This window comes from Mustela erminea, chromosome 2 (genome assembly GCF_009829155.1).
Source record: "Mustela erminea isolate mMusErm1 chromosome 2, mMusErm1.Pri, whole genome shotgun sequence".
NCBI classification, from domain to species: Eukaryota; Metazoa; Chordata; class Mammalia; order Carnivora; family Mustelidae; genus Mustela; species Mustela erminea.
In genome coordinates this window covers 132,437,557-132,556,705 of record NC_045615.1, presented here as the reverse complement: position 1 = coordinate 132,556,705, position 119,149 = coordinate 132,437,557, and the positions used below count along the sequence as shown (strand labels likewise).

Below are 119,149 nucleotides of genomic sequence, written 5' to 3'. Positions count from 1 at the left end.
GTTTCTTGGAAACAGGGCATGGCAGACCGTGAGATGGGTCCCGAAAGGTTCAAGGTCACTGGTCCAGCCCCCGCCCTGCCCAATGTAAGCATCACCTCTCTGTCTCTCCTCTCTGGACCTTCATGTAGCAGCCTAACACTGGGGCCAACTTGCCTTTACTCTATTTTCTATGATGAACACTTGTGGAGAAACTGTGACAAATCCATCGATCCTAATATTTTTATTGTTGGAGTCTTGTTGATTCTCTATGAATAATTTCTATTTGATGGTACTGTGTAGAATTAATACCCACTAGGGATATGTTAATAAAACTATAAATGCATAGTGTAATATAGAATAGCAAGATTTTTTTGTGAACAATTTATATAGAAAAGTAAGTTGTTTTTTAAGTGTTAGGCACATTTCTTTTAGGAACTTAAAATGTTATAAGAGTTTTTTAAACATTCAATATTTTTAATTATAAGAAACATTTGTTACTAGAGCCAATTATTTCAGGTGTTCTAACTGGAGTATTGATTTTATTACCTCATATACCTCTAGAATGCCACATGTTCTGTTGGAGATAAAATTGCACAATAAATGTCAAGTCTCTGTTAAGTGTTTTTGCATCTTTCTCCAATTCATTGAAGAAGCTTTTCTGTGTTGTTTTGGTTTTTTGTTTTGTGTTTTTTGTTTTGTTTTGTTTTGTTTGAAAAGAACTTTATGGCCCCTGAAGCTAAGGTTTTCTACTTGTCTCTGAATGCCAAGAAAATATTGTACACTTAAAACCCAAGTAAAAGATACTCAAGTTATGTCACGGAACAGATCAAAAATCATCCAAAAAAAAATCATTCGATCTCGAGACAGAGAGAACGAGCAGTCATGACGGAGCATGGCGTGGAAGCCGAGACCACTTCTGCCCCGTGTTTTGTACGTTCTTACTGCACACACAGCCCGTTTCCGTTACGCAACGGCACCCTTGTACTGGGGAGGGAAAATCCTACAACTGTTACTTATGACCTTTAAAAATGAACAATTGTTGATTGTTTATGGTTTTCGAACAGTGATCTGAGTACAAAATCAAAATAGTTATGGCTAAATAAAGTGGCATAGTTGTGGCTTCCCGCAATTAGTTATTGCATAAAACATGAATCTGACCTATCAGCCACTATAGGATGATAATGGAGCAACTGTCATCTCATAAATCAGACTAAGAAAAACTAAAAACACTGGTTTCATTTAAGGGAAAATCTAAAGAGATGAAGAGAAGTGAGTTGGGGGAAATTGGAGGGGGAGACAAACCGTGAGAGACTGTGGACCGAGAGGTTTTTGGAGGGAAAGGGGGTGGTGGGTGGCGTGAGCCTGGTGCTGGGTATTACGGAGGGCACGGATTGCATGGAGCACTGGGTACGGTGCATAAGCAATGAATTTTGGAACACTGAAAAAATAAAAGTTTTAGAAAGAAAAAAATAAGGATGTGATTTTTTTATCACTAGAAGATGCAACATTTCAACCAGCTGTTTGGATGAAACAGTAATTTGATCCAAATAATTTGTTTCCATTGGAATATCAATTAAAATGGAAGTTAAATTATTTGAGGGAAAATGACAAAGACCTACCTTGAATTATGAGAAAACCCCAAGTTCCACCGAGCAGCTTGTGCCTCCGAATAAAGCTATATTCAGAAAGCTTACTCTGGCACACAACGAGAGACAGGGTCCCTGAGCCCGTATCTCTGTCTTATGGAGACGGTTCCATCTGACGACCTCTGTCAAAGTGCACGCGTTCAGGGAAATTTGGTTCGCATGGGATTTATGGTACTCCCGAGACTTTGTGGAGTTAGTCTTGTTTGCTCTCTTCCTCTTCCTCCCCCCTTTCAAGCGGCTGTGCAGACCTCACATAGACACAGTCCCCATGGTACACGCCTGGGGTTTCAGGCAGTGCGTCGGCAAGCTGATGGCCCCGTCCATTTGAGGAGTGTTTAATAAAGACGTTTGGTAAGAAGGTCTGGGCAGGACGGACTGCAGCTCCGAGGGAGAGGGCAGTGTCCAGACCCAGCGCCCTCAGGGGTTGTCAGTAGCCTGGAACGGGAGGCCGAGTGAGTGGTTGGCTGCACCGGGATTAGAGAGGGCTGGGTGCGGAAGGCTCCTCACCAGGAAACACGACCCCCACGTAAGAAGCACCGTTAGAGTTGGCAGAGCCCACGGGGAGGGAGCCGGAGGAATCAGCACCCTGATCTCCCTCCTCTTTTCCATCTCCTACTGCTGGGTTCTAGCTGATAGCATTCGAAAATGAGAAGGCAGGGAACCCATTCATGTCCACCCACGTCAGCATCCTGGGACACTGAGCCGGTGGAGAGAGGAGAAAGGGAAGGTGAGAGGCACAACGGCTGTGATCACAGAGACTAGTCTGACGGCCCTAAGAGCCCTTTGGTTGCACCTCACGGGAATCCTGAGAGCTGATGTCTTTCCGTGAATGACCTCGTAATTCTTAGCAAATTGGAATAGTTGATATTTACTTAATAGGTTAAGTGTTTGGCTGACATGATCACACGGAGTCGTCTTCATGAGTCTATGAGGTAAAGTAACATTGTCCCCACTCTACCAAGGAGTAAACTGACACAAGTTCCCAAGATTACGGAGCTAGTCGTGTTGAGTGGGGAGGCCAAAGCACCCATGCAGGCAGTCTGAACGCAGGTAAGAAGCAGAGGCCTTACCTAGTTCAGTACAACTCATCTTTGAAGGTAGTATCTGGAAGCTTTCTGAGACGGAGTGAAAAAATCGCATCAATGAGGGTAAGACAGCAACTACCTCTTACCTCTACCACGCTCGGCTGGTCAAACTATAATCTTGCTCGATTCAGTCTGAGAAGACCGCCGCATGAAATCCTGAAAGGAAGGCACAGACGAATATTAGTGCAATTCTGGGTCCTCGGTGAGGCTGGGCTCTGCTGCCGTCCTAAAGCTCATTAGAGACACACAGTCTCTGCTAACAGCCGTCTGGATTCATTGGTCTTGATGTTGAAGAAACAACGCTTCAGTCAATCAGTCATCAATAAGGTGGTATGAAATATATCTAAAATAGAATCTGAGTCTTTGTACTTACCAAATGTCAAATTTTAATAAATTGGCTTATGCGGTGGTTTTGAAACACAGCTTTCAAGAGAAATGCTTGTTCTCATTTCCCAAAAATGTTATAGACCAGCTTGATCCTGATCTTTTTTGCTTTCTTCAGTCATAAAAACCAAAATTCATCAAAACAAAAATATTAAAGAATACCACTAATCAAAATGAAATATAACAAACAGTAGGCTGTGTGGTTGAAGAGCAGTACAGGGACCAGAACAAGGGACGATAAATACTGACAGTTTTTAAAACCTAGGGTCCTCTTCCCAACAATGAGAGACGAAAAACAGAGACTCTCCAGCTTCTGCCCGATTCTGAGGAGAAATTCAGGCCGTGGGGAGATAGGAGGAACAGAGGTATGAAATGGCTCTACTCTGTCTCTTTTCTTGTATCAATGACAATGATTCATTCTCCCTCCTGGCAACACAGAAGCATTTTCAATTCAACTGGAAGAAAAAAAAAAAAACATAATAATGTGTTTGATTGTGGGTTGTATTGTGTTTTCTATTAGCATTTCATGCTAAATAATTACCCTTTTGGGTTCTGGTATATTTTTGGATAGACTGGTTTTCTGTGGCTGAAGAAGGATGTCAAAGCCGAAACTAGGTACGTGATATATGAAATGTATGATAGCTCTGGAATTTGTAAAGACTAGGAACTCTGTCACATTTCTCTTTAGGGATATTTAATGGGGAAAATTATCATCAATCTCCAAGGAACCATAAACATTTGCTTAATGAAGAAGGGTCTAATCCTGGTGAAAAGTATAAAACAAGCCTTTTCCCTGAAATCTCTATTAATAATTGAGAAGTTACAGATAGAAGGAATTTAAAGATCTTCTGATCAAACAGGCAATTACCATCACTAAAGGAAAAGTAAGGCCCAGAAAATTTTAGTAACTAGCTCAAATTCATGCATGTATTTACTAGCAGTGCCTAAATGTATATCAAAATAATGCATTGCCCTAGAATTGTGCTTTTACAACCACTTGTGCACATTTCTTTCTGGGGTCTCCTTTTTTGCCTTGGCTGCCAGCAAGCTCAGTGTTAACTTGTATCTTCATTGTATGTTCCCACAGCTCAGCTTTTCTGATATGCTTATTCTCTACCACCGTCAACCATCTTTTCTATTCTTGTCTTTGCATTTATCTTTGAAAGTTTATTGTAACAGTACTTTATTATAAAAAGCTATCTCTGTCTGAAAATAGGTGAATTCCACATAGTAAGTATATTAGAATGCTTCCTGGAATATCAATAGTAGTGTTCAAAATCTAACTTCAGAAATAGGACACCTCCTCTACCCCTTCCTGTCACCATTGCCCCGTGCCTGCCCCACATTTACAAAAACATTGCAGACTCTGTTTCAACTTATCCACAGGATCTTCTTCTCAACCATGATGTCACTTCCCCATCAGGGTTCTGTCCCCTCCGCTGCAATGAGGGTAAGAACCTGACAGATGAGGTAAAGTGAGGCACTTGCTCAGAGGTACAGACGTGCGATGTCCAGAAGACCTGATTTCTTACCTCTCTGGGATCCTACCTACTAGCCTTTGAGTAGAGCACGCTCAAGTGTCTGTTGTCTGACAGGAGCTGGAAGTAACTTCAGGAAAACCAGCTGTGGTTTTAAGCTACCAAGATCTCAGGTTTAATTTGTAAGTGCAGCATAACTTAGTCTACGGTTGACTCATATTACAAGAGTGACTCTAACACTTTTGAGTCAGTGCCCCTCTGAGAATCCTATAAAAACCATAATCCTATTAAAAAAATCCCATGAAAACTCTCCCTAGATGAATAGACACTAGGGATTTCCCAGGGCATTCCCAGCGATCCTTGACTCACCTAAAGCTTATCTGTGGTCTCAGTGTTAAGAACTCTTAATCTAGTACCTTCTCTCCTGCTCAGAACCACCTTTTCCTTGACAGCTTATCTTACAGTTCTTCATCTGAGAGCACTTGTTGGCTACCTAGGAAAAGACTTCAGAGTTAAACATATTGCTCTAAAATATTAAAATGTAATGGCTAATTTATTAGTCTGGAAAGGGGGTATTAGAAAGAGAAATGGATGAGCCATTATCAAAATGAAAAATTCCACTATTAAAAAAGCATTGTGCTACATCATTATTGAAACAAAGCAGCTTTGCTCCCCCGTGACACCCTAAAAATGAATGGATGAACCCTCTCAAAATTCTGCCACGCTTCAGTCTGGTGGGTTCTTTCATATTAAAAAAAAACTTGATGGTATACTAATGAAAATATTTCTAAAGGAACATTTTTGAAGGACAATTATTCTGTGCCAGAAACAATCCTTCCCATTTTGTTAGCCAGGCAAACGTGCCCGTCTACATCGCAGCAGACTCGGCCGCCTACATCATTCCCCGCATGGCCCCGCCCTCGCTCCCTCCCCTGGCTCTAATCAGAAAGGCAAATGGGGCCGTTTGAGGGCCTCTACTCTGTGCAGCCGTATCTGTTCAGCGAGCAGATGTTTCTATTGCCTAGGTACTAAGTGCCTAACCATGAAAATACTCGGGGAGAATATTTCAAATCCGGCCACTCAAATCTGTTCCTAAAATAAAGCGACTTTTACAAACAAGTAACCAGATAATGATCCAGTGCTTTTAAAAAATCATCGCTTTTTGTCTCTTCCTGCTCTGGTTCCATCTAGCTTCGGTTCCATCTCCCTATTGAGCTATCTGAAGCCAAACACCCCTTTAGTTTCATGTTTCCTTTTCTTTTTCTTCTTCCTTTCTTTCTTTTGTAAGCATGTATTGTGTGGTATGGGCTAGCCCAGGTGAGCCGTCAGTCCTAGGCCGTGTCCTGGGGTGTCCAGTTCCCTCGGACCAGAGAAAAGATAGGCTAGGAAGCAAGAGAACTGTGATGGTTTCAGGACCACACGACCACGGCTTTCCCACCAGCGGCAGCTGGGCACCGGGCTCCAGCCCGCAGACTGTGGTTGGAGGGAATCCGTAATAGTCCCTGCGAGATCTGGTCTTGTGAGACAGGGAAGGGGACTCCCGAGGCACCAGGCGTGGCTCAGTTTCTCCAGGACACATCTCGATGAATGCGGTAGGATCTGGGTGTGCCCCTTTCGTGCTGTGGGTCACATGGGTTAGAGTATACAGTTGTCCACCCCCAGGATGCCTGGCTGGCTCAGTCGGCTGAGCATCTGACTCTTGGTTTTAGCTCAGATCATGATCTCTGGCATCGAGCCCCGCCTTGGGCGCCACGCTCAGCACGGAGTTTGCTTGGGGTTCTCTCTCTGTCCCCTCCCCACTCATACACACTCTGTCTCTAAAATAAATAAATAAAAATTTTTTTAAAAGTCGCCCACACCCATTTGTTAATGGAGTGCCTGAAGTGTTTTCTTCTGAAATCCTATGGTGAAAGCCTGCATTATAACAAAAAATTCCTAGTTGAATCTTTACTCTTAAAAATTATTGTTCTTCTAGCAGAGGGGAAAGGAAAGGATGAATAACTTTCAAAATAATTGCAGGCGACAGCCCTTCCTACTCAAGAGACTGCACTAGAAATATCTTGTGAAAAAGAAATTGCTTGGGTCCAAGCATGCTAACGTTGAAAAAACCGTTTTATTACTCACCTGTATTACTTATTGTCAACTTCTGGCTCAGTGGCTTTGTGATAGTTTCAAAGTCTTCGGTATGCTTGGTAAAAGAAAAAATAGCTATTCCCACTGAATTTGTGGATAACAGTGAAAAGCCACACGAATATCCTGGAAATTTGAAAGGAAAAGAAGCGGCATCACCCTAGTAATAATAATACCCAGGGTGCAGTGGGGGTGGCCAATGTCATCCTGTTATCTAACAGGTCATGCTGTTGCTTCCATAGAACTTAGGAGGACATTGTAATTACGTATTTGTGGGATTCTTTGTATCATCTGTACCCCTCAGAAGAGTTTTAGCTCTATGATGTCAGGGGACACAATTCATTTTTTTTTTTTTTTGCCTTTTTGTATTTTCTTAACCTAGCGCAGTAGCTGGCATGTTGTATGGAGCTCCAAAATAGTTTTTAACGTGTTAGTGTCCTGTGCTTATATACATGTATATACATAGATGATGATCACAGCAAAAGATTTGAAGAGATTTGTGGAAAATAACTTAAGTTGTCCTAACCATGGTCGGTGAAGCAGTGGTGTACAGCCGCAGTGTTGGTTGCTTATGCCTTCTCATCCCACTCCCTCATTGTAGAGAATCTAGGCATGGCCCCAGCTGTGACGGAGAGTGAAGAAAGACAGGCAAACACTGAAGAAATCATCCGGTGTACCTTCCCTGTCATTTGAAGCGAATACGTTTTGGCTAAATAGGCATGTAAAAATTTCAATGTCAATCGTATGTACAAATGGTAAACACAGAGGTTTAGTTCTTTAAATTATTCTACACACCCAAGAAGCTAGAATGCACACATGCACACAAGACGGCAATGTCTGGGCATTCAATAAAATGCACAAGCCTTGGAAGACCTGGAACCCAGATGGAAGTCCCAGCCCCAGGACATACCAGGTGAGTCACTTTGGGCAAGTCATTTAATGCTCTCTGAGTTTTCATTTCCTGATTTGTAAAATAATAGCTACCTCTTTGAGTTAAAATAAGAATTAAAGCTGATATCTTATTTGTGTTATGCCTCTTCTTTGTTCCTTGTTTACTGCCTTGTTTTGGATTATTTATTATGATTCCATTTTATCTTCATTCTTGGATTGTTATTAGCTGTACCTCTTGGTCTGTGTGCATGTGTGTGCTAGCGGTTGCTCCATGATTTACGATCTACATCTTTAACTTATCACACTCTGCCTTAAAATAAAGTCATACCACTTATGAACAGTGCAAGGATCTTACAACAAGACCCCTCCATTTCTCTCTTCCTGTCCTTCTGACTATTGCTGTCATCTATTTTAATTCTATGTTTTATGAGTTTTTAATTTGATTCCATTTTGGTCAAAGAACATACTTTTGTAAGATACAAATCTTTTTTTATCTTTATTCACGTGTGTTTTATGGCCAAGCATATGTTGTTTCTTGGTAAATATTCCAAGTGCACTTCAAAAGACTGTGCATTTCTGTTTTGGGGTGGAAGGTTCTAGAAATGTCAAATAGGTCAAGTTAGTTGATAGTGTCGTTCACATCTTCTATATACCTACTGGTTTGGAGTCTCCTTCTATTGATTATTGGGAGAGGGGTGCTGTGTGAGTTTATCTGTTTCTCCTTCCAGTTCTATCAGTTTTTCTCCGTGTATTTTGAAGCTCTGCTTTTAGATACATAAATGCTTGGATTATTTTGACCTCTTAGAGTATTTACCCCTTTGTCATTAAGAAATAACTTTCATTATCCCTGCTGATAATTTTTATTTTGGAATCTATGTTTTCTGATATTAATATGCCTATCCCAACTTTCTTTTGGTTGGTGTTACTGTTTGGTTGGTGTTAGCTCATCCCATCCTATTACACTTGACCTACAGGAATCTTTATCATTATAGTGGATTTCTCATCCGCATCATATAGCTGGGCCTTACTTTTTTATCTAATGAGACAGTCTCTGCCTTTCATGGAAATATTTAGACCATTTTACATTTATTGTGATCATCGATTTCAGTTTAAATCTACCCTATTGCTATTGGTTTTTCTGTCTCATCCCTTTTTTTTTTCCTTTCTGCTGTTTGTGTATCCTTTATAATTCCATTTCATGTCTTTTGTAAGCTTATCAGCTGTACCTCTTTGTTTTCATTTTTTTAAGATTGCTTAACAGGTTAGAGTATGTATCTTCAATTTATCACAATCTGCCTTCAGCTAATGTAATTTCTCTGCAGGTGTAAGAACCTCATAATGGGATGTTTCTTCTCTGCTAGTATTTGTGCTTTTGTTGCTATATATTTAATTTTTTTATTTAAAGTTAATTAATTAACACATAGTGTATTATTAGTTTCAGAGGTACAGTTTAGTGATTCGTCAGTTGCATAAAACACCCAGTGCTCATTCCATCAAGTGTCCTTAATGCCCATCACCCAATTATCCCTTCCCCTCACCCCCTTCCCCCTCCAACAACCCTCAGTTTGTTTCTTAGAGTTAAGAGTCTCTTATGGTTTGTCTCCCTCTCTGATTTCATTTTATTTTTTCTTAGCTTCCCCTTGCTGCTATATATTTTAATTCTACATTTGATATATACCCTGTAACACAATATATAATCATTTTTACTTTAAACCATCAACTATACATTAATTTTAAAAAATAAGGAAACATTTTTACATTTGCTCACTTTTTTCAGTGCTTGTCATTCTTTTCTGTAGATACGGATTTCCATCTGTTTTCATGTTCCTCTGCCTGTAGGACTTGCTCTGAATTTTCTTGTAGTGGAGGCCTGCTGCTTGAAGAATTCTTTCAGCTTTGTGTGTCTGAAAGCTTCTTTATTTCACCTTTATTTTTATAAGAGATTTTCACTGTGTATAGAACTCTAGGTTGAGAATTTTAAAGATGTTTGCCCATTTTCTTCTGGCTTGCATAGTTTCTGATGTGAAGTTTTCTATATTTCTTATTTAAGTATCTCCAATCTAAAGATCTTTGTATATATGTGTCCTTCCCTCCTCCCCACCCCGGCTATTTTAAGATTCTTTATCACTGTTTTTTCAAGTTTGATTATGACGCGACTTGGTATCGTTTTCTTTATTCCACTTGGGGTTTGTTAAACTAATTGGATCTATGGGTTTTTTCATCATATTTGGAAATTTTTTCAGTCGTTTCTTCAAACACATTTTCTCTCCTCCTTTCTTTCTCCCCTCTCCTCTGGCACTCCAAGTCCATGTTCTAGAAGGCAAAATAATGGCTCCCTGAAGATGTCTACATCCTAACCCCCACGATCTGTGAATATGTTATGTTACATGACATGGGGACCTTAAGAAGGGAGATGACCCTCGATTATCTTGGTGGGCCCAATGTAATCACAAGGATCTTTAGATGTGCAAAAGGGAAAACCAAAAAATAAAAACTGGACAAGGGAGCATAAGAGAGAGTCAGAGTGGCGAGATGTGAAGGTCTGACTCACTGTTGCTGGTTCTGAAGCTGGAGGAAGGAGACCAGGAGCCAAGAACTACAGGTGGCCTCTAGCAGCTGGGAAAGGCAAAGAAAGGAGTCTCTCTAGAGCCTCCAGAAAGAAATGCAGCCCTGTCAACACCAGTAAAACCTTAGCTGGACTTCTAACCTAACTTCTAACTTCTACTGTAAGGTAATAGATTTGTATTGCTTTAGGCCTCTGAGATTGTGGTAATTAGAGCAGCCACAGCAAACTCCTACAAACATATATTGGGCTGCCTGATATGGTCCCAGAGGTCACATGGATTCTGTTTATTTTTCTCTCCCTGTGCTTTATTTTGAATAGCATATATTATATCAAATTCACTAATCTTCTTTTTTTTTCTTTTTTGCAGTGTCAAATCTACTATTACTCCTATCCTGTATATTTTTCTCTTCTGATATGGTATTTAAAAAAAAATTTCTTGAATATACACACACACATATATTCTTTTCTCTTCCACACACTTTGTTTCTTGAATATATATATATTCATTCACAAGTGCCCTCAATATGTTCACATTTTCATTTACATTCCTGAACAAATCTATATTTAGATAGCTGTCCTATGTCCTTTTCTGCCAATTTCTTCATCTCTGTCATTTCCGGAGCTATTTCTATTGATTGATTTTTCTCCTAGTTATGGGTCATCTTCTCCTGCTAGGAATTATTGATTGGATGCTAAACACTGTGAATTTTATGTTGACTTGCTGAATCTTGTTGGATTCTTTTATAAAGTGTTGGAGTTTGTTCTAGTGTGCAATTAAGTTACTTGTAGATCAATTTGATTCTTCTTTATTTAAAAGATTTATTAATTTTTGTATTTATTTATTTGAGACAGAGAGAGAGAGAGAGTGGGAGAGGGCCAAAGGGAGATCATCTCAAGCAGAATCCCCACTGAGCATGGAGCCCAACAGGGCACTCAATCTCGTGATCCATGAGAGAATGACTTGAGCCAAAACCAAGAGTTGGACACTTAACCAGTTAAGCTACTCAGGTGCCCCAGTTTGATTCTTCTGAGGCTTGTTTGGTCTTTGCTATGGTAGATCCGGGGAACTCTTTACTCTAAAATAATTGAACCTCACAGAGGTGTGGTCCTTCTAAGGACTCCCCCAAATTTCCTGTATATGGTAACTTTTCTCCATTCTGACTGATGGAAAAACAGCTTGGTGGGACTTGTTAGGTCTACTGATTCCCAATTGTTGTTTCCCCTGTTTTGAGATTTCCCCACAGGCATGCTGAGGTAAGTACTTAACCAAAGGCGTGAGGGAATATGACACATGACAGATGTGGCTTTCTCTCTGTACCTCCATCATCCATTATAATCAGCTTGACAGGTTCTCTCTTCCTTGAACGCCAGTTTCAGCTCAACTCAAGAAGCTCTCCAAGCTCTGTTTGACATATCCATGCTGCCTAAAAACCTGCTGTCCAACGTCTTAAAACAGCGCTTGCCTCACATAATTTGTCTGGTTTTCTAGTTGCTTTCACCAGAAGATAATTCCCATAGCAGGTAACTCATCATGGACAGAAGTGAGGGGATATTTAAAGAATTAAATGGTATGTAAAAATGCCTAGCAAGAAGGCACTCAATACGTGATTATATTAATCAGTGAATTATTTGAATTACCTTTAATAATGATAGTAATAATATCAGCTATGTTTAATTAGGCTCTTACTAGGTCTGAAACAATGTAGTATTTTACATCCAATATCTTATTTAATCCCCATGCAGTTGGATAATACTAGCATCACTATTTAATAGATAAGAAAACTGAAGCAAAGTGAGTGAAGCAACTTGCTTAAGGTCATACATATAGTAGGTAGCAGAGTCCGAATTTGAACCCTAATATACCTCCAAAACACAGGCTGTATGACCTCAAATATGGTGCCTTTTAACATTGTGTAAGAATACTTAGAATGAGTCAAGTTGGTAAAATAGTGAGACTGACTTCTTTAACCAACAAACCAGAATTTGTAACTTCGGGTGAGCATTATACTTCATGTTACTAATTACCTTGAAAGGGCACAAACTTATTTTAAGAATATTTGTAGCACAGTTAGGGTTTCTCTTACAAAATGAACTGATGAGCCACAAACACAACCTAAATTTTTAACCCAAATGGTGTTCTTTACTTTTAACCCGAAATAATAACCCGCTTACTCATCCACTATATTCATCAGTCTTATATCCAACTAGTTTTGGCTGCTTCCAAGAAAGTCAAAATTATCCTCAAAAGATAAAGATATTTATCATTTTTGAAGGCTACTTTAAAAGATGGGTGACAACTTCGCTAGTTAACTCCCAAGCAACTGTTGGCAGCATTGTTTGAATAATCCTATAGCCTCACAAGGGATATGTTTTTTTTTTAAGATTTTATTTATTTATTTATTTGACAGAGACCACAAGTAGTTCGAGAGGCAGGCAGAGAGAGAGCGGGGGAAGCAGGCTCCCCCACTGAGCAGAGAGCCCGATGCGGGGCTCCATCCCAGGACCCTGAGATCACGACCTGAGTCAAAGACAGAAGCTCAACCCACCGAGCCACCCAGGTGCCCCAACAAGGGATTATTTTTATTTTTATTTTTTTAAAAGATCTTATTTATTTATTTGACAGACAGAGATCACAAATAGGCAGAGAGGCAGGCAGAGAGAGAAGGGGAAGCAGGCTCCCTGCTGAGCAGAGGGCCCTATGCGGGGCTTGATCCCTGGATCCTGAGATCATGACCTGAGCTGAAACCAGCGGCTTAAGCCACTGAGCCACCCAGGCGTCCCCACGGGATTATTTTTAAAAGAACACTTAGTTGGTCTTTAATATTTATTTAAAATACTGACATTTACTTAAAATATTGACATTATTTTATGGCCATACTTTTTTTTAATGTTTCAAGTTTTTATTAAAATTCTAGTTAGTTAACATATAATTTAATAGTTTCAGGAGTAGAACTGAGTGATTCGTCACTTAGGTATGACACCCAGTGCGCATCGCAGGTGCCTCCTTAATACCCATCACCCCGTTAGCCCAGCCTCCTGACCATTCCAGATTTACTCCAAGAAATCAACTAGGTAGGAAGTGCATTCCTTTATATGAGAATTCATAGTGATCTTTCTTTCTAAAAGTCTATCAGTTTTACAACCACAGTAACTACGAATATTTTTTTGGAGATACATCTATTCTAAAAAATTGGATATTCCTGTGCCAGTAGGCTGCATATCCAAACATTAGATAATAATCTTAGTCCTTGATAGTCAAAGTGTAGTCCATGAGCCAGCACCTTCAGAATTAATTACCTGTAAGCCTGTTAGGAACAGAGAATCTCAGCCCCACTTGCAAATCTCCTGAATCAGGAAATCTGCATTAACAAGATTTCCAGGTGATTTGTATGCAGGTTAAAATTTAAGAAACGGCTCCAGCTGATTCTATGAAGAGACAAGGTAAGTTATAATGCCAATGAAACAACTAATGAAGATAAGGAAAGGATAGAAGTTAGTGATGACTATCTTTATTAGGGAGAAAGTTAATTCTACAGTGAAATTTTAGAAATGTAAATCTTTAAGAGAACTTTAGCCAAATTTAGTTAGACCAGAGATGAGTATCAAAAAATTAAATAACTAGACTATGAAACTTCTAGAAGAAAAGATAGGTGGTAAGCTCTTTGACATCAATCTTGGTGATAACTTTTTGGATCAAACTCCAAAAGCAAAGGCAACAAAAGCAAAAATAAACAAGTGAGGGTACAAACTAAAAAGCTTTTGTACATCAACAGAAACCATTAATGAAATGAAAAGGCAACCTACCGAATGGAAGAAAATATTGCAAATCATGTATCTGATAAGGAGTTAATATCCAAATTATCTGAAGAACTCATAAAACACAATAGCAAAAAAATCCTAGCAATTCCATTTAAAAATGGGCAAGGGATCTGAACAGAAATTTTTCCAAAGACATCTAAATCACCAAAAGGGGATCCCCGGGTGGCTGGTCAGATGAGCAATTGAGTGTGGGACACTTGATTTCTGCTTAGGTCACGATCTTGAGATTAAGCCCACCTCAGCCAATCTCAAGCCTACCTCAGCACCGGAGCTCATTGTGTTGGGTGGAGAGGGGTGGGTACCGTTGGAGATTCTCTCCTTCTGCCCATCCCTCTGCTTGCACATGCTCTAATAAATAATAAATCTTTTTTAAAAAATAAATAAATGGGAACACCTGGGTGCCTCAGTTGGCTAAGTGGCTGCCTTCGGCTGGGGTCATGATCCCAGGGTCCTGGGATGAAGCCCTGCTTCGGGTTCCCTGCTCAGCAGGAAGCCTGCTTCTCCCTCTCCCTCTGCCTGCCGCTCTGCCTACTTGTGTTCTCTCTGTCAAATAAGTAAATAAAATCTTTAAATAAATAAATGGCCAACGAACACATAAAAATGTGCTCCGTATCACTTATCATTAGGGAAATACAAATAAAAAAAATCACAAGATAACAGCTCATACCTGTTAGAAGGCTATTATCATAATCCAATTAAAAATGGGCAGAAGACATGAAGAGATAGTTCTCCAAAGAAGACATACAGATGGCCAACTGACACATGAAAAGATGCTCAACATCGCTCATCATCAGGGAATTGCAAATCAAAACTCAATGAGATACCACCTCAGACCTGTCAGAATGGCTAAAATCAACAACACAAGAAACAACAGGTGATGGAGAGGATGGGGAGAAAGGCGACTCGTGCACCGTTGGTGGGAATGCAAATGGCTGCAGCCGCTGTGGAAGACAGCGTGGAGGTTCCTCAAAAAGTTAAAAATAGAGCTACCCTATGACCCAGCAATTGCACTAGTAGGTATTTACCCAAAGAATACAAAAATACTAATTCAAATTCAAAGGGATACATGCCATCCAATGTTTATAGCAGCATTATCTACAATAGCCAAATTATGGAAACAGCCCAGCATCCATCGAATGATGATGAATGGATAAAGATGTTACGCACAACACACAACACACACACACACACACACACACACACACACACACTTGAATATTGTTCAGCCATAAAAAGAATGAAATCTTGGGACGCCCGGGTGACTCAGTCATTAAGCATCTGCCTTTGGCTCAGGTCATGATTCCAGAGTCCTGGGATCAAGCCCCACATTGGGCTCGCTGCTCAGTGGGAAGCCTGCTTCTCCCTCTCCCATTCACACTGCTTGTGTTCCCTCTCTTGTTGTCTCTCTCTCTCTCTCAAATAAATAAATAAAATCTTAAAAAAAAATGAAATTTTGCCATTTGCAATGACATGCATGGACTTTGAAGGCATTATATGATGTGAAATAAGAGAGAAAGACGAATACTGCTATAATCTCACTTATGTGGAATCTTAAAAAACAACACGAAACAGCTCACAGACACAGTGAACACAGCAAACAGATTGATGATTGCAAAGGCAGGGGTAAGGGTGGGAGAAGTGAAGGAAGCAGGTCTAAAGGTACAGACTTTCAGTTATAAAATAAATAAGTCATTGGGAAGTAATATATAGCATAGTGCCTACAGTTAATAATACTGTTCTGCATATTTGGAAGTTGCTGAGAGATCAGATTTCCGAAGTTGTCATCATAAGAAAAACTATGTGAGGTGATGGATGTTAAGTAGATTTGTTGTGGTAATCATTTTGCAACATACCAAATATCAGATTATTATTCTATACACCTGAAACTAATATGTCAATTATACCTCAATAAAGTAAAAAAATTAAGTAAATGACTTATGAGAAAATTGAATCCCTTTCGTCTGAAAACACTGCCAGACTTTGAGGGGTAGTCCTATTGCAAAACTAGGCCTGTGCTCAGGACACAGAAAGGCCCCGGGCCTCAAAGAAGTGAAGGTAACTCGGAGAGCCTGGGAGGAAACTTGCAAGGTTCAGGCAGAACAGGAGTCCCACCGGAACAAATAAGGTGGAAACAGCTGTGACATCTATTTCTTTCCTTCAGGAGGTCCAAACTTTTTCCCATTTGGAATAAACTGAGAAATTCTATATCAAATAGAACTTTCTATAAAAATTTTAAATTGCTTCAATCTGAGTTTAACAGCCACCTCTCCTTTCATGTCTTCCTAAATCATCTTAAGATTACATCTAGAATTCAATAAGAAAAATTACAATAAAAATGGGTTTTAGAGTTTTCTCAAGATTTATTTAATATTTCTACTGAGAATGGATAAATCACAATTCAGAACTCCAGCAAGAAACAATACCTTGAGCTACACTTCTGAGGAAGCAAGTTAAATATTCGGAACCACCAGAGACACCATACATACCGTTTCAAAATAGGCATGAGTCTCTTATCGATTATGATTCTCTAGATCCGGCAGAAATGTCGCAAAGTGGAATTCACTCAATATTGAAGGCTGAAGACAATCTGCTCTAGCGTCAGGGGAAGGGTTTTCACGAATAAAAATGCACTCCAATTTTCCTGTTTGAATAAGATGCATTAGCCTGATTAGACAGAGTTATCAACTGAAGACAATAGCCATATTTTTGTGCACATTCTATCCATCTTGCCTAGGACACTCTTCATCCTGCTCTTGGTGCCTGGCCTTACAGAGCAGTTCCTCAAGGGGGCATTTCTGTCCCCATATCCTGGGTAGTTAAGAGGTGGTACAGTGCCTAGTGACACACAGCACTCAAAAAATAGCTGTCAAAAAACAAAAAGAGGGCGCCTGGGTGGCTCAGTGGGTTAAGCCGCTGCCTTCGGCTCAGGTCATGATCTCAGGGTCCTGGGATCGAGTCCCGCATCGGGTTCTCTGCTCCGCGGGGAGCCTGCTTCCTCCTCTCTCTCTCTCTGCCTGCCTCTCTGCCTACTTGCGATCTCTCTGTGTCAAATGAATAAATAAAATCTTTAAAAAAAAAAAAAACAAAACAAAAAGAAATAAGCCAAGTTCATAAATATAGAGAAGATGGGGAGCCCGGGTGGCTCAGTCAGTTGAGCGTCCCACTCCGTTTCGGCTCAGGTCATGATCTCATGGTTGTGGGATGGAACCCTGCGTGGGGCTCCACGCCCAGTAGGGAGTCTGCTTGAAAATTCTCTCCTTCTGCCCTTCCCCTGACTTGTACACAATGCTCGCTCTCTCTCTAAAATAAATCAACCTTAAAAAATGATAAATACACAGATTGGTAGTTGCCAGAATAAGGGGATGAGGGGTGGGAGAAATGAGTGAAGGGGATCAAAAGGTACAAATTTTCAGTTATAAAATTGGTAAGTTATGGCAAAGTTATGTAAAGCCAGCAGACTACAGTTAATAATACTACATTGCATTTTTGAAAGTAGCGGAGAGAACAGATCTTAAAAGATATCACAGGGGCACCTGGGTGGCTCAGTGGGTTAAAGCCTCTGCCTTCGGCTCAGGTCGTGATCTCAGGGTCTTGGGATTGAGCCCTGCATCCAGCTCTCTGCTAAGTGGGGAATCTCTGCTAAGCGGGGAGCCTGTTTCCCCCTCTCTCTGCCTGCCTCTCTGCCTACTTGTGATCTCTGTCTGTCAAATAAATAAATAAAATTTTTTAAAAAAGTTATCACAAAAGTTTTCTTTTGTAACTACTTGCGGTGATGGATGTTAAGTAAACTTATTGTGATTATTTTGCAATGTATACAAGTATCGAATTGTTATGCTGTTCACTCGAAACGACTATACCGTTGACCCCCCAACAACATGGATTTGAACCATACGGGTCCACTTATAACAGACTTTTTTACAGTACAATACCATAAATGTATTTTCCTTATGATGTTAATATTTTCTTTTCTCTAGCTTACTCCATTGTAGGAATGCAGCATATAGTATATAATACATATAAGATATAAAATAGTATCAATCAACTGTTATCAGTAAGGTTTCTGGTCAACAGTAGGCTATTTGTAGTTAAGTTGTGGGGGAATCAGAAGTTATATGTGAGTTTTCGACTGTATAAGGGATCAGGGACTCTACTCCCTGTGTTGTTCAAGGGTCAACTGTATGTTACATGTCAGTTATACCCCAAAAGAGAAGAAGTATTTAGTGAGCGTATATAGTAATCAAAGGCTCGGATTTTTTTTTTTTAAGATTTTTATTTATTTAATGGAGAGAGAGCAAGAGCCCACAAGCAGGGAGAGCAGCACGGAGAGGGAGAGACAGAAGCAAATTTCCTGCAGAGCAGAGACCCGGATGCAGGGCTCTATCTCAGGATCCCAGCATCGTGACCTGAGCCAAAGCAGACACTTAACCAACTGAGCCACCCAGCTGCCCCTGAAGGCTGTTTAACATTTCTTTTTCAGTTTTCCAATGGAACAATTGCCTTAGTCTTCTCTGACAAACATACTGTTTTTACCATGACCCACAGTGAGATCTCAGAGTATTTCAGGTCATATAAACAAAAGAGTCAAGCACACCACCATATTGACTTCCAACAATATATGCCCCTATTACTAGGGGTGGAAATCCCTATGGGAAACTTCTGAAGTTGAATGGTATTAAATCCAAGTTAAAAAATAATCAAAAGAAATGAGCCCAAGTCTTTTCCTTTAAAATTGTTGGTTCTCACCTCCTTTTGAAAGAAAGTGTTAAAATTCTAATTCAAGGGTTCTCACACCTTAGGTTTTTTTTTTTTTTCAAGATTTATTTATTTTAGAGAGAGAGAGAGCAAGCACGAGTAAGGGGAAGGGTATGGGGGGGAGAAAGAGAGAAGCTCAGGCAGACTGCCGACTCCATGCTGAGTGTGGAGCCTGACACAGGACGCGATCTCACAACCCATGCCAAAACCAAGAGGCGAGTGCTTAACCAACTGCACCACCCAGGCATCCCTCGCACTTCAGGGTTGTCTTATTATTACTCAAGTATAATTAACACACAGTGTTATATTAGCTTCAGGTGTGTAATATAATGATTCAGCAGTTCCATACATTTTTTCAATGCTCATCAAGATAAGTGTACTCTCAGTCCCCTTTTATTTCCCCCATCCCCCTACCCACCTCCCCTCTGGCAACTACCAGTTCGTCCCCTGTTTTTTTGTCTTGTTTGTTCATTCGTTCTGTTTCTTAAATTCCATGAGCAAAATCGTATGGTATTTGTCTTTCTCTGATTTATTTCACTTAGCATCATACTTTCTAGCTCCATCCATGTTGTTGCAAATGGCAAGATTTTTTTTTTACTAATATTCTATTATACACATGAGACACTCTAATATTATCAATGATCTCTGAAGACTTGTTTGTTCTCTTTAATTATCATTTTTTTTCTAAAAGACAGGCTCATAGTAGAAAACTTAGAAATGACAAAAAAGAAATAAAAAAGAAAAGAAAAATTACCCATGCGTGAGCACTGTTACTATTAGTGTATCTCCTTTCAGTGCTCTATGTACACAAAATTGGAATTATTCTGAATAGTCATGTATCCTATTTTTATTTTTTCACTAAAAATATGAGTCTAAGCACTTTCTAAAATTTACAAAATATTTGCTCATAAAAATATTTCCTGTGTGTACAATAAAAAGCAAGTAACATCTCCTACCCCAGCCCCAAACCTTAGCTATGACACTTGGAAGTCCAGGTGTATATTCTTACATTTTTCTTATCTAAGCATTTTGTCATATCATTAAGTGTTCTGCAAAAAAATGCTTCCAAAGATTGCGTTGTATTCTACCTTATAAATATACCATAATTTACGAGGCTGTGGAGAAAGAAGAACCCCCCTACACTGTTGGTAGGAATGCAAGCTGGTGCAGCCACTCTGGAAAACAGTATGGAGTTTCCTCAAAAAGTTGAAAATAGAGCTACCCTACGACCTAGCAATTGCACTACTGGGTATTTACCCTAATGATACAGATGTAGTGATCCAAAGGGGCATGTGCACCTGAATGTTTATAGCAGCAATGTCCACAATAGCCAAACTATGGAAAGGACCTGGATGTCCACCAACAGATGAATGGATAAAGAAGATGTTGTGTATACACACACACACACACACACACACACACACACACACACACAATGGAATACTATGCCACCATCAAAACCCCCCCAAATTCTTGCCATTTGCAACAATGTGGATGGAACTAGAGGGTATTATGTTAAGCTAAATAAGTCAGAGAAAGACAATTATCATACAATCTCTCTGATATGAGGAATTTGAGAAGCAGAGTGGGGAGTTGTAAAAGCTAGGGAGGGAAAAAATGAAACAAGATGGGATCAGGAGGGAGACAAACCATAAGAGATTCTTAATCTCAGGAAACAAACTGAGGGTTGCTGGGGGGTAGGGAAGGTAGGGATAAGGTGACTGGATTATGGACATTGGGGACAGTATGTGCTATGGTGAGTGCTGTGAAATGTGTAAGCCTGAAGATTCACAGACCTGTACCCCTGGGGGCAAGTAATACATTATATGTCAATATAAATAAATAAGCCATACTGTAACCATTTTCCCAAATTAAAAATAATTGTCATACAGAAGCAGCTCTATTTCCCTATATTGTATTTCTAGAAGTGGACTGACAAGGTCAAAATGTATGAACATTTTTGACTCTTGGTACCTACAGATAAGTGGCTCCAATTCACACTCCCCTCAGCAGCAAATCAGCATGCCAATCTTACAAACCTGGTTTGATGAAGATTAATATCAATCCAGTTAAATATTTGATAAACACATTATTATGCTGGATTGCGATCATTTGTATGAGCTGCTGCTTGTCAAATTTAACTAGACTGTGAGCCAGAAGACCAAGTCTATGTCTTTTTTATCTTTATACTTCAACAGACTAGCATGATATACAAAACATTCACTTATTCAATAAATACTTATCGAATGTCTGCCGGGTGTCAGATGTCATTCCAGTTTCTGGAGACACAGCTCTAATGGGTATTACATTCTAGTGGAGATTAAAAAAAAATAAACAAAGGTAAAATTATAGTATGCCAGATAATAAATTCTATGGTCAAAAACAAATCAGGGAAAAATTAGGGAAGTGGAGGGGAAGATGGAGAGGGTTTCCCCTATTTTACACAGAGCAGTGAGAGAAGGCCGCACTGATGACATATCATCTGAGCAGATAGATACGCGAAGCAGCAGTGTGCTGTGTGGGTATGTGGCGGGAAGAGTAGTCCAGGCAGTGCAAAGACCCAGCAAGCCTACGTAGGATGTATGAAAAGCAGAAACACCAGTCTGGCTGGAACACTGAGAGACTAGGAGACAATGGGGTCAGAGAGACAGTGGAGGAAACCCCCTCATGGAGAACTGTAGGTCTGATCAGGACTTTGCTGTCCTGTATGAGATCAGTAGCCACTAGGAAGGCTTTGAGAAATGACACGATTGGACAGATTTTCAAAAAAATCACAAGCTGCTATGTCAAAATAGAATGTGTTAAGTAGTTAAGAGGCTACTTTGGAAATTCAACTGGTGTGATCATAGCTGACATTAAAGTAATAATTGAGATGATGAGAAATGGATTCTACGTGTATTTTGAAAGTAGAGACAGTGGATCTTGCTAAGATGTTGAATTGTCCATTGTAGAAGAAATGCGGAGGAGCCGGGCTCTGTCAAGATTTGGGCCAACTGAAAAAATGAAGGTGCCATTTGCTGAAAAGGAAAAGATTGTAAGAGATTTTTTTGAAGGCAAGGTGAAGAAATTGGGAGTTTTGATCCCAAGTTTTCATCTTCTAAGGCCTTCAGATGATGAATAGTGTCATACCAACTTAGCTGTTTGCTGGGCCACCACATTAAACTAACACTGACTCTCAGAATCACATACTATATCAATCTGGGTAAGAATTTCTGATGGTTCAACACTTTTTTAAAGGGTCGACTTGTTCCGTAACGCTCAGAATGTTGATCATGCGTTTGGATGCGAGATGAAGTCCAGTTCCAACTATTTTTAAAAGAAATTTACATATTCAAGGTAACACTAACGAATTGTAGCCTTAAGTCATACCCAAGACCGAATTATACATCAATACATTTTTAAGAACTAAGCTAGAATTTCTTTCACCTTCCTCCAACCACAAATAATAGATGCTATAGAGGGTCCCTGACTTGTGATGGTTCAGCTTAACAGTGTTTTGACTTCACAATGGTGCAAAAGAAATACACATTCAGTAGAAGCCATACTTCAACATTTGAATTTTGATATTTTCTCCAAGCTAGCAATATGTGGTAGGACACTCTCTTGTGATGCTGGGCAGAGGCAATGAGCAGCAAATCCTACTTACTCATGCAAACACAAAAGTGAAGTGATATTTCTGTACCCATACAAACTTTGTTTTCTTTCAGAATTCAATGAAGTACATGAGACATTCAAAACTTATTAAAATCTTTTTTTTTAATGATTTTATTTATTTATTTGACAGAGATCACAAGTAGGCAGAGAGGCAGGCAGGCCGAGAGAGAGGAGGACTCAGGCTCCCTGCTGAGCAAAGAGCCCGATGCGGGGCTCGATTCCAGGACCCTGGGATCATGACCTGAGCTGAAGGCAGAGGCTTTAACCCACTGAGCCACCCAGGCGCCCCCACTAATTACAATCTTTGAGTTAGATGATTTTCCCCAAATGTAGGCTAATATAAGTGTCCTGAGCACGTTCAAGGTAGGTTAGGCTAAACTGTGACATTTGGTAGGGTCGGTGTATTAAATGCATTTTTAACTTATGATTATTTCAACTTACAATGGGTTTATAGGGACATACCACTGTAGGTTAAGGAAGATCTGTATTTTGTTATACACTATAAAGATACTCTCAAATACTAAACAGATTAGATAGAATGACTTTATCCTATTGGCATTGTCCAAAAAGAACTGTGAAATGGAAATGTTCTGTATCTACATTGTATAACATGGTAGCCACCGGCCACATGTTAGCTACTGAACACATGAAAATGTGGCTAATTGCAACCGGGGAACTGATTTTTCAATTTTACTTATTTACAAAATAGTCCCATGTCACAAGTGGCTACCATACAGTAAAGGACAGCACTATAGTATTCCATCCTCTTGATGTAACAATTTTCAGTGAACACAACTCTGGAATCAGATATGTACTTCTTAAATTATAAGATTCCTTATTGTGTAAGTATTTTCCCATCTGTGTAGAACAGAGGAAATATATATACTATAAACTTGCATGTGGGTGTGCATACATACACTGAATTATGTGTAAGGATACATCATAAGCTTTCTCTGGGAGAAAGTTTTCTCTGGAAGAAGATGGGTAACTAGGGGTCACAGAAGAGAGTATGTTCCTGATGTATCTGTTTGAACACATAATGTTTAATTTTAGATCACATTAAGTTTCATCTATTCAAATATAACTTTAGGGCATTCTATAATTTTTTGACTAATGCAAACCTCCACACCTTTCCCTAAATATTTTTCCTGCATGGTTCAAATCAATGACTGACAGTTGAACTAAGTAGTGCCTTCTGCATAGGTCTCTAAGGTGGTCTCTAAATAATACTTGAAAATAAAACTTCGAAGTGACAGCCAATTCCTCAGCTTCTGTAAAGCGTCAATGTCCCACCCAAGCCCACCTCACCAGCCCCATTTCAAGAAGTCTAAATTAGACATGGCTTGGTATTCTGACTACTGAATATTAACTCACTGGCTTATTTCACAATAAAATGATTATTTTGCTTCCACTTCCTATTGAGTGCTACTCTTCTTGGGCTCTCCTGCTCAGCAGAGTGACTTGAAGAGCCAAATTTATTTGCATTCAAATTTGGACTCTGCCCTTTATCAGTCGCATATCCTCAGGCTTCATAGATCTCCTGTATCTCAGTTCCCTCATCTGCATTCAATCATCTCTAAAAAAGGTAAAAAAGTAAATCATCTCTATTCCACTGGCTCTTTGTAAGGATTAAATGGGTTAATATACGTAAAAGGGTACCTGACATAAAAAACTCAAATTATCCTGTTGATAGCTATCATAATACCAATAGCTATGTTTTAAGTCTGTTTTAAAGCCTCTACAAGCCCATAAAGATACAGATAGAATTCTGTATTTTGCTGTGCAAATTTTAAACAACTGTGCTTCTGTTCTAATTATTTTTTTAAGATTTTATTTATTTATTTGACACAGAGAGTGAGTAAGAGGAGGAGCACCAGAAGAAAAGGGAAAAGCAGACTCCCCACTGAGCAGGAAGCATGATGCTAGGCTCAATCCCAGGACCCTGAAATTGTGACCGGAGCTGAAGACAAACACTTAACCAACTGAACCACCCAGGCACCCCTGTGCTTCAATTTTCAATAAATTTTGATTTAGGGGAGGGAACTATGCGCTCTCAAAATACCAAATTACTTTCAGTAATTACTTTGGTTTAGCTTCTTATAAAAAGGAAAGTACAGTTAGAATTCCTATATTAGTAGAGAATTCATCATGGGCCCCAGAGCAGGTTGGCTCTAGGTTGCAGCTTTTAGTGTTGTGTTGGTTTTTTTTTTTCCTTCTAAATATGCTACATAGACACATCTCAGAAGAAATAACCTAATTAACATGTTTAGATAATCTAGTTTCGTCAAAATGCAATAATATATACCAATAAGGGATATAACATTTGGAGTTTGTGCTTTTACCAAACATATGATATCCTAATGGTATGTTAGTAACAGTTCTCTTCCTAATGGTATGTTGTTAATGGTTCTCTTTATCCTGAAACTGGTTATAAAATGATTGAGTTGTTATATTTTGGTATTGTAAAACCAGGAAACTTACAAACAAGGATACTCAATGAATAATAAATTCTGTTCAAAATTACAGGCATTTTAAAGGTAAAATGTATCAATTTAGTTTACAGTTTAGTTCTTATTAGTACATGAGGTAAAGGAGGATTTAAGTTGATGAGACATTTATTAGGAAAGAAAAAAGAACAAACCCAAACTAAGAAGTGAACTGCTCTTACTTACATCTGACATTTATTAAGGAAAAAGCATCCTGAGGGGCTAGGGCCGTCTTAATCTGCCAGCAAAATCAGAGAGATGAAATACAGTATAATAAAAATAAAAATTTTCTCTTCCATAAAACCAAAGTCTAGAGATGCTACTAAACTTAATGCAAATATAAAGGCTGCCAGACCAATCTTCTACATAAATGCCTTCCAAATTTCCATTTCAGGCACAGGGATGAGGGATTTAGGGGAGACAATCTTTGAATCAACATTTTACCTTCAATTCTTTGCTTCACTGACTTCTGACAGTTTGGCAAATTGGGGGTCATCACATTTAAAAGAAATGCCAAAGCTTGACAAATGCAATCTAAGATAGTATAAATTCTAAATGCCTGTGCAATTTTCTGTAGTTTCTAGCATTCTACCTCAAAAAGTTATCAAATTTAAAACTTAAGTCATTTCCTTTAGATGGTGTAATTTTAGCAAAAAGCATTCTCCAAATTATGGGACAATTAAGGTAACACTAAAATCATATGCCCAAAATTCAAGTCTTATGCCATTTTGTTATTCAGGGTTATTTGGTGTGTGGGTAGGATGTATGTATGCAGAGATTAACTTTGTTTTTGAAGAAAATCTGAAAAATTTCCAGTCTAATCCTATCTCAGTTTCTTTAGTACACGTTCAGGAATCTCGCTCATTGAAATTGGATATTACTGGCCACCAAGATGGTCAACTTAAAAATAGGTCTCCATCCCTCATTCTCCTAACTGCCGTCGTCTTAAAAATGTGCCACCTTACCCAGTTTGGGGCCTACTACTTACAGCTGATTGGAGGTCCATTCTCAGCTGGGACTAAAAACAGCGTATGTGTTCACCTTTGAGTTCCTGAGGTCAGCAAGTAAGAGTCAAGGGCTCTGACTGCTCTTCTCACTCTCCAACACTACTTTCACAATTACTTTATCACGGAAGCTATTTCCTTTGAAAAGATCAAGATTTATATGCTTACATGTTCAAATGCTATGTATGCATCATCAGGTCAAGACTTAAAATAGAATCATTAATTTAGAAAAACACAAAACCAAGAAACCTGAACAGATATTCTCCTATTTTGAAAAAAAAAGAGGCCCAAATTCTCTGGTTTTAAAATTCAAACTGGACTCTAATTTAAAAGGAGAAAAAAAATACAACAGAGCAGTGATAGCATACATTTTCACAGAAATACTCAAATTCTTAGATAATGCCATACGTCTTTATGTCAAATTGTGTTAAACTTTACAATATTAGTACAGAACAAAAATGGAAAGAAAAGACAAACATAAGCCTTCTATTATTATTTAAGAACTGGCATGACTTCAATAAAAATCAGATTAGAAAACTCAATGATGGGACGCCTGGGTGGCTCAGTTGGTTAAGCAGCTGCCTTCGGCTCAGGTCATGATCCCAGAGTCCTGGGATCGAGTCCCACATTGGGCTCCTTGCTCAGCGGGGAGCCTGCTTCTCCCTCTGCCTCTGCCTGCCATTCTGTCTGCCTGTGCTCGCTCTCTCTCCCTCTCTCTGACAAATAAATAAAATCTTTAAAAAAAAAAAAAAAAGAAAACTCAATGAAATATCAGGAATTGGTTTCTTTTAGGGAATCCTTAAAAAATCTACCATTTAGAATAACTTGTGCATATCAACTGTAACATTTTTTTCGAAATGAGTTAATTACTCTCATGTAGCTATGTGAAGTTTTTCAGAGTAATTTTACTGGGAGGAAATTGCATGTAATTTGGTACCTTCCCATATAACAGTGACATGGGACAAATGACAAGTGGGAACTAGACATTAGAAGTACGGAGTGAAGTATAATGGGTCAAAAACAGTTTAAAAAAAAAGAAAGGGTAAAGAATTTGAAACCATAAGAGAATCAAACTGTGTGTGTTACATGTGTATATGTATGTATATAATAATTTTGTATCTTCAAAAATAAAACTGGAATGTTATTTCACTTAAAATGTACATGCAAAATGCTCTGTAATGGTAAAAAAAAAAAAGTACACTTATGTAAATTTTCATAATTTTCCAATAAATGACATTCCTGGATCAAAAAACTACCATTACAACCCCTTTAACCAAATGTTTATTTTTTGTTTCCAGGATTACAATTTGCTGTGATTCATAAACCTCAATCTAAGTAAGTTTTTAGACACTGACCTCATACAGTTAGGTCCTTAGGTCAAACACTCACTTATCCAGCAAAAGAAATCACCCAGCCATCAGTCTTGCCTGGACAATTCTCTCTGCTACCTGAACAATTTAAAGTGCGTATGAGTTGGGTGTTTTTTGTTGTTGTTTTGCTTTTTTTTTTTTAAAGATTTTATTTGTTTATTTGACAGAGAGATCACAAGTAGGCAGCGGGGGTGGGGGGGGAAGCAGGCTCCCTGCTGAGCAGAGAGCCCGATGTGGGGCTTGATCCCAGGACCCTGGATCATGACGTGAGCTGAAGGCAAAGGCTTAACCCACTGAGCCACCAAGGTGCCCCAAGTAATTTTGATGAATGGAGACACAGCTATAGTTTTGCACTAAATTTCCATTACTGAATTGTATGCTTTTTCACCATGATACCTGATGATCACTAGAAAGCTACTTAATTACATAATGTTTTAGCCACATATTATGTTAAATGCCCATTTATAACTGCAAAAAACTCATATTACAGACACACTATTGACTATGACATTATACAAAATCATGGCCACAAGTTTCTGCATAAGAAGAGATTTACTTCTCTTTCTCTTAAAGCAAGAAATACCCCACGGTTCAGATTTACATGAGTAGTGCCTTTTTAAATAAATTAAAAATAAAATGCTGTCCTGTCTGCAAAATTATAAATATTTCTAGTCCATTTTACAGAATGTTAAAATGCTTATAAATGCATTACCTCCTAGTAAATACACATTATGGCACCAAAGCCAGTGAAAAACATGAAAACAAACAAACAAAAACAGCCATCAAACTGGCCTATGGAAACATCTAGGGTTATTTTGGATCTCCTACACTGGAAAAATTAAACTAAAGAAAGAAAAAAAGTGAAGGAGACATAGAAATTTTACAAAATGGCAACTACTATAGCCTAAGAGTGGACTGACATGTCTTCCTTCAATTCAGTAACTAAGCCATTTCTGGAATGAACATTTGTGGATAACTCGGTTAGGAAAGTGTTCCTCTTAGTGCTCAGGGCAGAATTATGTAGAAATAATTCCCACATTCTGTAAGAAAAAAAAACAGAGTGACTGTTTAAAAACCAAGATTTAGCCAGGATGTTCAAGACTGATGGGTTTTAATGGAGTGAAATCTTCAGTGGTCATAAAATTAAAAATTATAATCCTATGGATGTTGTTTATTCTTACCAATGTGAAGAAAGGAAACATGATTGCAAGGTACAATACACCCTGATGGGGTAAAATGAAAAATTATGAACAATTTAGACAACTAAAATGTTCTCTACTGAAACATAAAAACAAGATTTCCAAATTGATTCAACTTGTAGTATGTCTCTCAGAAATATGAAGTAGTATTAGTTCTGTAGACTGCTGAACTGCCCTTCACATTAAGTATTTCCTCCATCTTAATAAAACAGCTTCTGAGTAGCATGGACTCCTTTGATGTGGGAGAGCAGGCTCGCCAAACTTGTTTCCAAGGCTTCCTTCCAAGGTGATTCATTCCATCAAATCTATAATATCTCCAAATCCACATGTCGCACTTCAGGATTTCGTTTCTGGAAGGAAAAAATCACCACCACATTATTCATAACATAAGAGAATTTTGCTTCCTTTTATTCCTTTAGATCACTAAAGCCACTGAAACCATATGGTCAAACAATTTCATGGTAGTATGTTAGCAAGATAAAAATCAACAGAGGAATATTACACACTATGAACAATATGGTAAAGAGCCCTACCTCCCTGAGTTTGTTCATATGTTCATTAATACAAGAATGGATTAAAAATCTCCTATGTGCCAAACACTGCAAAACTTCCACAATATACTCATTTGGGGTAAAAAGAAAAATCACTGGAAGACAATAATAATAATAATAATCAGAAGAAATAATCTGAAAGAAAATAAAATATTCACTTATTCTATATATGTTAGCAATGAGCCATATAGTTTAGGGCCACACACTGTGCTAGAAAGTGGAACTATGATCATTAAATAAGCCTGTTCCTGACCTTGAGAGACTCAGTTTAGCCAGGGAGCCAAGTATATCAATAACCATCTACGAGCCGGCGCATTAACATTAACAATAATGACAGTTAACACTGAGGGGCAGTTACTTTTGTTTGGCCAAGTACTGTGCTAAGGAAGGGGCTTCACATGCATGTGTGTGTTTTAAAGCCCTCTACTAACTCAATCATTTCCATTTTCCATGGGGGAAAACAGAAGTCTGAAGAAATTAACTATCCTGCCCAAACTTAAGGAGCTGGAAGTGAGTGACGAAGCCAAGATAGATTCCAGACTCCAAGCTCTAAGCATTACAATGTACTATAATGCTAACTCTGGGAACAAAAATGTCAGGTCTATTACTTTAACTCGTGAGGTCCAGCAAGACTTCACTAAGGATGTAATATCTAAACAAGACTTGAAAGTAGTGACTTTTCCAGAGAGATGATGAAGAGGACCAGACAGCAAAGTCAGGGAGCCCAAGAAGCATGCACTGGCAGCATGGTACAGTTAGCCACAGAAGTTGCAGTGAGGGTGTCTGGGTGGCTCAGTGGGTTAAAGCCTCTGCCTTTGGCTCAGGTCATGATCCCAGGGTCCTGGGATCGAGCCCTTCGTCGGGCTCTCTGCTCAGCAGGGAGCCTGCTTCCCTCCTCTCTCTGCCTGCCTCTCTGCCTACTTGTGATCTCTGTCTGTCAAATAAATAAATAAAATCTTCAAAAAAAAAAAAAAGAAGTTGCAGAGTGGGTAGGATCAGTAAGGAGGCAGGAAAGGCACGCAGAAACCAACTTGTGAAAAATCTTAAATGCTAACTTAAGGACTTCATTTCACTAACAACAGAAAATATCTTTATTACGGGCCTACTCTGTGCCAGGCACTGAAGTATGTAGCAATGAAGAGGAAACAAACGGTACTTGTCTTCGATGAACTCTTGTCTGGTGAGGAAATGCAGGTAGGTGAGCAGGCAATTTTAACAGACTGCTACTTGAAGAGCAAGGCAGAAAAAATGAAGAGCAAGGTAAAGGTCTTGGGATTTTACGAGTACAAAAAGGAAGGACACCTAACTCAATCTGTGGGTAATTTAAAAATGTAGTAAGATGGAACAGAATGACATTGTGAAAAGGGAGAGCAGAGAGAATGTATAAAACTAATTATATACCTTACATCTATCAAAGAGGAAATAAATAATGTTTAAATCATGAAGAGCTTAAGACTTTCATATAGAAATACGGTACAAAATATAAAAAATATTAACATGGTTATCTCTGAGCCAAAGGATTGAGGATGGTGAGACTGGCTCAGTTGGGAGAGCGTGTGACTCTTGATCTGGGGGTCATGAATTCGAGCCCCACGTTAGATGGAGAGATTACTTAAATAAATACTAAATAAATGGATAGATAAATCAACATGGGAGGAAAAACTCTTCTAAGGGATTCTGATAGTCAATCAGGATTAATAATTCCTAACTTAAAAAAAAATAATATCCTAGGAACATTTGCATATTCCCTGTATTAAAGGAATTTGAGTATAAAGACAAAAATCTGATGTAATACTGGAATTGAGCTCCAGTTAGAGCATTCTACTGAGTGTGCACTGAGATTTTTCTTATAACTAGTTTTGTTCAACTATACTTGAGGGTTCTTTCCTCTTGGATCTTAATGCAAGAATGGCCAGGGCCCCCCCCAGACACAGGTGTACCCTTTTGTTCTCAATGCTCTCTTTACCTTAAACTATTTGCTCTATTTAGAATTCCCTAAACTCATTAAAGAACGAAAAAGATTTCCTCAAACAGAAATGAAACTCAATTTTATTTTCCCTTCCCAGTCCTCCCTAACCATCCTAATATGACTTGAAAAAGTTTAGCTATTAATGAAAAATTTGAAAATATTCTATCTAAAAAAACATTATGTAACAAATGTGTACCAATAAAAATTTAATCTCAAGAAAAAGTAAAAAGCTGATGTAGTCTGTTTTAAAATCAAGTTTTTAGAGAGAAAACTATCAAATTCCTAAAATTTAATGTGCCAAATACAAAAAGAAACACACAATATATTTGCTGAATGAATGAATGAAAAAAAATAGAATATCCTTAAATTTTAATATTTAGTGACTAATAAGAGATCATGTGCATAGCAGAAACAATAAATTTTGTTAAATAGAAATGAAAATCAGTAAGTGGTGTTCAACTTACAATTTTCATTCATTTTTTTCAATACTTAACTTTTTAAAAAGATTTATTTATTTATTTGAGAGAGAGAGCACGAGCAGGAGGGGCAGAGGAAAGGAGAGAGAATCTCTCTGTCTCACATCAAAGCCTGATGTGAGGCTCGATCCCACGACCCCGAGATCATGATCTGAGCCACCAAAAGTCAGATGCCCAACAGATCATGATCTGAGCCACCAAAAGTCAGATGCCCAACCCAGGCATCCCTCAACAAATATTTATTGATTTATTATGTCCTAGCCAGTATCCAACTTGAACATTTTGCATACCACAAGTTTATTTCAAAACTCGCTATGGAGAGATGAAAATCACATTGTATAACTTATTTTGCAATGCTGCAGACTCAAGAAAATGCTGTAAGAGCATGCAATTCAAGAAGCAAAAGATGGACTAAAGAGCAGAACATTTAACTGGAATACTACTTATTAGGAATTTGCAAATACTATGGCATCTTCCCACTAAATTAATTCCCAACAGAACTGTTGCCTCCCAAACACAAAAAAACTTCATGGAGGGATAGGAGAAGAGTCTAGCCACAGATTGACATAGAGGTAGAACAAAAAAAATTTAAATTAGCAGTTCAAAGAACTTCAAAATAAAAACAAAATATATTTCATATTTATAATATGGGACTTTATAAATTAGCTTCTATTATTTTTCATGCTATAGATTTTATGCCAAAAATACCATCCATTCTAATAATGAGATCGATGGCATTACTCAAAAGAGATGGCCATACTGAGGCTGATCTTCCAAAATAACTGAATAATTATTAAATTTAAACCTAGAAGGCAACCAAGCTTAGATACGAAAAAGAAAGAAATATGCCAAAGTTTTAGTTTTCAAAAAAAAATCAGCTATTTTTCCTAACAAGAAACAAGAATTAAATTCATGCACTCTGTTGGTTTGGTGCCTCAACTATGAAGAACTTTAAGATAAATTAGGGAGACCTGGGTGGCTTAGTTGGTTAAGCATGTGCCTTCAGCTCAGGTCATGATCCCAAGGTCCTGGGATCGAGCCTCACTTCAGGCTCCCTGCTCAGTGGAGAGCCTGCTTTTCCCTCTATCCCTCTCCCCTCTGCTCATGCTCTCTCTCTCTCTCTCTTGCCCTCTCTCTCACTCTCTGACAAATAAATAAATAATATCTTTTTATTTTTATTTATTTATTTTTTCGACGGACAGAGATCACAAGTAAGCAGAGAGGCAGGCAGGCAGAGAGAGGGAAACAGGCTCCCCACCGAGCAGAGAGCCCGATGCGGGGCTCGATCCCAGGTCCCTAGGATCATGACCTGAGCTGACAGCAGAGGCTTTAACCCACTGAGCCACGCAGGCGCCCCAAATAATATCTTTTTTAAAAAAGATAAATTACACCTTATTACCTTAGTCAGAGAGGTTTTCAACTTAAAGGTATAAGTTAACTTCGTTTCCTGGTTTGAGAGACTTATATTTCAAAAACACGTATGGATTAGTTTAGTCTCTTAAAGATTTAATAGCTTTAATTAAAGCACACAGTTAGCTAGACAAAAATAATAAATTTACCTGATTGTGATAAAAGTAAATATAAGAATGACCAATTTGTTAACTCAAACCTGGCTTCTGACTTATTGTTCCTATTAAAGATAAAATAAAGATTTAGTCTAAAAGTCCATTATTTTATCCATGTCAGGGAAATAAAAACAAACAGAATGGGAAAAGCAAAGATTATTTATTCTCATGTCATCCTGCACAAAAATAGTCACCTGGCATTATGTTTAGAAAAGTGATTTTTCAAAGTGTGGCCCAAAGATCCTGAAACCTTTTCTTTCTTTTAAAGATATCTGTTTGTTTGTTTTATTGAGAGCGTGTGCACACACTTGAGAATGTGCACGAGCAGGGGGAAGGGCAGAGGGAGAGGGAGAAGGAATCTCAGGCAGACTCCACGCTGAGTGCAGAGCCTGGATGCTGACTGGGACACAGAGCTCAATCTTACCACCCTGAGCAGAAATCAAGAGTTGGTCGCTTAACCAACTGAGCTACCGAGGAGCCCCTGAAACTTTGTCAAGGGGGCTTCCAAGGTCAAAACTATTTTCGTAATAACCACTGATGTTATTTGCCTTTACTATGCTGGTATTGGGCGCCTGGGTGGCTCAGTTGGTTGAGCAACTGCCTTTGGCTCAGGTCATGATTCCGGACTTCCAGGATCAAGTCCCACATCGGGCTCCCAGCTCCCTGGGGAGCCTGCTTCTCCCTCTGACCTTCTCCTCTCTCATGCTCTCTCTCACTCATTCTCCTTCAAATAAATAATAAACTATGCTGGTATTTCCTCTGATGACATATCAAAGCAATGGCAGATAAATCTGATGGCATCTTTGCACAATTTAAGGCAACTGGCACCAAACCAGACAGTCACTGGGCTTCTTTATTGTCAGACACGTAATTTAAAAAAAAAAAAAAAAAAAGCCAGTTTCACTTTAGAATGCCCTTCATGATCAAGGTGCCTGGGTGGCTCAGTTGGTTAAGCATCTGACTCTTGATTTTGGCTCAGGTCATGATCTCAGGGTCTTGGGTCTGAGCTCCCAGTCGGACTCCGCACTCAGCACAGAGTCGGCTTGGGATTCCTTCTCCCTCTCTCCCTCTGCCCCTCCCCTCAATCACATTCTCTTTCTCTCTAAAATAAATAATATCTAAAAAACAAAATGTGGGACGCCTGGGTGGCTCAGTGGGTTAAGCCGCTGCCTTCGGCTCGGGTCATGATCCCAGGGTCCTGGGGTCGAGTCCCACATCGGGCTCCTTGCTCAGCGGGGAGCCTGCCTCTCTCTCCGCCTCTGCCTGCCTCTCTGCCTGCTTGTGTGCTTTCTCTCTCTCTCTTTCTGACAAATAAATAAATAAAATCTTTAAAATAAAATAAAATAAAATAAAAAAACCAAAATGTCCTTAATGAAAAAGTAAATACCCTTCATAAAGTAGTAAAAACATTGGTTTACTAAATCTCAACCCTTGAGAATACTTTTTAAAATGGTCTGTGAAGCATCGCCTGGATGGCCCAGTTGGTTGAGCCACCGACTTGGTTTCAACTTGGGTGGTGAGGCTCAGGGGGTGACTCTGGGGCTGGGGGATCCGCCTTTGGTGGGCCCTGCATTCAGCACAGTCGGCTTGAGATTCTTTCCCTCTCCCTCCCCTTCTGCTCCTCCCCACACTTGCACTTGCTCATGCACTCTTGTTCTCAAACAAATAAATACAATCTTTAAAAAATAAATAAGATATTCCATGACAAAATGGAAAGTGTTTCGAAAGCCCCTCTGCTTCTGAAGTCTCACAAGGAAAAGCGCCTCTGTGATTGCTTGAATTATGGGTTGAGGGAGATGCTTTTTAATCTAAACACCATTTAGGGGCTCCTGGGTGATTCAGTTGGTAGAGTATGTAACTCCTGATTTCAGGGTTTAAGAGTTCAAGCCCCACACTGAACATGGAGCCTACTTTAAAAAAAAAAAAAAAAAGGTGAGCTTATCTAAAACCCAGTTTTACTTGAAAGAAAAACTAACAAACTATGATTATTCAAATTTGGGTATTTGGCAGAGATCTTCTTTAAAAGTGAACAAAATAAATTTGTTACTTCAAGGAAAACAATAATATTTGTTGCTAATGGTAAAATGCAAGGTTTCTAATGAAAATCAGAATACTGAAAAACTTCTATCTTACCACTACGACCCCGACAGCTTCCCAATACTTAGAAATGTATCACCATTTGAAAGATATGTACAAATTCAGTGAATCAGTATTTCTAACTGGCCAATTCATAACATTCCAGAACCATGCATGGGTTAAAAGATTCAAAGTACAAAGACAGACTAGATTTTAAAGTAATAGTGTATAGCAGATAATTAATCATACCTAGAGAGACATCTGGCTTTGGCCCTTGGCTATGGGAGGTGATCTCTAGGCCCTTGGAATGCCCTGATTAATTTTGTCTTTATCTTTGGCCACACAGTATATGTTCTATATCCACAAGGGACTGGAGACAAAAAATGCGGGCTTTTCCTTGGAGTGGCCAGAGATGAAAGGTTGACCAGCCAAGCAGTCAACAAAGGAGCCCCAGTAAAATCTCTGGACACCAAGGCTCGGTTAAGCTTCCCTGGTTGACAATACTCTGTGCAAACTGTCACACATCATTGTCAGAAAATAACACTGTCCATGACTCCATGGGGAGAGGACAACTGAAACTCTGTGTTTAGGACGCTGTCTTATGTATCTCTTCCCTTGGCTAGTTTTAATCTGTGTCCTTTCACTGTAATAAATCATAACCATGAGTCTAAAGGCATTCAGTGGGGTTGTCTGGGCAGTGCAGTCAGTTAAGCACTCGATTCTTATTTCAGTTCAGGTCATGACCTGAGCGTGCTGAGATCAAGCCTTGAGTTGGGCTCCCCACTCAGTGTAGAGTCTGCTTGGGATTCTCTCTCCCTCTCCTGGCCATGCTCTCTCTCCTTCTCTCAAATAAATAATCTTTAAAAATAAATAAATAAATAAAAGCATTCAGTAAGTTTTGTGTCCTTTTCATGAATTATCAAACCTGAGGGTGACATGAGGAACCCCTTGAAATTTGCAACTGGTGTCAGAAATTAGGGTAATCTTGTGGACTGTGCCCCCTAACTTCACAAACAGTACGTGAAACTTCTCAGTTGAGGATTCCACATTGCAACTAAGCTTCAAGAGGCTAAGAGTTGTCAGGTATTGGTATCATATCCAAAAAGAGTATCACAATTATCTGAAAACACATTAAGAATACTTTTAAAGATTCTTCCCTTTTCCCTTTTCTTCTTATTCTTCAACCAAAACAATGGGATTATGACCTGAGCTAAAGGCAGAGGCTTTAACCCACTGAGTCACCAAGGCGCCCCAGTTTATTATGGTTTTTTAAATGAATATTTTTAGAGCTCTCAATTTTAATTTATGATTTAATAAATATCAATAAATATTAATTCAAATCAATAAAAGCTCTTTGGGTCCTGAATAATTTTTAAGAATATAAAGAATCTTAAAGATGAAAATATTTGAGAACTGCTCATCTACAAACTTGAAAATCATGTTGTAAACTATTATATTAACATAAACACAATCATATTATTTGAAGTGCTTCTATTACTCTGGTAACTAGAGTCTAAAAGAAAAAATAGTAAGTAGTGACAAAAATGTTGCCCTTCAATTTTTGTTATTTGCCTTCAGTGTTTAACAAACCTGAAGAACGGTCAACAGCAGCTGAAGAAAATGCACTGCCTTCAACAAGCTATGTATGTTCAAGATCATTTATAAGTTTTATTTTTTCCAATAACTTGAACTCAAGAGTCAATAAATGACAATTTGAGAATACTGAGAGTTTTAAAGATAGTCTTATCAGGTAATATTTCAGTAAAAAACCAATAGGTTGTAATGATCTCCAACTGAACAGAAGCAAAAAGAAAATATAAAATAATGACAGATGGAGTAAAAGGAAGATTGTGGATATTCAAGGTCACATTCTGTTTTTTCAAACTTTTGAAGAGAATCTAGTTTCCATTTCTCTAGAAACTTTCAAAATGCTTTTTATTTCAGAACAAACACAAAACCTTTAGCTACTTTAGAAACTAAGCAGGCACTATCGAATAGTGGTTGAAAGTACAGAATCTGGAACTGACCAATAAATGCCCAATTCTCTACTTCCTTGAGTAAATTACCCAACTTCCTTGAACCCAGTGATTTTTCTTGTTCACAACCACCAGTCACAAACCATGAGGTTACTGAGAGAAGTACACATATGATACAATCAGCACAGTGTTCTGACACAGAGTAAGTACTTAAGAGTCAGCATTATGATTATTATGATTACATCTTACTTTTAGTTCTTTCTCAAGTCTATCTACTTCAGCTCCTAAAGTATCAATAATGTTTTCTCCATGTTTAAGCATAAAGGTCTCTAGTTCTTCAGGAGTTTTCACTTCTTGAATTTCCTATAAAGAAAACAACAGGAAAACAAAATAACTTTTTAAAAAATCGTAAAAGTTCTTTAAAAAATTGTAACAAACACCATTAAATTTAGCAAAAAACTTTCACGCTGAAGGTGATGAAACACCTAGTTCCAAAAAAATTTAATTCAACAAAAAATTAAGTATAATACTTCACAAAGATAGCATTACAAAATTAGTGGGAAAAGAACAGACTATTCTTCAATAAACAGTGCAAGGGCAATTCTTTTTCTATAGGAAAAAAAGATTAAACCTCTATCTCAGATCATTAAACAAAAAAATAATTCTAAGCGAATTCGAAAACTAAGGGTAGAAAACAAACCACAAAACATTTAGAAGAAAAAAGAATATTTTTATGATACTGGAATAAGGAAGTATTTCTCAAGCAAGATAATTAAAAGCCTAAAGAAAAAGATTGTAAATTTTAAAAAACACACTAAACCTTCTGTCCAATAACAAAGTGAAATGGTTAATCACACAGTAAAAGATATTTGCATTTCATGGGGCACGTGGGTGGCTCAGTGGGTTAAAGCCTCTGCCTTCGGCTCAGGTCATGATCTCAGGGTCCTGGGATCAAGCCCTGCATTGGGCTTTCTGCTCAGCAGGGAGCCTGCTTCCTCCTCTCTCTCTGCCTGCCTCTTTGCCTACTTGTGATCTCTCACTCTGTCAAATAAATAAATAAAATCTTTAAAAAAAAAAAAAAAGATATTTGCATTTCACAACCGAGGAAGGATCAGTGTCCAGCATATTAAAAATAAAATGTTTATTAATTTTTCAGAATAAGAAATTAACTAAAAAAACAAGCAGTATAGGAAATCCCAATGGTCAATAAATTTAAATGTTTAATAACCTCACTGTTACTACTGGGGGGGGCAGAAATTATAATTACATATAAGTCATCAGTTTCATATCTATCATAATGACAAAAATTTAAAACTGTCAATATAATACCATCTAGTAAGAATGTGAAGCAACAGAAACTTTGATGTACTGATGGTGGAAATTAAATTGACACAATTTGGAGCACAATCGCCACCTAGGGAAGATGAAAGTAAGTTTGTTTTGTTCTGTTTTTAAGTAAGCACACCCAGCATGGAGCCCAACATGAGATGAAGACCCGAGCCAAAATCAAGAGCTGACATTTAACCAAATGAGCCGCCCAGATGCGCCAAGTCTAGCCCAACTATTTCAAATCTAGCTGTACAGTATCCTAAAGAAATTCTTACACGTCTGAACAGAAAACAGAAGAGAATGCCATTGTGGAAATAAATATGCATCAAATGAAGACTGGATAAATAAACTGCACTATATTCATAGAATATCACATAGCAATTAAAATAAATGAACTAGACGTGTGTGTGTATACATATATAATAATATGAAGGAATTTCAAAACCATGCTGAGTTGTGTTTTTGTTTTGTTTTGAAGATTTAGTTATTTGACACAGAGAGATACAACGAGCGAGGGAACACAAGCAGGGGGAGTGGGAGGGAGAAGGAGGCTTCCTGACCAGCAGGGAGCCAGATGCAGGGCTCGATCCCAGGACACTGGAGATCATGACCTGAGCCAAAGGCAGAGGCTTAAAGACTGAGCCACCCAGGTGCCCCTCAAAACCATGCTGTTAAGCAAACTATAGAGGAAATCAGAATCAGATGGTATGATATCATTTATATCAATTTTGAAATATTCAAAATGTTACTATATACTTAGAGTGCTAAGAAAAATCTGTTGAAAAGTATAAAAACTGAATGGAAATGACTACTAAATTCAGGACAATTTTTAGTTCTAGGGATGGAGGAAGAAGAATAGATCTAGAAGGAGAAAACAAGGTCTTCACCTGTTTTTATAACAATTCATTTCTTTTTTGAAGATCCTAAGCAAACACAGTAGAATAAAATGTTAAGATTTGATAAAGGCAAGTGGTAATATAAAATGAACTTTGCACTGTTCATTATATTATCCTCTCAATTCTCTTTTAAATTTAATTCTTAATATAAAAGCATGGGATGTAGAATCACAGAGCTCTACATTCACATCTGACTCCATATTATGGCTCTGCATTTTTAGACAAGTTACTTAATCCTTCTGTGTCTTAATTTGCCTACATATAAAACTGAGAATTATTTCTTTACCTCACAGAGTTGTTGAGAGTATACTAGAAAACACATGTAAAACGCCTAGCCCATGACAAGCACTTGAATAGTACTTTGCTCCACTGCTGTCTCCTCAGACCCACTCTAGAGCAAATAAAATGGCTGTCAGATTTTGGAACCCTAAGAAGTTGAAAGCAGAAGTAACTTTAAGACCTGTAAAAGTTTTATTTTATTTACTTAAAAAGTAATTTTTCTGGGGTGCCTGGGTGGCTCAGTGGATTAAGCCACTGCCTTCAGCTCAGGTCATGATCTCAGGGTCCTGGGATCGAGCCCTGCATCAGGCTCTCTGCTCAGCGGGGAGCCTGCTTCCCCCTCTCTCCCGCCTGCCTCTCTGCCTGCTTGTCATCTCTCTCTCTGTCAAATAAATAAATAAAATCTTTTTTTTTTTAAAAAGTAATTTTTCTAACTTTGACAAGAAAACAATAAATACATAAACTTACCTGTAGCATTTGGTCAAAATCTTGTTTTTCCAAATACGATCTTGTAACAACTCGTCCATCAAAATCTACTTCTGCCTTAAATCTTACTTTCCCTAATCCCAGATCTGTGGCTTTAACGTCATGAATTGCCCTGCAATGAATAACAATGCATACAAATTCATATATGCACACATATACATTTTAATGGCACAAAGTACAGAATTCTTATTTTTTTCCATCAGTGATGGACCAAGATGGCTTTCAGAGTATTCACCATTAAGTGCCATCTATAAATTCCCAAACGTCCATTTAGCTATTTGTGTGTAATGCCATACAAAGACGCAAACTTAAAAAATATTATTCTATGGCCTGTATTTACATGAATTGCATAGTTTGTGGATTAAAAAAATGAACTCTAAATTGCTTTTCTACAATGTTGTACTTTTGTCTTATAATTCCTTTTCTTCAAAGCTTCTTTAGAAGTCTTCATACAATAGTGAAGCACTCTATTAGAATGAGGTTAGTGATGACTACCTAATTGGATCTGATATGGGGAATAATGAGCCAACACATATACACAATGTTTAATATGGTAGCAACTACATGGCAGGCATTTAATGAATGGAATTCAGGGAAGTAGATAAATTAACCTTACAGATTATAAAATAGTCCTAGAGGGGCCTAAGTGACTTGCCTAAGGTAATTTAGCTAGTTAACAGCAGAGGCAGGACTCACCTCCAGATCAGACACCCAAACCCAATGCTCCATTATACTATGACTATGCCTCCCAGAAATGTCCTAGTGTTGTAACTACCTTTCATCCCTTCTTCCCTAGCCCTCAGTAATGAATCTTCCTTAGAAAACTGTTGAGAAATTCTTTTCTTTCTATGATAACCACTATTAACATCTTTTCTTTATGGTATATATAAAATAACAAAATACTCTGAATCCAGGGGATATAGAAAGCTATAGGAAAATATGCCTAAATGAGCTCCAAATACTCAAAACATTTGACTCTAATTTCTGAGTGATCCTGAGCAAATCAGTAAATAGTGAGTCTAATATTCTTTAGACAGAAATAAAAAAGCATCTTTATCAATGATTAAAGTATGAATGATTTAATACTTACAAAGTTATATATACCCAATGAATCAAAACTTGTCCAGATAGGCAAGAAGCTATATAATTTTTTCATTTTTAAAAAGCTTATCTACCTCAATCCTAACAAAATATTATGAATTTCATTATTGGACTAATACAGTATAAAATATTGTTCAGAGGGAAATTCAGAACTGTAAAAGCCTATTTTTTTTTTTAAGATTTTATTTATTTATTTGACAGAGAGCGATCACAAGTAGGCAGAGAGGCAGGCAGAGAGAGAGCGGGAAGCAGGCTCCCTGCTGAGCAGAGAGCCCGATGCGGGGCTCAATCCCAGGACCCTCAGACTATGACCTGAGCTGAAGGCAGAGGCTTAACCCACTGAACCACCCAGGTACCCCTAAAAGCCTATATTTAAAAGATAGACCTCAAATGACAAACTTAAAACTATCATCTTAAGACACTGGAAAACAGAGCAAACAAAACTAAAGCAAGCAGAAGAAAGGAAATAATGTAGATTAGAGCAGAAATTAATGAAATGGAGAAAACAACAGAAAATAAAATTAAAAGCTGGCTGTCTGGAAAGGTCAACAAAATTGACAAGCCTTTAGCTAGACTGGCTAAGAAAAAAAGGAAGACCCGAATTACTATTAGAGTCAAAAATGAAAGAGAAGGGGCGCCTGGGTGGCTCAGTGGGTTAAGCCTCTGCCTTCGGCTCAGGTTATGATCTCGGGGACCTGGGATCGAGCCCCGTGTCGGGCTCTCTGCTCAATGGGGAGCCTGATTCCCCCTTCTCTCTCTGCCTGCCTCTCTGCCTACTTGTGATCTCTGTCAAATAAATAAATAAATAAAATCTTTAAAATAAAAAAAAATGAAAGAGGAGACATTACTACCAACCCTAAGAAAGAAAAAGCTTACAAAGGAAAATTATGAATGGTTGTATGCCAAAAATCAGACAATTTAGAACTCATGCACAAATTCCTAGAAAGACACTAACTACTGAAACTGACTTGAGAAGAAAACAGACAATCTGATCAGACCTGTAACAAGTAAACAGGTAGAATAAGTAATCAAAAAACTACCCACATAGAAGAGCCCATGCCCAGATGGTATCACTGGTGACTAGTACAAAACTTTAAAAGAAATAATACCAACTCTGCATAAACTTTTCTAAAAAAAAAAAATATTAGAGGAGAGAACACTTCCCAACTCATTCTCTAGGGGTGCCTGGGTGGCTCAGTGGGTTAAACCTCTGCCTCCGGCTCAGGTCATGATCCCAGGGTCCTGGGATTGAGCCCCACATCGGGCTCTCTGCTTAGCGGGGAACCTGCTTCCTCCTCTCTCTCTCTTTCTGCCTGCCTCTCTGCCTACTTGGGATCTGTCTGTCAAATAAATAAATAAAATCTTAAAAAAACAAATAAAAAGCCAACTCATTCTCTAATGTCAGTATTACCTTGATACCAAAATCAAAGATATTATAAGGAAAAGGATATTAACATGGATTAATCAAGTACTAAGCCTAATACTAATTCTAAGAATACTCAACTTCTAGTCTAATCTAGCATGGTAACTACTTTTCCAGATTAAAAATATAGGGCTTAGAATATAAATCTAGTATTATTTTACTCATTTGTTTTACTGATTTGGATATACAGGTCATTCTTCAAAGACTTAAAGATTCTGGTTTTAAGGAGTGCCTGGGTGGCTCAAGTCTGTTAGGTGTTCAAGTCATGATCTCATGGTTGTGGGATCAAGCCCCGTGTCTGGGCTCTATGCTCAGAGGGGAGTCTGCCTGAGATTCTTTCCCTCTGCCCCTCCCCAATTTGTGTTTTCTCTCTCTCAGATAAACAATCTTTTTTTTTTTTTTTTTAAAGATTTTATTTATTTATTTGACAGACAGAGATCACAAGCAGGTAGAGAGGCAGGCAGAGAGAGAGAGAGGAGGAAGCAGGCTCCCCGCTGAGCGGAGAGCCCGATGTGCGTCTCGATCCCAGGACCCTGAGATCATGACCTGAGCCGAAGGCAGAGGCTTAACCCTCTGAGCCACCCAGGCGCCCCTCAGATAAACAATCTTAAAAAAAAAAAAATCTGGTTATAACACAGAAGAAAAATACATTCTTTTAAAGTTTAACACATATGTAGCTAGTAGAAAATTGGGATTTTAAAGGCTTATTCCCTCCATGTCACTCTGAAACTTGAATTTCCTATAAAGTACTAATTAGAACTCTGATTCTGTTATCTCCTAAGTCTTCAGTTCTTCATTTTTTTTTTTTTTTTACCCCCAGGGTGGGGCTGGAACTTACAACTCTGAGATCGAGAGCTGCATGCTCTACTGACTAAGCCAGCCAGATCCTCCTTCAGTTCTTCATTTTTACATCATTTAAAAGATAAAGATTGTAAAGAAAAACTTGTAAAATGAGCTAAAACAAAACGTCTATTTTCAAAAGGAGTAGAACTTATATTCCATTTGGTAATCACCTCCCCGTTGAGTAAAAATCTTCTTAAATTTAATATAGCAATTTGTAATTATAATACAAATACGAGGCAAGAGTAAATACAAAGGTTCCACGTCAGTGGTTCTACATTAAGGAGACAATCGCTTGTAACTTCTGTTCCCACTACATTATCTAACTGTTCCTTACTTTAAAAGTTAAAGATATACAGAATTTAAAAGAAAACAGGGAGCTTCCTAAATGTTTTCACTTATTTTCTTTTAAGGTTACAAGTCTGAAAAGTCATAGATTAAAAAGTTCTATCTAAAAGCTAGGGAGACACAAACGCTTCCGGAAGTTTTTAAAAGCCAAGCATTTCTATTTCTTAGTATGTTTTGGAAACCTTAGCAGCATCACTGGAATAAGCTGACCTTACTGATGGGTCGTTCTCCAGGAGTTCAGTAAGCCGCTGTACTTGTTCTGGCTGGATGGATCGCCCTAAGAGCGCTTCCGTGTTGGTGTAGATGAGGAATGCTGAGACCATGCCTAATAACGTGCCCACACCCAAAGAACCTAGGCTGTCATACAGAGGATTACCTAAATAAAGGACAGGAGAAGTCAGTAAATTCACATTTTCTATTGTTTCAATAAGCTTTAGTCAGTAAAGAACCAGAATTAGTAAAACAAAGGACCTGAGATACATTCCTAATTCCTTTAATGACTTTCTCCTAATAAGTTTACTATACTACAAAAATGGGGATGCTACATACGCTTCACAATACACAGGCGTATTATGTGGTTTAATTATTCAAGATCTAATTCTTGCAGATGGTCATTACATGAGTGAGGGTTCAGAGCATTTTAGAGACATCATATACATACTACTAATATAACAAAATCCATTTCTTTTTAATGTATCAGTAGCACTTTTCCTGTCCCACGCTGGCAACATTGTGAGATCAATAGCTGAAAAAAGTGACCACTTTTTGTCTCTTATTCTTCTCAAGAGTCTGTGAGAGAAGGAAGCCATACAAAAAATGATCTGGATCTCTCTTTTCATTTAACCAAGGATGATACATAGCTAGTAGCATTCCAGATACAAAGGGGAGAAGTTAATTTATTGCATGCTACAGGTAACTTAGAGCAGTAGCCCTCAAAGTACAGCTATTTACCAGCAGCTGCAACAGCATTGCTTGAGAACTTGCTAAAAATGAAGTTCTTAGGCCCCACCTAAGACTTTCTGAGTCAGAAAGTCCAGAGTTGGGACCAACATTCTTGGTCTTCCCAAGCCCTCCAGGTGATTCTAAACTTTGCCTTACGTTGTTAGGTCTTAATTATCTCCCAGAACCAGTGAGAAGAGCTGATTTATTATCTATGAATGTGTGGGTTTGTATTTACAAAACAGACATCCATAAATATATTTTAAATTTTTATAATAAATTTTACATCCAAGGCTTTTATAATTAAGTCTTTTTATCCCAAAGATCAAATGTCAGTACTAAATTTAACTCTCTTAATGCCTGATAGAACATACATTTTACTAAAAAAAGAAGTCAATTTACATACTAGTTTTACTAACACTTAGTCAGACTATAACACTGAAAAAGTAAAAAGATTCATCTGTGCTAAGGTATTAAAAATGATCCAGTTGATTAGAGGGTGTTATGCTGAGCGAAATAAGTCAATCAGAGAAAGACAATTATCATATGATCTCCCAGATTTTAGGAATTTGAGAGGCAACATTGGGGGTTTGGCGGGTAGGGAGGGAAAAAAGGAAACAAGATGGGATCCGGAGGGAGACAAACCACAAGAGACTCTTAATCTCACCAAACAAACTGACGGTTGCCGAAGAGAGGAAGGGAGGGAGGGTGGTGGGGTGATGGACACTGGGGAGGGTATGTGCTATGATGAGTGCTGTGAAGTGTGTAAACCTGGCGATTCACAGACCTGTACCCCTGGGGCTAAAAATACATTATACGTTAATAAAAAATTAAAAATTTTTAAAAAAGAAGAAAAAAATGATCCATTTGTAAAATATAATCCACTAGGAGGCTTGTAATTGCAGGGTTCAAAATCAAATACTATAAAAATCCAAATTTCCCTAATTATTATTTAAAAATATACATGTAAAAATAATCCTATAGAAAACAGAAATATTAGTGGGAAAATATTTATTTCTTGGCATGTTATTTAATTTAAATGAATTAATTTAACTAATTAAAACAATGTAAAACTCTCAAAACAAAAATTTATGTAAGTTTGATTTGACTACTTTTATTATTATCCAAAGGAAAATAATCTATTAATAGATGACTTATGCATCAAGTGACACTTTCCTTAAGCCTAAGATTTTGCTAGGTGATAATCTGTCTAAGAAATGTCTAAAATGGTAAGGTCAACCAGAAAAACACTCAGAACTTTTAGAAATATTCTGGATCACAGTGAATATCAGAGAACGCTGGTTTAGTCTTGAGATGTACATTCGAAATGAGTAAGACTCATTCATATTTCAGATATTTTAAGAAACATGCAGAACTGTGGAAGCTCATCACCTACAATTACTTCAAACGTGCAAAGACAAACGGATAAGCATGGAAGAAGTTCCATTCCAAGAGAGTTCCATCCTCAGAAATGGAATCTTTTCATACTACATGGTTCTTTTGTTTTAGAAAATAAAAATGATTTCTCTGTCTTCTCACTGGCTTGTACTGAATTGTTCTGCAAATTAACTAGCTACCAAAATGAGGATAAAATCAACTAGAGAGTCTGGGAAACAAGAAAGCAACAGCAGTTATTATTGGCACTAACAGTGGAAGACAAGTGAAGAAGAGCTACAATATATATTTATTTACAATTTTAGGGTTTATAAAGTTCTCTCCCATATATTAATAAACCTTCAAGGTCACTAGGCCAAATATTATCAATACTTATTAGGCTCGGAGTAGCTGCATAATTTATTAAAGCAAAGGTTTAGCACATTAGAGAAATGCTCTAACAACAGCCTTCTTTATTTCAAACTAAGAGCATTTCTGAGAGAGAACTCTGAAAGCTTTTATCGTCTTATCTGTCTTATACAAATATAGGGTCAGCGTGGAATTAGCGTTTAACCATCTATTGGTTTAAAATTATTCAATGATATAAAAGAAAATACACTCATATTAGAGAATTATTTAAGTAGTACAAATAAATCACCTGTAACTTAAGAAATATTTACCTGTTATAGAAGTAAGGCCCATACACGTAGCTGCTATGGTCACTCCCAAGACTGCTGCAGTATCCTCCAGTAATATAACATTTGTACTAGGATCACGACTTTCCATTACTTAATCATTGGGGCAGAGATAAGAAAAGAAACTTCCTGAAATCCCAATCTGATACTATCATGTAACATTTTAATAAGTATCTATCTCAAATTAAGATAAAAATTAAGATTAAAAAATGTATGAGATCCTGATTTTAAAAACCCTGTTCAATGTAAACATAATTTATTGGTTTAAATGCTGACAGTAACTGAAATTTAAAGTCAAATTACTTTCTCTGGTTATAAAAAGATGTATAGAAAAACTGTAGGTCACTTCAGTTAAAATCCAAATATAAAGTATTCATGTTCCTATCACATTACATTTCTCTTTTTAAAAGAGATGATATATAATGTAAGAGCCACACAGAGAAGACATCAAGATATATTTTGTACACCCCTATAAGGAAAAAGCAATAGCACTGGGCAATTTTAGAAAATAAAGGAGATGAAGTAAAGCACCTGGCTTCTAACATACATACCATATTTATAAAATGACATTCCTTTGGCCCGAGCACTCCTACGAAGTTCATTTACAGCAACAAGAAGTGTTGCTGAAAGAAAAGCATTCATATCAGCAAGAAAAAAACTGCATGCCTCCAAATTTTAAAGACAGCATCTCAAAATAAATAGGTACAACACTTTAAATAAACGCCAGGGTTGTCAATAAAGGAAAGTTCTATATTAACTAGTCACCATCAAGATTCCAATTATCGTCAAAACGAAAGGAATCCCATATTTCTAAACCGTAATAATTTATATATCATTACCACCACCTTAATGACCTTAATTTATTGGACAGCACTAGTTGCAGGCACTGCACTAAACACACTTTTGATCCTTCTGACCTTTTGAGACAGTGGTGTTATCACCATTTTACAGACTGTCAAAGATTAAGGGAACACAGGATTGGAAATGACAACGTATGGGAAGTAAGCACACTATGAATACAGCAATGAATCAGGCAGTTTCCTACATGATGTAGTACTTCTCTTGTCATAAAACTTGCTACAGCTGAAACCTGCAGAAACCTGGAAATATTTTATTGCAAAGAGTCAGCTTTCTATGATTAACATTAGTAAAACCTTCCCAAGGTTTTATTTTTTAAAAATTTTTATTTATTTGTGAGAGAGTGAGAGTGAGCGAGAAAGAAAAGTAGAATACAAGCCAGGGGACAGGCAGAGGGAGAGAGAGAAGCAGATTTCCCACAGAGCAGGGAGCCCAATGCAGGGCTCAATCCCAGGACCCTGAGATCACAACCTGAGCTGGAAGCAACTGCTTAACTGACTGAGCTACCCTGGTGCCCCATTAAAAGATGATTTTTTAAAATTCAATATATAGGTATGTTTTTAGGCTCCATTCCAAATGTTCTGAGGGTTATGATTAAGATACTCAAGAGCAAAATAACAGCTTTTCCCTTGCCCACATCCATTAGAGGAATAACATAGTACATTATACAAAGAACTTACTCCCTCGAAGTAGATTCCTATTTCCATAGTTTTTCTTTAATCAGTGGAATTTAGCAATTTATAAAAATGGACTGCTGAATATATATTACTAAATTAAGAATAAAGAGATACTGTAACAGTACATACCTCCTTCAGATGCTAATGATCCCGCTAAAATACAATATGCCTAGAAAATAAGTATTAAAATAAGGTGTAAGTTAATATTTCATTAGAGAATCACAATGATTCATGCATACAGTTTATAATGTTTAAAATGCAACACAAATTTAAATCCTAGCCAGATAAGAATCGTGATGGGACACAGCTCAAATGAAGGCAAGGAAATAGATGGTATATCTTCATAAAAGGAAAAAAATAAAAGTTAAAAATCTGATGGTCATCTCATTTTTTAAGGCTTAGAAGAGTAATCTGTCCACTCCACAGAATGTTATACCATGACCTAAGTTAAAATCATAACATAAGAGATGAAAAAATTAGTATAAAAATTTTTCTGAAGTTCAAAATGAACACAAACATTTGAAATCTGGGGTATGGATACCAGGATATAGTAAGATCCATCCCCACAAACCATAAGAGACCCTTAATCTCAGGAAACAAACCTAGGATTGCTGGGGGCATAGGGGAGGTGGGATAGGGTGGCTGGGTTATGGACATTGGAGAGGGGATGTGCTATGGGGAGTGCTGTGAAATGTGTAAGGCTGATGATTCATAGACCTGTACACCTGAAGCAAATAATACATTGTATGTTAATAAAATATAAATAAATAAATAACCCTTCCCTCTCTGAAACTCAAAAAGAAAGATCCATACACATAACTATGTAACTCCTGTTCTGGAGTTTGTCTGGATGCCCAGTACCAATCCAGATTCAGAAAGATAAGCAGTTATAAATAGTGATCAATTTGGGATTACATCATCTTCCTTGCAGTAACAGGACACACTTGAATTAAATAAAGAATCGCAAAAAAGCTTTAAACCAAGAGACAACCTAGCAACTTGAATTTTTTAAAGTTTCAATGAAATTCAAACGAAACATATGTAGAATTTTCAGCATTATCTTTTTGGAACCCTGGGTTTCCCTGAAATAGAAGTCTGGAAAATTCTGAGCCTCATCTAATACTCTTATAATTCTGTTAAGGAAACTGAGATGTCCTAGGGCTATGTGATTCACTTGCGTACATAGAAATGATACCAGGGTAAGAACTAGAATATGGGTTTTCCAGTCTCAATTCTAGGCTCCCTCTACTGAATGTTACTGCCAACCTACAATAGAATTTGAACAGCTTAACTGCCCAATAATTTTTTTAATCCTTCTATCTCCTTCTGAAAGGATTTAAGACACATTTATCACCCAATAAAGGGAAACAGCATATCCCAGCAAAAGATTCCAATACCTAATAAACATAAACTGGTCTATGGTACATTGAATTTATTAACTAAAAGTCATAGTCTTATGTAACCTCATTTAGCTTAGCTGCAAAAAGACAGAAGAGCCTCTAAGAGGTTTTTTCTTAATAGGCTCCACACCTACTATGGAGCCCAGCGCAAAGCTTGAACTCAGGACCCTGAGATCAAGACCTGAGCTGAGATCAAGAGTCAGATGCTTATGTGGCTGAGCTACCCAGGCACCCTGAGCATCTAGTAGGTTTAAAACTTACATGCAATTGAAAATTTAACTAATTTTCATTAACCACTTAGTCTCTGTGAAGTAATACAGATGAATACTATCAGAATGAGGTATCTATAAAGCGGCTGAGCATTTTCAGAATGGAGGAAAAGATGTTCAATGAGATTCATTCCAATTGAGAACAAATGAGGGTGTAAGTACTCCCACATTCCAAAATGAGGAGCTACACCATCTCTTCAGGCTTTGCGTAGAGAATGCCCAGCCTGATTTTACAACTCCTAGCTCCATACCACTTACCCATGAGGAAGAGCTAAGGTTAAGGCTAAAAGTGAAGAATTCTTTGAAGAAAGCTATTAAGCCATTAAGATTGTTCAGAAAGCTGGATGTGTGGCCCTAGTGTTTAGAAGAGAATACAGTGAACTATGCCTAATGCACATATTAAAATAAATTTATTGACAAGTCTACTGATACAGATTGTGTCAACAGAGTAGATGATTACATCTGAAAAACAAACAAACAAACAAACAAACTGCACTCTCCCTGAGAGGGTAATAAAGATGCCTGTTTTACCACACAGGGCCCAAGGAGAACTCTGAGTAAGAGTCTCTTAAAAAGAGATCAAATGCCCAAAGAGCCTTCTGGAAAATGCAAGGCAACCTCAGCAGAAAGAGTCTGGAACTACATCGTAAGATGCAGAAGCTAAGAGGGGGTGTCACATGACCAATCTGTGCTTGTCAAAGGAGCTAGAGTCAGAATGGCCACACAGGGTAATTATCAGGAAGGCTCCAATGAGAGAAAGAAGCAGCCTTAAGCATCCACAAAGGCCAGAGGAAACCAATGCAAAATGATGCTGGTGCCGGTAAAGTAGTACTTTTCTGTCTTCTGTCCCTACCTTTGATGCTGCCAGAGGCAAGCTCATAAGTAAGAGAGAAGGGCAGAAGCCCTAGCTAGGAAAATCTAGGTGACCATGCTCCCATCCTCCCATTTCCCCAGTACAAGCTTCCTACCTACATGAGTGGAAAAAACATCTTTAAATACAACAATTCCAACTTATGACTATCTTGTGGCACTGGATGTTTTAAATCCTGACAGATGATTCTTGGGACTAAAAATGAACAGAGATCTTCTTGTTCTTCAATATAACAAGAAATTAATGGAACTGCCCAAGATTTTAAGCCAGGAGTCAGTATTTAATGATTGTACATAAAGAGTTACTCTTTTTTTTTTTTTAAGATTTTATTTTTACATAATCTCTATACCCAACGTGGAGCTTGAACCCACAACCCTGAGATCAATAGTCGCACACTCCACCAACTAAGCCAGTCAGGTGCCCCTGTACCTGTAAAGATAACTCTTGTTCAACATCATTGAACCGTATGAATTTAGAGGTCATGTGTACTCATGTTCTAAAAAACACAACTACAGACACATAACCCTTAATTAGAGTCAAAAAGGCATATGTTAGTCCCTTTCTTTAACATCAATATGACAAAGGCATTCTCCCATACTTATATTACTTGAAAACTGACAGGGAAAAAAGATTACCCATAGAAGGGATTCCATTGGTTGAGGATTAAGCAATCCCATGATTCCGTGGTACCAAGATAATCCTGCACCCATCATGAAAATACCAACACCACTAATTAGCGAAGCAATATAGCGCATATTTGAAAATCCATACCTGAAAAATAGAAAAAAATTGTATACTTTACAAGAAATACAAATCATTTTACAATATATGTTAAATAAGTCAATGAAAAAGAAAATAAAAAAAATTCTTATAAAGATGTTTATGGTTTTATATTAAAATAAGTGTATCAGTTATATTATTTAATATTAAAATGTAAGTGTATCAAAGTTAAAATGTAACTTCAATCAGAAAATAACATATAAAGGCAAAAAAACCTGCAAGATCTTTGAAAATATAGAAAAACAGAGTGAATATGACTGAATTCAGGTATTTGCTAATCCCTTTTCCAATAGTATGTTTTGATTAAATACAGTCAATTTACTATTATGCACAAATACTGATAAAATTAATCTTTTTAAAAATGCATTCAGGTGCTTAATGGAGAGAATGACATTTAAATTACCCTGTAATACAGTTTCTAACTGAACATTTGGTCTTCTTGCCTATAATTAGATGTTGGATACCTGGGGCTGGTTCTGAATAGTTTAACACACTATTAACTTCTAACTATTATTATTAGGACTATGAGCTTCAGTTTTCTGGGTGTTTTTATGGCAAGTTTTTTTTTTTTAAAGTCTCATTTATTTTTTAAGAATCTTTGGTCAATATGTGTATTATCTTCTATTATTGTATGTATCAATAAAATACTGAGTTTTAAGAAGCTCAAAAACATGACATACTTTATGAGGAAAGCAATCACTCATTAATAAAAATATTTCCTGGGAAATTTACTCCCAAAGCCAAACTCTGTGGCACCCTTCTGGCAGATGCAAATTTAAACAACAGGTCTTAATTAAAACTGCTTTGTAAAATTATTTTTGCAAATATGTAGTAATCTTGCCATAGGGAATTCTCAGTTTATAGATGTGAAAATGTTCTACTGCTTGATTTAGAAAAACTTACTTTCTCTAAATGTTCCCTCAAAGTAAAATAGGATATATATATTTATATTTATTTCAGTTAAAGTAAATTAAGATCTAAATTAAGTCCTATTACTTTCCTTCTCTATGTTTTCAAAAAATTGTAGGTTCTTATTGAAAATTTTAACTATGTAGATCTTCATCATCCCATATTAGTCATCAGCCACAAAATGCTACTTAAATTAAAGTTAAACAATAAAAATTGAAATGTAGTTCTTTACACTAGCCACATTTCAAATGCTCAACAGCCACATGTAGCTACTGACTATCATACTGGAGAGATATAAAATACTTCCATCACTACAGAAAATTCTATTGAGCAGAACTAAACAGATTGTTGAAAATATCTTAAAAAGAAATCTTCACAACCTAAAACTGTAAAATTTTATCCTGTTTTTAAAATTTTGGTGTATAAAACTAATCAGAAAAAAATTCTTTTCTTGACACAGTAAAATACTATAATGATGTTAATAAGTAGATAAGAAAACTAGTTGTTCTCTGTAATTGCTTACTGATAGTTCGAAGATATTCAAAATACACTACTGTTTATAAAAAAAACAGTAGTGTCTTGAGATGCCTGGGTGGCTCAGTTGGTTAAGCGTCTGCCTTTGGCTCAGGTCATGATCCCAGGGTCCGGGGATCGAGCCCCACATCGGGCTCTCTGCTCTGTGGAGAGCCTGCTTCCTCCTCTCTCTCTCTGCCTGCCTCTCCCCTCTCTGCCTGCCTCTCTGCCTGCTTGTAATCTCTGTCTGTCAAATAAATAAATAAAATTTTTCCAAAAAAACCCCCCAAAAAACAAAAAAAAAGGCATTTATATAAAACACAGAAATAGACTCCTTTATAGAAATAAAAGTACATTATTTTGACCTAAGATGGATCAAATTTTATTACTGAAACTTGTTAAATAAATGATACACAAGGAATTCTAAAGTATTATGGGAGCACCTGGGTGGGTCAGTCATTAGGCATCTGCCCTTGGCTCAGGTCATGATCCAGGGTCCTGGGACAGAGCCCCGAATCAGGCTCCCTGCTCAGCGAGAAGTCTGCTTCTCCCTCTCCTATTCCCCCTGCTTGTCTTTAAAATAAATCTTTAAAATCTTTAAAAAAAAAAAAAAAAGGATTAGGGGTTATGTTAGTAAAAAAAAAAAAAAAAAATATATATATATATATATGTATCTCAAATAACTGATGTGACTCAATATAAAAGAATACTCATTTTACAAATAAACAATTTTGAAATGTTAGCAGAATACTAAGTCCCAATAGAATTAAAATACATTAAACATGAATTTCATAAAAGTTTTCATTAAAATTTTATTTTTATTTTTTTAAAGATTTTATTTGACAGACAGCACAAGTAGGCAGAGTGGCAGGCAGTGGGAGAGGGAGAAGAGACTTTCCACTGAGCAGCGTGCCCAATGTGGGATTTGATCCCAGGACCTTGGGATCATAACCTGAGCTGAAGGCAGCCGCTTAACAGACTGAGCAACCCAGGCATCTGGTTATCATTAAAATTTTAGATTCAGTGCTTCTTAGTCTAAATGTAGAATAAAACTCTAAGATTAATATATGTGTTTTGCTTTTAATTATCAAATATGAAGAGGACAAGATCTCTATGCTGTTACAAAGCAAAAATATAATTTAAAAACAAGTTTCAAATTATATCTTGAGTTTATTTTGACACTGTGGTTGAATCCTGTATCTTAGATACTATTGTGAAAGAAATGACCAAATCTTTAATACAAAAATGCAGATATACAAATTGCAGGAGACTTCTAAAATTCGACTGCTTGTATTTCAATGACTTGCTGCCAAAAATAAAATAAAATAAAATAAAATAAAGGCAATGTCCTTACGGATGAGTAGGATCTGGTGTTTGAACAGACTTACTGATGCCCACTGCTAGTAAACCCTATGGAGAAGAAGAAAGGATAAATAATTATTAGCAAGATGGAGAGTATAATAGAACTAATCTGGAGTGTGCAATCTGACAAAAGCAAAGAACTACTTCACACGCACATATACAACAGCCCAGCAATTCCGGTTTTCAGTCTTTACCTTAGAGAAATAAAGATTAACCCTGAGGGGTTCAAAACACCATTGCTTATAAAGAAGAAAAATGTGAAAGCAAACCTAAAAATCCATCAATAAGGAATGGCAAAATAAATTATGGTGGTGCCAAACCACAGTTACTTCTCCAACAGTTTAAAAGAATGAAGTGGAGACACAGCTTTCTGTACTGACATGGTAAAAGCTCCTACACATACCATTAAAGTGGAAGAAAAAAAAAATCAAGTTTAGGAACAGTGTGTAAAGTACAAAAAAACTTATGTCATTTTTGTAGACAACATATAATGTAAGGTATAGGAAAAGTTCTAAAAGAATACATATTCAACTGTTTATACCTCTGAGGAGAGAAGCAGGATTAGGATAGTAGGTGATAGCTAGCTGGTATTTTAATAGGAAAATAACATATTGCTAAATAAACAAAAGATAGTTAAAATTTTAAATACCATACATTGTATACAGATACACACATTTCTACTAAAACTTCAAAGCCATGCAAAGGAAGTACACTTATCAATATATACACAGCAGTGATTATTGGGGCATAGAAAGAGGGAATACAGATGTAGGATTAATTACAACTAAGATTTTATTTCTTAAAAAAAACAAAAACAAAGTAAATATGGCAAAAATACCAACATGTCTTTGATCCTAGTTATCACCTCTCTCTCCTTCCTTCCACCCTCCCTGGACTCGATCTTTTCTTCCTTTCTTTACTTGGTTTTTCAATTGCATCTTTTGTTAAAAAAGAGTTATCCACTGGAAACTCCTGATATTAGTAAGCTTGTTCCTAGTAAGTCCTTTCTATTCTTTTTTTTTTTTTTAAGATTTTTATTTATTTATTTGACAGAGAGAGATCACAAGTAGGCAGAGAGGCAGGCAGAGAGAGGAAGGGAAGCAGGCTCCCCGCTGAGCAGAGAGCCAGATGCAGGCCTCAATCCTAGGACCCTGGGACCATGACCTAAGCCGAAGGCAGAGGCTTTTAACCCACTGAGCCACCCAGGTGCCCACTCCTTTCTATTCTAATTTGATGTGAATTTAGATAAAAAGATTATCTTATTAGAATTATTTAAAACAGAAGGCCTCTGAGTGAATATCCTACATGATATTATTTGCCTAATCTGGGGCTTTTCCATTTTGTCAGCACGGTATCAAATAATCAGACAGGTAAAGCTTCAAGATAACCAAATTCTTCATAGATGAGGTTTCCCTGTAGGTTACAAAAAACTTGACAGAGAGGCACCTGGGTGGCTCAGTTGTTAAGCTTCTGCCCTTCCGCTCAGGTCATGATCCCAGGGTCCTGGGACTGAGCCCCACATCGGGCTCCTGCTCTGCAGGAAGCCTGCTTTCCCTCTCCGACTCCCCCTGCTTGTGTTCCTGCTCTCATGATCTGTCAAATAAATAAAAATCTTGGGAAAAACAAACAAACAAACACCTTAACAGAAACATTCTCTCTAGTAAAAATAGAGATTACACCATCTTGAAATGGCTAAAACAAATACATGACTGGACTTTTAAGTTTTGATATCGGAAATCCTACCCTAATTACAGAGTATTACAAGTTTTTTTCTACTGGATTCCAAAGAAAAAGAAGGTTAAAACTACCTAAAAGAGGGGCACCTGGATGGCTCAGTGGGTTAAGCCGCTGCCTTTGGCTCAGGTCATGATCTCAGGGTCCTGGGATCGAGCCCTGCATCGGGCTCTCTGCTCAGCAGGGAGCCTGCTTCCCCTTTTCTCTCTGCCTAACTCTCTGCCTACTTGTGATCTCTCTCTGTCAAATAAATAAATAAAATCTTTAAAAAAAAAAAAAAAACTACCTAAAAGATGATGGCTTTTCAGTGAATCAAACCAAGAAATGAGAGCAAATTAACACAGAATTCTTTTAAACTTGTAAATTAAATTGAAATATTCATTAATTCACACTGTGTATATATATGCATGTGTTTATAATGCTTACAAAATAGCCAATGGGTATTCATTATTTCTAAAGTCCTTAATATTCAGGTTGGCCATGCAATGAAGTGTAGGATAACAAGTTGTTCATTAACTGAAATGTGGACCAAACTTGTTAGTTTTTCCTATAAAAATAAGATGTCACAGAACATCCCTAATCCTGTCCGCCTCACTCCCCACAGGGGTAGGAGTAGCAGGAGATAGATTTCAGACCTTTTTCTGCACAATTACAATGTGTGTGTGTATACATAAATAAATATACACACTAATATATATAGAGATATATACATATCAGTTATATAAATATAACCTACATCTGTTTGGTTTGCAGCATAATGAGTATTAATATCTACTGGCTAAGAAGCATTATAAATGCTTCCCCCTCCACGATTATCCTTTCCTTTTTTGATTTTTCCTTAAGTATCATACTATCATGCAACTGCTTAAATGTTACCTTGGACTATCTTTCTAGTTGTTTTGACCTCCTTACAGAAGACAAAGCAAAGTCTAATTTCTCCTAAATATTACATTATAAACTCAGGTGTTCAATAAGTTCCTATCAATTAATATTAGTGATGTATTATATATTATTTAGCAATAAAGTTTTAAAAAATGAGCTGCCACAGAAGTTGCCAACCTAGGTATCACTAGAGGCACAGTCTAAATCTAAAACTTGAGGTCGTTTAGTCTCTCAGAGGTAAGGAAAAAAAACCACTATAGTTATAAAAATATTCAAACAAATTAATTTTTTAGTAACTGAAAGTTTGTACCTTTTGACCACATTCACCCATCTCACCCACGCCTACTTACTCCCTGTCTCTGGCAACCACCAACCTGTTTTCTGTCAGTTGGGGGTATTTTTATTTTATTCCACATATAAATGAGATCATTCAGTATCTATCTCTGTCTGACTTTATTTCACTTAGCATAATGCCCTCACAGTCCATCCATGGCAGGATGGACTTTTTTTTATTCTTATGGCTGAATAATATCCGTGCATGTGTGTGTACACATACATACATTTTTTTAATCCATTCATCTATCAAAATCGACATTTAGGTTGTTTCCAAGTCTTGGCTATTGTAAATAATTCTGCATTGAGCATGAGGGTGCAGATATCTTTTCATAGTGTTTTGTTTCCTTTTAGATAAGAATTCCAGAAGTGGAACTGCTGGATCATTTGGTAGTTGAATATTTTTTTTTTTTATGAACCGCCATACTATTTTTCATAGCATCTGTACCAATTTACATTCCCATCAATAGCATACAAGGGTTTCCTTCTCTCTACATGCTTGCCAACCCTTGTTATTTATCTTTTTGATAAGTCCTTCTAACTGGTGTGAGGTGATAGCTCATTGTGGTTCTGATTTGCATTTCCTTGATGATTAGTGATGCTGAGCACTGTTTAACCCACTGAGCCACCCAGGTGCCCCCTGATGCTGAGCACTGAGCACTTTTTCATGTACTTTTTTGGCCACTTCTATGTCTTAGTTGGAAAAATATCTATTCAGATCTTCTGCCCATTTTTTAATCAGACAGGACTTTTACTATGGGGTTGTAGGAGTTCTTTAGAATTAATTTTTAAAAATATTACTATACTTCTAAAATAGTTTTATTTTGTTTTGTTAATAGGCTCCAAGCCCAGTGAAGAACCCAATGTGGGGTTCGATCTCACAACCCTGAGACCATGACCTATGACAAAATCAAGAGTCAGATGCTTAACCAACTGATCCACCCAAAGGCCCCTAAGATAGTTTTCAAAAGACCATAAGAAATACAATTTCCATCTACTCAGTAAGGCCCTGTTGATATCTTTTTCATCAAAGCCATTCTGACCACTTTAATCAAGACAAACTATTTACCAAGGATTCTCAAAGCACCAACACCACATGACTTTAGCACTTATTTACCTCTGTTGCTGCTCGATCTATTACAGAAATTAATTTGTTTTTCTAGTTAGAACACTAGCATTCTCATTGTAAAGAAATCAAATAGAACAGGAGAGGGAATCATTTAAGAGTCTGATGGATATTTCAGACTATCTTCATACATACTTGTAAATAGTTTTTTAATGTTGCTTTTGTGAATATATTTGTGCCAGATTTCAGGGAGGGGTGTGTGTGTGCTTAAAAAAAGATTATCACAATCTACATGACGTCTTTTTGCACTTTATTATTATGGAAACTGTCAACATAGAGAGAGATGGGTAAAACATTTTTTAAAAACCCAACAGAACATTTCAATAAATTCAACTCATCCATTGCTTAGCTTTAATAATTGTAAATATGTAACATATCTGTTTTCTCTGATCCATACCCACACCCCCCATGAATATTTAAGTAAATTGGAAGCTTCATGCCATTTCATCTTTAAATATTCTACCTGAATGACTAAAACTTGAAGGCATTTTAGGAAATTCAGACACAAGACTATTATCATACTTTTAAATATTAATACTAATTCCTTAACATTTTAAAATATACACTCAGTAATCACATTTCCACATATGGAAATTCTAAATTTGTGGTAAAATGCACACACAATGAAATGCAAGAATCCTGAATATACAGCTCTTAAAGGTTTGGCAAATCAATACCCTTGTAACATATTTTCCCATCAAGACACAGAACTTTTCAATCACCTCGGAAAATTCTCCTGTACCTCTTTTCAGTCAGTCTCTCCCAACATCAGAGACAATCATTTGCTGAATTTTTAAAATTGTTTTTATTTTACTTCTAGTAGAGTTATTAGACAGGGTTACATTAATTTCAGGGATACAATATAGTGAGTCAACACTTGCATACATGACCCAGTGTTCATCGTAAGTGCCCTCCTTAATCCCCATCACCTCTTACACCCAGCCCCCACCCACCTCCCTTCTGGTATATATCCAACTACATATACAGCCAACTACATATCCAACTATTCAACTACTAGTTAAGAGTCTGTTTCTTAGTTTGTGTCTCTTTTCCCCCTTTGCTCATTTGTTTTTTAAAATCTACACATGAATGAAATCATATGGTATTTGTCTCTCTCTGACTGATTTTATACTCTCTAGCTACAATCATGTTGTTGGAAATGGCAAGACTGCAATCTTTTTATGGCAAATAATATCCCAAATATATATGTTTATATCCCCCACAACTTCTTAATCATTCACCTACTGATGGACACTTGGGCTGCTCCCATATCTTGGCTATTGTAAATAATGCTGCTGTAAACAGAGGGGTGCATGTATCCCTTTGAATTTGTGGTCTTGTATTTTTTTTTGAAGATTTTATTTTTTTTATTCAACACAGAGAGAGAGCACAAGAAGAGGGATCAGGAGAGGGAGAAGGCAGCTCCCTGCCAAGTAGGCAGCCCAATGCAAGGCTTGATCCCAGCGTCCTGAGATCATGACCTAAGACGAAGGCAGACACCGAGTGGAATGAGGCACCCAGATGCTCCTGTGTTCTTGTATTTTTTGGATAACACACAGCAGTGCGACTACTGGATTATAAGGTAATTCCATTTTTAACTTTTTGAGGAAACGCCATGCTGTCTTCCATAGTGACTACACCAGTTTGCACTCCAGTACACAAGCATTCCTTTTTCTTAACATCCTTGTCCACAATGGTGTTTGTGTTTTTGATGTTAACCATTCTGACAGGTGTGAGGTAGTATGTCACTGCAGTTTTGATCTGCATTCCCCTGATAAGGAGTGATGCTTAGCATCTTCTCATGTGTCTGCTGGCCATCTACATATCTTCTTTGGAGAAATATCTGTTTATGTCTCCTGTCCATTTTTTAATTGGATTCTTTGTTTTGGGGAGTGTGGAGTTGTATCAGTTCTTTATATATTTTGGAGACTAACCCTTTACCAGAAATGTCATTTGCAAATATCTTCTCCCACTCAACAGACTGCCTTTCAGTCTTGCAGACCGCTTCCTTCACTGTGCAAAAGCTTTTTATTTTGATGTAGTCTCAATTCTTTGTCAGAGAAATTACTGCCTCTGTTCTCTTCTGGATTTTTATAGTTTCAGGTATCATATTTAGGTCTTTAATGCATTTTGCATTTATTTTTGTGTACAGTGTAAGAAAGTTGTCTAGTTTCATTCTTTTGCATGTAGCTGTCCAGTTTTTGCCAACACCATTTACGGAAGATACTTTTTCCCACTAGATAGTCTTTCCTGCTTTGTTGAAGATTAATTGACTGTATAATTGTGGGTTTATTTCTGGGTTTTCTAATCTGTTCCATTGATCTATGTGTCTATTTTTGTGCCAGCTCCATACTGTTTTGATTAATATGGCTTTGTAATATAACTTAAAGCCTGGAATTGTGATACCACCAGCTTAGGTTTTCTTTTTCAAGATTGTTTTGGCTATTCGGGATGTTCTGTTGTTCCACAAAAATTTTAGGTTTTGTTTTAATTTGGTGAAAAATGTTGGTATTTTGATAGGGACTGCATTTAAATCTGTAGATTGCTTTGGGTAATACAGACATTTTAACAATACTTGCTCTTCCGATCATGAGCATAGAATATCTTTCCATTTCTTTACACCTTAAATTTCTTTCATCGGTATTTTACAGTTTTCAGAGTATGGGTCTTTCACCTCTTTGGCTAAGTTTATTCCTACAGACTTTATTATTTTTGGTACAAATGTAAATGTGATTGTTTTCTTAATTTCTCTTTCTGCTGCTTTGTTATTAGTATACAGAACTGCAACAGATTTCTGTATGGTGATTTTGTATGTTGAGATTTGATTTAATTCACTTATCAGTTCTAGTAGTTTCTTGGTGGAGTCTTTAGGATTTTCTATATATATCATGTCATCTGCAAACAGTGAAAGTTTTGCTTCTTCCTTATCTATTTGGATGCCCTTTATTTCTTTCTGTTGTTTGACTGTTGTGGCTAGGACTTCCAGTACTATGTTGAATAAAAGTGGTGAGAGTGGACATCCTTGTCTTGTGTCTGACCTAGGGGAAAAGGTCAGTATTTCCCCATTGATTATGATGTTCCCTGTGAGTTTTTCATGTAAGTACTTTATTTGTTGATGTACGTTCCCTCTAAACCTACTTTATTCCGGGTTTTTATTATGAATGGATGTTTTACTTTACTACGTGCTTTTCCCCCATCTATTGAAAGGATCATATGGTTCTTATCCTTTCTCTTACTGGTGTGATGTATCACACTGATTGATTTGGGAATACTGAACCACCCTGGAAATCCAGGAATAAATTCCACTTGACTGTGGTGAATGTTTATTTTAACGTATGGCTGGATTTGGTTTGCTAGTATTTTGTTGAGGATTTTTGCATCTATGTCATTAGAGGTTTGGACTGTAGTTCTCTTTTTTGGTGGTATCTTTATTTGATCTTGGTATCAGGGTAATGCTGGCCTCAGAGAATAGATTTGGAAGTTTTCCTTCTTCTATTTTTTGGGATAGTGTCAGAAGAATAGCTATTAACTCTTCTTTAAATATTTGGTAGAATTCACCTGTGAAGCCATCTGGCCCTGCACTTTTGTTTGTTGGGAGTTTTTTTTCTCCCCCCCCAAGATCTTATTTATTCATTTGAGAGAGAGAGAGAGAGAGAGCAAGCGTGCGCACGAGCAGGGCAGAGAGGCAGAGGGAAGCAGACCACCACCCCCAAGCAGGGAGCCAGATGAGGGGCTTAATCCCAGGACCTGGAGATCATGACCTGAGCCAAAGGCAGATGCTTAATCATCTGAAACACCCAAGCAACCCTGGAGTTTTTGATTACTGATTCAACATCAGTTGTTCAAATTTTCCATTTCTTCCTGCTTTAGTTTTGGTAGGTTAATTTATCCATTTCTTCTAGGCTATCCAATTTGTTAGCATAAAATTTTTCATAATATTCTGACAGTCTTTTGAATTTCTGTGATACTGGTTATTTCTCTCTCATTTGTGATTTTTGAGTCCTTTTGTTCTTGATCAATCTAGCTAGAAGCTTATCGATTTTGCTGATTTTTTTTTTTTTTCAAAGAATCAGTTCCTCAGGGTAGCTGGGTTGGTGAAGCATCAGTTGGTGAAGATCTGACTCTTGATTTTTGACTCAGGTCATGATATCAGGGTTGTAAGATCAAGTCCCATGTGGAGCTCCATGGTAACAGTGGAGTCTGCTTAAAATTCTCTCTCCCCCACTGCTTATGCATGGCAACCACGCTCTCATTAAAAAAAAAAAAAAAGGACCAACTCCTGGTTTCACTGAACTATTGTTTTCCTAGTTTCTATACCATTTATTTCTGCTCTCACCTTTATTATTTCCTTCCTTCTGCTGACTTTGGGTTTTGTTTTTTATTCTTAATTTCATAAAAATCTTTCCTCATTTGCACATTCAAGGAAAGGAATTAAAAATCCCAGTTTATGGGCCCCTAGGTGGCTCAGTCAGTTAAGCATCCAACTCTTAACTTCAGCTCAGGTCATGACCTCAAGATTGTGAGATCAAGCCTTATGAGATGGAGACCGTGATCAAGATTGTGAGATGCTCAAGACTGTGAGCATCAGGCTCCACGCTCAGCAGAGGGTCTGTTTGAGGTTCTGCCCCTCCTCCCTCTGGCCCTCCTGCTGCTCATTCTCTCTCTGTCTCTAATAAATAAAATCTAAAGAAAAAAAAGAGTCTAATGTGAAATCACTTTAATTCACTAATCACTTGTGATTATTTTATAGCTTTATTTTTTTCAAGACTTTCTTTCTTTTTTGAGAGAGAGCGAGCATGCGTGCACATGAGAACATGAGTGCAGAGGAGGAGCAAAGAGAGAGGGACAACCAGACCCGACACTGAGCATGGAGCCCAGTGTGGGGCTCGATCCCAAGACCCTGAGATCACAACCTTAGCCAAAATCAAGAGTCAGATACTTAACCCACTGAGCCACCCAGGTGCCCCAATTATTTTATAGCTTTATTCAAAAAACTTAATTGGTCCTCATAGTCATAAGAAGTCATATTCAGAGACCAAATTTCTACCTAATGATAAGAATCTCTTCTACAAAAACCTTTGCCCAACACTTAGTACTAATAATCTTGTACTTCATATTCCATTGTTGTAAGTTCTTAAAGCATAACAACCTGCTTTAAAATCTGATCAGGGGCACCTGGGTGGTTTAGTCAGTTAAGCATCTGACTCTTGATTTCCGCTCAGGTAATGATCTCAGGGTTATGAGATCTAGTCCTGCACTGGGCTCCATACTGGGTGTGGAGCCTGCTTGAGTTTCTCTCTCTCCCTCTGCCCCACTCCTTACCCACTCACCTCATTTTCTCTCTTAAAAACAAAAGTAATAAAGAAGATCCTTGATTTAAAAAATAATAATAAAATACTATGATCAATTTCTATGTACTTCACCATCAAAAGTAAAAACAACTTTCACTTTATTCCTCAAGCCAACTATAGGAATCATTCTGTTTTTAAATAGGTCAACTTTCAGATTAAAGCCTTAAAAAAAATTTACTTTAAAATTAACAAGAAAAAAACTTTTACACCTTACCTGATTACAAGTATCAGATAAAGAGTGTATAGCTTCAGAGAACATACTTGCTGAACCCGTATAAATCCAGGCAAGAAATTTAAAGAAGCAGTTTAATCCATTGCTAGGAGAGAAAGATAAAACAATTTAGCATAGATTTTGATAAAAATTTCTACCAAAAGCTTATTTGAGTACGTAAACCTCTATACTAGATTGTGCTCCAAGTAAATTAAAAAGAATCTCTAACCTTTTAAGAATTTATTATACTTCAGGTAACAAGGGAATAAATTTGAAAAATACAGATTATGATATCATTAAATATTCCAATGAAGAAACATGATATGTGTAAATAAATTACTTAAGTGTATTTTGAGAACTGCTGAGAAGAGAATGTTTTATATTTGGATGAAGTAAAGTTAGGAAGGAAATTAAGTGTCTTATGTAGGTGAAAGAGATCTATACTTGATATTGTCCAGCATACTAATGACAAAACCAAGACTCTGGTGAAAGTCTAGTTACTTAAACAGGCCAGATGTGAAGGTGCCATATGCCAGAGGTGAAAACAAATCGAGACCAAGCAGTCTCAGAGTCACACTAGAAGATAATAGATGCTAAAAATGAACAGCTAGCTGTTCAGATTCCAACAGTAATGACTGGCACTGTTCATCTTGGGCACTACACTTAGCCACTTACCATGTTTTACTGTAACACTATTATTATATAAATATTAATATCCTCATTGTATAAATAAGGAAACCATACATCCCCTTCCAGCTACCCTTTCTCCTCTTTTCTACTTCAAATAATTTCTTGAAAGGATTGTATCTCCTCTTGCTGTCTTCATTTTCCACATTTTGCGTTAAGTCTTCGGTCCATTTAACAATGGCTTATGTTTCAGATACCTCAATTATTATTAATAGCACAACTGTTTCTTGCCACCAAACTCCTGAAAATACTTTAGTATTTTCCTTAATCCCCCAGAAGCATATGCCACTATTTTCTTCGAAGACTGTCTTCCTTGGCATCCATGATATCCCTGATCTTCTTTCATTCCAGATTTGCTTTCCTTTCTTGCTTGCTCGTTCCTCTTCTTCTGTCTCCTCTGCAGGCTCTTTCCTCTACCCACTTCACAGATGTTCACCTTCTTCAAGGTGTCCTCCTAAGGGATTTTTCTTCCACACACTTCATACACATTCTCCAGGTGATCTTTAATTACTCCTATGGCGTTAATTATCATCTCTATATCAATAACTCTCAACTCTAAGTCCCTAATCCAGCTTTCCTTTGTGAGCTTCAGACCAACCTATATCAAAAATTATTAAGTACCTATTACGTACTGGGTATTATATTAAGCAGTTTACATATATTACATACATTCTTCCAATGAAGAAAGTTTTAATTGCTAACCTCACGTTACTGATGGGAAGAACTAATGCTATTGACCAACTCCACTTGGGTGCCGTACAGGTAGATCATTAAACTCAAAACTAAGCTCATCATTTCCTTTTCTGCCACCCTGCCCCTCCTTCAAGTGCTCCTTTTCTCAGTGATGATGCCGTAGCTATCCAACTGTCCAAACCAGAAGCCTGGGCACCATCCTTGACCATGCCTCCTAAATATTTCTTGGACCTAAACATGCCTTTCCATCCCTACCTTCATTATCTCAGTTTAGTGCATCATTGTCTCTTCTCTGCATTACTGTACATGATGTCCTCAAGTCTAGTGTCACTCTAATCCTTAAAGATGAGAATTATGAATTCTATCTTTGTATTTCAAGACCCCTACCACAATTCGTGACATGTCATATGTATATATTTTAGAAATAAACAAACTAATGAATTACGGAATTAATACTTTTAAATATCCTAAAATAGACTAATCAGCAAAAGAGAAAAAAGAGAACAATAGGAATCAAAAAGACAGAAGGAAAAAGAAGAGGCACAAATATCAGTTATGTTCTTCCAAGATAAGTGGGCAAAACAAGAATGTAAATATTGTTCAGTGGATATGACCCAGGCTTGTTTACTCAAAAACTGATCTCAGCCAATTCACCTTTCTAAAAAACTTCTATCAACTCCAATGAAAATAAAAGAATTTTCAGAGAGCAACTATTCTTAGATCCTAACCACTCCAAAAACAGACCCAGCACAAGCATGGATATCTATGTGGACTCTTCCTTCAACACTTTACTGACAATAATTTTAAAAGGTTCATTCAACTTCCTTCTATAATAACATAAACATCTAACTCTTCACCTAAACACCAAGTAATAAATTTTTACATTCACAGATACACACATTAAAAATAATATATTTTTATTTTAAGTGGTACTTACATGCAAATGGCAACCATCACCACTTTTCCTGGCCCTTTAAAAAAAACTGATGTCGTTCTGGACCGTGGCTATAAAAAACAGACAGACAAAAACACACAAAAAATCTTTTAAATTTCCAGAGAACAGTTTGATGCTTATAAGTGATCTGACACACCAGAAAATATGTCCTCTATCAAACCCTCTAAACATCTAGATTTAGTTATTTGCTCCCTTTTCTCTAGAATCTGCATGTTAAAAAGTGAGAAGACAGAAATTGAGAGCATATGTGAATCTCTTTCCAAAAACTTAACTGTCTCTTTGTAAGTAATTTCCTGCCTGTTGCCAGGAAAGATCTGCAGTGGTTTCACAGAAACTAGGGATAAAATGATAAAAATGTATTGAACTAAAATCGAGACACTCTAAAATTTTTCCACTTCTTGAGCAACTTAACTTTTAAGGAACAGTCAAAGCCAAGTTTGCTTCTCCAATTTAACTCCTTATTACTCTCTAAATACCAAAGACCTCAAGTGATAATGTTGAATTCCAAAACAGACCAAAACAAAAGAAACAAGCCAAGTAAAGAAGGCTATTTATCTTGAGTTAAAGGTAGTTTCGCTGTTCCTTCAATGTATACTTTGTTTTTTCTCCTGCTCTGTCCTCTCCCTGGAATGCTAGCATCATCTTCTACCACAACTGGTCCAGCTTTTACTCATCCCATTCCATGTTAGGCCAACTGGTACTTTTCTATTTAAAGCCATTCTTGGTCAGTCACAGAGAATACTCACTCTGCTGCACATTTATTATTGAACTTTACATTTCTATTAAAGCACTTCATATAGTCTGCCTTATGTCATTTATTCAAGAAATATTTATTGTGCAAATACTACATGCCTGGCACAATTCTAGATGCTGGGACCTGACAGTAAACAAGAGTCCTGCCTTCACTGATCTCACAATTGAGTCCAGGAAGATAGAGAATAAATCCATAAACAAATACATAACATCAGATAATAATAAACATAATGAAGAAAATAAAACAGAATGGAGAAGATCATGTATGGGGGGAGGGTGTATGTGGAAAGGGTTATTTTAGCTAGAGTATGAAAGAGGTTCAAAGATGAGAAGGCAGCAACCATGAAAAAAATCTGAAGAATGGTTTCAGGTGGAGTATACACACAGGACATTTAAAGACGTGGAAAGAAATAAGCTTGGTGTGTGGAAAGAACAAAATAAGGTTGATGTGACTGAGAGCATAGAAAGCAAGGAAAATGGTAGGGGTTGAGGACAGAGAAGGGGGCAGGGACCATATTCCACAGGATTTTGGAAACTATGTTAAGGAGTATAACTCTTGTTCTACTGGCAAAAAGAAGGCACCATGATTTTAAGCAGATATTTGGTATAGTCTAATTTGGGTTTTACAAAGACAGAGCTTAAAATGCAGAGAAGAGGGATGCCCGGGCAGTTCAGTCAGTTAAACATCTGCTTTTGGCTCAGGTCATGATCCCAGGGTCCTGGGATCGAGTCCCACATCAGGCTCCTTGCTCAGCAGGAGCAAATTATGGGGACAAAGCAGAGATGGAGAAAACAATTAGGAGGGTAGTCCAGGTGAAGGACGGTGATGATTGAGACTGAGGTTTCAATAAGAGGCATGGTGAGCAGCAGTTACATAGGTATCTATCTTGGAGAAAATGCCAGTTGGATCTGCTAATGGGATTTAAACATAAAAGAGTCTATAATGAATCTCTAATATTTGGAGACCGAGTAAATAAGCAGAGGAGTTTTTTGCAGAAGAGATGAAGGAAGTGAAGGTATTAATGAAGTCCAAGGAGAACCAGGAGAAAGACTATCTTGGGCTCCTAGAGAACAAGGCATTCCAAGGAAAAAGAATACTTCTGCTGGTGACGGGCACTTGACTATTCCTTCCCTCTTGGATTTCCATGAGAAGAGACTTGCCCCTCCCGATACTGGCGGCATCCCCTCCTCCCCAGTGGCTGTCTGGGGGTTGACTAAGTAAGTTTAGTAAGGTAAATTTAGAAGAGAGTGCTGGGCATATTTATGAGCTCCCTCCTTTATTTTGGGAGTTGGTAGACATTCTCTTCTGTTCTTTCACGGCTCTGTATTTGGATAAGACAGGTAGAGGTGTCAACAATTTACTGGTTAAGTCTAAATCAGAAGAATCTTGAGGTGCCTGGGTAGCTCAGTGGGTTTAGCCTCTGCCTTCAGCTCAGGTCATGATCTCAGGGTCCTGGGATGGAGACCTACATCGGGCTCTCTGCTCAGCGGGGAGCCTGCTTCTCCCCCTCTCTCTCTCTGCCTGCCTCTCTGCCTACTTGTGATCTCTTTCTACAAATAAATAAATAAATAAATCCTTAAAAATAAATAAATAGATCAGAAGAGTCTTTAAGATCTAATGTAATGGACTGGGACTCTGAAAAACAGATGAGGAAAACAATTAAGGAGTCAGATTTCAGGTTGTTACTGGGGTCATGCCATGTAAGAGTTACTTACTTCTTGGTAAGTCACCACAGCTTATGGCAGTTTTGTTCCTTGCACACAGACCACAATGGCCCTGAAGAGGGACAAATAGCCCGCACTGAAACTGCAGGTCCTCTAAGTCAGGCTGCTGCAGCGTACACTTGGATTCCATAGAATTTCTATAGAATTGGCTGGTTATTGCCAAGAAAGCTGAGGTGAGATTTCATATCAGGAATTAGGAGAGAAAAATGCCTATTTAAATTTCTTCTCACTTTTATAGTGTTTTGCAGTCAGGTCTGCAGACCGCGATTTTAAAAAACACCTCCTACGTTCCCTTTGGACAACAGAACACAAGAGAGAGCTTCTAGATTTTAAGTGTTAAGGCCAGCTCTTGACAATGTGCAATTAGATGCCCCCAAATTCTGTTTTGAACTGCCTCCAGAGCTAAGACCAGGAATTAGGCAGGAAGAAACCTTATCCATATGATTTTACTTGAACTTAGATTTGCAAACCATAAACGCTGACCATGGCTCTAGATTTTTGAGTTCTATTGTTTATTAATAAATAAAAACTAGAGTACATTTGTTTTATTATGAGAATGTGCTGTGTCCTTTGGCTGAATAAAGAAAAACAAAACTCCAAAAAATTATTTTAGGAACAGTAAAAAAAAAAAAAAGCAGAGAGATAAATGAAAAGATGCTGTTTAAAGTGGAAGATGAGAAATATGTCTTTAGAAGAAAGGTGCAAGAACTTTTGGGATAAACAAGACAGACAAGGAAGGAAAATGAGATCTTAAAAAGTAGAATAAAATGTTTTAAGGAAAAAAAGATTTACGGAGCTCAAATAGCTGATAAAAAAATTATTACAGAAAAGGTGAAAACATGTTGGTTGTTAGATCAGAAATAGTGACAAAGTCCAAGGAAAAGCAAGAGATCTACAAGGAGCCAGGATTCACAACACCCTTGGGAAGCATCCTATTAAAGCCACCCATAAACTCCACAATAAAAGCAATTGGAGAACTGACCCTTAGAGAGCAGAATGGCCAACACGCTGGAAATTACTGAAACTGAAGATGGGTTCATCAAATATTTTTTCTATTTTTGTATATATTTGAAATTTTTGATAATAATTTTTTAAAATATTGGAACAAAAACAGAAAATGTGGCAATATTTCAAAAACGACTACCAGCAAATCAGCATAAAATACTCAAAGCACTACTGACACTTCAAAATTATAACTGCAAGTGGAGATAAAGGTACTTCTAATGCTCTAAAGGACTATCACAAATGATTTCACAGAATTAGAATTCTAAGGAAAGGCACAAGAAAGGAGAAGTGTATTAAAGGAGAAATGTATTAAAAGGACATTGAGAAATTAGATATCAGACAGTTAGATACTGTTCTAATAAGAGAATGCTTTTGGCAGACCCAGAACTAGTGAGTTCATATATATCACTACTAGAGTTCCTCTAATACAAAGTAAAATACCACAGAAAATCAAGTGGATCAAAAGGTGGGGGGAGTAGAAGAATTTCATATTTAATTTAAAAATATTAAGTATTTAGCAGGAATAGCCCCATATATTTCTGGAGAATGAAAGCAGTAGGAGAGTGAAGGTTTTTTTCAAAAATATGGGAACAGTAGAAGGGAATTAGAGTGTTATCCTATTACTACCAAAAAAAAAAAAAAAAGAGTATAATAGAAACAAATTCTAGGGGGCACCTGGGTGGCTCAGTCAGTTAAGCGTCTGTCTTTGGCTCAGGTCATGATCTCAGGGTCCTGGGATCAAGTCCCACATCTGGCTCCCTGCTCAGCAAGGGGGTCTGCCTCTCCCTCTCCCTTTGCCCTTAATTGTGCTCTCTCGCTCTCTCTTGCTCACTCTCTCTAATAAATAGATAAAATCTTAAAAAAAATTCCATTCAAACCCTGGAACTTCTCAAAGTTGACAAGTATGAATCCTCAAAAGGCCTCTAGTGACAATGAGTTCAGAAGTCAGTAGCTACTCTCAAAAATCTAGTGACCATGAACCCCTTCATGGGAAACAGACAGAACACCTAGGAACAGATTCTCCGAGGAGGCAGGTCTCGCGAACCTATGTTATTCCACAGCAGCAGTGAAGAGGCTGGCTCCTGGGGCAAAGATTCTACCAATGGGATGCCAGAAACACAAAACTCAAAGAGGAAATTAAGGGGTTCTGAAAACAAAGAAAAGAACAAATAAAATATGACTAGAGTCATCACTGCCAACCAAAACTTTGCCAAAAGGGAGCAATGTCTGAAAGTAACTCAGAAGAAAGGAGACAATCTGCACAGCTAGTCTTTTCTCCAAATAGGACCTTCACTTCTCTACAGGAGATATCTCCCAACCAAGTTTAAATGCAACGTTGGCTCTGGACATGATTACTTGGTATGTTGGAGGTACTGGTGACTTTGATAAAAGCCATTTCAGTGGAGTTGTGGGGATGAAAGCCCAAATGAAGAGGACTCAGAAAAGAATAAGAGGTAGGATGATAAAGGTAAACTTTCTATACTGGTCTCAGTATTAACTTCCTTCTAATAGGAAGTATTCTGGCACACAAGTAGATAAGTTAGTAAATCTGGGGATGAAAAGTGAGGTACTTTTATCTGATTACATCTATTTTTTTCAGTGAAAGATGAAGCAAGGTCATCAGCTGAAGAGAAAGGCTGTAGGAAGTTTGGGAAGACAGGAAAAGTATGCAACAGCTGTTTCACAGAGTGAGAGACTGAATGCATTATGGAAGTTCAGTAAGACTGTCAAATAATATTGTGTCCATGATTTTATATATACTCATAATAATAAGTAAGAACAATCAGAATGGCTGTGTAATTTTCTTGTCCAAGGGCTAAACTTTTGGAGTACAAGCAGAGAAGTGGCAGTTTGAATATTTAATCAGGGTTAGAAGTAGGAGAGAGGACAAAGGAACTTAAAGGTGTATACAACAGTTAAATTTTACTAAAAACCTAAGAAAATAAAGTCTTCTCCCTTACCTGTATCTATATACTTATGGTTTATAACATGTTATGAATTTAAAGAGAAATTATGTCCCAGTTTTTTTAATTTCAAGAAAACCAAACAGAGACAGATTATGTAATTCAGTAAATTACACTGTGCTTAAGAAAATCTTGAATTATGATCAGACATGCTAAAATTTCACAGTGGACTGATACTAAAATTTCACTGTGTAAAAAAATACACATGTAACATTATCAGAAAGAAAATCTTACCTTGGTGTTTCCCAGGAAGTCTCTATATTCTCTTAGTATCTTTTGGTTTCTAAACAGCCCTTTATAAGAAAAGAATTACAAAATACATTTAGCTCATACATATTCTATCAGTCATGTTCTACACTAACACAATTATTCTCTTTAAGAGTATGTGAAATATTTTCTATTGGCTATCAGTAACAGTACCAGATTATTATAAAAAATCTGGATCTGCAACCTGGATAAAAAATGGGCAAAGGACTAGAACAGACCTTTCTCCAAAGATGACATACAAATGGCTAACAAGCACATTAAAGGATGCTCATATCAAACTCCTTATGGAAAAATGCAAATTAAAACTACAATAAGGTATCACCTCACACCCACCAGAATGGCCATTATCCAAAAACAAAACAAAACCAAGCTCAGAAAATAACAAGTGTTGGCAAGGACGTAAAGAAAGTGAAAACCTTTTGTATGCTGGTGGGACTGTAAAATGGGGCAACCGCCGTGGAAAGCAACATGGAGGGTTCCTCAAAAAATTAAAAACTACCATATGATCTAGCAATCCCACCTGGAGGTATACATCCAAAAAAAAGCGAAAAAAAAGAAAAAGAAAAAAGCAAGCAAGGTCTCAAAGAAATATTTACATACTCCTATTCAGAGCGCCACTATTCAGAATAGCCAAGAAGTGAAAGCAACCAAAATGTCCATGGATAAACAAAAGGCGGTACATGCATACAATGAAATATTATTCAGATTTTAAAAAGAAGGAAATCCTGGCATACAGATAAACCTTGAGGACATTAAGCTACGTGAAATCTCAGTTAAAAAGACAAATATTGTATACTTCTATTTATATGAGTCAAATTCATAGAGACAGAAAGTAAAACAGGGTTACCAAGGGCTACAGGTAGGAGAAAAGGGGAACCATTTGTTTACAGAGTTTCAGTTTTATGTGATGAAAAAGCTCTGGGAAAAAATTCCTAAAGATTTGTTTCTTAACAATGTGAATATACTTAATAATTCCTTTAAAGTGACAAATTCTGTTGTGCTTTTTAACACAACAAAAAAAGGCAGGGAGAAATGCAATGACAGAAAGGTGCACTTTTAAAAATATTTATTTATTTATTTTAGAGGGTGGGGGTAGGAAGGGCCAGAAGTAGAGGAAGAAAAAGAATCTTAAGCAGGCTCCATGTCTACTGCAGAGCCTGAGGCTGGGCTTGATCTCACAAGTCAGAGATCATGACATGAGCTGAAATCAAGAGTTGGACACTTACCCAAATGAGCCACCCAGGCGCCCCAGAAAGGTACTTTGATATAAGATTTCTCTTCTCAATATTATCTAAAAATATTAATTACTTAATCTTGATAGAAGTACCAGTTCTTCAATTTTTAGCCCAAGGTTTAAAAATACAAGAAAAACGAATTTCTATTACTTTATTTTCTCAAACCCCATGTTTAAATATTTCCTTTCATAGATGTACAGCCTCATGGTATCATTATTTTAATAGCTGAAGACTGAAAACAACCTATGGGCAAATGACTGAATAAACCATGTTGTACCCCACAAAATGGAGTATTATATAAAAGGAATGAAGAAATGTCTCTATTTACTGCTACAGATTGGTCCTCAGGACATAATGTCAATAAAAAAACCAAAGACAGAAAGTATACCTTATTTATGAAAGGAGGTGGGGAAGGAATTAATACCATATACATGCTATTTCATAGTATATTTTTTAATGGAAAAAATAACTCCAAAACTGATTTTTTTAATGGTTACCAATGTGAGAAGGAGAAACAGGGTGGAGAAGATAAGGATGGAAACTAAATTTCTCTGATGGTTTTTTCTGGTAGATGTGACTTTGGAATCATATAAATTATTTCTAAATATCAGAAGCAAAAATGAAACAAATGAACCTAATTTTACATCTATTTGATGGTTTATCTATGCAGACAGAAATTTCAAGTGTATTTAAAACAAAGAAACATTATACATCCCTAGTGGAATATATAGTAAAGAAAAAAACAAAAGTTAACACTTAGGGTCATCCGGATGGCAATAATATTGGTATTATTATTTTGAAACTATACCATGTTCTTTCTATATGTATGCATACACATATAAGAGTAAACCAAAAATATAATTATATTATTGGATTAAGAAATAAGATTTTCAGTGTAAGGAAAAGTTAAAAAACAAAACAAAGAAAACATTAAGTTTTCCAGAATAGCCTATATAGCTTCTCTCCTAAGGAAAATGAAATATTTCTTATTACTGTCCACTGGAAAGACATTAAAAAGATGTTAACCTATTAAAAATGAGTACCACTGGGGCAGCTTGGTGGCTCAGTCCGTTAGGCGTCCAACTCTTTATTTCCACTCAGGTTGTGATCTTGTGGTCATGAGACTGAGCCCTGCATCAGGCTCCACGCTGGACATACAGCCTGCTTAGCATTCTTTCTCTTCTTCTCCTTTTGTCCCTCCACCCCTCCCTCTCTCCCTCAAAAAAAAAAAAAAAAGTACCCCAAAGGCCCAAGTACAATCTCTCAATTTTATTTACCACAGGAAAAAAAAAATGGGGTTCTTTTCAGAGATGGGTAATGCCCAGTCTGGGCAAAACATGTACAAGATAAACCTGAAACAACTTATTATACTTAAAAGAAAGGATGCCACAATACTAGGGTTATGACAAAGGGACTTCAGAACCAACGTGAGGTGCGCCCATTGGCCAAAATTGGGATGATTGAACACCACTAATTTGTCTACTTTGTTCTTTCCTTCCTAGCATGTCTCCTCCACCTTCTTCCCTTCTCCTTGAACCCCTTCCTATCCCACAGCTTCACCCTCTTCATACTGAACTCCCACGCTCTCAAAAAACTCTCTCTCCCCCTTTTCTTCCTATATTACTGACCATAACTGTCTCTCAATTTCCACCTAGAAATTTCACCAACTCATCAAGGGAAGGTAATACTGTCACCTTTAAGCTTTAGTCCTATAAAGAATTTAGAAATACAGTTGAAGAATTCAGATTCTCCTAAATAAAGCCTGTCAAAGAAAAGTATGTATACCTTTTTCTCAGATACTAGCATCTCTATCTCTATTTTAATCCTGCCACATTATATCTGTTCCCCAAAGTAACCAGAACTATAACTGCAGTGCAACCATCTAATTCCCCAATGCAATCTGCCCTACTGGAACAACATTTGATCATATCCTGAATTAGCATCTCTATTACCTTAAAGAACCCAATGGAAGCCTTTAACTGAATAGTGATACCAAAATTCTGAAGTTCCCTGACCCCAATATATATTTCTCTTAAGGCAATATTTCACTCCTGTGGATTTAACTGTAGCTCTCTTTAGCATATCTGTGAATATAATCAGCAACTGTTTGCTTTTTCTGAGGCCCAAACCCCACAGATACTAAGATTTATTGATTTTCTCTATTACTTCTCAAAATGTTATACTAATGATTTAAAGGACTTGGATTCTGCAAAAAAATCTACACTTGCTCAACATGCAGATGACTTCATATTATATATTGCAAGAGTATGAGACTCTCAAACATATTCCTTATTCCTCCTGACTAGATTAGTTGAAAAGAGAAAAAATGTTTTCAATTTTGTCAAGAAAAGGAATAATGAGCAAAAGGTCATTCATTTTCTTTGCCTGAATATAAACTATCTAAAACCATCCTAGATCTTCAGCCAAGGTGCAACTGAGAGGATGTTAAGACCAAATGACAGATTACTACAGGCAGTGCTTAGTGAATTTTCTAAAACAGTTCAACTACCACTACCATGTAAACTAACTAAAACAAATACCTGTTTTTTCAGAAATATACACTGAAATATTTAAAGACGAAATGGACTGGTTTCAAAGTAATTTAGTAGAGTGAGGGTAAAGGAGATATAGATAAAACAAGGTTGACCATGTGTTGGTAACTGTAAAGCTAGGTGATGGATTCCTGCGGAGTGGTTATACTTTCCTCTGTACTTCTATGTTTGAAATCTCCCACAAATGGGGGGAATGAAACAAAAACTGAAGAAGGAAGATGAGAAAATACTCAGAACAAAAACCTGCAGCAAAGTAGGAATAGAGAGAAGATATCTCAACATCATAAAGGTCATGTATGAAAGGCCCACAGCTAATATCATCCTCAATGGGGAAAAACGGGAGAGCTTTTCCTCTAAGGTCAGGAACAAGACAGGGATGTCCACTCTCACCACTGTTAAACATAGTACTAAAAGTCCTAGCATTAGCAATCAGACAACAAAAAGAAATAAAAGGCATCCTGGGGCATCTGAGTGGTTCAGTCAGTTAAGCATCTATCCTGATTCTTGCTCAGGTCATGATCTCAGGATTGTGATAATGAGCCCCACATCAGGATCCACGCTGGGTGTGGAGTCTGCTTAGCAATCTCTCTCTCTCTCAATCCCTCTACCCTGCCCCACTCTCTCCCTCACTAGTTAAAAAAAAAAAAAAAAGGAGGAAATAAAAGGCATCCAAATCAGCAAGGAATAATTCACAGATAACATGATACTCTACATAGAAAACCCAAAGACTCCACCAAAAAATACTGCTAGAACTGATACACAAACTCAGCAAATCGCAGGATACAGAATCAACAGAGAAATCTGTCACATTTTTTATACACCATAAATGAAGCAGCAGAAAGAGAAATCAAGGAATTGATCCCATTTGCAATTACACCGAAAACTGTAAGATAACCTAATAAGCCTAACCAAAGATGTAAAAGGTCTGTACTTTGAAAACTATAGAGTATTTATGAAAGAAATTGAAGAGGACACAGAGAAATGGAAAAACATTCCATGCTCACAGACTAGAATAAACACTGTTAAAATGTCTACACTACCGAAAGCATCTACATATTTAATGCAATCCCTATCAAAATACCACCAGCATTTTCTACAGGGCTAGAACAAAGAGTCCTAAAATTTGTATCGAACCACAAACGAGCCCAAATAGCCAAAGTAATCTTGAGAAAGAAAAGCAAAGCTGGAGGCATCATGATTCTGGACTTCAAGCTATATTACAAAGCTGCAGTTATCAATACAGTATGGTACTGGCACAAAAATAAATACATAGATCAATGGAACAGAATGGAAAAGCCAGAAATGGGCCCACAATGATATGGTCAACTAATCTTTGATAAAGGAGGAAAAAAATATCAATGCAAACAAGATAGTCTCTTCAACATACTCGTGCTGGGAAAACTGGACAGCCACATGTGGAATGAAACTGGACCACTTTCTTACACCATATATAAAAGTAAATTCAAAATGTATTAAAGACCTGAATGTGAGGCACAAAACCATCAAAATCCTAGAGGAGAACACAGGTAGCAACCTCTTTGACCTCAGCCATGGCAACTTATTGCTAGACATGTCTCCAGAGGCAAGGGAAACAAAAGCAGAAATGAACTATTGGTACTTCACCTAGATAAAAAGCTTCTTCTTCTTCTTTTTTCTTTCTTTTAAAGATTTTATTTATTTGAGTGACAGCAAAAGCAAGAGAGATCACAGAGAGAGAGAGGGAGAAGCAGACTCACTGCTAAGCAGGAAGTCCAATACAGGGCTCAATTCCAGGACCCCAGGATCAGGAGCTGAGCCGAAGGCAGACGCTTAACTGACTGAGCCACCCAGGCACCTGAGGGTAAAAAACTTCTGCACAGCTAAGGAAAGAACAAAACCAAAAAGGCAACCTGCAGAATGGCAGAAGGTATTTGCAAATATTTCTAAAAATATTTATTTTATTTTTTTTTTTAAAGATTTTATTTATTTATTTGGGAGAGAGAGATAGTGAGAGAGAGCATGAGTGAGGAGAAGGTCAGAGAGAGAAGCAGACTCCCCGTGGAGCTGGGAGCCCGATGTGGGACTCGATCTCCGGACTCCGGGATCATGACCTGAGCTGAAGGCAGTCGTCCAACCAACTGAGCCACCCAGGCGTCCCTCTAAAAATATTTAGAACATACAAAGGGTTAGTATCCAAAATCTACAAAGAACTTACCAAACTCAACACGCAAAAAAACCCCCAAATAATCCAGTTTAAAAATGGGCAGAAGACATAACTAGACATTTTCCCAAAGAAGACATACAGATGGTTACAGACACATGGAAAGATGCTCAATATCACTCATCATCAGGGAAGTACAAATCAAAGCCACCATGAGATACCACCTCACCCTAATAGCTAAAATTAACAATTCAGGAAACAACAGATGATGAGAACGCAGAGAGGGGAACCCTGTTACACTGTTGGTGGGAATCCAAACTGGAGCAGCCACTCTGAAAAACAGTACAGAGGTTCCTCAAAAAGTTAAAAATAGAGCTACCCTACCACCCAGCAATTGCACTACTAGGTACACTACTCAAGGCGTACAAACATACTGATTCAAAGTATATGTACCCTGTTGTTTACAGCAGCCATTATTAACAACAAGGTATGGAAAGAACCCAAATGTCTACCGACTAATGAATGGATAAAAGAAAATGTGGTGTAAATATACAATGGAGTATTACTCAGCCATCAAAAAGAATGAAACCTTGCCATTTGCAACAATGTGGATGGAGCTACTGTATTATGCTAAGCAAAATAAGTCAGTAAGAAAAAAACAAATACTGTATGACTGCACTAATATGTGGAACTTAAGAAACAAAATAAATGAACACAGGCAAAGGGAATAAAAAAAAAGAAAGGGAGGCAAACTCTTAATTATAGAGAACAAATTGAGGGTTGATGGAGGGGAGGTGGACACAAGATGGGCTAAATGGGTGATGGGAATTAAGGAGGGCACTTGCTGTGATGAGCACTGGGTGTTAGATGTAAACAATGAGTCACTAAATTCTACTCCTGAAACCAATATTACACTATATGTTAACTAACCGGAGTTTAAATAAACTTGAAATAAAAATAAATAAATTTTTTTTTAAAAGTAGGTGACTCCAAAAAAAAAAAGAAAAAAAAATATTTAGAACATACAAAATTAAAGAGTTAAAATCTACCAAAAACTCATTAAATCAATTAAAAAAGATACACAATGTAAGAGATGGAGTAAAGGATATAAAAATTATCATAATAGAAGAGTTAAGAAAAACAAATAAATATATTAAAGATAACAAACCTCAGCAGTCACCAGAGACTCAAAATTAAAGATATCATCTACTGCCCATCAAATACACAACAAAGTTAAAACAATGGTAATATCCAGAATTGTCAAGAGTTTGAGAAAACAGTCACCTTCATACACTTTAAGTGTAATATAAACTGCCACCATATTCCTTTGGAGAATATTCTATTAAATTTTAAAATGCCCATGTCCTTTGACCTTGAAATACTACTAACATTTTATCTATGTATTTGCAATAAGAGAATATGTTATTATATATTTAAGAAATATGATACTGACTGCTGTATTCTTTGTAATAGTAAAAAAAAGTTTGAGAACATAAAACTTATTACATCCACACAGCGGAATATTATACAGCTGTTAAAAAAGAACGAGAGGTAGATTTCTATATGTAGACATGGGAAGATGTTTATGGTTACACTGTTAAGTATAAAGAACTAGAGGCAAAACAATAGGTATAGTGTCACCAATTTATGTTTAAGTGAAAAAAATGATGTATATAAAATTTGAAAATGCAGCAGAGAAATATTCTGGATAGATATATCCCAAACTTCCAGCAACAGTTATCTACAGGAAGCAAAATGAGATGGTGACCAGAGAAAATGAAAGGAGACTTTTTTTTTTTTTTAAAGATTTTATTTATTTATTTGACAGAGAGAAATCACAAGTAGATGGAGAGGCAGGCAGAGAGAGAGAGAGGGAAGCAGGCTCCCTGCTGAGCAGAGAGCCCGATGCGGGACTCGATCCCAGGACCCTGAGATCATGACCTGAGCCGAAGGCAGCGGCTTAACCCATTGAGCCACCCAGGCGCCCTGAAAGGAGACTTTTATTCTTTATATTTTTGTATCCTTTTTTAAATCACAAGCGTGCAACACTTTTGACATTAATGAATATATATATGTAAATCAAAGAATCAGCTAAATTATATCTCACATAATTCTGAATCCTAATTCTATAAAGGTGGCTTTGTCACTCAACTATTGGAGTATTAAATGCCCAGAGAGTCTTATTTGCAACTAAATCTCAAGCATCAACCACAGCTTCTAGTTCACAGTAAATGTTTGATAAATATCTGTTGAATGAATGAATTAAAGTACAAGTGGGGCAGGCAGTGCCTGGGTGGCTCAATCAGTTAAGCATCCAGCTTTGGTTTCAGCTCAGGTCATGATCTCATGAGACATGAGATCAGCCTGGCATCTCTGGGTTCAGTGGGAGTCTGTGTCTCTCTCTCTCCCCCCTTCCTTTGGCCCTTCCCCCAATTCATGCGACTCTCCCTGGAATAAATAGAAAAATTAGAAAAGTAAAGTAGAAACGGGCAAACTGAATTAACAGACTTTTCTGTAAGAAAGCACAATCACTTTTAGAACAAGTGTAATCTTCAAATCAGACCATAAATTATAATATTCATGTATCTTATAATAAACCACCAACCAGCTTTGTTTCCTCTCATCATCCTTAAAAGAGCTATAGAGGAAAAACACAAGAAAATAGATACTGCTTTTATTTTATTTATTTTGTTTTTTAAGATTTTATTTGTGAGAGAGAACAAGCATGCAAACACACAAGGAGGGGAGCAGCAGGCAGGAGAAGCAGGCTCCCCACTAACCCAGGAACCTGATGCTAGGATTCATTCCAGGACCATGGGATCATGGCCTGAGATGAAGGCAGACGCTTAACCGAGTGAGCCACCCAGGCATCCTGATACTGTTTTTAAAAAGTAACTGAATCCCAAAGTGGCAATTAGTATTCGCTAGAACCAAAAGAGCCGAAGCGGAGAGGCATGCAATTATTAAAAGCCCAAGTTTTACCTACAACTTACTTTTCAATTAACTCCACTTTAAACTGAATATACTTACTTTCTCTGTATTCTATTTCTGCTTCTTTACGCAGTTTTTTCTCTCTGGCCAGAGCTTCAGGGCTTCCCCAAACTTCCAAGGATCTGTGCATACATATATGGCCATCAACAATGGACAATTTTAATGCCTTAATTGCAATTATATTTAAATCAAGATGAACTATAACTACATGAAAAGATTACAACAAAGTAGAAGGTCCTTTAGGAAAAATACATAGGACTTAAAAAATGTTTCTAAATTAACTCTAAATAGTAAGTAAATTCAACATCAACTTTTCTTATAAATTATCAAATACTTTTAGTTAACTAGTACATATTAGTAATTCACAAACAAGTTTGCAAAGATAAAAATATTCTGCTTTTAAAATAGATCATTTAAAAGCCTTTATCCAATATTGGTTTTTATTAATCTAAAATTTGCCTTGTACATTTATTCTAGAAGAAGCATGTTCTTACTTTGCCTCCACATCTGATCTCAAGTATACAGTAAAGGACTCAGTATCTTCATGAGGACTTCGTCGTCTGATTTTTCGAAGCTGGTCTAGATCACTGAAGAAAGAAACGTGCTGAATTTATTCTGAAAAGGTTCACATAGTTTTTGTTCTTAGAAGGATTATTAGGGGTAGGTAAAAGCCACTACCTAGATCCTGATCTTTAAAGGCTATACAGATCAGTTTAAGGCTGGAAAAATCAGTTTAAAGATGGCATTTTGTACACAAAATGTGGTCTAGAAACAGTGAAAAAATAAAAATTTTTCTTGATGCTCACTAAAAATACCATAACGTGATAGGAAGAGATGTAATTTCTTCATTAGTGTTTGTATTTTATCTGCTATGGACACCCCGCTGCAATGTCTGATGTATGAAAAAAAGTAGAAAAAAACGTGGATTAGAGTAACATCCTTTACTTAAGAATTTAAATCAAAAATTTATAGTCAGGGGCACCTGGGTGGCTCAGTGGGTTAAAGCCTCTGCCTTTGGCCCAGGTCATGATCCCAGGGTCCTGGGATCGAGACCCGCATCGGGTTCTCTGCTCAGCAGGGAGCCTGCTTCCCTTCCTCTCTCTCTGCCTGCCTCTTTGCCTACTTGTGATCTCTGTCAAATAAATAAATAAAATCTTAAAAAAAAAATTATAGGGACACCTGGGTGGCTCAGTTGGTTGGACGACTGCCTTCGGCTCAGGTCATGATCCCAAGAGTCCCAGGATCGAGTCCCGCATCGGGCTCCCAGCATCATGGGGAGTCTGCTTCTCCCTCTGACCTTCTCCTCACTCATGCTCTCTCTCACTGTCTCTCTCTCAAATAAATAAATAAATTCTTTAAAAAAAAAATTTATAGTCATACTTGTTTATATCCAGATTAATACTAAATGGTAATATTATTTACAGGTATCAAGTCATAAAGAGTGTCTGTCAATTCTATGTTATTTATTTTCCATTCTCAAGGTTTATGTATTCATCAACACTGCTAAACAGTCATTCTGAAAATTTTTTAAAAAGATTTTATTCATTTATTTGACATAAATCACAAGTAGGCAGATAGGCAGGCAGAGAGAGGGAGAGAAGCAGGCCCCCTGCAGAGCAGAGAGCTTGATGCAGGGTTCAATCCCAGGACCCTGGGGTCATGACCCGAGCCAAAGGCAGAGGCTTTAACCCACTGAGCCACCCAGGCGCCCCGACAGTCATTCTAAATTTGATCAAATTTCCTATGGAAATTTTAGAAGAGTTATGAAAAGGCCTATAAATAAAAAGCTGGTATAAGTTCCAAGAAATTAAACTTGGGAGATTATAGGGTGCCTGGTTGGCTTAGTCAGTGGAGCATGCAACTTGATCTTAGGATTGTGGGTTTGAGCCCCACACTGGGTATGGATATTACTTAAAAATAAAATCTTTAAAATAAATACAATACAATAAGTCAACAACCAACCATCACATATTAGTATAAAAATTGGACAAGGTATCAAAGATATGTATTCTAACCCCATGATGCTGACTTAGTAAATGAGCTGGGTCATCAGTGATGTCTTTACTATGTTTTCTGGCCTACAATGTGGAGCTAGCAATACCTAATCTACTTAATTCACAAAATTTTTGTGAGAACTAAATGAAATACTCCATGTGAAACAGGACATTGTTTTACATCAATCAATGACACAACTGGTTGTTAATAGGTATGTAAGTTATAAAACTGATTATAAGAATTCTTATTTCTTGATAATATACCATAGAGGATGTGATGGGCGGGGCGGGGGGGGAGGAGAGGCTAAATCTGATAACTAAATTGTCAAGAAATTTTCCATGTAATATGGCTTGCTTAGGTAAACACGGAAAGGAAGGGAAATTTTTAATTTGTGACAAATATCTCAACAAATCTATGATTACAAGAAAATTCATAACAAAAAGATATCAGAAAACAAAAATAACTTATGCTCAACAGAGTTGGAGTATAAACATATATGTAACTAAATTATTCAACTCCACTAGCCAAAAAAACCCAACACTTTTTTTTTAATTTTATTTTTTCAATGTAAAACCCAACACTTTAAAAAGTTAAACATACAAATATGCAAATATCTTATTGATAAGATATCTTATATGCCACATATTAACATAATAATAAAACTCCTAAAGTTCTTATGCGATACAGATGTCTTGAAGAACCTGCTTCTTTGGGTTTAAGATACCAGGAAAGACTGGATTGCCCGCACTGAAGCAGAATTCAGTTTCATAAGCTAACAATTTCAACATTTTTTTTAACTGGACAAAGTAGTTCTTCAATTTAGGAAGGAGTCATGGGAAAATTTCCACATGGATAGCAGCAAGTAACACATTCTAAGAAATACAAGGTTATGTAGATGAGCTAGAACTACCACATTTTATAAAAAAAAACTACTATACCTGGATTTAAGGCAGAACTCATTTATTGCTCTGACTCCAGTGATGAAATTATTCTGAGTGTACTTTGGTCCATACTCCCTCTTCTTAAGGACTGCTTTGACTAAATCCAAAAATATAAGAAAACATAAATATGGACATTAGAAATCACATTGGAAGATGAACATATGCTGATATTTAAGAGGGCTCACTAATGAATTTCATAGAAAAACTGATGTTTTTCTTGATGCACTGAATGGCACCAGAAGAAGAAAGTCTCCCAAGTGCAGATTAGGACAGAATTCCATTTGTAGCCGTCTAGATTTTATCTCCTAAGTCATCTGTAACTGACGCCAAATTTCAACCCTCTGTCTAATGGATACCCTGTATAGGTATTCCTGGTCCGTTTAAATTGTACTAATACAATATAAATGGTCTAGGGTCTAAAAAAAATAATAATAAATTGTCTAGGGTTTAAATAAAAAGGAGGTTTCAATAAAAAAAAATCACATGCTTGTTCAATGTTTTCTAAACTGCAGGGTAAAACCGACATTTTATAAAAAATTCAAATAAAAAGTGAATAAACATTACCACATACAATGAATAAGTACGTTTTGTGAAAGCTTTTGTTTCAGTTACATACAATAATGTGTGTGTGTGTGTGTGTATATATATATATATATATATATATATAAGAGGTTATTAATATTTCTTATATGACTTGCAGTCAAAAAAGCCTAAAGCTGCTGGACTGTTTCACCATAGTCCATAAGAAAGCTAAAGTAAACATAAGAAATATTTTTATCAGTTAAAAATTATAGAACGTTTACTACAGATTATAGGTAAAATACTACCTTCTACTAAACTGTTTCCCTACTACCAAGTATCAAGTTGTTCATTAAAAAAACAAACAAACAAACAAAAAACAAACAAAAAAAACCCAGAGATCAATAACAAAGTATCAGTTTGGCATCAATTATAGCCTGTGAATCAAAAACTACACCAATATAGGTCTACATTTATAAATCAGAAACTGAGACTTTCGATTGTATGACACAGATAAATAAAATAAGCAAATATCTGAAGAGCAGGGGCAAAACAACAGAAAGTCATGTGTTCCATTTCCAACTATCACCCTGATGCTTCATATTCTATTCTCAGATATTAATTAACAAGTTTTCCTCTGTACTTTGAAGTGGGAAGAGCAAATTAAGACTAAAATGATTCATCAATACAGTAGGTAAAAAAGACTCTTAAGATATCATATTAACTATTAAAATCGAATGCAAAAATAAGAACATTCCAAACATAAAGTTCAGTATAAAAATCAAAACTTTATTTGAAAAAACATCTAAGGAAGTTCAGGATTCTTTTTCTGTGAGTTTCAAAGTCTCTAAACTGGCTTACTCTAATAATCCTAAAATTCTATATCCAGATGAGCTCCTCTGGAGCAAATAATTATTCTTCTGAAAAACTGAGTGTTTTTTAAAATTACTTTTTAAAGATTTCTTCAAAGTATACAGAAATCCCTATTGGCCTGTCCTGGCCAGGGTATTGACGATGGTGACAGCTATCAATGTTAATTATTTTTAACTGTCACTATATATACTATGGATCATCTTCAAGGTTATCCTAGAAAAGAAATCCCATTTTTAGCAGTCTTATAGGGGAGAAAACTGTGGCACAGGGAAAATGCCCAAGGCCATACAGTTAATACATCCTGGAACCACAAACCGAATCCACTTTTGTCTGATGTCAAAGCCATGGTGCTTCTAGTCACAGAGTTATTGCCCTTGTCAAACACGCTGCTTTGTAGACAGGAGACATAGTTCATTACAAAGAGCAGAGCTGCAAACAAGACTGCCTTCGTCACTCAGTTATTCCTAAAAAAGAAAGTTGGACAAGAATGTCCAAACTCTATTTGGATTTGAACGTGCTGGAACTGAAAGGTACTGGTCTGTTTAATCACATTACTTTTCTAAAAATGATAAAGCAATGGGTGACTTTTATTTGTCATTACTTCCTTCTTTGGGCTTTTGAAAAAATAATTACCACCAAATTTATAACCCAAATGCAAAGTGAACTTCAGTAGAAATTAGCTTATAAGCAGAAGTATAAATCTTTACAGTCAGTATATTTAAAGAAAAATAAAAATAGGCAGTATACTCAGAATAATACAATTATACAGAGCTCTATATAAACTAATTTTGTATATTCAAAACACCATTATAATGAAAAACAGAATAAAATATATTTACCTCTTACTTGGAGAGGCTCTTGCTTAATAAGTGGAGCTTTCAGTTCAGCGCCTATATTTTCAGCTATAAAGTTTATTAAAAAAAGGAACAATAAGTAGTTGTTTTCATACAAACCTATAAACTTAATATTAGCTAACAATCTGGCAATGTATAAAAAAGATAATACATGATAGACCAAGTTGTATTTATCCTAGGAATTCAAGAGTAGTCAAACATTAGTAAACCTATCAATGCCCCTAATTAACAGACTGAAGAACAAGAGCTATAGAATCATTTCAGGAGCTAAAGAAAAAGCATTCACTATTATTCAACACCCATACAACTTTCAAACTTTTGAAAATTAACATAAGGGATTTCCTTAAAAAATAAAACAAACTTCTAACAAACATACTCAGTGGTAAAAAATTTAGATGTGTTTCTTTAAAATAAGGAACAGGGCGCCTGGGTGGCTCAGTTGGTTGAGCCACTGCCTTCGGCTTGGGTCATGATCCCGGAGTCCCAGGATCGAGTCCCGCATCGGGCTCCCAGCTCCACAGGGAGTCTGCTTCTCCCTCTGACCTTCTCCCCCTCTCATACTCTCTCTCACTCTCAATCTTTCTCAAATAAATAAATAAATAAATAAAATCTTAAAATAAGGAACAAAACGATGACACATACTATGAATTCTTTTACTCAAAACTACTCTAGAGGGGCACCTAGAGTGGCTCAGTCAGTTAGGCATCTGACTTTGGCTCAGGTCATGATCTCAGGGGCTTGGGATCAAGACCCATGCTGGGCTCCCTCCTTAGAGGGAGGCTGTTTGTCCCTCTTTCTCTCCCTCTACTCCTTCCCCTGCTTTGCTCTCTCTCTCAAATAAATAAATAAAATCTTGGGGGTAAAAAAACTATTGTAGAGATACAATATGAGGAATACAATGAGGAAAGGATGACTATCAAGTGGCTACTGGGACAACTGTACAACTCCCTCCCCCCAAAATAAATGAGTAATTAAATAAAAATTAAAAATTAAATATACCTCACCCCATAAACAGGCAATTTCAGGTAAAGATTTACATGTTAAGGCATTTACACACCTAACAGACAACAGAGAATATTTTTATGGTACAGACAGATTTCTTAAACAAGAAAAAATGGGTATATTCTGCTAAATCAAAATTCAAAACTTCTGTCCATCAAAAGATCCTTTAAAGATTTTATTTATTTATTTATTTGACAGAGACCACAAGTAGAGAGAGAGGAAGCAGGCTCCCTGCTGAGCAGAGAGCCCAATGCAGGGCTTGATCCCAGGACTCTGGGATCATGACCTGGGCCGAAGGCAGCGGCTTTTAACCCACTGAGCCACCCAGGCGCCCAAAAGATCCTTTAAAAAAAGAAAAGAAAAGCTTCAAATTGGGAAAAGATATTTCTAATAAATAGGATCAACAAATGATAACTACCAATATTTAAGAATTACTCTAGATCAACAAGAAAAAAAATCTCATTAGAAAAACAGAGAAGACAGTAAGAAAGGAAATGTAAATAACAAATAAACATATGAAGAAATGGCTGCCTCATTATGGACAAAACCCAAACGAAACTACAAGAAGCCATTTTACAACCATCATTAGAAGAAAATGAAGAAATACATCAATATCTAACGTTGGCAAGGATTGGAGCAATGAGAATTCATATACTGCTGGTAGAAATACAAACAGACACAATTACCTTGCTAAACAAGTTGCCATTATCTGATATAGCTGAACACAAGCATAACCTGTGACCTAGCAAATTCTACTTCTAGGGCAATATATTTGCCTTAATAGAAACTTGCACAAGAGTACAAGGAGAAAAGTAAATGCGTATTTCAGAGCAGCACTGGTCTGTTGCTTCAAATTGGAAACCACCCAAATGTCTACAAGCATTGACAGTTATACCCTGTTATAGTCATAGATTTTATAGTAGTGAATATTATAAATATAATAATGGCCATCTTTCTTTGAGCCTTTACTATGTGACAACCACTATTTATTCTAAGCACTTTGCATTTATCAACTCATTTAATTCACACAGCCCTCAAAAGTATGTACTCTAATTATCCCCATGAAAATGAATGAACCAGACACATATACCATTAGGATAAATCTTACCAAAATGTAATGAAGAAAGTAAAACACAAAAGCATACACACAATAAGTTACCACACAATAAAGTAAAAAAAAAAAGGCTAAACAATACACACAAATGTTTAAATCTATTCCCTTTTTGGAGCTCAAAACAAAATTCAGGATAGTCACTTAGTTTTTTTTTTTTTTTTCTTTTTTTTTTCTAATTTCAAGATATTTTTTAATATAGATTTTATTTTTAAGTAATCTCTACACCCAATGTGGGGCTTTAACTTATAACCCTGAGATCAAGAGACTCAGGCTCCACCAACTAAGCCACCCAGGTGCCCCTCAAAATACTTTTTTTTTCAAAGAAATTTATCAGGAAGAGGAGCAGAGAGGGAGGGACAGGAAGAGGGAAAGAATCCTAAGAAGACTTCTTGCTGAGCGCAGAGCTCAATGCAGAGCCTGCCCCTAGGACCCTGAGATCATGACTTGAACCCAAACCAAGAGTAGGACACCCACCCAAATGACTGAGGCAGCCAAGCACCCCAAGATGCTTTATTTTGAAAACAGGTCACAACACTATGCTTTTGGCCCATTCTGCCGAAGTATAAGCTACAAATGCTTGCTCAGCAGCTGAGGGGCACTCTTCAGTAGCGTGTGTGAGAAGTGAATAAAACTCCCATTAAAAACAAAAATTCAATTAGTTTCCACAGGAACACAGATAAAGGACTCCATCTCCCTAGCGTTCCATATTGTTGCATCCGTGCCAATCTTTCTTACAAAGACATTTCAAAACTAGCAGTAATTAATTTAAATTGTCCCTTCAAATCCCACAACCCAAGCTAGACTTGAAGTTAACAGCTACAGGAATGGCACCCACACGCGAATGCTAGCTGAAGGACAGGCAGCGGCGGAACGCATTGTCCTCCTCTCCCAGGCACAGGATGCAGGCAGGGGGCTGACGTCCTAGTCCTCTACTTAGGGCAGGAAGTCGTAATTCTGGATTTGCTACATCAGTTGCCATGTCAGCCCCTAAATTTTATAGCACCCAGCTGGCCTCTGGTACCCATCCAAAGCAGAAGCAGCAGCAACAGTGTGAACACCCATTTCATCAAAGAATATCCAATCGCCCACACGCCTCTTGGGCAAATCACAGCTCTCAACAATGTGATTAAGGCCATCACACGTCGGTCCCAATACGCTAGCTGAATGGTACCTCACATCCAGTTTGCGTCTATTTTGCAGAAGGGACTTCACATGTGCACGATCATAAAGGATCCAATTAAATGATCCTTATACTCCATCATTCATGTAATACATAAAGTCTGGTTCACTCAACTCACCCTCATCATCAGAGCCTGTGTGATCCTTTAATATGAGTTTTTTTGGCAATGATATTAACTCCGAGCACAACAGCTAATGCAATGTAATATCTGCCAGGCGCAGCTATGATTCTCAGTACCAAGTCTGACTCTGACGAAAAATACTTGTCCAGTGCAGGGTTTATAACTGATAAATTTGATACTGAGTTCTTCAAATTTAAGCTTTCCATCCTCAGATCCAGGAAAGCCACCACTGATAGCAAGCAGATACATGCTGAAGCCAACCTCAGCTCCCATGTCAAAGACACAGCGGGCATCAGAGATGGCCTGCACAAAGCTCTCAGGCTCCGTATAGCCACTTCCCACGTAGGAGCTGACACCGATGGAATCAATGTTTAGCTCTCTCACCCATTCCAAAAGAATCCTGCTGGTTTTGAGTGTGGCATCAAATTTAAAATTGAGACAGACTATTTTGGAATCATCAGTGGCAATCTGCAAAACCCACTTTACCTTTGGATGTAACTTGGCAATTTTCATCAGTTTAACTTCACTATCAGAAGTCATCATCTGGGGCGCGTGGGTGGCTCAGTGGGTTAAGCCTCTGCCTTCAGCTCAGGTAATGATCCCAGGGTCCTGGGATCGAGCCCCGCATCGGGCTCCCTGCTCAGCAGTGAACCTGCTTCCTCTCTCTCTGCCTGCCTCTCTGCCTACTTGTGATCTCTGTCCCAAGTTTGGTCTTCACTATGGTTCTATCATTGCATTTGAATGCATGAAAGGGGATGACCCAAAGAAGAACTTTTAACCATCTCATGTGTTTCTTTAGAATGCCTCCCAGGTCTGCGATAGAGATGGCATCCTTATTATCAGAAGACCAAACTTCATTAATTTTTTGGTCCAGAATTTCCTTGGCAGTAAAGCCTTCATGAAGAAACGGAAGTCAAATTCTGCATTACTAAAGTTGTTCATGGTTTCTCGATGTTCCCCGAAATGTAACAAAAGGGAAAACTAAGAGATGGGATTTAAAGAAAATTATAACCAGTTTTTCATAAAGACAACTCTCCAGAATTCCAAGTCCCACTGAAGATGCATGTGCCCTCAGTGCAGCAGTGTAAAATGCTCTGGTAAACACAGAATTTACTGTCTCTCCTACTCCTGCTGCAGGGCTTGCCACATGGGTTTTAAAAGAGAACAGCAGTTGAAGAAACCACAGGCCTTCCCAACAAATTCTCTATTCTCTCTGAAATGGCCTATTAAATGTAGCCAAGAGCTTTATGCCTTTTAAGTGCCTTTTCATTTTTTTTTTAATCTTTTTGCTTCCCTATGCACACAAAGGGTCAATTCAATTTACTAATCCTCTACTTGACGATGACTATTTGATCTATTAAATTTTTGTTTGGGGGCACCTGGGTGGCTCAGTGGATTAAGCCGCTGCCTTCAGCTCAGGTCATGATCCCAGGGTCCTGGGATGGAGCCCCGCATCGGGCTCCCTGCTCAACAGTGAGCCTGCTTCCCCCTCTCTCTCTGCCTGCCTCTCTGCCTACTTGTGATCTCTGTCAAATAAATAAATAAAACCTTTAAAAAAAAAAAAGACTTTTGTTTTAAAGATTTATTTAGGGGCACCTGGGTGGCTCAGTGGGTTAAAGCCTCTGCGTTCGGCTCAGGTCATGATATCAGGGTCCTGGGATCAAGCCCCACATTGGGCTCTCTGCTCAGCAAGGAGCCTGCTTCCTCCTCTCTCTCTGCCTGCCACTCTGACTACTTGTGACCTCTGTCTGTCAAATAAATAAATAAAATCTTTTTTAAAAATTAATTAATTAATTTATTTATTTTTCGAGAGTGAGAAGGAGCCAGAGGGGTAGGTAGGGAAAGAGGGAGATAAAATCTCAAGCTGATCCCACCACAGGGCTTGATCCCAGGACCCCAAGATCATGACCCGAGCCAAAACCAAGAGTCAGACACTTAACCTACTGAGCCACCCAGGTGCCCCTAATCTATTAAATTTTTATTTTAGTGACTATACTTTCATTTCTAAGATTTCTAGTTGGCTCTTTTCCAGATTTATTTGTTCTGGTTTTACTCTGCCAGTATGTATTTCAAATATGAGTACTTCACTTATTTTTCTGAGGATATTAAATTTATTTTAAAGCAATTCAGGCTGTTATTTTAGCATCATCTAGAGATAATACACATTTGATTTTGTTGGCTTTCTTACAGCTAGGATTTTTCATGCATTTTTTTATTGATACAAGATTTTATAAGTTTAAGGTGTATAATGTGTTGATTTGAAATGTACACATTGCAATATGATCCTTTGTGTATTTTTATGTTTGGGAGATTACAATCCTATTAATTAACTAATTGTTAATTAGTATCCTATTCTGAGTAAGATATATCCTTTCATTCTCCTCATGCTCTACCTCAAAACTCAATCTCATCTTTCTGTCTTGAACCAGATTTCCTACCGCCAGTTTGAAATTCCCACCCCTCGATCCAGTCTCGAAACCAGCAAATAGCAGGATCCAATTCCTCTTTTTCCCTCTTGCCTCCCTAACTTACAACTTCCTACAAGACAAAGCCTCACATAACAAATGGAAGAAGCCAGTTTAGCCTCCGATATGTGAGCGTGTGGGTAAGTTCAAACAATGAGTCGGACTCCAGCACCTGGCTATGCATGTAGCGCCTGTAGATCTATTATCCTAACCAAACGGAACCCCTCGTGGCCAATGTCTGATTACAGACCACAGTCCAGCACCTTCTGTTACACTCCTTGGACACAGCACAACTTTTTCGGAGTCCGGTTGTTTCTTCAGTTTTCTCTTTCTATATTTTACCTATCACTCCAAGGAAAAGTAGAACAGAAACCTCAAAGCATCTATTCAAAATGCTATCTTGATAAGAATTTCTGCCTAAGCCACTGATTTACCTTCCTTCAAAGGTTTTACAGGTAAATTACATGCCAACAGCCTAGGCACTAACAAAGACAAAGCTCTTTGAAATAAAAGCAAAGGACACCTGGGTGGCTCAGTCGGTTATGCATCTGCCTTCAGCTCAGCTCACAATCCCAAGGTCCTGGGACTGAGTCCCACACCTGGCTCCCTGCTCAGTGGAGAGTTTGCTTTTCCCTCTGTGCCTCTCTCCCTCTCTCAAAAATAAATAAATAAAATCTTCAAAAATAAAAAAATTAAAGCAAAAATCTTACATCTAATTTTTAGTATATCCTTAGGGTTTTTTTTAGTGAACTGGAGAAATGACTTAACACGGTACATTATGTTTTGATAACTAAAACACGTACGCAAAATCCAAAAGGTTTTAACTATACATCAAATCCTAAGTACATCATGATAGTATGAAACACTCCTATTTAGGGGCGCCTGGCTGTCTCGGTTGGTAGAGCATACAACTCTTGATGTTGGGGTTGTGAGTTAAGCCCACACTGGGTTCAGGGATTACTTAAAAAATTAAAAAAAAATTTAAAACACACTAATTAATAACTACAGCTTACAACACTTGACACCAAACAGTTCAATATGATTTCATTTTTGACTTTTTTTTAAATTTATTTGCAAATTCTAAAGCATCTTTATAAAAATCTATATATCAATTTCTTAAAATTTTGTTGTGGGAAGAGAGAATAGCGCAGACAAAAGTAAGGGAAAACATTTCATCACTCACCTAGTATCTGAACAGCTAAAATCTACCGTCAAAAGTTTCAGAGACAATCCACTTTTCCACAATGATCAAAGTAATTCAACCACATCACATGAAACAATCTGCTCTAAGACTGATATTTCTGGATATTTTTCTCACTACAAACTGTCTAGATGCTACTAATAATATAGTGCTAAGAATCATAAACAAGAAATGCAAGTAAATGGCTCAAAAACAGATATGAATACTTATTTGGCACACCAACATATTTATAAACTTATATTCTATCACTGGAGTAAAATCTTTATGATTTCAATAAATAACTAGATAGTCTATCCATGAATATCTCTAGACACTTGTTTAAAGCTCAACCCCTGGCTGTTTGCCACACATCTGCTGTCATTAACAAAATTAAAACTAATTTTACTAAAATTTAAAACATCTGAATGCTCCTTAAAAATTTAAGGATTCCTTAGCAAGTCTCTGTCTCTTAATGAGCTGTTCCTGACTTTACTATGTGATTTGAATTATTCAAAAGTCAATCTCAAATCCTTAAATATACAAATTATCTTTCAATCAAGCAATTACTTGCTTTCTATCTAATGGCTAACAAGTTCTAATTTGACCTAAGCAAATTCTGAAAAATTGAGCCCAAAATGAAACCATCAGTAAACAATGTATTTCTAATATAAGAAAATAAACTACCATTTTTATTTCAGTCAGCGGAGAAAAAAGAAACCTGGTCATGGATTTCAATTTCAAACATTCTGTATGGCAGAACCAACATTAAGTGCTTTTGCCTGAATCTATGTTCACCCCAGAAGAGTATTATAACATATTTTTTCCTGAATGGTATGATTTTATCACTTCTTTTCCCATTTCTATGTTCCAATAAATATGCTTACTTCTGGAACTGAGGGACTCATTACACTCTCCATCCCTTCAGCTTCTAATAGCAAACTCTCAATCAATATTCGTCCCTGCAGTTCTCCATCACCACAAGGAAAAGAGAACGAATTGATTAAAACTGCACAGGAAGCCCAGAGGGAGGATGGGGCTTAGGAAAAAGGATGAAAAACAGGCACTGTAAACACAAGCACAGGTTTCTCTAGGAATCTGTAAGATATTCCCCTGTGAAAGGCATCCAAATGAAGAAAAGGTAGTCTTGAAATGTTTATTATTCCTCAAACACTCTCTTCTTCTGACACCATATTCCCCGTGGTTTCCCTCCCACCTCTCCAGGCTGCTCCTTCTGAAGTATCCTCCGCAGGTTTCTCCTCTTTCATCTGCCCCTGACTCACTGGGGATTTCTGTACTGGAAGATCTTATCTCCTCACTCTGAACTCCCTTCCTGAACTGCCCCAGACACACTCATGACTTCAGTTATCTCCTGGATATAGTTAATAGCTAATCCTAAATCTCTCCCCAAGTTAGAACTCTGCATTCACTCATTTACAAATATTTATTAAACCCCTACTTCATGCAAACCGCTGCTCTAGGCACTGAGTCTCCTGCTTTTATGGGGCTTTAGAAACAAGGAGGGAATGAGAAATAAAAGAAATATTGAAAATATCAATCGGTATTAACTGCTACTCACAGAGAGAATTAAAATTAGGCTAATATTAAAGACTGACTGGGTGGCCACCTTATTTTTTTTTTAAGGTTTTATTTATTTATTTGAGAGAGAGAGAAAGGGAGAGCACATGCATACACATACAAGCAAGGCAGAGGGGCAGAGGGAGAAGCAGACTCCCTGCTGAGCAGGGAGCCCCACACAGGGCTAAATCCAAGGACCCTGAGATCATGACCTTAGCCAAAGGCAGACACGCTTAACCAACTGAATGGGTGGCTACTTTAGTTGAAATGATTAAAGAATGACTTTGTGCAGAGTTGACATTTTAACTAAGATATAAGTGACCAAAAGGGGTCAGCCATGTGTAGAAGGTCACCTTGAAAAGAGAAAGCACCTAGAGCAAAAGCCCTATAATGAGAACGAGGTTTTTTTATTTACTAAGAACCAAAGGGAGACTGGTTTGGCTGAAGAATAACGAGCATGAAAGAGTAGAAGCCCAGGGAGTAGGCAGTAATCCAGCCAAGAGATGATGAGATGATGATGTCTCACTGCAGAAAAGCAGCACACCCAACTGCCTACCAGTCATCTGTTAAGATGTCACAGAGGCACCTACAGTTCAGATGTCCAAAACTAAATCACCATCTTCTCATTAAAATACACACTCGTTTTGGTATTCCCAATTTTAGAAATCAATGAATCATCTATACAATCATCCAATCCAGTCAGTAACCAGGCACTATGCTTTACTTGATCTTCTTCTCTTTTTCCTAAATTCAATCACCAAGTCCTAATTATTCAGCTCCTAAATCTCCAGTTCATCTACTCACTTAAAAAAAGCATCGCCAAATGAGGGTCTATCTTAGTCTAGACCCTCATTTGTAATACTGCTCTCACTCTCCTTCCTTTCCAATGGGTTTTCTAGTAAGCAACTATTATCTTTCTAAAACTTTAAATCTGATCAAGTACTTCTCCTACTTAAAATACTCTAACAGATTCCCAGTGTCTAGAAAACAAAGTCCAAATTCCTCAACAAAACCTTGATCTGACTTTGCTGACCACCTGATATTCATCCCTTGTGCTCTCAAAACTACCAACATCATCACCAGGTCCCATACTCACTAACCTAATCACACTAAAACACTTGCAGTTTTGCCTTTCTCTACCATTCATCACACCAGTATCTACTTTTTTCTTTTAGGTCCCTAACTAGGTAACATTTCCTCATGGAAAATTTTCTCCTTTCTCAATCATTCAAGACTCAGTTCAATACCCCTCTAAGTACTTCTGCAGCACACAGTATTTCCTCCGCCGTGGTATTTACCATGCAGTATTATTTTTGTTTGCTTAACTTTGTTTTAATTTTCATTTTAGTAATAAAGTCAGAGTCATTCTATTTTGCTGCCATATAAAAAGTATTCAATAAATACATCTTGGGGTGCCTGGATGGCCAAGTCAGTTTAGCGTCCAACTCTTGATTCTGACTCACGTCATGATCTCAGGGATGTGGGATAGAGCCCTGAGTCTGGCTCTGCCCTCAGAGCAGAGTATGCTTATCCCGCTCCCTCTGCTCCTCCCCCGTTCTATCTCCAAAACGAATAAATAAAAACCCTTAAAAGTAAAACAATTCTTGAATAAATAGATGAATAAAGGACTTCATTTTAATGCTGCACAGCAGACTAGATATCCTGGACGAAATCTTTTCAAACACATTGCTAAGCTCAAAAAAATGATGCAAAGAGGGCAAAAACAAAAGGAAAGCTGAACCTCTACAGACTAAGTGAGAACACCAAAGCCAAGCAACCTTTCCCCTGAGATTTCTGTTGAGGTGTTTTTTTTTTTTTTTTAAGATTTTTTTTTTTTTTTTTTAAATTGACAGAGAGACAGAGACAGTGAGAAAGGGAACACAAGTGGGGCTGGGGGAGAGTGGGAGAGGGAGAAGCAGACTTCCCACTGAGCAGGGAACCTGATGTGGGAGTCAATCCCAGGACCCTGGAATCATGACCTGAGCCCAAGGCAGAGCTTAACAACTGAGCCACCCAGGTGTCCCTCTGTTGAGGTTTATAGTCTTTGAGCTTCTACTTCCATTGCTGTTAGAGGCATGAGAGACAGGAGAAGACGACTACATTCTATTCCAGATGGAACATCTAACAGGAGACTCCCAGAAAAAAAGCTAGACAGACAGCATAACTGTGAACTTAAAAAAAAAAAATTAAAAAAAAGCACACACACAGAAGGGAACAGCAAGAAAGCATGCCAACCTCTCCTTTGGTGTTAAATAGTGGGGATGAAAAACATAAGGCTAAGTCAGCCCTCACACAAGTCTGCAGTCTGAATTCATGCTACCAAAGTGGTCTAAAAAGTCTAGCGCAAAGAATTTAAGTTAATTTGGTCCCAGGCTGTACTCCCAGCAGCTAAGTGAGGCACAAGCAAACTATGCAGAAATGCATCTTCAATCCTTCGAATAGTTCCAAAATACTAAACTCCATGGAAAATGAATAATTGTCAATTAAAAAACAAAGACATGGCATCATGAATGAGTGCACAAAGTAAAAAGATAATACAGTAAGAATGAAAAAATTTCAGATACAATTTTCATTTATAGAATATAAAATAGACACATTTAATATGGTAAGTGATAAAACAGGAGTTTGAAAACTTAAGGAACAAGAAAACAAATAAGCAAGGTGAAAAATAAACAATTTCTAGAAATGAAAAATATAATCATTGAAATTAACAACCCAACATACGGGGTGCCTGGGTGGCTCAGTCGGTTAAGTGTCTGCCTTTGGCTCAGGCTGAGCCCTGCCTCAGGCTCCCTGCTCAGCAGGAAGTCTGCTTCTCCCTCTCCCTCTCCCACTGCTTGTGTTCTCTCTCTCGCTGTGTCTCTCTCTGTCAAATAAATAAAACCTTAAAACACACACACACACACACACACACACACACAAACCCAACATACATATCAACCAGTAGACCAGAGGCTAACTAACAAGGGAATTAGCAAACTAGACAGATCTAAAAAAATAATCCAGAATTCAGGCCAGAAAGATAAAGAAATACAAAATACGACAGAGAGATTTAGAGACATGGAAAATAAAACAAAAAGATCTAACATAATTCTTAGAGTTCCAAAAAGAGATAAAAGATAACTGAAAACTGACTCAGTCAGTGAAACATGTGACTCTTGATCTCAGGGTTTAGAGTTCAACCCCCATGCTGGCTGTATAGATTACTTAAAAATCTTAAAAATAAATGAACAAAGGGGCATCTAGGTAGCAAAGTCAGTTAAGTGTGAGTGAGACTCCTGGTTTCCGCTCAGGTTGTGATCTCAGGGTGATGAAATCAACCCGCACACCAGACTCCACATCTACTTAGGTTCTCTCTCTGTCTCCCTCTGACACTCCCCATGAGCTTGCTCAATCTCTCTCTCAAATAAATAAATCTTTAAATAAATAATACATTTTTTAAAAAGAGAGAGAACCAAGAAAAGGTAATAGAGAGTGACAGAGAATTACAGAATACTACTAATCCTCAGTTCCTGGAAGCCCAACAAATCTCAAGCAGGATAAATACACAGAAATACATACCTAGTATGCAGAAATACATACATAGTATAACTGCAGTTTACACCAAAGAAAAAGACTTTCAAAATAAAGTTAATCAAATTTAAAAAGCAATAAAATAGAAAAAACATGAGAACAAAAGCATGATATGGACTTCTCAACAGCAACAGAACCCAAAAGACACTGGAATAACATCTTAAATTGCCTTTACCATAAAAAGATCCTCACCTAAAGGAACTTGTATAAGATGTACTACATCAGACAGAAAGACCAGAGAAATAAGAAAAGGTGGTTAACAAGGATTTTAGAGATATTTGAACAAATAATGATGTATATTGTATAGAGGGGATAGATCAGAATAGACACAAAATACTAGCCAATAAATAGCATGTGAGTTGGGAGAAAGTGACCAGAATTAAAGGATTCTAAGTTCTTTATATTTTTCAGAAAAAAATGTTAAGCTTTTTTTTTTTCCCATACAAAATAGACTTTATTTATTTATTTATTTTGGCTGGGTAGAGCATACTTTATTGGTGTTCTTAACAATGTAGGGCTCTCCAAGCCTCTCCTTTTCTTCAAGGAGTGGAAACTATGGAGGTTGGGAGATTCTCAGTGTATTGGGGATGAGTTATGGTAAATACTTCTCAGCAGCTGAGGGCCTCTCTCTTCCTCTGCTCTCACTGAGGGTGGTGGTTTAGAGGGCTCTTACTTCCTGAAGGCCATGAGGATCATAACATCCACCACCCGGTTGCTGTAGCCAAATGTACTGTCATACCAGAAAAGGAGCTTGACAGTGTGGTCACTGAAAGCAATGCCAGTCCCAGCATCTAAGGTAGAAGAGCAGGTGTCATTGTTAAAGTCACAGGAATGTTAAGCTTTTTAATTACCTTTAGACGCTGAAGTACACAGAGTATTTAACTCCCAAGCTAATGCATGTATGTGTGTGCACATGGGGGAGAAAGGATAACGCAGAGAGAAAAAAGAAAAAAAAAGGCAAAAAAGAAGTTAAAACAAAACAAAACAAAACAAAAACCAGGGAAGCCTGGGTGGCTCAGTCAGTTAAACATCTGCCTCAGCTCAGGTCATGATCTCAGGGTCCTGGCCTCAAGTCCCACATCAGGCTCCCTGCTCAGCTGGAAGCCTGCTTCTTCCTTTACTTCTGCCTGCCTGTGCGCTCTCTCTCTCTCTGACAAATGAATAAATAAAATCTTCAAAAAATTAAATTAAATTAAAAAAAATTTTTAAAAACCCACAAGGAAGCTCATGAGACAATGGCAGAAATATGCTCAAATATATCAGTAATAACAGTAAATATAAACAAACTAAATTTCTAATTATTAGACAAAGATTCAAATCAGGACAAAAAAAGGTTAAAATTAAAGGATGGGAAAACAGGCAAATACTAATAACATCTGGTAGAGACACTAAAAAAAAAGAGTTGTTACATAAAAAGAAAGGGTGTAATGCATCAGTGTTATGTAATGACTCTAAATGTTTATGTATCTAATAACATAGCTACAAAATAAATAAAGCAAAATTTTAGGGACAACTGTTGAAGGAAAGTCTGTCAAATCCACCAGAGCTATGGTGGCTTAAACACCTACTTTAGAAGAAAAGGAAGGTACGGAATTAATGAACAATACAGCTATCTGATCATTTAAAAATGAATGACAGAATAAGCACAAAGAAAACAGGAGGATATAACTAAGGTAAGAATAAAAATTAACCAAACAGGAAACAAACATACAATATAAATATTCAAAGTAAAAAGATACTACTTGGAAAAATAAGAAAATGGACAGAGTTCTGGCAAAATTAATCAAGAAAATGGCAAACACCATTAAGAATGAAAAAAAAAAAGATAAAACTATAAATGCTGCTAAGAGTATACAGAGACTATTATGAACTTGATGCCAGTAAATTAAAAATTTAGTTTAAGTGGACAAACTCCCAGAAAAAAATAGAACTTACCAAAACTGAGTCAAAAGCAGAAAAATTAGAAGAAAGTAAATTAGCAGTTTAATAGCTTTCCACAAAGTAAACATTAACCCAGATAGTTTTATACATAAGTTTTATCAAACATTCAAGGGACAAATAATCTTACACAAGCTATTTCAGTATATAGAAAAAAAATGATTTTAAAAGATTTATACACACCTGTTTCATCAAATGATGGTACTTTTTCCACTCTGAGAGTCTGTGATCCCTGTCCTTCCTTCTGAACATTTGTGGAGTATGACTTCACTTGACTCAGTGTACAAATAAATGGGTGACTATAGCGAACCATGTTTGAAAAGCTTCCCAATGTCACTACATTCTGCCATTCTACCAAAAAAAAAAAAAAAAAAAAAATTAATGCCAAACAAACTTACAACAAAAATTTTATACCCAATAAAACATACCTACTATGGCAGAAAGAAAATAATTTTACAGAGTAACAATAAAACTTTCATTCTGCTAAATATCCAAAAGCACATGCCAACCCACCCTCTCTGTAGAGGTGTTTCATTGACCCCTACGTGTATGGAGACTATGCTTTGTAAAGAAAAAATAATAATATTCTTATTCTCTAATTTGTAAATTCACCTATATGGGAAATTTTATTTTTAAAAGTCTTTAGAAAGATTTTATTCATTTATTTATTTGAGAGAGCATGCACAATCAAGAGCAAAGGGAGAGGCAGAGGGAGAAGCAGATTCCTCATGCAACCTGACACAGGGCTCGATCCCACGACCCTGAGACCATGACCTAAGCCCAAGTCAGATGTTTAACCCACTGAGCCCACCCAGGTGCCCCTGGAAACTTAAAATATGTAAAATCAGATAAGACATTCTCATCATTCACCTCTTCTGAAACATCTCTGACATATGATACTTTTTATTTTGTCTATGCTGGTTACATGTTAAAAAATGTTGGCATAATGTACTTTTCCGAGTAGAGAACTCTGAGAGGGAGGAGGTAAGGAGGGCTTCCTCCTCAAAATTACCCTGTGTCCTTCTGCTAGCTAGAGATTTATTCCTCTTTCATTTCACAATCAATAAGTGAATTATATTAATCAGTCATTCATACTGTCACTGATTTTTTTTAATCAGATAATTAGATCAACATTTGGTGAGATCCCTCAGTACACAGGAATTCTAATTGAAGGAAGAATAGAAGACTAATTACAAAGCACTTCAGCTGCTGCATCTGGTTGACTGTGGGCTTTGGAGGGCTGAAATACTGAAGAAAAATATATTCCACACTTGCACTGAAGTGGCAGAAAACTAAATCTGTCTTTACTTTCATGTGACCCTCTTTCTCTCTTTTTTTTTTAAATTATGAGTACTAGACCTTGAACATCTTGTGAATAATTTACATATTTTTTAAAGTGTTAGCTGAAATAATGAAGGTATATCATTAGAGATAGTCAAGTTTTTCCTGAGTGGAGGGTTATGCATTTAAGGGCTGGAACTTTTCTTTCTTTCCTTTTTTTTTCCCCCTAAGTAATCTCTCACCCAACTTGGGGACTGAACTCCACCTTGAGATTGAGGGCCATGTGCTTTACCTACTGAGCTAGCCATGCACCCTGAGGGTGAAAGTTTTCTAACTGCTTAATAATGATCTTCCAGGGGCACCTGGGTGGTTCAGTGGGTTAAAGCGTCTGCATTCAGCTCAGGTCATGATCCCAGGTCCAAGTTCCCAAGGTCCTGGGATCGAGGTCCACATCAGGCTCTCCGCTCAGCAGGGAGCCTGCTTCCTCCTCTCTCTCTCTCTCTCTCTCTCTCTCTCTCTCTGCCTGCCTATCAGCCTACTTGTGATCTCTGTCAACTTACTGTTTCCCTTATTTGGCAAATAATTGTCCCTTATTTGGCAAATAATTGTTTCCCATATTTGGCAGTATGTTTTGGGGCATGGTGAACCTAGTCTCATATCTACCTGCACCAATACTTCCTCACCTCCATGTTAATTTGATGCAAATCTCAGACATAAAATTATTTATTTATATGTTTATTTATAAAGATTTTATTTATTTGAGGTAGCGAGCACAAGCTGCGGGAAGGGTCAGAGGCAAAGGAGGATGGGGACTCCCCATTGAGCAGGGAGCCCAACGTGGGGCTTAATCCCAGAACCCAGGGATCATGACCTGAGCCAAAGGCAGACGCTTAACTAACTGAGCCACCCAGGCACCCCTCAGACATAAAATAATTTAATTCATAAAATTTTCCATACGTATTCTAAAAGACAAGAACTAAAAAACACAGCCAAACGACCATGATAAAAAATAAGCAATGCTTTATATCATCAAATATCATCAATTTCCAATTGTTGCAAGTGTTATAATTTTTTGTGTATAAACAGACCCTAATAAGATCCATTTACTATTGTTGACTGAGATGTCTTCTGAGTCTCCTGAAAGCCACAGGATGTATTTTTTTTCAGCACAGGGCCTGAACCTGTAACCCTGAGATCAAGACCCAAGCTAAGATCAAGAGTCACTCAGTCACCGACTGAACCACCCAGGTGCCCCCAGGATATCTTTTTTTTTTTTTTAAAGAGCCATTTTTAAAGTGAAGAAATCAAGTTATTTGCCCTAAATTTTTGTCCTGGTATTTTTCCAGTCTGAATTTTGCTGACTTAATTCCCATGGTGTTGTTTAACCTGTTCTGTATGTTCTATATAAATCGATGAATGTGAAGGTTTTATCTAAATTCTGATTCTTTTTATTAGAACAAACACTATTTACTAAGCAGTGATGAGTTCTGGGATGCCTAACTGGCTCAGCTAGTATAGTTAGCAGCTCCTGATCTCACAGTCTTGAGTTTGAGCCCCATGTTGGGCCTAGAGCCTACTTTAAAAAAAAAAAAAAAAAAAGCAGTGGAAGTGTTTTCATCAAGTACCACATATTTGGTTGTCTTTCTTTATTTGTGTAGTGTCTGCTATTGTTCAGTGCCCAGAACCATTTACCCATTAGGTGGGTATAAAATGGTGATATTCAAATTTTACCACTTCTTCATTTGTCAGAATACTTCAAAAAGAAAATTCCCCACATATATGTGGTCACTCAGCAGTACAGTTTACAAGAAAATCAGACTAAATTTTCTCCTTACTTACCAGTTCTCAAAATAATGAGTTCACTACATACTATCCTGAAGTAGTGACACAGTAATTTGCGTATGTATCATTATTTCGTAGATTTAAACATTACTGATCTATTTCAATCCATTTTAGTTGCTCTGATTAATGGTCAAATAGTCCCATTTTTGGCCAAAAGGGTCTCTTCAAATTGACTCCTGCATTCTTTAGACACTAACCTAGAAATAACCTTGCTAGCTGTCCCAAAAAGTCCTTAATTTTTAACTTCAGTAGAATTTCAGGTATCAGCAACTTCAAAAGTACACATCAGGCATTAATGCAAGATCAAAAACTGCAAAAACTTGAAGAATACATTACCATCTTTAACATTTTATATTCTAAAAAATATATAGGACCACATTTGATTCAATAAGCCAAATATAATATCTAAAACACAGCAACTGAAACACAACCATTTAAAAAAAAAAAGGAAACACGCAGGTGCCTGGGTGACTTAGTCGGGTAATAAGCATCTGCCTTTGGCTCAGGTCATGAAGGGCTCCCTGCTCAGCAGGGACTCTACTTCTCCCTCTCCCTCTGCTTGTGCTTACGCTCTCTCTCTCTCTAATAAATAAAATCTTTAAAAAAAAAAAAGAAAAGAAAGAAAGAAAGAACCCTTTTTAAATCAATTACTGAATTCATTAGTTAATACTAGGATGCAGAAAAACAGTTTAAAAAAAATAGTACCCACCACTAATATTTCCTTTCGTCAAGGTAACATCTAAAATAAGCTACACACAGAAGATTAATCTTTTTGAAAGTTTGGTGCTCACAGTTCTATGGGCTTGGACGAGGACTTCTCATCACTGTATATATATAAGAGCTGTATCTTCATCAAGACTGCAGAGAGACTCTCATCTTGTCAATCTAGTTACAACAATCAGTCCTCTCTGCCTTTTTTACTGTTATTGCCTCTGTAGCTCCTAACAATCACTGCTGATAAGCACTTGTCTCCTCTCTCCAATCTGGTTTGTCACCTACCATTTCCTCTGGCTTTAAGAGGAAATTTGGCCCTCTTTTTCACACTACAACAAACAACAAAAGAAACTCTATCTCATGCAAACTGACAATTCTATCTTCTGGATATGCTGCTCCTGCAATAACCATAACTATAAACAAAAAGATTTCTTACAGTTTGTGCTGTTTCATTACTGGCTCATTTAAGGGCTAGAGACTCAAAATTGTAGCTTACACCTTCTAAAGATCAATCTCTTTACTTAAAAGACTATTTCAGTAGTTTTGCCCCCAAATTCCTAAAGCACTGACGTTGATTATGTTATACTTAATTTTATAAGAGGTTAGTGTGAACTTAAAATACACAATAATAAGCCGAGTAGCACAGCAGAGGCATGCTGGGCCCATTAAATACACAATAATATGCAAAAATTGTTCTTTGTGGTAATATTTATCATGGCAAAAACTGGAAAAAACTTAAACATTTCCTAATAGAAAAATAATTAAGTTATGAGAGGTCCCTACATTTTCACTGTGTATATATTTAAATCTTTTAAGAATGTGGGAAACTATTCATCATGCTGCATTTAAAAAAAAGGAAGAGACAAAACAACATAGTGGGATTTCAACTATTAAAAATGTGGCTAGTGGGGGTACCTGACTGGCTCAGTCAGTAGAGCATGTGACCCCTGATCTTGGCGTTGTGAGTTTGCGCCCCATACTAGGTGCAGAGCCTACTTTTTAAAAACGTGACTGGGGAAATATCTAGATTATGCACAATTTTTACTCTATAACACTTTGCTGTACTTTCAAAAATGCCTAAATTTTTAAAAACTAAGAATGTAGTCATTGCCAAATTACTTCTATTATTATTACTACTAATATTAACAGTATCTACTTTATTTTAATTCTTTCGGCTAGCCAAAAATGCAGAAAAATCTTTTGTGCCTATCATCTACCAAGCGAAAGTGTAACCTGGATCAGGTAGCTCAGCCTTGAGGACTATTACTGACGTGATTTTTATCCACCAATAGGGAAGTTCTGTGTTTTGGTTTTGGGTTTTTTTTTTAATATGAGATCGGGGCAACTTCCTGCACTGCCTCTTGGTATACATTTCTATTGCACTTAATTCTTATTAATATTTGCTTAGACAAATAAAAACAACAATATCTAATATATTCAGGGTTGACCAAGTGCCACTGTCCAAAATACTTCACCTCTATTACCACATTGTATAATTTATATTCCAAAACATACCTCAAAGCCATCTACTTCCCTCCATCTTCATTGCTAGCTACCAAGGCCTTGCCACAGCCTTGTCTGCCTAGCAACTCCCAAAAGATCTCTTTAATTCACGCTCTCCTTTCCAAACCCATTTTCCACAAAGTAGACTGCTATTTTTACAATATTGCCTTTTAGGGCGCCTGGGTGGCTCAGTCAGTAAAGCGACTGCCTTCGGCTCGGGTCGTGATCCCAGGGTTCTGGGATCAAACCCTGCATCGGGCTCCCTGCTCAGTGGAGAACCTGCTTCTCCCTCTCCCTGTGTCTACCTGTGCTCACTCTCACTCTCTCTTTCTGTCAAATATATAAATAAGTTATATATAATTTATTTATATGTGTGTGTGTGTGTGTATAGCCTTTTAAACCTATGGCCTAAAAGGCTCCAGTACCTCTCAAACTTCATTTCATATCCTCCCCTCCCTTACCCGAGCCACAGCAGTTTTCTTTTCTGCTCCTGAATACTAGTAGTCTGGTCTCTAGGGTTCCTGTTTGTTCTACCCAGACTGCTCTTCACCACAGATCTTCATTTCATTTTTCAAGACTTCTATTATTAGAAGTGGGATTTCAACTATTACTTTTTCATTTTTCAAGACTTGACTCAGTCACTGCTTCCTCAGCATATCTAAAGAAATGGCCTCTCGTAGCTACTTTCTAGCCCATCACCTGGTTTACTTCTTTCCTAGCACTCAGCCTTGTTTTCTCATTCCTGGTATCTGCCCAATAAAGGAGGATACTATGTCTGTCTTCTTCAGCAGCTCAGCACCAGCAACAGTGCCTCAGACCTCTTTGCTGAAGCAAGCCTCACTCACTAAAAGTTAGGAGGAACATAGTATAGTTAGTCTCATTTTACAGCTACAAATCCTATCATTAACTTGAACTACATAGAATCATGGTGTCAGCCTGCCAGAATGGTCTTTTGTTAGTTCTTCAAAGGGCGGGGGGGGGGGGTGCGGGGGGTACAACAAAACAAAATTCTTGTCAGATTAGAGACAAGAGTAAAATACAAAAATTTAATTTATACTTTTTACTTAAAGCTACACTTCTATTAACCTCAGATTTAAGCAAAAGCATGTGTCCATTAATTTGGTATACTGTACTTAAAGGAGAAGCCTCCCATCTCAAATTTTTGCCAAATGAGGCAAGGCATAAATATATGAAAAATAAAGTAAGTGTTCTATGAAAAGTCAGAGAAACTTAAAAAGGAAATATTTACTACAGAAACAAGTCACATTTTTATAATGTAAAAGGATTATGTTTATTATAGATTGTTTGAAAAATACAGTTAATAAAAAAATTTTTCTAGGGAAACTTATTGTTAATAGCACAGTATATATTCTTAACCGTACTTTTTTCTAGTTTTACCTAATAGTATAAAAGCATTTTCCCCAAGCGCGTGGGTGGCTCAGTTGGTTAAGCCACTGTCTTTAGCTCAGGTCACAATCCTGGAGTCCACGGATGGAGTCCCACATCAGGCTTCCTGCTTGGCAGAGAGTCTGCTTCTCCCTCTGACCCTCCCCCACCTCATGTTCTCTCTCTCTCTCATTCTCTCTCTCATACAAATAAATAAAATATATATATTTAAAAGCATTTTCCCGTCACTATTCTTCTAAAATTTTTTTAATGCTGCATGTATCAACAGCCCATAATAAAGGCACCATAATATATTTAAGTTTCCAACTCTCTATAACTATAAATGTTACCAATTTATTACTATGAATAATGAACTTGTGCACACATTATAATACCCGTCTGATTATTTTTTTATATAGTTTTAAATAGAATCACTCGGGGGTGGCGGGGGCAGCACCTGGGTGACTCAGTCAGTTAAGTCTCTGCCTTTGGCTCAGGTCATGATTTCAGGGTTCTGGGATTGAGCCCCATGTCAGGCTCTGTGTGGAGTGTGCTTGTACCTGTCCCTCTGCTCCTCCCCCACAACCCCCTCCCCAAGCTCTTTCTCAAATAAATAAAAGCTTTTAAAAAAATAGAATCACTGGGTCAGAAAGTATAAACCTTTAAAGTTCTTTTTTTTTTTTTTTAAGATTTTACTCACTCATTTGACACAGAAAGAGCACACACATATAGGTGGCGCAGCAGGCAGAGGGTGAAAAAGGCTCCCAGGTGAGCAAGGAGCAGGATTCGGGGCTCCTTGATCCCAGGATTCTGAGATCATGACCTGAACCAAAGACAGAAGCCTGACTGTGCCACCCAAGCACCCCTAAAGTTCTTTTCATAAAAGAATAACTGACCACCAGAACACTGAATTATATGTCCCAATCAATAGAAAAAGAGAGTTCCTGCTTTCCTGCACCCTCAATATGAGGTATCAATATGAAAAAATAGCCAATATAAGACAGGCAACGAGTAGCAAATCCTTACGCTTTTATTTCTACGCTTATTGGTAAGTATGGTACATTTTACATTTTTATATGCCATCTGAACTCCCTTATGAACTCATTCATATTCTTCACCCATTTTTTTTTAAACTGGAAGATACACTGGTATGTAAGAATTCTTCATAAGTTAGGGATACTAATTTTATAACTGCCCTGTCCAGTACAGTAGTCACTGTTCACTGAGCCCTTGAAATGTGACTATTCTGAACTAAAATGTGCTAAATGTAAAATACACACTGGACTTCGAAGTTTTAGTACAAAAAGATGATGTAAAATATCTCAAAAATTTGATCTCGATTACATATTTAAATATTTTTAATATACTGGATAAAATAATATTAAAATTAATTATTAAATTAAACTAAATATTAAAATTAATTATCTGTTTTTACTGTTTCACATATGGCTATCAGACAACCCAAGATCACATACGTGGCTCCTGTTATCTTTCTTTTGGATGCCAAGGCTCTACAATACTATTTTCCTTTTCACCTTTAAACTGAGCTTTCAGTGTATAGGCATTTCTCATTTTTAAGTATGCAGATAAAGCAAGAATTTCCCTTACGGTTTCCTTCTCTCCTTATTCTTTGTAAGTCTACCCCCTCTGCCATACAAGAATTTTAGAAGCATAAATTTTATTTCTTGACAAAGAAAAACATCTGTTTTTAGATTATTTTCCCCCGAAAATTTTCAGATATCACTTTCTCCTTTCATGCAACTGACTTAAATAGTACCCTTTCCTAATGCTTTTTAATTTTACGATAATGGCTGTCCTTTTAAAAACTGTTTCAGTTATTATTGGAACTAAATTTTCACAAAGGAGGTTATTTTTAAAACCTACTATGTGTTAAGTGTGAAAACACATCTTAATTTTCTGGTGATAAACATTCCAAAGAACTTTGCAAAGTCATCCTGACCAAAGAAATAGGTACTTATTATCTGTGGTTCACAGACAGGTGAAACAAAGAGTACATAATTTTTGGTATGATGATGGCTATTATTACTATATAATTACAAATTACACAATTTCAAGTCCTTTCTACCGTCTTAGAAGGCAGGTTACCCAGTATACCTAACTTAAGTGTAAAATGCCAAAACTGCTTGGTAAATAGAATCAACTATGCTAGAAAGTTTACTTGAGGATTTCTGGAGTATGGTATAATCAGAAGATTCATTTTGTTCGTAAGAGAACCAGCTGTATTGCCAATATATTAAAAAAAAAAAAAAAAAAAAACACCTCTACTTTTCTATCCCCACCAAAAAGTCACAGAACATGATGTTAAAATTAACCATTCTGAAATTTTAAAAGCTTTTACATTTACTGCAAATAAACGATACTTATATATTCTCATTTATCTTCACAGTACAGATGTCACTATAACTTGTTACTTTTAAACTTGGTTGACTGGACTACAAGTTTTAACTTCTACTGCCACGCCACAAACATGCTACAAGCTTTTTCAAACATGAATTTTTGGAAAATGTTATCCGTAAACACTCTATGCTCAAAAATCTAAGGCATTAGACTAGGGGCGGATTTGGTTCTGTTTTTCTCTCTGTTTTCGAGCGGTCAAGCTATTATGGCATCCCAAGCTATGGCAAAAACGTAGGTAAGCCTGACTAAAACTTACAAATTCAATGCTATTTTGGAAACTGCGGGACAACTTAAATTTGAGTAAGAAAAGAGTGTTTAAGGAGAGGGATAAAAATTCTCGTCAACCACGTTTTTCTGGGTTACCGCTCCATTACACAAGTTTTCACCGTAAAGATCGTTCAACGAAACTGAACACTTAGTTTGCTTTATGATCCAAAACTGGATTCATTCAATGACTGTGGCATGGTCGTATCCTCACACTTAAGAGTGATTCGTAAATGATGAGTAGCACCCCCATCCCTCACTCCCTCCTTCCTTTTTAGGACATTTAAGGGAAAAAGTTAGGAGAACGGGAAAAGGAGCAGGGCAAGAAAATCTGTTGAGCCAAAAGCGCTCACTGAAGGGGAGCCGATGAACTCGAAAGATCCTGGCACTTTTAGGTTTCCGTAATTTCTCATTGCCTGGGGGAAAGGGGCTGACATTGCAGGACACCGCGATGCGCACGTAGCATTTTATCTGCTACAAATGGTTGGCTTCAAGTATGTGACCCGGCCCGGGAGCTACCTGCCAGTTTCCATGGGAGTTGTGCTAGGGCCTTGGGGAAAACCAGGGTCTGGGAGAGCTGTCAGAGGTCTCTGCCACCTGGGCGAGCTGAACTGCAAAGACACAGACCCAAAAGGAAGGTTCTGGGGTTGGAGAAGGTCAAGCGGCCGAAATGCCCGAGGCGAGGCGCCGAGCTCGGCCTGCTCCTCCAGGCCGGCTGCCGCGGAGTCAGCGGCCGAGGCGGGACACTCACCCTGGCGCTCGCTGGAGCCGCGGGCCGCCGCCCTGCAGCGCAGATGGAGCCGGCAGAGGGAGGACCAGCTACACCTGTGGGCCGCAGTGGCGGCGGCCAAGCCCGGTAACATCCTGGCGGGGCAAAGGCCCCCACTCGGACACCACCTCCTGCCTCCGCGACGCCGCGGGGAACAACTGACTCCATAGACTGGACACCGGGTAACACTCACGCCTGCGCCGCCCTAGGCGGCCTCACTGACCCGGAAATGGTAACAGCGTTTATCGGCGCCTGCCGGGCAGGCGGCGGAAGTGACGTAACGAGGAACACAAACCCTGAGCCCGGGTTTCCGCAGAGCGGGACCGACGGCGTGGGCAGGGCGTGGCTGCAGTCAGGGTCGGTGTCCGCCGTTTTTTTGTTGTTGTTTTGTTTTGTTTTGTTTTTTCGCAGCACCTGTGTCTTTTACTTTCGGTGGAAAGCATCGCGTAACTTGTTTTCATCGAAACGGGGCAGCGTTGGGAGAAGTGACAGGGACTTTTCCGGCGTCTGCCTGCTCCTGTTTTCTGAGCGCACTCGAGCGGTGGTGGTGGAAATGGGAAGACAGGTGGAAGGGAAGGATGCTGGCCTTCTCTACCGCGTTCGGAGCCTTCCTGGATGAGCCTAAGCGGCAGCTCCCCTGCGGAACTCGCTACTCTCCGAACCTGGCCGCAGTACTTCGTTCTCTTTTGTAAGACCCCTCCGTGTAGCCGGCGCATGAAGGCGGGTGCTCGCTTTGGGATCGGTATGGCCGTGCTAACCTCTGAACCTCAGAGTCTCGTGTTAATGTAGTAAAGTCAGACTTTCATGTGTTCACGATTTGCCTGAGTAAACGGAGAGGTGCAGACTTCGGAGCGGGAGCCAGTCTGGTTCTAGGGAGAAAGAGACAGGAACGATCTTCACCGCGGTAAGCACCGCGGCGTTTACCCCGGACACGCGAGTTCACGTCTCAGCGCAAACTCGGGAGAGGCTTTCCTTAACTGCTCTGGCTGTATGTGGTAGGGCTGGTTATTTTCTACCCGGTTGCCTTGTATATTTTCTTCAAATGCTTATCAGTATTCGAAATTATCAGTGTATTTTTTTTTTTTAATTTTCTGTCTCTCAGAATCGAAAATAAGCGTCAGGATACTGGAATTTTAGGTTTTGTACATTTGCTTTTTCCAAGGGGGTAAAACAGTAGCTGGCACAACCAATCAATGGCATGGTCGTTTGTTTTGAAACCAATCTGAGTAGCTCAACTATGTTACTACATAGTAGTTATTTCAAAGGGAAATAAATGAGCATGTTCCTAATTTTGAGAGAATCAAGTCTTTTTTGCTAATTGAGATAACCAGATTAGTGAAGTCATAGTGATGAAATTATCACAAGAATGGTAAAGTTAACTTCTATGACAAACATAGTTTAAAACGTTAAATGGTCAGGGTACCTCAGTGGCTTAGTTGATTAAGGCCCCACTTTTTTTTCCCTTAAGTTTTGGTGTTTGTGTTTGTTTGTTTGTTTGACACAGGGCGTGAGAGAACCAAAGGGAGGCTTTAGGGGGTGGGGGGGGCGCAAGAGAGAGGAGCCAGATGAGGCCCAATGACCGGACACTGGGATCATGACCTGAGTCAAGGCAGACACCCAACCTACTGAGCCACCCAGGTGCCCCTAAAGCGGCCCACTCTTGATTTCAGCTCAGGTCATGATCTCGGGATGGTGGGATGGAGCCCTCGCCCTCTGCTCCTCTCCTGCAGTACTCTCACCACCCCCCCAACCAAAAATCTTTAAAAAATAATAATTTTACCACTTTACTTGATTCCCTTCCTTCTCTTAAAAAAAATTAAGTGGATATATAAAAATGCTGTGCCATAAATATTCATAACCTCAAGATTACTCAAATACCTGCATATTACTGGAAAGTTCTTATCTCTTCCTTGTAAATCTTAACAGAAATTCAACTTTAGGATATAAAATACATAAAGGCTTAGCTCTTATTTTATGTAAATATCCATTGACCTTCACTATAATGCTTACCTGCTTTGGATTCTTAAAGTAGCCCCTGGTTTCTTAACTTGGATACTGTATTAATTTTGATAAAACTCCAGAAGCCTTGACTTGCCAAATAAATTTGAGGAACACAGCAGATTATGCTGAGTTTTCTTGTTTATGCCTCAAAATGCTCTGTCAAATAAGGTCTCCATGGACTTGCATTAAAATATTTCTGCAGCTGTCTTGGTGTTTACACCTATATTGTTATTATATACTTGTCCTGCTGGACAGTCCTCAAAATTTCCCCAAGTGCTGAAAACTGAAGCAGTCTGTATTAGAGCTCCTTAGGAGAATTTCCTTTGGTCCTAAATGAGAAATCCTATCCTTACCAAGAGATTTTGCCTTACTGCTCCACTCAGACACGTTCAACAGCTGCCTATATGTATTAAATGGATTAGATTCCAATATCATGGAGCTTATTTTCTATCAAACAAGACAGAAAATTTCAAAATAAACAAAAGATTTCAAATAGTGATATTATTAGGGGTGCCTGGGGGGCTCAGTCAGTAGAGCATGCGACTCTTGATCTTGGGGTTCAGTTTGAGCTCCATGTTTGGGGTAAACGCCATGTTGGGTTTACTTAAAAAATGATGTTATTAGTAATAATGTTGATCATTTACTAATCGCCACACTCTCCACATGCATTATCTCATTCATAACACTTGAGCAAGTTATAGATAAGGAAACTAAGGCAGAGATCTTGCTTTTAACCATGTAGGTTACTTTCCAAATCAGTGGGTTTTATCCTGTGGGTGAAAATACCAGATCTTTCAAATGATCTGAATGAAAACATGATCTTTTATCTCCTGAAATGTAGGTCAAGAGAGCATGTCCCTACATTTCTTAATGTATGATCAACATGATACTGAGCTTCAAATAAATAGTTTCATGATTTATGATATAAATAGATGCCTAAATGTAGATAATTATTAAGTCAGAGAAATGGAAATAGAAGTAGGAAAGGAGTGAACTGTCATTTGATTATTGGCATACACCACAACACCTTCAGGGTTTTCCATGAACTCTGAAGAAGTTCCTACGTCTTTCGGGAATTTGCTTCCGTAATTGAGCTGACTTTTTCTTGGTTTCACCTTGTCTGTTGCTTTGGGAAAACAGTGATTCTGATCATGAGACAAACTTGGCCATTTATTTGGAAAATTGACTAAGTCCATTGCAATATAAAATGAGTGGTTCTATCATGAGGTATGCTAAGAACACAAATTTAATTTTGAATCCATCTATCTGTGGGCATCATGTTTGTTTCGCGCAGGATTGGGGGTGGAGGGACCTTGCCCACCTAAACACTTCAAAAAGAAAATGGCATACATGTGGCTAAAAGGGAGACTCCCTGGCCACAGCCGAGTGTGTCAGCGCCTGCTGTACAAACGTAGTCAGAAGCAGTGTGGGTCTGCACACACATAGTCTGTATGTATAGGCAAACATCTGCATAAGTAAAGAAAGTGAAATTTGAATTTGATATGATGTCTGACCAGGCTGCTAATCCTCCTCTCCATTTTTCAGAGCTGTTGAGTGATTTTCCCAAGACCACTCAGCAAGGATGGGCTAGAACACGGCATCAGACACAGGTCCTCCTGACTCCAAATCTATGTGTGTGCACATGGATTACAAGAGGCAGAGGTTGGTTGTTCTGATGGGTTTTCTCCCCACATTATTTGTGAAGTAACTTGTTTCTCGATCACAATTATTACATGTTATAACTAGATAGTAACTCCACTTGAATTCAGTAGGTTCACTCTGCCAATTCCATCTAGGAATAGAAAGAGTAATTTCTCCAGTGATGACCATATTCCTGGGTCCTAGCTGTCTTACCCATCCTAGCTTCTCCAATAATGGCTCCTTCTGCAATTCATTTTGTTAAGTTGGGAGATTTTTATATATAAGTTAATATATATGCATCTTTCACCATGTGGGCCCCTGACTCCTTTCCTCAAAGGTTAGTGATCAGCAGATTACAGGCATTACAGTTGGGCAAATCAATTTACCAAATACTCCTGGGGACAGAGGAGACTGCTTATCCTTGAGAAAAATAAATTGGGGACTGAGAGCAAGTAGTATGGGTACTTTAGGGAAGGGCAGCATTTGTGGAAGAGAGTCAATTTCTTCTGCAAAGCCACAAGAGGGGGCACCAGAAGAAATTCTCATAGGTTTTTAAAATTTTAAATTTTTATTGAAGTATAATACACAGATGAAAGCACAAATCTTACAGGCACACCTCTAAGGCTTTTAACTAAGGAACAAAACTATGTTACCAGTACACAGCGTTACCAGCTTCCCAGAAGATTCTCTTCCACTCACTACTCTCCTGCCCCTCAAGGGAACACGAATCCTGCATCTAACAACATAGACTGATCTTCCCTGTTTGGACACTTTCTATGCATGAATTGTGTACACTGTATTCTTTCATAGGACATATGAAAGAGTCTAGTTTCTTTACTTCAGTATTATGTTTATGGGATTTTTACGGTTTTCATTCTCACAGCTGTGTAAGATCCCATGGTATGGATATCCCACAGTTTACCCATTTTCCTGCTGATTAGCATCTGGGTAGTTTCAGTTCGGGGCTATTACAAACTATCATGGACACATGTATGTGTTTCTGATGGATATACTCCTAGGACTAAAATTACTGCACACTTGCAGCTTTAGCAGTTACTAGCAGTTTTCCAAAGTAGTTGTAAAAATATATACTCCCAAGTACAGTATGTGAAAGTTGTGTTTTCTCATGACCACACCAACATTTGCTACTATCTTCTTTTTTAGCCTCATGGTAGGTATGGAGGCATATGGCATTGTAGCTTTAGTTTGCATTTCCTTGATGGTAAGTGAAGCTGGTTACCTTTTTAAATATATATTTGTCCATTTGCATATCCTTTCATATTCTATTCAAGATTGTTATTACCCACCTTTCTTTTGATCTGTATGATTGGTTTGTATGGCTCTTAATTGATTTGTATATTCTGGAAACAACTCCCTTGCTGGATATATGTATTACAAATATCTTCCACTGTGTGAGTTCTTACCATTTTTTAGTGGTGTCTTTTAAGGAAAGGAAGTTCTTAATGTTACATTATCAAATTCTCCAAGTTAACAATTTATTTCACTAATAGCTAATATATTTTGTGTTCTGTTTTGAAAATCTGTACTTACGCTATGGTACTTGTAAAATTCTGTAGCATCTTCAAGAAGAGGAGAGTGGTATCTCCATCCCCATCTGTATGTTTGCTTAACCACAGGCTTGCTGATCTATTCCAATGCTATGAATTTGGGAGAAAATTTTGAGCACTGGGGGGTGATGGTACAGACAGCAGAGACTGTGGATCCTGACTGATCGTATAGACCTCAAGCTGGGATCACGGAGAGTAAATGAGATTGAGACCTGTAGACTTGTTACAGAACAACCAAACCTGGGACAATGTGGGCATGTGTGTCTCAGGTCAGTGGGAAACTGATGGATACAGCAAGTCTTGGCAGAGAACTATCAAAGCATAGGGAACTGCTTGGGATTGAATTTCTCCTCAGCGGGGCCTGTTGGGAATTCTTATGTGTCCTCACTGACAAGTAGCTAGATAAGCCACAATGACCTACAGAAAGGGAACAGCAACTTTACTATACTCGTGCATTTGAGAGATCACCTGTTTCCCTTGTTGAGCTCCTGACCCCACCATCAGAGAAGCAAGCACATGGAAGAGAAAGACGTGTGTGTAAAGTGAGTTGGAACCACAGGTCCCATCTACACCCTGGAGGGTTATGAGTGTTTTTCAATTAAATATGAGATTAATTTTTTTAAAAAAAATATTTACTTACTTGAGAGAGAGAGCACGGCGGGGGACGTGCAGAGAGAGGAGGAGAGAGAAGCAGACTCCCTGCTAAGCCCCACACGGCGTGGCTCAATCACATGACCCCAAAATCATGACCTGAGCCAAAACCAAGAGTCAGACGCTCACTCACCGACTAAGCCACCCAGACGCCCAAGATTAATGTTTTAAATGAATAGAATTAAATCTCAGTACCTGAAATTAAAGTTTCAAGAACCAGGGAAGCTACTACCCCAGAACAATAAAGTCTGACCAAGTACTAAGTATAGAAAATATGAACATTTCATGCTTATGCCTCTTGAGATTCTCAAACTGGTTACACATCTTTTGTCTCCCCTCATTATTTTTAGACCGGGATTGTTTCTTCTTCATCTTTCAAGCTTTGGTGTCTAGTGTATAGTAGTTCATGGGACCTAAGATGTATGTGAGTGAGTGAATGAACCCATGCAAACTATAAGAACTACATGACTGTTTTAATTCTCCTTTAGTCCAGAGGCTCCATCAGAGTGAGAAAGAGTGACGGTTATGTCTGTAAAATCTCTGCAACTTTCACCCTACAGAGAGAGCTTTCAATCCACTTTTATCTCTTTTTCTAATCAGCTCTCCTTCCCCCTCAATAGACACATACATAACAGATCTAGGAGAAAGAAAGATTTCCCCTTAAAATGTTACACGACTTTGAGCTACATTCTTGAGAGGCGCTCTCAGCCTCTCCAATCCTACCTGCTCTGTCTCCAACATTCCACTCAATCTCCTCCCATTTCTCCATAAATAACCTCGTAACTCTGCCTTACCATGTATCAGTTCTGTCCATGTCTGAAGCTACTTCCCCACCTCAGCATCATTGTTGGGAACCTGGAGAGGAATGGGAGGCAATATTCTTTCCTTCTTGCCTCAAATATCTATACATTTGGGGATGGGAAGGTGAAAAGATAAACAGGGCCAATCTTGCCTTTTTTATTACTGTCCTCTTGTGAACCCGTCTTCCACCAAATATTTCAGTAGTATGGCCATACTTCATTTCAGCTGTTTTGTTCCCACCTAACACCTCCAGCAGTCCTTGTGTTTGGATAACTAGCCAGAAGTACTTTTGTCTGGCATCAATCTCTCTCTCTATATATATATGTATCAGATTACTGTGAAATTCTGCACTAACTATTTGTTCTTCCTAAAAAATATCCAGACTATTTAGCCGTAAAAGTGGAGGGAGGGGGGCTTGGACTGAGTCAATTCCTGTATTTTAGCTAAGCCATATCTAAATACAGCAGCTACAGAGAAACCGAAAAAGGAAGAAAAGAATCCTGTCCCTACCCTGTTTCCTGGTTAGGAAGGAGCAGACTTTGGAGAAGGGAAGCCAAAGCATGCTTTGTAACAAGCTGAAAATAAGCCCTTGACAGCTGAGGCCTAAACTGTACCCATACAATGATAAACAAGCTTGACTGGGGCTTTGGCTTATTTATAATAAGGAATAAATTAATTGAAGCATTTCACATTCTTATTCATACCATAAAGAGCCAGGAGACTTCAAAGAATGGGACAAATGGAAGAATTTAATAAACAGAAAAGAAACAAATGAGGAAATAAAAAATAAGCTGCAAAAATATTTTCAAAAAGATAAAAACATTTTAGAACGTGTCAAAAAAATAATTACTAACCCCACATAGCTGGGACAAATGAATTGCAAGCAGAAGCTAGAGTACAAAAAATAATTATTCATTAACTTGCAGTGTAGTCTCTGCTACATGTTATGTCAGCAACTAAATTGTACAGTAATGACAATGAATTCTAAACTTAAATCTCTAATAATATGGCAGAGTCGTTTCTGTCCCATACTTGCAAAAATATAATAGTAATTTAAAAAAGAAAAAGTTCATGGGAAAAGTGGTTAAATGGAATCAAGACTAGTCCTAGACTCTAATATCTTTAAACTGGGCTGGGCAACAGACTACTCACTGACCCAGCTGTTGAATACAGTTTTTAGGGTGACAGAAGAAAAGCTCTGAGGCAGCCCAGTATTTCACACCCCTGCTGCTTTTCCTGATAATGGACTCACACTTATTCCTTTTCCATAAGTAAAGCATCATACAGTTTACTTACTCCACCCTCTGACCAAGAAGTAGAAGTTTATGATGGAAACCATACTTTAGGCCATGGGGTTTGGCTATTATTTATCAGGATGTGAAATGAGAAAATATGCAACTGACAATGCTTAGAAACAAAATCAGGAATGAAGAAAAATAAATCTAACATCAGACTGTTTAACAGTTGGTATTAGAAGCAAATTCTGGCCACCCCAAAGCTATTGGTGAGCCCACCCCTGCTTCCTCCACACCTACTGGCCTGCTCTGCCCACAGGTCCCTGGGCAGCCAAGGGGCTGGTGACAGTGGTCCTGACCTTTCCTGCTAAGAGCACATCTCTGCTGGGTTGCTCCTTTCATGCATATGCATTTGACTGTATAGAAGAGTTAGACTAACCATGTTGGGGCAGTTTTAGGAATTGTTGTTAAAATGAAAAACAACAAATTCTAGCTTAAACAAAGTTTCTATCTAAATTCAGGTCTCCTGATGTGGAATTTTTTTAATGAAATTCTTTTGTAATTTTTTTTAAGGTTTTTTTTTGTGGGGTGTGTGTGTGTGTGTGTGTGTGTGTGTGTGTGTGTGTGTTTTGGGGGGTTTTTTTGTTTTTTGTTTTTGTTTTGTAGTAATGTTTATACTGCCATGGGGTTCAAACCCATGTTTGCATGTTCTTCAGACTGAACTGGCCAGATGCCC

The 119,149-nt window shown here is 37.6% G+C and overlaps 1 protein-coding gene and 1 pseudogene across 2 annotated transcripts; both read right to left on the bottom strand.

The window, feature by feature from the left end:
* Positions 1-28,176: 28,176 nt before the first annotated feature.
* Positions 28,177-110,753, bottom strand: SLC30A9 (solute carrier family 30 member 9). 2 transcript variants are annotated; one of them, XM_032334190.1, is made up of 18 exons: positions 110,499-110,753; positions 100,523-100,690; positions 86,177-86,239; positions 83,943-84,042; positions 81,504-81,596; positions 81,049-81,131; positions 72,059-72,117; positions 66,360-66,427; positions 64,046-64,148; positions 54,398-54,453; positions 51,477-51,612; positions 48,431-48,470; positions 47,318-47,389; positions 46,752-46,859; positions 43,969-44,134; positions 40,029-40,158; positions 37,306-37,419; positions 28,177-28,793 (listed from the first exon to the last, which is right to left on the bottom strand). In XM_032334190.1, exons 1-18 carry the CDS (start codon positions 110,608-110,610, stop codon positions 28,749-28,751), a joined length of 1,716 nt encoding a protein of 571 aa, XP_032190081.1. In that variant the 5' UTR covers positions 110,611-110,753; the 3' UTR covers positions 28,177-28,748. The 2 variants fall into 2 exon arrangements, with proteins under 2 accessions (XP_032190081.1, XP_032190082.1); XM_032334191.1 differs by lacking the exon at positions 86,177-86,239.
* On the bottom strand, positions 88,727-91,000 carry LOC116585028 (annotated as a pseudogene).
* Positions 110,754-119,149: the final 8,396 nt, after the last annotated feature.

Excerpts from the sequence above, each read along its gene's own strand:
- SLC30A9 (XM_032334190.1), bottom strand. The coding sequence starts at position 110,610 with ATGTTACCGGGCTTGGCCGCCGCCACTGCGGCCCACAGGTGTAGCTGG. Across the intron at positions 100,691-110,498 it reads CGGCTCCAGCGAGCGCCAGG|AATGGCAGAATGTAGTGACA; the intron begins GTGAGTGTCCCG and ends TTTTTTTGGTAG. Across the intron at positions 66,428-72,058 it reads ACTTCCTGGGAAACACCAAG|CCACGGTCCAGAACGACATC; the intron begins GTAAGATTTTCT and ends TGTTTTTTATAG.